The 126,563-nt window shown below is 36.5% G+C and overlaps 3 protein-coding genes across 3 annotated transcripts; 1 reads left to right on the forward strand and 2 right to left on the reverse strand.

The window, feature by feature from the left end:
- Positions 1-13,208: 13,208 nt before the first annotated feature.
- LOC140171459 (broad substrate specificity ATP-binding cassette transporter ABCG2-like) lies at positions 13,209-38,003 on the reverse strand. Its single transcript, XM_072194730.1, is given in 19 exon segments — positions 13,209-13,585; positions 14,102-14,181; positions 16,391-16,480; positions 17,259-17,413; positions 18,875-18,999; positions 21,981-22,070; positions 23,350-23,435; positions 24,983-25,048; positions 27,552-27,754; positions 28,685-28,789; positions 30,559-30,710; positions 31,022-31,074; positions 31,076-31,180; positions 32,155-32,307; positions 33,295-33,390; positions 33,392-33,410; positions 36,240-36,299; positions 37,092-37,258; positions 37,833-38,003. Coding segments are annotated over 19 exon segments (2,007 nt in total). The 5' UTR covers positions 37,887-38,003; the 3' UTR covers positions 13,209-13,437.
- Positions 38,004-49,235: 11,232 nt separating this feature from the next.
- Positions 49,236-62,294, forward strand: LOC140171468 (nucleoside diphosphate kinase homolog 5-like). The gene is made up of 5 exons (XM_072194737.1): positions 49,236-49,499; positions 57,839-58,044; positions 59,265-59,365; positions 59,824-59,942; positions 60,872-62,294. The coding sequence occupies exons 1-5, from the start codon at positions 49,353-49,355 to the stop codon at positions 60,953-60,955; spliced, it is 657 nt and encodes a 218-aa protein (XP_072050838.1). The 5' UTR covers positions 49,236-49,352; the 3' UTR covers positions 60,956-62,294.
- Positions 62,295-69,654: 7,360 nt separating this feature from the next.
- Positions 69,655-125,403, reverse strand: LOC140171460 (uncharacterized). Its single transcript, XM_072194731.1, has 20 exons — positions 125,061-125,403; positions 117,565-117,889; positions 113,023-113,151; positions 110,520-110,686; positions 106,434-107,288; positions 103,860-104,012; positions 102,993-103,161; positions 99,853-100,268; positions 99,031-99,289; positions 97,148-97,306; positions 94,270-94,580; positions 91,040-91,223; positions 89,121-89,452; positions 83,449-84,390; positions 82,091-82,615; positions 78,415-78,577; positions 77,216-77,919; positions 75,350-76,274; positions 72,650-72,877; positions 69,655-72,306 (listed from the first exon to the last, which is right to left on the reverse strand). Exons 2-20 carry the CDS (start codon positions 117,851-117,853, stop codon positions 72,146-72,148), a joined length of 7,071 nt encoding a protein of 2,356 aa, XP_072050832.1. The 5' UTR covers positions 117,854-117,889; positions 125,061-125,403; the 3' UTR covers positions 69,655-72,145.
- Positions 125,404-126,563: the final 1,160 nt, after the last annotated feature.

Raw genomic sequence — 126,563 nt, forward strand, 5'->3', positions numbered from 1 at the left:
TTCATTTTAATAAAAATAAATTCAAATCTTTTCTCAATCTGTTGCAATGTCTGTAATGATGATCTAAGCATTAATACTTATTTTGAGATGGTCTTTCATCAACAATATATAGACCTATTACTGTATACTGGGGTAGACATATAATAGGTAATAGTCATATAAATGAATGTTTTGACAATAATGAAATTGCCAAATTAATGAATAATGAAATTGTGACCTCATATTTCACTTTAAAAAATGTGACAGGAACTAATCATTTCATTTCATAAGCCTAACAGCAGGAGTACATACACACAGATCTCCTGCTACTGGGTTTTTATGTGTTTTCCCTACTCAGCATACTGCAGTTACTGTCCGTTTTCCTATACACAATACACAGTGCTCTCACCATTGACGTGTGACCTTTACAAATGATGTATGTTGGGAGAATGGACATTTGCCTAGTTAACATCACTGTGTGAAAAATAACCAGCGAATATTTTATTTATTCTCCAAAACTTCTAGCAAATATATTTCTCTAACATGACCTAAAATTACAGCTAGGTTAGATGTTCAGAAATGGTTGCACTTTTGTAAAATATGAGTGAGGGCAAGGCATAGCTAGCCAACTCCCCGTGTTAATTGAATGGAGATTTGACCGAAAATATTGGTATCGGACCGCCACTTCTGAAGGATGCCACACAAAAACGGTAAAAGCTACATTTAAATTAATCTAAATAGGTTCTAGAAAATAAAGTTTTGTAACATGTCCTAAATTTTTAGCTAATTTAGATGTTTGGAGAGGGTCGCACTTTTGTGTTTTAGGAAGGATATGTAAACGACAGATAACAAAAAAAATATGAAGAAATTATTTCCAAACCGTGTTAAGTCAACAATCATTATGTTGCTCATTTTGAAGAATGCTGGTTAACAAAAAGCAGGTCTTTGTCTCATTTCGTGAACAAAAGTACACATACCATTGTTTCCTTTCATTTCCTTTATAATCGGTTACCCAACTGAAGCTATAAATACCAGCTTTATTGCGATGTCGCACATTGAAAACAGACACTTGTTCACAACCAGAGAAGATCTGATTTAATCAGTTGAGCTGCTTCAATGAGTGTTATCTTGGTTTAATAGCTTTTAATGGGGTTTAATCCTGCAAAGGTCGAGATGAGTTCTACTGTAGACATGACTGCATCATGGGGGGCTTACTCAGTGGTATATACTGAAGATACATCAGTACCAAGAGTTACTTCAAGTAATTACCATCAGTACCATGAGTTACTTCAGCAGTATTATCTACTGAAGATAGCATCAGTATCCAGAGTTATTTCAACAGTGCTATCTACTGAAGACAGTATCAGTACCAAGAGTTACTTCAACAGTGCTATCTACTGAAGATAACATCAATATCAAGAGTTACTTCAACAGTGTTATCTACTGAAGATAACATCAATATCAAGAGTTAGTTCAACAGTGTTATCTACTTAAAACAGTATCAGTACCAAGAGATACTTCAACAGTGCTATCTACTGAATATATCAGTACCAAGAGCATGAGTTAATTCAAGCAATACCTATTTAAATTAGGATCAGTAACAAAAGTTACTTCAACAGTGCTATCTACTAAAGATAACGTCGATACCAAGAGTTCATTCAACAGTGCTATCTATTGAAGATAGATCTACTGAAGACAGCATCAGTAGTTACTTCAACAATGCTATCTACTGAAGACAGCATCAATATCAAGAGTTACTTCAACAGTGCTTTCTACTGAAGATAGATCTACTGAAGACAATATCACTTACTTCAACAGTGCTATCTACTAAAGATAACGTCGATACCAAGAGTTCATTCAACAGTGCTATCTATTGAAGATAGATCTACTGAAGACAGCATCAGTAGTTACTTCAACAATGCTATCTACTGAAGACAGCATCAATATCAAGAGTTACTTCAACAGTGCTTTCTACTGAAGATAGATCTACTGAAGACAATATCACTTACTTCAACAGTGCTATCTACTAAAGATAACATCAATACCAAGAGTTCATTCAACAGTGCTATCTATTGAAGATAGATCTACTGAAGACAGCATCAGTAGTTACTTCAACAATGCTATCTACTGAAGACAGCATCAATATCAAGAGTTACTTCAACAGTGCTTTCTACTGAAGATAGATCTACTGAAGACAATATCACTTACTTCAACAGTGCTATCTACTAAAGATAACGTCGATACCAAGAGTTCATTCAACAGTGCTATCTATTGAAGATAGATCTACTGAAGACAGCATCAGTAGTTACTTCAACAATGCTATCTACTGAAGACAGCATCAATATCAAGAGTTACTTCAACAGTGCTTTCTACTGAAGATAGATCTACTGAAGACAATATCACTTACTTCAACAGTGCTATCTACTAAAGATAACGTCGATACCAAGAGTTCATTCAACAGTGCTATCTATTGAAGATAGATCTACTGAAGACAGCATCAGTAGTTACTTCAACAATGCTATCTACTGAAGACAGCATCAATATCAAGAGTTACTTCAACAGTGCTTTCTACTGAAGATAGATCTACTGAAGACAATATCACTTACTTCAACAGTGCTATCTACTAAAGATAACGTCGATACCAAGAGTTCATTCAACAGTGCTATCTATTGAAGATAGATCTACTGAAGACAGCATCAGTAGTTACTTCAACAATGCTATCTACTGAAGACAGCATCAATATCAAGAGTTACTTCAACAGTGCTTTCTACTGAAGATAGATCTACTGAAGACAATATCACTTACTTCAACAGTGCTATCTACTAAAGATAACGTCGATACCAAGAGTTCATTCAACAGTGCTATCTATTGAAGATAGATCTACTGAAGACAGCATCAGTAGTTACTTCAACAATGCTATCTACTGAAGACAGCATCAATATCAAGAGTTACTTCAACAGTGCTTTCTACTGAAGATAGATCTACTGAAGACAATATCACTTACTTCAACAGTGCTATCTACTAAAGATAACGTCGATACCAAGAGTTCATTCAACAGTGCTATCTATTGAAGATAGATCTACTGAAGACAGCATCAGTAGTTACTTCAACAATGCTATCTACTGAAGACAGCATCAATATCAAGAGTTACTTCAACAGTGCTTTCTACTGAAGATAGATCTACTGAAGACAATATCACTTACTTCAACAGCGCTATCTACTGAAGATAACGTCGATACCAAGAGTTCATTCAACAGTGCTATCTACTGAAGATAACATCAATACCAAGAGTTCATTCAACAGTGCTATCTACTGAAGATAACATCAATACCAAGAGTTACTTCAACAGTGCTATCGACTGAAGATAGCATCAATACCAAGAGTTACTTCAACAGTGCTATCTACTGAAGATAACATCAATACCAAGAGTTCATTCAACAGTGCTATCTACTGAAGATAGCATCAATACCAAGAGTTACTTCAACAGTGCTATCTACTGAAGATAGCATCAATACCAAGAGTTACTTCAACAGTGCTATCTACTGAAGATAGCATCAATATCAAGAGTTACTTCAACAGTGATATCTACTGAAGATAGCATCAATACCAAGAGTTACTTCAACAGTGCTATCTACTGAAGATAGCATCAATACCAAGAGTTACTTCAACAGTGCTATCTACTGAAGATAGCATCAATACCAAGAGTTCATTCAACAGTGCTATCTACTGAAGATAGCATCAATATCAAGAGTTCATTCAACAGTGCTATCTACTGAAGATAGCATCAGTACCAAGAGTTACTTCAACAGTGCTATCTACTGAAGATAGCACCAATACCAAGAGTTACTTCAACAGTGCTATCTACTGAAGATAGCATCAGTACCAAGAGTTACTTCAACAGTGCTATCTACTGAAGATAGCATCAATATCAAGAGTTACTTCAACAGTGCTATCTACTGAAGATATCATCAATACCAAGAGTTACTTCAACAGTGCTATCTACTGAAGATAGCACCAATAACAAGAGTTACTTCAACAGTGCTATCTACTGAAGATAGCATCAGTACCAAGAGTTACTTCAACAGTGCTATCTACTGAAGATAGCACCAATACCAAGAGTTACTTCAACAGTGCTATCTACTGAAGATAGCATCAGTACCAAGAGTTACTTCAACAGTGCTATCTACTGAAGATAGCATCAATATCAAGAGTTACTTCAACAGTGCTATCTACTGAAGATATCATCAATACCAAGAGTTACTTCAACAGTGCTATCTACTGAAGATAGCACCAATACCAAGAGTTACTTCAACAGTGCTATCTACTGAAGATAGCATCAGTACCAAGAGTTACTTCAACAGTGCTATCTACTGAAGATAGCATCAATATCAAGAGTTACTTCAACAGTGCTATCTACTGAAGATATCATCAATACCAAGAGTTACTTCAACAGTGCTATCTACTGAAGATAGCATCAATATCCAGAGTTACTTCAACAGTGCTATCTACTGAAGATAGCATCAATATCCAGAGTTACTTCAACAGTGCTATCTACTGAAGATAGCGTCAATATCCAGAGTTACTTCAACAGTGCTATCTCCTGAAGATAGATCTACTGAAGACAGCATCAGTACCCAAAGTTACTTCAACAGTGCTATTCTACTGAAGATAGCATCAATATCAAGAGTTACTTCAACAGTGCTATCTACTGAAGATAGTATCAATAGTCACCATTAGTTACTTCAACATTGTTATCTACTGAAGGAATCATCAGCATTATGGTTACTTAAAATTACTTCAATAATGCTAACTACTGAAGATAGCATCAATATCAAGAGTTACTTCAACAGTGCTATCTACTGAAGATAGCATCAATACCAAGAATTACTTCTACAGTGCTATCTACTGAAGATATCATCAATACCAAGAGTTACTTCAACAGTGCTATCTACTGAAGATAGCATCAATATCAAGAGTTACTTCAACAGTGCTATCTACTGAAGATATCATCAATACCAAGAGTTACTTCAACAGTGCTATCTACTGAAAATAGCATCAATACAATGAGTTTACAACAGTGTTTTCTTCTGAAGGTATCATCAGTACTGTAGATACTTATCACTGTAAAAACAGTGTTTAGCGATTAAACACTTTTCTAAATACAATTTTACTTAAACAGTACTATCTACTGAAGATATCATCAATACCATGAGTTACTTCAATAGAGCTATCTACTGAAGATAGCATCAATATCATGAGTTACTTCTACGGTGCTATCTACTGAAGATAGCATCAATACCAAGAGTTCATTCAACAATGCTATCTACTGAAGATAACATCAATACCAAGAGTTCATTCAACAGTGCTATCTACTGAAGATAACATCAATACCAAGAGTTACTTCAACAGTGCTATCGACTGAAGATAGCATCAATACCAAGAGTTACTTCAACAGTGCTATCTACTGAAGATAACATCAATACCAAGAGTTCATTCAACAGTGCTATCTACTGAAGATAGCATCAATACCAAGAGTTACTTCAACAGTGCTATCTACTGAAGATAACATCAATACCAAGAGTTCATTCAACAGTGCTATCTACTGAAGATAGCATCAATACCAAGAGTTCATTCAACAGTGCTATCTACTGAAGATAACATCAATACCAAGAGTTACTTCAACAGTGCTATCGACTGAAGATAGCATCAATACCAAGAGTTACTTCAACAGTGCTATCTACTGAAGATAGCATCAATACCAAGAGTTACTTCAACAGTGCTATCTACTGAAGATATCATCAATACCAAGAGTTACTTCAACAGTGCTATCTACTGAAGATAGCACCAATACCAAGAGTTACTTCAACAGTGCTATCTACTGAAGATAGCATCAGTACCAAGAGTTACTTCAACAGTGCTATCTACTGAAGATAGCACCAATACCAAGAGTTACTTCAACAGTGCTATCTACTGAAGATAGCATCAGTACCAAGAGTTACTTCAACAGTGCTATCTACTGAAGATAGCATCAATATCAAGAGTTACTTCAACAGTGCTATCTACTGAAGATATCATCAATACCAAGAGTTACTTCAACAGTGCTATCTACTGAAGATAGCACCAATACCAAGAGTTACTTCAACAGTGCTATCTACTGAAGATAGCATCAGTACCAAGAGTTACTTCAACAGTGCTATCTACTGAAGATAGCATCAATATCAAGAGTTACTTCAACAGTGCTATCTACTGAAGATATCATCAATACCAAGAGTTACTTCAACAGTGCTATCTACTGAAGATAGCATCAATATCCAGAGTTACTTCAACAGTGCTATCTACTGAAGATAGCATCAATACCAAGAGTTACTTCAACAGTGCTATCTACTGTAGATAGCATCAATACAAAGAGTTACTTCAACAGTGGTATATACTGTATCTACTGAAGATAGCATCAATACAAAGAGTTACTTCAACAGTGGTATCTATTGAAGATAGCATCAATACCAAGAGTTACTTCAACAGTGCTATCTACTGTAGATAGCATCAATACAAAGAGTTACTTCAACAGTGGTATCTATTGAAGATAGCATCAATACCAAGAGTTACTTCAACAGTGCTATCTACTGAAGATATCATCAATACAATCAGTACTGTAGTTACTTATCACTGTAAAAACAGTGTTTAGCGATTAAACACTTTTCTAAACACAATTTTGCCACCACTTTGTAAACATGTTTAAAAGCTAAACATCATGTGTCAAATTTCTCAAAAATCTGTAAGATTTAATTTTAAATCTAATACTCGATTGGCCCCTAATCACATTCCTTTAGGATTTGTTTTAAATGCAGTAGCGGCACCAGGATTTTGTTGGGGTGGGGGATGTGAAGGTGGGCAAAGTGAATTTCAGGGGGTCCTGGGGTTCAGATTGGGGCATTTTCTCCACTCACATCATCCACTACTGTAGTTCCTACAAACACAAATGATTGAAAACACAATGCTTTTTTCAAAAAAAATGCATATAAAGTTGTATTTTGTTGCATTTTTATATTTAAATTTAATGTAATTTCTTTAGCTTCAAGAAAGTACAAGGAGTTGATGACAGTATACAATTGCAAACAGTGTGGTGAATTGTTTCACATTCAACAACAGACCCAACCAGTAAAGATATCTCCTTAAACATGAACAACAACAACAAATTTGATTTTGACCAACAAAAAAAAAGGTGAAGTGTAAAAACAGCCCTTTAGTATAGGTCACAATCAGCATTTTTCTATTGAGTAAAAAGCTGGCTTTTGAGCCGGGTTGGGGATTAAAAATTACCAGTAGAAAATGCCGTCCTCCAGTATTTGACCGCGGTGAGCAGAAATATTCCGGTTTAATCTCTAACGGGAATGATTCTTTATTATACCGTACGTTCAATAGAAAAACGCTGAATGTGACACGATCAAGGGTAATGAGTACACGTGTTGGTAATTTTCAATGACAAGTTTTTTACATCATTTTCTGGCATTTTACGAATGCTACACTTTGATGTAAACCCCGTAAAAAATATCAGACATCTGGTTACCGAGTAATGAGCATTTGTCAATGGCTGAAAACAATATAAAACAAAAATTTTAACACTGGTTTTTGCCAGTATCTCAAAACAATATTAGACTCATTCCCCTTGATCTTGTAAAAAAAAAGGAAGGTTTTATTACAAACTCTAATGGTGACCCGCAGGCCAAATTGCTAGAATTGTACATTAAACACACCTAAACAGACACAATGCTATTTGCAGGCAGCAGCTTAATCAGCGCCAATATTGCAACATTGAAACAAACAACTATACAAACATCCAATCCAACCCAACCACATCCCCAGTTAGGCAATGAGGATAAAGTGCCTTGCCCAAGGACACAACACGTTGGCACAAGCGGGGCTCGAACTCACAACCTATGCATTATGAGTCGGGCACTTCTCCACTCGGCCACACGTGCTCCCGTGTCACATATACGTATAAAATATTCACAGTAAAAATATAACATGTGTAAGAACTTATACAACCAAAATATACCATGATATACACTTAAAAGTAGGTTATAAAAGTACAAAACATAAAAACTGAATATTATAAAGATTAAAAAAAAAAAAAAACTTAAAGGAGTATTTCTTGATCCTAGCATCCTCTTTTTATGACATTTTTCAGTAGATATCCACGAAAAAAGCTTATTCCCAAAATTTCAATTTTTGCATTTGTGAGTTATGCATGATTATGTGTATTACACTACCCCATAGACAATGTGTTGTAGTTTCATTCTTGTATACCAGAACGAAATTTAAATTTCACGATATCTTTGCTAAGCAAATAAATCTGCAAGAATTTTTTTGTTCATAAACATAAACATTATGTAGCCAGAGGTTTCCAGTGATATAAAAATATCAACTTTTTTTGAGACAAGTGGGGATGATGCTGTGGATAACGAAATGCCCTTTTAATGTAAAAATTACATTGGACAAAAACAGGTAAACCACAATTAATGAAAGGATGCAATGATTTCAAAATGAGAAAATATTATTACATTCCTTACACACACCCCAATCAGTGTGTGTTTGCCGCCAACCGAGGACAGTGTGTATTGCTATCTAACCGCGGATGTGTGTATCATGTTTTCATCGCCTATCCATGGACTAAAATGGCAGATGTTTTGTTGTGTATGATATGAAATGGAATTTTATCTATCAATTGCTGACTGTAGTTTTTACATGTATGGTCCGCAGTTTTGAGCAAATATCACTAATGCATTTAGCATGCATTTGAGGTCTTTTGCAGCAGTTTGAGACTGAGGACTGTCCTTGGTTGTAGGCGAGTCCGCAGTTTAGGGTGAAAAATCTTGTGTGTGTCCTCGTTTGCCGACAAACATGTACGCATACCATGCAGGTACATACACATGACCAAAATTGCAAAAAAGTGAAAATTGAAGCGTAAACAAAAACATACAATCCAAACAATTAACTCAGTAAGAATCAACTAAATCACAATGATCATAAAATACAAAACTGTATATAAACAATAGTTACTTCAAACTAAAGTATAAGCATAACCAAAATTGCACAAAATTATACAAACTTGTAAACACATTGCACATGATGTATTATCACATGCACAAAATGAACTTGAAATGCAATATCTCAACTTCTGCATAAAAATAACTACAATCTGTCTTGTCTCAAGTTGAGAGTAATGCCATGTTGGATGTTGCACTGGCAGATTTGAATCGTGCACTAACGTAAATCCATAGGCGTAGAGGCAATTTGTTCATACACTGGCAACATTTAAGCACGTAAATGCACTGATTTACATCTGCCACTGAGACATCCAACATGGTCTTACTCTCAACTTGAGATGAGACATTAGAGTGCATAATTGTTAGAAATATTACAAGCTTTGGAGTACAAGAAACATAGTGAGGGAATGCTTAGATTTTAATTATTAACCAGACAATGTAGCCCAAGCCTCTTTCAATGTGTATTGCTATGTATTTTAACGGTTAGACCGTATTAAAAAAAAAAAAAAAAAACAGGCTTCATTCTCCGACTTTACCAGATTTAGAATAAGAAAATATTGCTTAGTAACATGTTACATATCCAGGTTACATATGTGACATGGTCTGGTCCATGGGGGAGGCTAAGCTTTACTATACCCTACCACATTTGGCCGTCGCCGAAGCTACCCTAGTTTTAGCCCTGCTACACCGACGGCGTGAAACTCAATGATATGATTACATTGAATGATGTATGGATTAACTCAGTGCAATAAATCAATCACTTAATTCAGCAAATTAAATAAACGAACGAGAGAGATTCAAAACAACATTATAGTAATTTAATTAATAATGCCACTATATAATGAAGAAGAGGAACATTTAGTACATTTTAAATTTAATTAATATTCATAATTATTACTTTGCTTCCCATAATCAGCCAGGAATCATAATCTGCATAATGATCAGTTTCCATTCATAAATTATCTTATTTAAGAGATAAAAAATTATTAATCAACTTAAGAACATTAAATAAAAACTTTTAACAACAGTCAGTCATTAATTATAATATGTAAATTTTCTGATGCACACGAGGAAGGTTACCGTTGTTGCAGGGCTACAGCGACTTCGCCGTTTGATAATTAATCAATTAATTAACGTTCTTAAACAATTAACTTTTATCAATATTCAGTCATTAATATTATGCCCATGAGGAAGGGTATCGTTGTTGCAGGGCTACAGCGACATCGCCGTTTGATAATTAATCAATTAATTAACAAACAAACAAACAAACAAACAAACTTTATAAATATTCACCCATTAATGCGATGCCTATGAGGAAGGTTATCGTTGTTGCAGGGCTACAGCGACATCGCCGTGTGAACTTTGAACGACAAATTCTCAACAACCCTACTACCGATTTCCATGATTTTTGTACCAAATTTCTTCTTTTTAAAAGACCTTGCTAAGTATAAATGATAAAATTATCATGATACGCCGTTCATAAACGCCCTACCACTCACAAGCTTGACTTTACATTGACCGCGTTCTTACGTTCAATACAAATCTGAATAAAGATGGAAGATAATTACAAGTTCTGTTTCATTCACAATGTTTTGTTGAACTTGTCTTATGAAATGTCTTATGATGCTTATTTTTTCACCTAATTAGTCAGAACTGTATGAGCGATGAATGACCATTTTCTTCTTAATTAACTTTTCAGTGGCCACGGTCGGTCCTGTTTTTATTTATAACAACTGCAAAGTATGAAATCACATAAACCAGTGTATACGTCGTTCATAAAAGGCCCCAACCATACCCAGGTGCAAAAGTTCTGTTTCTTCTTAATTAATTTTTCAGTGGTCACGGTCCTGTTTTTATTTATAATATCTGGAAATTATGAAATCACATAAACCAATGTATACGTCGTTCATAAAATGCCCCAACCAGTGACACCCAGGTGCAAACTAAGTTCTGTGTACGACGTATTATGCGCTTACTAATGACAACTTAACTTAATATTTGCTCTTGTCAACAAACAAGCAACTCCCCATTTCACATGTGCATCATATGTATATCGCCCAAGCATTATCATCTACAATCCAACGATCACTTGTATCAATATGCAAATATATGATTCAATACGTGCATGTTGATTAATAGGGATTAGTTTTTAACGGCTTTTTAATAGTCGGGCATGGGCGGGCGACGCGTAAATAAACATGTGTTGGTTAATCCTAAAACCAAGCAGGTCATTAATTTTTATTCTTTAAATAATCAAATAATAAAAAATCATTCATGGCGTCGCTGTAGCACGGCAACAGCGGCACCTTCACCCAATGGCAAGGTATAGGTTAGCGGCGTCACTGTAGCACGGTAACAGCGATACCTTCCTCCTCTTCATTACATTTATTTGCTAACATGATCAAGTCATTACAAAGTACGCAAAAAGTCTAGCTTTGCGCCGTCGCTGTAGCACAGCAACAACGATAGCTTCGCGCCGTCGGTGTAGCCCAGTAAAAAGGTATAGCTTCGCGCCGTCGCTGTAGCACGGCAACAGCGATACCTTCGCGCCGTCGGTGTAGCCCAGTAAAAAGGTATAGCTTCGCGCCGTCGCTGTAGCACGGCAACAGCGATACCTTCCTCCCCTACTTTAATTTGGTGACATGACCAAATAAGGTATACCTCAGTGCCGTCGGTGTTACCATACGGAAATAGGTATACTTTCGCGCCGTCGGTTTAGCCCCTCAAAAGTCTAGCTTCAAGCGCCGTCGCTGTAGCACGGCAACAACGACACCTGCCAGGCTGTCGGTGTAGCCCATTAAAAGGTATAGCCGGCCGCCGCTGTAGCACAGGAACAGCGATACCTTCCCGCCGTCGGTGTAGCCCTGTAAAAAAGGTCTAGCTTCACGCCGTCGCTGTAGCACGGCAACACCGATATCTTCGCGCCGTCGGTGTAGCCCTGTAAAAAGTTATAGCTTCGCGCCGTCGCTGTAGCACGGCAACAGCGATACCTACCTCCCCTACATTCATTTGGTGACATGACCAAATAAGGTATACCTCAGTGCCGTCGGTGTTACCATATGGAAATAGGTATACCTTCGCGTCGTCGGTTTAGCCCCTCAAAAAATTCTAACTTTACGCCGTCGCTGTAGCACGGCAACAACAACACCTTCGCGCCGTCGGTGTAGCCCATTAAAAGGTATAGCCGCGCGTCGTGTGCACGGCAACAGCGATACCTTCAGCGCCGCCGGTGTAGCCCTGTAAAAAAGGTCTAGCTTTGCGCCGTCGCTGTAGCACGGCAACAACGATACCTTCCTCCACCACACGCATTTGCTAATACGCCAACTTTAACAATTAGGCCTACATAAGGTGCACCTTTGCACCGTCGGTGTAGCCCTTTACGGAAATAGGTCTACCTTACGCCCGTCGGTGTAGGCCCCTCATAAAAGTCTAGCCCGGCGCCGTCGCTGTAGCACAGCAACAGCGATATTTTCTTGACGTCGCTGTAGCACAGCAACAACGATACCTTCATTCACCATCACATCAATATTCAATATTATGATACGTATTTACTCCATGAAATAAATGCTACTCATTCTTAATCAAACCACTCATTAACAATTAACATTCCTCTTATCAATATAACTTTAATCAATCATTGTTAATTACTTACAACAACCCTCTTATCCCTCACACTCATTATTATGTCATAATTACTAATTAACTACCATCGCCCTCTAATCCAGCATAATAATTAGAATTATATAATCATTCACAACCAATTAAAATCGGCCTCTTATACGTCACACTAATTAATTAAATCATGCTTATTAACATCATCTTTTGATGCGATCAATCATTATTACTTGAGTACATTAAAATCTATTACGCATAATTAATACTTCTAAGTCATTATATAATGCAATATAGTTATTTCATTATGCTTAAATTAAATTCAAATATGACTATCTAGAAGTAACCACAATAATTAAATCGTACTAACAATTATTACCTTGATGAATGCAAACTTCATTAAGTCAAACGCCGACATATACTTTGTTAAAAACCTGACTCATATACCTCTAATCTATCCCATTAATAAGTAATTCTCGCCGACGCTTGACGTCGGTGTAGTTTTACCAAAAAGGTGCAGCTTAGCGGCGCCGTCGATGTGGTAGGGTATTCTAAAGGTACTCCGGGGGGACAAGGCAGCAAATTTGAAATTGAGATATAAAGGCAAAAATAAAAAGTAAAAAATAATAAATACATAAGAAAATAGACATCACAAAACTTCAGGACTTTAGAACCAACTATGCTAGACCTTTGGTTAGTATATGAGAGCCTCATGTTTGTATAAGGTAATAATTATAGTAACTCAATTTTCAAAAATATCTCCTTTCCCCATGGAGCAGATTGTGTCACATATATCTGTTTACTTGAATTTCTTCATGAATCTCAGTTTGAGATATGAAAATATCATAAATGCAATAGCTATAATACCAAGAGCCATTTCATTTTGCCAGAATCCCCAGTATGAGTAGTCTATACCTTGTTGGTCTAGGAAGAGATTGCCTTGTAAGCTGAAAAATAAACAGACAATGGAAAACAAGATCACTAAATGCTGTCATGTTTAATTGCTGATTTTCAGTACAAGAAATTCATGTTAGCGATTACATAATATAGCACAATACAGTAGAAACTTGATGGTTAGCATATGTGCTGAACATGCAAACATGAATTGCCCCATCCACAAAAGTGTGAAAGGTTTTGAGCAAATCCTCAATCTAAATTATAGTTATATATTTGAAAAAGTGGTGTGGGTGGGTGATGGGAAACTTGGAATTAAAATTTAATAGCATAATAATTAGTGGCGTAGCCAAGGGGAGGCAAGGGAGCAGCTTCCCTCATGATTAGTCTTACCCCCCCCCCCCCCCTTGTCCCCTTCTGATATTGGCAGCCCTAAAATTTAAGGTTTTGAGACCTCTTTGTACTATCCCATTTTTGGCCATTTTCGTCAAAGTTCTCCCCCTTGAAAACTGTCTCTCCCCTGAAATAGTCTTGACTACGCTACTGCTAATAATTAGCTGTTATCTTACCATTGTGGCCCACATGACATGACAGCAGTGCTATTGTCATTACAGAAAAGTCTGTCTTTAAATTCCAAAGTTGTTAATGCCTGGAAATAATGGAAATAAATGATCAGTAAATACAAATGAGTAATGTCCAGATGAAATCATCTCACTATAGAGTAGACCACTTGACATCATTGTTTATCAACAAAGGCGAGGGACTGGTCTATCGATATGCTGTACGAACCACTACACTGTTCATTGGCTTTCTTGTACTATATGAAATGTGGTGGGGATTTAAAATGCATGTGCCCTGAGCAAACTACGATGAGTACGCACACTGCAGGGTAGAGGACAATGGAAATTGCCATAATTTGAGCGCATACTGCCAGGCAATTACGTCACATGTCAAGTGGTCTTTACTACAAAATTGTAGAATTATTAGAAAAGAATAGTAAAAAAAAGTCTATAGGATATACTATAGTCTTTTATAATAGTAGTTTGTAAAATTCCAGGAATTGTGACACGGGCCAACTTCAAAAAGGAGCAGGGCCAGGGCCAGGCCAAAATTCGGAGGCCCCAAACTCACCGTGAGGCGGGCATGTGCACTCAAGTTGCCATGTTTTGGTTTACAAATAGCCAAAGTACTATAAGATCTACGAGTGGATATTCATACGTAGTGGTAGATAAAATGATTAAAGAGTTTAACTTCAACACTACACTATTTTTCGCTCACCTGGAACGTTTTCACTAGTTCGACTAGCGTCTTCAGCAGATGGTGATGCTGTGATGAGATCCTGTCTACAATCGAGATATCTCTCACTGATGACGTCATATGATTGACAGGATGACGTCATAGGATGTTACGATGTAGCGCCGCCCCCCCTGGGCATCAGCAAGTTTAGGACCGCAGGAGTATCTACCAGCTTCAAACCTCAGAATACGCTTAGGAGTGCTTTAGTAGCCCCTAAAGACAAGACAGAACCCGTTAAACAGTCTGGTATTGTGTACGAGATCACTTGCGCTGATTGTGATGCTAGTTATATAGGCGAGTCAGCCAGGAAGCTCGAGAAAAGGATCAGTGAACATAAATCCACCGCTGGCAGCTCCAAATCAGCTGTCAGGGAGCACGTCGTAAGATCAAAAGGATACCAGATTGACTGAGAAAATGTAAAAGTTCTTGAAGGGAATAAAAAAAAAAAAAGGAGTATTCCCGTAGAGTTCTGGAAGCAATACACATAAAGACTCATAAACCAAGACTGAATCGTGACAAAGGTCTAGAAATAGACCCCATCTGGGATAACTTGCTGATGCCCAGGGGGGGCGGCGCTACATCGTAACATCCTATGACGTCATCCTGTCAATCATATGACGTCATCAGTGAGAGATATCCCGATTGTAGACAAGATATCATCACAGCATCACCATCTGCTGAAGACGCTAGTCGAACTAGTGAAAACGTTCCAGGTGAGCGAAAAATAGTGTAGTGTTGAAGTTAAACTCTTTAATCATACTATAAGATCGATTTTACTAACAATTGATCGATCGATCAAATCTCATACACCCAGCTGTCCATCTTGACAGATCAATCAATCAATCTTTGGATATCTGACAGTATATGAACACTGAAGGTAAAACACTGAGAGCCACTTTTCAATAATCAGGACAGATTTATCAATTTCACATTATGATTTTGAACAGAGCTATTAAGATGTTATTTTGAATATGTGACCATCCACGGCCGAATGAGCCGTAAATTCCTCCCGGTCAATTTTGTTTTATTTCGTGTTTAAAAATAAACATCATAAACTTAAAAATGGTATATCATTTGACTTCAAACGATATCCAGAAGTGGAGTTATGGTTAGTTAAACTTTGCTCCTTCAACAAAAGTATAGCTTTTTTCGTTTCTATGTGTGTCTCTTTTTCCACATTGCTGGCAATAAATATCAAACAGTCATAATTGGCGGTCATTTCAAATCATCCCCAAGTCAACGAGGTTTAAGAAGGTTCTCTCATTGTTAATTGTTGGTTATGCATACCTATACAAATAACCCACCACTTGAAAAGGATTTAGCAAAAGTAAACAAAGACCAGAGTTATTAAAAGTTCTATAGCCATCTAAGGTAGAAGCTTATTATCCTCTTCAATAATAGGATTATTGATTGGTGTTGTGACTATCAAAATAAGACAGATGTCGCCGCCAGCTTTAGTGACCGATGAATACGACCTTCGTACACATTTTACACCATAACTCAGAATACAATTTAGGGAATTTACGGCTCGTTTGTGCTGCCGGGTCACATATTATAATTACCTTAAGGCTGTAGCGTATGACACTGAGATACTCTAGCCAAGCCAACACACCAGGAATAGATTGAATGTTAATAAGGAAACCGCTAAACATCTGAAAACAAAGAAATGTAAAATTCAGGATTATTTCTACTGAGAATTCCATATTTATTTCAAATCACAATTCAAAACAATTCAGGCCAAAAAAAAAGGTTTGTCTCAAAGCTTGCGCGCGCGTTTGTAAAATAGCCTGATTTGAAAAAAAAAGAAATGTGGAAATTTTTTTTAATTCCAAAAAAAAAATTGTATAGTTTTTTCCTGAAAAATTCGGCGAAAATCAGATTTTTCCCTCAAAATACCTTATAAAAATAAATACCAAGTCGGGCACTAAAAAAAAAAAAAAATTTGTTTTCAAACAACTCGTGAGCTTTGAGACGAACCTTTTTTTTTGGCCTTATAGACTAATATTTGCAGATTGTGTACCAAAAATGTGCCAAATTTTGTGTTATGTAAAGTCATGAAACTAGTAAAACAAAATTGTTTATAAATCACCAGTTGCCAAAATTTTTATCAACACAAGACAAAGTATATGTGCTAAGAAGTGAGTTGAAATAACTCAGAGCCAGGAAAAAACAGATGATTCAATTATTTATACTTGCTAGTTACACATGAGCTCCCACATGATCGCACATGCACAATCGTTCGATTGGGGAACTTGGAATAAAATCAGAGAAATCCGGATTTAATATAGAAACTTTTATTGTAATTAAAGCACTTCAGGCTTAGTCTTTCACATGGTATTTTGGTATACCATTGGGCATTACAAGCATGCAAATTGAGGGTGTCGCTGTGGAGCAAATCACACATTATAGCTTTAATTTATGTGTACTTACCAAATGTACAATTATAACTATTGCTATCAATGCAATGGCATTGAAGAAAGACCTGGTGTTTGCCCCAATAAAGAAGAACAAACCACATGAAGCATAGGTAGTAAGAAGCAGATTCAATGTGAAGATTAAATAGCTCACTCCATCTGGTCGCAAACCTACAAAAGCGGCACAAGTAATACAGTCAGTACTGCAGTCAATTTGTATCTATTTCAAGTTTTATCATAAATTTTACTTTAATGACTTGGGCTAATGAAAACAGCTTAAGTATCGGTGACCTGTTAAAGGAGGATTTCGTGATCCTAGCATCCTCTTTTTATGACATTTTTCAGTAGATATCCACGAAAAAAGCTTATTTCCAAAATTTCAGTTGATTCCGATTTTGCGTTTGCGAGTTATGCATGATTATGTGTATTACACTGCTCCATAGACAATGTGTTGTAAATTTCGTTCTGGTGCACCAGAACGAAATTCAAATTTGGCAGTATTTTTGCTAAACGAATTAATCTGCAAGAAATATTTGGTACATAAACATTATGTAGCCAGAGGTATCCAGTGGTGTAAAAATCTCAACTTTTTTTGGGAAAAGTGGGGGGATGAGGCTGTGGATCACGAAATGCCCCTTGAAAATAAGCTTTGCTATGTATACGAATATGAAGTAAAGTTCGCTATGTTGAATATGAAATCAGGTTACCTAGGGTTAGGGCTAGGTTTAAGGTTAGGACCCCGGTTAGGAATAGGGTTAGGGTAACAATTAAGGTTATAGGTTAGATTAAACATAGCAAACATTTCATACTCAAACAATATTTTTGACGCATGGTGTGTGTTTACCAGAATCAATCATGACACAATGATAAAGTGATGACCATGTGAACACGCTATTGACTGGTAGAGCAGTGTGTGTCACACATGGGGTCTAGGGGTCCACTTTAGGGTAGATCTAGGGGTCTACTTAAGGGCCCCTGCTCACCGTTAATGGGGTTGGCTCCAACTATGAATTATAAATAAGGAAACTGTAATACAATTATTTATTTATCTATTTATTTTTTTAAATGCACAATTTTTTTGGCTGCACATATTGGGCTACTATTGTTGGACTGCATGCATAACCAAATATCAGTAACAAAGCCCGGGGGCACTTAACTTTGGAAGTGACGGGGATGTGCGGACAGCAGTTTAAAACTATGGGTCTTTCAGTAATAGCCTAGACATCGAAAAAGGGGGGCTCTTTCAGTGAGAAGGCCCCCAAAAGGGGGTCTTTCTGTGAGACTGGGGAAAATCTTACCAAAAAGGGGGTCATTCAGTGAGACTGGGAATAATTTTGGGTCAAAATATAAAAGTTGATGCAAAATTTTCAAAAATAGTGAAAAATTGAAGACAAATAATGAAAAAACAGGGTCACTCAGTTAGAGGTTATCAGAATTTTTCCAAAATTTTTGAAAAAAACAGGTGTCTTTTGGTGACAGGAAAACGAAAAAGGAGTCATTGGGTGAGAGGGAGTTTAGTTAAGCAAAAAAAAGAAAAAGAAAAAGAAAACAAGCTGAAGGGCGGGGTGATCCTCTGCTAGCCCCCCCAATGTATTTCTTCTGGTTTGCTGTATTACAAGAGACTGTACATACCTATCATCCAGTACACAATAGAGCAATACAATATTGTTGGAATGGTTCTCTGTGGTATGAGATCAGCTAATATCTTGGCAAGGAAATAGGCTGACGTCCGGTAGTATCCACTCACTGATTCATGTCTATGTGAAGAAAACAAAAAAGTACATCAACGATCAAAGGAAATGAATCGGATGTCACTATTATTGATTTTGAGATATTGCCAAAGAAAGTGTTGAAATTCTTTTGTTTTATATTGTTTTCAGCGATTGATAAGTTGATGTAACTTCGCAACGAAAAGTTGTATCAACATGGGGTTTTCTGTTTCTGAAAGGTCTAACCGTCCTCTTTAGAAACATGTGTAAAACTCATTTTCGACATGTGACTCATTCCCCTTGAGCATGTCACATATTGTATTTTTTTTTTATCTTTGCATATATTTTGTTACAAGGTTTCAATAAATGGAACAGTTAAGAAGAGTAAAGCTAGCTGTATTTATTTTGCAAAAATATTTGCCAAAAATATTATGCAAGAACATTTTAAGGGATCTAAAATGAGCGTTTATTGCGTTTCGATAGTATTTTTTGTGGGACATGAGAGCACCTCAGACCTATCGAATTGCATTCTGAATCTGAAGCATGTCTTTCTGATATCAAATAATTTTCATTTTTGAAAATCACAATATAATACAAATTTTATGACAAATTATAAAATTTGATATTTTTCAATTTTTGATATATAACAGTCCACGAAGTAAATTATATAAATCTAATGATATATTCTTAAAGTGTATGTAGCAGGGAGGAAAAGCCGACGGTCAATTGAAAATTTTGACCTTTCATATTGAAGATCTAATTTTTTTTTGGTTTTTTGGGAAAAAAAATCCATATCTTCACTACGAAAGGTCAAAATTTTCAATTGATCGTCGGCTTTTCATCCCACCTACATACACTTTAAGTATAAATCATCAGATTTATAAAGTTTACTTCAAGTACTGTTAAATATCAAAAATATCTATTTTAATGATTTGCCATAAAATGTGTATTACATTGCTAATTTCAAAAATCAAAATTATTTGATATCAGAACATTCTTCGTATTCAGAATGCAATTTGATATGTCTGATGTGCTCTAATGTCCCAAAATAAATACTGTCCAAACGTTCATACCCCACCCCTTAACAACATTCATAAAATGTTGTTGTAATGTGTTTTTTATATGAAACATTTTAAAAATAATTTCATCACCTTAATTAATTCAACATTCAAATGTTATTAAAACATTTGACCAAAACATGTTTATAACATGTCTATAATGTTTAAAAACATTTGTTGTGTTTGCTGGAATGTTACCTCCTTTCACTTAACTCCATAACCATACATAGCATATCAAAACCTTTCTATGTGAAAAGTAACATGTTTTTTACCCAAAATAATATTCACTACACAATGAAAAGCAATAGTGACCTTGATGAACGCGAGCTGTGTGGAGTCATGCTAAAAATAGATCGTATAGTCTCACGGAAAGTCTACGCTTGAGTGCGTATTTCACGTAATGCGAATTATGCTGTGCCATATAGGCTGTGACTAAGACTGGCAGACCCAGCGAGTTATCGAAGGGACTAGAATTGACTTCTGATTAGGGGTACCCATAGTTTTTTGTATCTTGGCGAGACTAAATTCAGGTCTATCATAACCATTTTAGATGACCATTAGGGAAAATGTTTATACAGTCGATTAACCCGAGAACATTTTTAATAATGTGGCGCTATTTCGTAGAGTGACTGTTGGAACAGGGCAGGTTTGACAGGAAAACCCAGAAAAACTTGATCTCACGCAGGGAAAGGAACAAAATGAGTGAAAAGATGGAATAAATAAAAATTCAGGCGGGTTTATGGAAGCACCTACAGCTTCAAAAAAAATAATTTTAGGGTTAAAGAATATCTCAAGGTAATATAAACGTGGGTATAGAATTCTGAGTTCACTAGTTCGAAATTGACGGCGATTTAAAGAAAAATTTGGTCATTTTTAGCCAGTTTTCTGTTGCGTTTTGAATGGCCAAGTCTGCCGTGAATTCACTGATTCTGAAATGTTACTAAAGGTTTTGATATGATAGGTCAAACTATTCTTTGATATGAATCCTTATGACTAGAATAAAGGAACACACTTTTTGTTTTGTTTTTTTGGAGAGATTCATCAGAAATACTATATTCAGATTTCAAAGTTTTTCATAGTATAATTCCAAGAAAAAACTCACGATGAACAACACTAGAAATACCAGATCGATAAGGGAGTCCATCTGGATCTGGATGTCACAACCAAGTATGAAAGAGAGCCTAATGAATGGCGACGAGGGGGCCTTCCAACTGAGTCCCATCTACGACCAATTGATCCCGAGGGCATCATCATCTTCTGATGACGTTATACCATCCAACAAAGGATCGATAGGCAGACACCATTGAGAAAGGAGAAAGACTGGATTGCCGAAACTGGATGGAAAATGTGAGGGTTTTTTTTTGGAATTATACTATGAAAAACTTTGAATCAAGTACACACAATTTTGAACTTGACCCCTGTGTAAAAGTTCAACAACATTTTTTCACCAAAATAAAGGTGCTGTTGAAATGGTTCTATAGCTTATAAGGCAAAAAAAACCATGTTTGTTTCCGCAGGTCCAAAAAGTCAAATGCGAAATGCTGTTTTTTTATTTATTTTTTTAAAATCCATGTCTTGAAATGGAAAAAAATACACTTTTCGCTGCAAATTGGAATGGGAATTTACAGTGGGTTTCTCCGACACACAATTTATGACCCCCTTTCGACCTGCAGTAGTTTTTCACTATGCTCGTTTGTTGTATAATGTGTAAATGTTTACTCCAGTAGTGTTTTATATTATTTTTTCCAGGTTTTTTTTTCTTTTTTTTTCTTTATAAGTGAAAAAAAATTTCAAATGCGCACAATAAGCCGTCAAAAACGAAATGCGCGTGTGCTACAGGAAACAAATTGGGGTTTTTTTTGGACTAATAATAAGATCAATAATAGTTGTATATCTGTCAAATATGGCAAATTTAACAAGATTTGCAAATTACGGGATCTTATAGTGTCATAGATTTTAAATAGAACTTACACAAAAATCTTTCGTTCTGATATGAATGCATCCACAGCCGCAGTGTTTTGCATCATTGTGTTCATGACTAGGAAGAATAGCGCTCCAGTTCTATAAATGAAACATATGATGCAACAATGAAGTATAGATATAAGAATGCCATTACATAGCTCTTTGTTAAAAATACAAGGGTCGGTCTGAATGTAATGAAAGTTGACCTGTGACCCTATGGATTACTGAGTACCTTGCACACATAAAATAGTTAATTGTTTGAGCATAGAGCAAAGAGCAAGCTCCAAAGCTACAGAGTGTGAAAACTGAGAAAATTTATATACATAGCATACCAAGGCAAAACTTTTTTTAGAGCCCAACACATAGGGCAAAAAAATAAATTGTTTGGTTGCCCTTCCAAGATAATCGGTAGGTTGATCCTTTTTTTTTTCAATGGGCTCTTCCTCCATTTGTCCTCCATTTAGTATTGCTGAATTTAAATCCTAGTAAGGACTGAATTTAAATGGAAATATTTCTTGTTTTAAATAAAATGAGTGAATAACCAATATAAAATGTCCTTGATACTGTTCAAATTTAAGGTTTCTTCTAAAAAAGTGATTGAAAATAAAAGCCTGACCCAAGATTTCATTCGGTCTATGAGAGCAACCAATTTTTTTTGCCTTATGAGCAAGTTAGTTGCCATCTGGTTTCTCATTAAACACATTTTGTTTCTATTTTATAAATATTTTAATAAAGCCAAGAAAAGCAGAAGACCTCAAACTATCTGTCTGTCTGCTTATGTGCACCGTGATTTTCATCGCTTGTTCTGGTGTACTTTTACCTGACATTTCTGTGGGCTCTATAACCGGTAATTTTAGTACTTCTACTTCTTCTGGTTTTGTGCCTACATTTGTTGTTTGGTTTAGCATATCTGCTTATGTACACAATGATTTTTTTTATTATTTCATTTTTTTAATAATTTTTGGTAACATGGGCAGGAAAAATCTCTTATGTGTCTTTGGCCCTTGAACATGTTTCAAACAAAACTGTAAATAGGTTACATAGGAGGTTTTGCTTTAAACATGTTCAGGGGCCAAAGATACATAGGAGGGTTTTCCTGCCCATGCCTCAAATTATTTGTATTTGTTGTCAAATCAGTGCATGCAGATTTGCTTGAACATATAATTGTTTCTGGATTTCTCATATAAGATAAAATGTAGTAAAATTGCTCCCCAAAAAATGAAAGTTGTGCGTCCCACAGGAAACTTTTTAAGCCTAATGAGAACTTAATGAGCCCCTAATTAATAGACTCCATGTTGAGTGAAATAAATTATAATAGTAAATATTTTCAATGGCAGTGTGTTTGTTTGTTTGTTTATAGTTTACGTAGTTGCCTTACCTGTCTTGAACAGCATTTGTGGCACTATCATCAAGTTGCCAAAATATGAGGCCACAAAAGAGAGCGTAAGTGCATGCCAATATGATCTATGCAAAAAAACAACATTAAAAAGACATGTATTGTAATACTGCTGTTGCATCTCGAAGTTGTGTCATTCATGGGATTAGCTTTATTGGTATTATGCACAGGGTGTAGCCCGGGGCATTGCAAGAACCTTGGGGCCCATGGACAAGGAGCAATGCAGGGCCCTTTTAACATCTTTCTTTCTCTTTTTCCCCCTTATTTCATTTTCACTTTTGCTTGGGGCCCCTGAACTCCATCCGCTTACTATGCCCCTGTTTAGGCCTATACTTTCTTATTGAAGTGGGGAAAGAAACATGCATGGCATACAACAAGTTACACATTAAAGGCATAGTATACGATCTTATGATATGAAATTTGTTAAATATTTTTAAAACCTGATTTGTACTGTTTACACATGCTCCAACTTTCAAGGAATCAGCCAAATTTGTTGTGTTTGTAAGAGCAATATTTACATAAATTAATAATATTATGACTTAAATCTGCCATAGAACTCCATGTAAAATGGCCAAAATAGCCAGTGGGGTTTCTTTCCCTGTACCATGTTATTTAAGCTTAAAATGGACAGAAACTCTTCCCAGCTATTATACAGGGGTGTGAGAGGCCACAGACCAAAAACGAGGAAAATCACTAAAAACAGCGTAAAATCAGGGTAAAAACGCCAAATATGGGCTGAAAATAAAAGAAAAACGCGTACATTTTGGCAACAAAAAAAGAGGAAATCAGCTGAAAAGATCCCTGATTATAGCTATTATTACTAATATTATTTCAGCAAATCTCTGGCACTGCAAATCTGTAAGATCTTGAAGTAAGGATGTAATTGTTTTGGCAATGTTATTTACTGCATTACTATATGTGACCTGATCTGATCCACTCAGACCGAAGTCTGAAATTTTGAAAATTGGGTTACTAGCATTTACTAACTTGTTCATTATTTGATGTTGAATCCCCAGGTCTCTGAATACTTGGCTTAAGTTATGAACCTTTTATTTATCCATTTTCTCACTTTTTGCCTATATATCATTTCTGGTCACATAAACTACAGGCCCAAAAATACAATTTTTCACAAGGTCATATTTTAAAATCCTGTCCAAAAAATTTGCCCAACTGACACAACAGCAAAATGTGATGCCATGGAACAGCTTCCTTGACCACATTCACAGCCCAGTAATTGGCACCCAACACAAGAAATCTGTGAGTAAGTGGAATAGTGTGAAAGAAGAAGAAAGTGTGTGAAAAGCAGAACCAGCCTGTTCCACACTATTCCACTTACTCTTTAGAAATTATCACCTGTGTAAGGATCTTGTACGCATTCTTTTGCTGGGTGCCAATTATACGCCTGTGAATGTAGTCCAGGAAGCTGTTCCGTGTCATTGCATTTGCTGTTGTGTCAGTTGGACAACTGCTTGGTTACTGACGTGTTTTGAGTAGAGGTAATCTTGTGTGTAATTTTGGTTCATTTTTATGGACAGGGTTTTATGACCTTGTAAAAATTATAAGTTTCTTTTTGAACCCAGTTTATTATACCTATTTTAAAGACATTTTTCCTTACCTGTCCAAATGATGTCTTGGGATTACGTATGAAATTTTTAAATGCCCTTCTTCCCAGATAACCAAACTAAATAGAAAAAGAGAAGGAAAAAACCCTTAACAAGCAACAAGTTATAAAATTTAAAAAAATAAATGTTGGTATTTATACAGCGCCTTTCACATGTGCACATGTACCAAAGCGCTTTACATTTATTCCGATGTTGTTAGAATATGTCACCTGCCATACAATGCCCAAGGCATGCTCATACCTTTGGGCAGCACTCAATGGACAATATTCATAACAGCTCCCCATTTCACCCCTGGGTAGAGAGAAGCAAGTAAGTTAAAGTGCCTTGCCCAAGAGCATAACACGATGGCACCGCCGGGGCTCGAACTCGCAATCCACCGATTGCAAAACAGAGCCCGTACCGCTGCGCCACCGTGCCCCCAACGGAGCAACCACCTCAAAAGATGGTTACCCTGTATCACCCAGCATCACTGTCAACACAACGTGTTTCTATCTGCGACTATCACCTGCTATTACCTCTTATAAATTCCATGCATCACCCCACATCACTCATCCACCCCTTACACAGTAGAAACACAGGAAAGGAATTCCCAGCAAACACAAAAACGTTTTAAAAACATTTTAAATAAGTTATATTTTGGCTTTTGGTTTAGGTAAAAACGTTTTAATGACATTAAAATGTCGGGTTATATAAAGGTAATGATAACGTTTTAAAACGTTTTGTATGAAAACACACTACAACAATATTTTTAAATGTTTTCACAAAATGTTATTGTAAACTATTTTTACAAACATTTTTGCCAAATATTGTGTCAATACTTAAATAACATTATGTTAAAATATTTGAACCCAGCAAACACAGATATGTTCTTAAAATGTTTTTTTTTCAAAACCTTTTAATAACATTTAAATGTCGGGTTATACAAAGGTCATGAAAACGTTTTTAAAACGTTATTGAAAATATTTTGGGCAAACATTTTTCGCAAAATATTTTTTTTCAACCCCAAAATAACATTCTGTTTAGAATGTTTTGTATAAAGTTTTCAAGAATGTTTTTGGAATGTTATTAAAACGTTTTTATACCCTTTATATAACCCGACATTTAAACGTTTTTTGTAATACATTTTTGTTTGCTGAGCAGTAGATTATCAAAAAATGTTTTTTAAGGTCATGAAAACATTTTATACTCTTAATATACCCTTTATATAACCCGACATTTAAACGTTTTCTGACAACCTTTAAAACCTTTTGCGAATGATGTCGAAAACGTTTTGTGTTTGCTGGGGAATTGCATAATATAGAAATATAAACGGGCATGTAGGCCTCATTAATGTGAGTTGAGGGACGATTTATGGCAATCAAGTGGCACCAATGGGTTATGATTTAATTTTGTTGTAAGCAATAAAAGGTATAATCAGTCCGGTCCGACTGCCTGATCAGGAAGTACTGCCGAATCAGGCAGCATGTTGCCGAGTCAGGCAACACAGGCTTTGGTAACCCTTCCGAATTTGACAGACTAAGGACTAAATTGTTCATGGTGATTTTGTAAAAGATCGGTGGAAATTTTACTTTGACACACATGGGCTACATATAAGTTGACAATTTTTCACCAGGCGAAAAAAATTTCTAACGGTTTTTTAAAAATTTGATTCAAATATGCAAATTAACTTTATTTTAACTAAAATTGATGAAAAAATGCTACTAATTATACATCCATTGATATTTTATATATTTTACCTACTTCTTTACTCTAAACCAAGCAATAACGATATATTAAAAGATGCTCTATTTGAAATACAGCATTGCATTGTGGGATACCATGCTGCCTGACTCGGTAACATACTGCCTGATTCGGCAGTACTTCCTGATCAGGCAGTCGGACCGGACTGATAATGGTAGAGCTTTTAAGATAAAACTATTGCAATAAAAGAGATGTAGATAAGAACCACATAGCTTGAAATATTCACCAAGCTCGTAAACCAGTCAAACAATCAAATTTTGGGTTGTTCACAAAGACCTGCGTCTTGACATATCCTTTTTGGATGGTACAGTATTTAATCTAGCCCTTATGATCAAAAAATAAGAAATTGACAATTGTTTATCCATGCCACCTGGGCAAGCCCCATTATAAAGGTATGCCTTTGTATTGCACCAATATCATCCAGTAAGCTATGGGCTAAAGATATGTGTCACAAAACATGGACCATTTTAACACAAGTATGACATCTCAGTGTTCATCTTGCATCAATGGACTATTCCATTTAAAATACAGACTCCCCCTGTAGAAGATTTGAGAAATATGTTCCACAGGGGGAGTATAAATTTCAAATGGAATGAACATGTTTGGCAGCTCCATTTGAAACTCGCCCCTCCCTCTATGGAAGTATCAGGTTAAATCTTTCTCAGAGAGTGTATGAAATTCAAATGGAGCTGCCTAATGTGCTCATTCCATTTGAAATTCAAACACCCCCTGTGGAACATATTTCCAGAATCTTCCCCAGGGGGAGTGTGGATTTTCAAATGGAATAGCCCAATAGCCCAACAAAGCAATGACCATACCTACCTGTCTGAAAAATGAAGCTTGGTAGGTACCCCTCTGCACATTCACATGGTCATCACACTTTGATAATTCCATAATAGAATTAACCTCTCTTGTCATATCGGAGTAGAACCTGGACTTTTTGAAGCTGTCTGTGAGAGGTGGTATATATTCCTTCATTTCAGTGCGTGATTTGCGGTATTTCTTCCCTTTCTCAACATCTGTACCTATTATGAAGGAAAAAAATAGAAGCTACTTTTCCAAATTTCTGAAAATACCTGTAATAATGCATCCAGCTTGCATTGAAAGGTAGAACTATATACAAAAATTAAAAACATAATTACAATTTGGCCACAAATACGATATAATAGAATCTCGAAGGCCTTTGTGAAGAAGCTTGCTCAGAATACACATTACACAATAGCACACCTAACCTCTTCAGCAGTTTGTTTACTTCTTGGATCGATTGGCTTTACGCATTCTGTGCATCAAAATGCTTAGGTCTGTGTAAATGACTAGGATACGATGGCCCGATGATAAGATTTCTGTCAGACTTCAAATTCAAGATTTCTTTCTACAGCAAACGCGAGTCTTAATCTGAAGCCACCAAAATTAATGTCACATCAATGGAAAGCAGTCATTCTTATGAAATTTAACTCAAGAGATCTAAGCGATAAGATGGCACTGGTTATTTTTCTGGTAATTAGAAGTTCCCGCTTTTTCAAGAAACACAAAATTTACCTGGAAATAGATGATTTTTGACTAAAAGTATGAAGTTTACCCCAAAATACGCGAGTCTAAACAAATTTGGAGGGTGTTTAGTTTTGAAAAAATCAAAAGATCACAGTATTAGCTCCTTTTAACTAACATAACAAATTATATCACCACAAATTATGTTTCAGTGGAAAGATATGTAAAAAAGACCTGATTTCAGGCCATGTTTCCATCAATAGGAGTTCAAGCGTGGAACAGTTTGGAAAATCTTAGTTCTCCAAAGGTTTTGATATGCTATGATTTGGTGAACCTTTTAGACCCAAAATGACAAATCTTATACAAAATAATGTTCAGAGTTTTGCTCGCTTTAAAGATTTCTTTTCCCCACCCATTTTTGCCAAAGAAAAATAATATTGTACATGAACATGTTGAATGAGTCCTACCTTGTGCATCATTATTCTGTGATGAATCTGCTATGGCTGCCTGATTGTGTAGTATAGAATCCAAGAAGAAATCAGCTGGATTATCATGCTCTTCACATATGTAACCTATACATAATTAGAAACATATGGAGGGGTTTGGCTAAAAAACGATTCTCTTATAAACACACCCCAGTTTCCTACTTCGTACACCTGAGCACACAATTTCGTCCAAGCAAGCAGTGCCTTGCCTCTACACAATCTGTGTTTACAGTTACACTACACAGTTGAGTAAATAGCATCATAAGAGCTGTGTGAGCTTCTAGATGGTGACTAGTGGAAAATACAGCATCTGTGATTGGTTTTTGTCAAAACCACTGAATGTTCCCTTCATCCAATCAGACATTTTTTTATATCAAACGAACGCTAACATTTTCTGCTAAAATTTTTTTTTTTCATTATGTCAACAGATGACGCAATTCAATGCTTATATAGCAAGGCGAATATGATAAATCTGTTGAAAATGACATATTCACACACAATTTTTGACCTGAAATGTAGGTTTTAAAAGTCAAAACCCAGAGTGATCCGCATACAATATTTTTTCAATTTCATCTCATTAAATGAAAGAGCACACTTATATTGTCCATACTAGATTCATTATTGACATTTTCAATTACCAATGGCCAATTCTGTTTAAATTGCAAATCTTGTGCGACAGCCCATCACAAAAGGCTGGACCGAGCACTAAGGTCGAGGCCCCTCTCTGGATAATATACTCAATTCACCCATGGTTCCGCCATGTGCAAGGAGAGCCTCAATCTGGCAGCATGCATGAATGGGAATTGAACCACTCATATAACATTGTGTAAATTTATGTAATTCTTCCTTTCATGCCATACCAGTTCGAGGCTCTCCTTGCATCATGGCGGAACCCTGCAATAGGTGAATACAACCTGGAAGCAGTGTCTTAGCTAGCCACCCGTCTGACCGTCATTTTAGACCGGGAATTTGCTCCTGGGACAGGCAACATTAACGCCTTTGACAGATGCTGCATTATAATTGTGGGTATTGACAAAGGCCCAGGGGGGTCACTACCATTGTGGCCTGTACACCATCCGCGATAATAAAAATGTGTAAAAAGGGTAGTTTTTTGTGGGTAGGCACAATATGTGTGTATCGTGTTTAGGGTGTCAAAAACATAAATAATTGGAAAAAGGGTAGCAAATTGCAATTGCTAATATGCGGAAATGAAATTTAGGGTATGAAATTTGATGCAGAAAATAAAATCCTTTTTTAGGGTGTAAAAACAGCGCACATGTTTCCTTTTTTTAGGGTATCATTTTAGCCAAGGGTTAAATCCTTGTTTAGGGTGCTTTTCAAAAGTTGATCTTTCTACACAAATAAGTGTCAATTACACCTGTCCCACCTTAAAAGTGAAGATTGTAGTGAGTGATCAGTGCTTTATCATGTGCTTGCCACTATCTACTTTATATACATTGCGAATTAATATAAAATCATTTTAAAATAAAATGTGCATGTAAGTTGAGTTTACATAGCTAATTAACTAACAACTGTAGTGTATTTCTTGATTTTAATAATAAGCATAGGAGGACAGGATTTTGTTGACAGTAGTTAGAGGAGTTAATGGTTTTTGCTGTTTCAGTGTGCATGTTCTCATCATGGATGGTTTGGTGGACTGTCATGTAACATGGATGTAAGCGTGATCCTAAAAATGCCTTTCACGGTGACCCAAACTATTTACAAGACCTCTTCTGCACTGAGGCTGGCCTTCCCTTTTAAAGGGAATTTTTATTATTCAAATGATGGGCAAACTTCCATTTCTAGCTTTAAGCAAGACCCTGCCTGAAAATAGTGGTAAGGATTCCCATACTCACCATTTGCTGCAAAATATTGCAATGCTTCAGATGATGGTCCATGATACACTGTGCTGCCTTTAGATAACAGATGAAGTTTGTCAAATAAACGATAAACACTATACCGAGGCTGATGAATTGAAAATATGATGGTGCGCCCTCTTTGGGATAATCTATAAATGTATGCAAAAAACCATTGGCATTATTTTAACATCTTAAAATTAAAAAGGAAGGGGTGTCCCAAATATACTCTAGTGTGTTTATTTTATTCAAAATGACTGATTTCAATACAATTTTAGCCTGTTTAGGGGGTAAGGTGTATCGGTGAAGCCTGGGAGTCATAAAATTGTTGTTGCCATAATAAGGGGGTCAAATTTTATTGATGCCGACTTTTATAAATTTGGGACCGCCCTTTCCGAAGAAAAGCCCCTTATTAGATATGCAGTGTCTCTCTCTTTACATAGTTTTTGGATGCCATACTTACTGTGCCAGAATAAACATAACAGACCCTGCAGTACTGGCATCCAATCCTGTCGTGAGGTTCATCCAAAAACAGAAATTTTGGCTTGCTAATTAATTCCATTCCCACATTAGTTCTCTTCCTTTCTCCACCAGACACACCACGTGTGAAATCACCTCCAATCTATACAAGAATACACAGAGTTACACAGAGTTACGTACATGTATTAACTCTCTGTGGGATTAGGTTAGCACAGGCCCATATAACCAGGATTTGTTTGGGGGCTGATTTTGAAAATGTGGACTTGTGGCGAATATTGAAAAAGTGGACCTTTTTCAAATTTTGGACCTGTTTTGACTGAAAAGTCATAAAAAACCTCTACTTGCTGCGCTCGTAGGTCTTTTTGTGCCAGGGAAATTTGTTGGCCTTTGGCGATATGGAGGGACTTGGCCTCCCTCGCCCCTGGTTGCAGGCCTGGGTTAGTGCACACAATATAATTCAGAGAAATATACACATCGATCGCAACACCAAACTCAAGGTGATACAAAGTATAGGTATACATGTACTCCAAAGATTTTCACAGCATCCCAGAATACACCATGTACTATACATGCCACTTATTTGGAATTTGACTGTTTACAGCCAGGCCAAATCCTGACATATATCTCAAATTTTGGGAGGGTGAGCTCAGCTAGGTCCTGAATATTTGACATGATCAAGCGGAATGAGTCGCATGTCGACCCTGGTCAAAAATGAGTTTTGCATATGTTTCTATATATAACAAGAACATTTAGAGCTTTCAGAAACTGAAAACCCCATGTTGATACGACTTTTCATTACGAAGTTATGTCAATTTATCAATCGTTGAAAGCAATATAAAAAAAAGAATTTTAACACTTTCTTTCCCTTGATCGTGTCACATATGCTGAATGAGGGGCTCAAACCCTCGGGGGCACAGACATACAAAGGTGGTATAAGTATATGCAGCAGCCAATTGGGGTCCCACGGCAGGCTCACCAGCAGTTCCGAAGATACCCCAATTGTGGATCATGTTCCAGTTCATAAGCTCCACTTTTGAGTAAAACTCTCAAAATTGTAACTCTTTAGCCAAAATTAGGGGAAAATTAACACAACACAAAAACACCAATCTGAAATACCCTGGTATCAGCACAGTCTTGGAGACCCAGCTCAGATATGACATCTTCGACTCGTTGCTCTCTTTCTTTCGTCCCCACTGATGATGGTAGACGTAGAGATGCTGAAAATGTCAGATTTTCACGAACACTGAGTGTTCCCATGACGATATCATCCTAGAAGATGAAAAATTAACAAATAAAAAGGAGGAATAAGTAAGAAAATCTCATGATTTGGTGTCAAAATTAAATTTGTACTGATCTGATTGGCAAAATACAACCACGTAACATATGACCAGCAGACCCAAAGGTCAAAAATGTCAAACTTTCATCGGCAAAAAAATTTTCGCTGGTACATTTACAAGTTGTGCCCCCTCCCCCGTACATCGAAAACCTGGCTATGCCACTGCTAAGACACAATTTTTACAGTGTAGTTTGCATTGAAACAGAACTCCATGATGTCACAGACATATTGTAGAACATGGTGATGTACTTTACTCTCTTTTATGTAATAGCGTGAAAAATTCACTCTCCAAATCCTAAAGTAAAAATCACTTGAAAAAGAATAAAATTACTCCTAAAAGAGTGAAAACCACTCTTTCAGTCTTAAGAGTGATTTTCACTCTTCTCACTCTTTTGGAGTTTGAGTTTTCACTTTTTTACATTAACAACATGATTAAGAAAAGGGAATAAATAACTTATCATGATTAAGAAAAGTTAATAAATAACTTCAAACAATATAACATCATGTTTTACAGGCCTTACTGACCCAGATATTTCATTTTTGGGTTTTTAGCTGTATAAAAGTTACAATTACAAACAGCTAATATTGGGTTGATTTTGACACGGGGAGGGGGGCGATGAAAGCTCGCATACGCATTTCAGCACAAAATCAATTGAAAAAACATTTTAAGACCGATATTCAACTTCTAGTAATCAAAATTAGTTTTTAGTGGTAGACCTTATTTGTCCAATTGTTTCCAAAATAACCCGCATAACCAAGATATTCTTGCAGGGGGGCTAGGGGCACCAATTCTGTTTCTTGTCCCAGGCGCTACCAACCCTAGTTATGCCATAAGGTGCCTAAACATCTAGGAAACCAGACATGTCACATTCCAAAGTAACTCTCAAATACCCATCACATTTGTATAGAAACCTACATACCTGCACAACATATCCTGATATGAGTCTGAAGTTTGATGGTTGAGGTTTACCGTCTATGAGCACTTTACCAGAGAGACCGTTTGGATCCTTACGATGCGGCCAGCACATCCAAAAGACTATTGGAAAAATAGTTGAAACATATAGTGTGCATATCACAAAATGTTATAATTCAGAGAAAACAAATTGTTAGTATATTATAAGAGCTCTTTTAGTATGCAATATTATTCATATGTTAGTAGAAATCAGTATCAGCACAATAACTTTTATCCCATTCCATTAGGGACCATTCACAAACACTTGTTGGGGGGGCTGATGCAAAAAAATTTCATTGCAAAATTTTTTTGGGGCCCCCCTTTACAGACCTCAAAAATGTCAGGGCCCCCCTTTTTGACATGAAAATTATGGGTCAACCCCATAGAAAAGCATATAAACTCAATTTTCCAAGGAAATCTTGTGGTCATTTTTTACCGGGCCCCCCCCCCCCTTAGGAGGGTCAAAAATTTCAGGGCCCCCTTTCTGCATCAGCCCCCCCCCCTAACAAGTGCTTGTGAAAAGTCCCTTAAATGCAGCTTTTAGTGGATTTTTTGAGGGAGATGGTAGCACCTGTTCAGTGCAGAGGGGACAGGCTCATAATTAACAAATTGCAAAGGGGTTTCATAGCAGGAAAACCCGTATCTTCTAAACTTATGGCCATCAAAATCCAAGTACATGTGAACTTATATGAATAGCCTTCCTTCTTATATCAAAGACTCTGGCACTATTAACCAATTCAAAATGTGTCAAAACTCATCTTTTCAATCAGTCTTACTCTCTAAATGTAAAAAAGTGAAAATTTCACTCGGAACTTGGAGTGATTTCATTCTCACTCTATTCGAGCGGTTAGTCGTTCTTTTAGAGTGAAAAAAAGCTTCTACTCGGTCAATCTAGATTCACTCCTTACAGAGTGATCCAAAATTACCGCTCAATTTCAGAGTGAAATTACAATCACTCTTTGTGGAGTGAATCCACAGTTCGTACAGCCAATCAGAAAGCCGGATTTTCACGCTGAGAGCCACGAAAATATTGTGATTATTCATTTGGCGAATAGTCGTTGCAGCAATGGCGGTGGAGTTGTCAGTATCAGTTTGGAGAAGAAATAGCCAATATTTTCGTTGGTAAGTATACTTTGAACTATTTTATTTATATGTTGAATCATTGCAGATTGTAATCGACAACTAAAAATCTGATGTTACTGTCTCAAAGGTGATAATTGTACCCATGAAGCTTCTTCATTTGTTGAACACATTGATTCACATTGTCGGCCCGGCATTACGGTAGCACACTCATGCACTGCTATGCATACCTGGTACATGTATTACTTCATAAACCTGTAAATGATTGAGTGTACTTGTGTAATAATTGTAATGTTTGTTATACTGCGTCAGCCTTTTTATTGTTAGTATGTACCCGATCACATCTCCGAGTCCGATGCGCTAGTCATGCTATACATACCAGTATAGCCACAGGATCACATGCAGCAAGGCCAGGCCATACCTAGCTAGGCTTAGGCTATAGGGTCAGGCCAAAACATAGGCCTGTTATCTCTGACCAGTCTCTAATTTATCATGTTTATATACTGCAGCACATTATATCTGCATGTGTGATGCCAAAAGTCAGAGGACTATAGGCCTCTATGTCTGACCAGTCTCCAAAAAGCTGTACTATCATAGTACAGCACGTCTATCTGCATGTGTGATGCTAGGCCCGTAGTCCTACGTCACTAAGCTTTTAATCATGCCAAAATTGCCATTTTAATCTTAATTAACATGTAATAACACTATGTCTTATTGTGTTGTAATTCCTTTGCTCACAAAAATACATGAATGAATGAACATTTTGTGCCTATTTCTGTGATTATTTTTTGTCAGTCTCATTCACTTCTTTATTTCAGAGCTATTAACTCAAAAAGAGTGGTTTTTCCACTACTCTTTGGAGCTGTATGAGTGACCACTCCTTTTGGAGTGAAATTCACTCTCACTAAAGAGTGATTTTATTCACTCTTTTTTTTCGAGTGAATTTCCTCACTTTTGAAGAGTGAATTTCACTCTAAAAGGAGTGGTCACTCATACAGCTCCAAGGAGGAGTGGAAAAACCACTCTTTTTGAGCTGTTTTTCACTCTTTCACATTTAGAGAGTACCGTGCTTAGAGCGGAACTGCTCACGAACATTGACCGCAGCATTTGTATTTGCTGATTTTAGTTGTTTAGCTTTATGTGTAAATTGGCCCAGCATTTTTATATTGATGTGTGTGTATTAATATTATTATGATTGTTGGTTTTATCTTGTTGCAGCATAGGCGTAGACCCTAGGGGGGATAAATCCCCCAATATTTTGCCAGGGGGATGGTCCATACAATCATCCCCCCAATGTTGATGCCTGAATATGGGTTTCTGACCAAATCAACCTCATATTTGCCCATTTTAGCCCCAAAAGTGCAAATTTTTGCACGCTTAACCGTGCACATTTATTCCACTTTTGCACCACATTTCATAAGTTTAGCTTCGCGCATTTGTACCCAAAAGGTGCTGGATACACTATACTTCAAGAATTTTTTCCAAACCCCAATGTCAAAAAAAAATCTATGCCACTGTGTTGTAGATTAAGATTATGTATTCTCTGGTTTTTATGCTTGTTGTAGTTTCAAAATGTTTGTAGTTTATTGTAGTTTTGCTGTTGTGCAGTGGCTAGAGACCTGTTGTTTTATAAATGTCCATTATTATTTTCCCCATTCGGCAATTTTCTGCACAACATTATTTTATCAGATTGCTTTCACATTTGCCATTCGACTGCTTCGAAAATGCAAAAAATCTGAATTTTGATAGATTTTAGGGTGTTAATTCTGATTCAGGAAATCAATGAATGGACCTTTAATAAAGAAAATCCCTTTTAAATATATAAGTACTTACGATGTTTTTCCACCACCAGTCGGACCCATAATAGCATTCATGCCAGGTTTGAAGACGCCACTGTATCAATTAAAGTAAACATATAGAATTCAATTAATGTATTCAATTTATATTTATATAATTTTATATTCTGACAAGGCTCAAAGTTTAAAATTCCATCATCCTCTATGGGGCATCTTTTATTTGGAATAGTCCATTGGAGCAAACAGCAAATAACCTATTTTGTTTTACTGCCAGAATTAATCAAAAATATTATGCAGAAGGAATAAGAGTCTCCAACTTATTTTAGTGGTATATCTGTATAGAGTCATCTGAAATCAGTACAAAAAAAAATCCAAGTATCACTCTAAAAGGTATTCATAAAACACCATTTCTTACATGTAGGTCTAACTAAATTAAAGCCATGATCATAAATTTATGATTTGCACCACAGTGACAACCTCATTTTTTCTTGAATTTCTACCTTTTGCATGACTGTAATGCCCAACATTGTGCTAAAACACCATATGAAAGACTAAAGCATGAAGTGCTTAGTAAAATTTAAAGTTATTGTAATAAAAAAGGGCATCCCGCCAATTTATTTGCCAATTCCCCCATAGAGCTCCACAGTTAACAGTCAAATGGTTTTCTTATTTTTACCTCATAATTTTTCGACTTAAAATGATCAGAAAACCTCTTGACAGTTGTTACTAATATTATGTAAGAATTTTTGGCAAAGAATAACAAAATTAAAATGTGCCCAAAATCATACATTATGGCTTTATCATTTATGGGCAATGTTTTAGCTGTAAAATTGCTAATAAAAAATGCTTCATTGTATTTTGCCAGAATTGAGTTAAATTTATCACTAACCTTATGTCTTTCAAAATATTCTTATCCACCTTTCCACATTTTCCTTGTTTCACCTGCACACTGTACTGTATATCATGGAATGACAAGGTACTCCCAGTGATGGAGAGAGAGGAGGATAGTGTCTTCCTGGACCCATTTGCAGCAGTGGGGTTGGTATTCATCACAGGCTGGTAAGATATAACAAGAATGGGATGTTATTACTTTAAATACTTTTTTACTCAGTTTGTGTCAGGGGATAAAGTACATGTATGGTACCTATATGGACCCTCCAGTAACATTCACTCATTTTATGTGTGTATACTATTATAGTAGGCCAATAAAAGTTTTTTTAAAAGCGAAAAAAATAAACTATTCTAGGAATAAACATAAATAGTGTATCTAATAAAATTACTGAATTTATAATCCTGCAGTTACAAAATACAAGTTTAAAAAAAAAAGGAAAAAATAAACTATTCCTAGCACATAAATAGTGTATCTAATAAAATTACTGAATTTATAATCCTGCAGTTACAAAATACAATGTTTTTTAAGGAACAAATACTGGATGTAACATCTGTCGATCAAGGGCTGCATATAACCATGACAACAAATTTCATACAGACTTGACTTGTCAGTACTTTATTCTAAAAAGTCATTTTTTTTGTCATGCACTAGTCTTGCACCAGCACTACAACAGAGCAAAATTTTGAAGTTAGTAGTAAATGCATGGATTTTGGAGAGAAATAATTTCATTGTACTTACCTGTAGTATCCAATTACTGACAGGTGAATCCTTTTCATATCCTGCATTATCCATGATGTTAGAATCAGCTTCTCTTGATGATTACAAAACGGAATGACAGATAGTCACTCACATAATAGTGCTGGCATTTACGTACAGTTCATTGGATGATTTAACAAGATGAAGAATTTACTGGCAACAAGAAAGAATGAGGCAAAGATCACATAACTCATAAATATTATTATTGTTAACTTATCTATTCCAGTTCCAATCACACCTCATTAATTTCCAAGGGCCTATGGATGCACTGAAATAGACAAATAGTATTTTGTTTAAAAATTCAATATAAACCATTTATTTTTATAGCTCCAAGATAAACCAGCGCTTTTTATTTGTGCCCCTCCAGTGAACACTTGCCTAATCCTACCCAGGAAAATATGCATGAGGTCACAGAAAATAAACACAGTTCAGACCATATCTAATTGTGAGTGAAATCATGCATGCTTTCATGACAAGAAACATCCCCATGATCCTGGAAGAAACTTTTTTGTAAGACATTTTTTGACATCCAAAGTATGATGTATTCTGACACTCAAGTGTACACTGCACAATCTAATGTCACAGCAACAAAATGAAGTAAATGATGTAAGAATTCTAGATCCCTCACCTGTTATTCGGACCTGTCACATGCAACCAATAGCATCCTCCTTGCAAATACATGTAGCATGAAATGACAACACAAGAAAGTGGAATTTTTTGTGTACCTTGGTTGGCCAGCCCGTCATAGAGAAATCATTGGTCACTGTGCTAAATCAATAACTTCTATTCATGATTAGTTTATCGAAGTTAAACTAGACTGTTTAACTTTCTTCATCTTGGAATAGTATTGATTTAGGCCCTATAAAATTTTGTAAAGAGGTGACCGGCACCCATAATAATTATAAGTTATGTGACATGTAGAATAAATCATTTTATTTTTTTAATTGATTTCGGCTTTGGTTATGGTACATGAATTTAGACAAGTTGAAGATAACATAATTAATAACTGTTCTATTTGGGGTGAGAAAGAAAGTCAGACGTCCCTGCAGTACTTCTATGTCAGTATCCAACTTCAGCTGCACAAGAACCTTTTTTTATAGGGGCTTGGTCACAGAGCCGTAGCCAGGGGGTGCAGGGGGAGGGGTGCGACATACCTCCCAAATTTTTAAAGGCTTTTTTGGTCAAAAAAGGTCCAAATTTGGGTATTTCACAAAATTGCCCCCCCCCCCTTGGAAAAAAGTCGACTTTTTCAAAATCAGCCCCCCTCAAAATCCTGGCTACGGGCCTGCCTGGTTCATATTTCAAACATTCTCAAACCGATTATTAATCAATTACCAAGATGTTCCTAAGATATTGGGCAACTGTATGTTAAAATCCGTAATTTGGGATTATAAATTTAAATTAAAACATTACCAAGCAAGGCCATAAAAATATTGCTATGTCTCAACTGAAGTGCCAGCAGTTTAAAAAACAAATGCAATTTTTGTTTGTTTGTTTTTTGTTTTTTTGAAGATTTTTTAAAAACTTAATTTTAATAAAGATACTGTCATTTGCCAGTTTTCAAAAGTACAACATTGGATATTTTGAGCACCAAATGCTTGTCCGAAATCCTGTACTGACACATAAAAAAAAAAAAATTATAAAAACACAGTATTAGGTTGTCAATTTCTCACAAGCTTTGAGACACAGGATTTAATTAAGATGGTCTTAGTAAAATTGTGGCTCATTTATACATCAATTGTTTTATGCACATATAGTTATAACTTAAGTGATGTGACTTCACAGATTGATGTGCACACAATAATAAGTGTGTCAAACCAGCTGGAAATGTTGCTAAATCTATAGCATGACCAGGTAACATGACTGGGCAAATCTATTCAATTAAATTCCGCTCTATTGATTAAACAGAATTCTACATGTATACCACTAAATACTTCCTAGGCACATCATCTTACAGAGGTCATAATTAAGTAAGTGAAGGTGTTATAATGGTTGTTTTGTGTATTTAATATAAAAGATGCCGGTAAAAGGTCACATAATAGAAATTCTGACATGTACGACTATAATAATTAAAAAGTTATGCCTTGATTTTCCCCACTGAAATTAAATTTGCCTCCCCTCCCCCAATGCCCCCTGAAAAAAATGACAGTCCCAACACTGCTCCTTGTGGGTTTGAATGGTAAAAACACAGTATTGTGTTCAATATTTATCCCAGAGGGATAGTGTAGTCAGCAAGGGGGCATTTCAGGCAGGGGCAAAGTGCCCCTGTGACGAAAGAGAAAAGTGCTTTCCTGACTTAAAATGAGAAGAGAAAATTGGGAAGGCAAAGGAGAGGGGCAAGGAATCTATTTTCCACCAAAATCACCCCGATCATGGGCCAAAATAGTGAAACACTAAATTTTTGTGTGCATTTTATGTACCGGTAATATTTTTTTGGGGTCAAAACCACTAAAAACGAGCAATTCGGATTTCCAAAAATGGGGAAAATAAAATGTTATTCTAATCATGTTTACACATATAAAATCAGAGATAACACCTCGAATTTTGACCCAGACAATTATGAGCACGTAATATTGTGAACTTTTTTATTTATGACACTTACAAGAAAACTAGCGAAATTTACTGCTGTAACATACGTTACTTTGATTTGTAAGACTCAGCATTGTTTTTGTCAGGGATGGAAGCGCATTACTAATGATCGGTTTTCACTCTTTAAAATGGATGTTTGAACTTGCTGCTTTCAACCCAAAAGACTTATTTCACCCTTACCATTGGTATCATATGACACTTACAAGTAAACTAGCGAAATTTACTGCTGTAACATACGTTACTACTGGTTCGTAAAATTCAGCAGTGTTTTTGTCAGGGAGGGAAGCGCATTGCATTGAATACAGGAGATGTGGAATAAGTAATCTAATATCCATCTTTCATAATTTAGATTATATACCTCATATATATATATTCCTGTTATCTGATTGGTTGAATATGCAGTCATTGAATTAACTATGCCCTCAAAATGAACTATGGACCGGTCCATGGAAATGAACTATGGACCGGTCACATGCGTCCCGATCAAACTGCGCAATCACAACATCCTCGTATCCATTCGGTATATAAAACAAATATTGACTGCTTTAAATTCGGGACATGGTTAAGATTATAGGCCCGCATGGTTTTGAGGTCACATTGGGCCTATAAATATAATCTTAACCATGCCCCTCATAGCAGTCAATATTTGTATACTATTATCTGGTACTTTAGAGAATCTTATGCAAGTATTGGATCAAAAAGTTTCTTGTTTAATGTGTTTGATATATACCACCAAATAATTTCCATAATGGTTCCTCATATTGCATTGTGTCACTGTTAAGAATGGTAATGTATGTTACGTAACGTATGTTACAAATCGTTTACATACTCATAGAACTCAAAAAAATTAAAATGTTGCACATTGCTAGCCGTGTAAGGGGGCGCTAGACGGACTAAAAATTACATGCAGGCGAAGTCTGTTGTGATTTTCTTAAATTTAATCATGGTTGTACAAATACTGGTAACGTATGTTTCAGTAACGGATGTTTCATTTAAACTTCTAAAATTTCCACATGTTCTGTTAATGATAGCAGTGCAACAAAATTATTTCACTTTAATCAGGGTATCACGTGCTAATGTTTACTACCTACCAGGTATAATATTCTACCGTTTGATTTTCAGAAAATGGGTAACGTAGGTTACTTTCCTTAACCATACGGTCATAGATCATGATACTTGCTTTTCTCTAAAATGGATACCCACATTACATTTTCAGTCATGAATTTTATTTCCACATTATTAATTTGACATTATAAAGGCAAAACCTGATACCTAAATTGATAAAAAGGTTATCAAGGGTTAGATAACATGTCAATGTAACGTAGGTTACACGGAATATTGCGACAAATTTCAATTGTAAATAAATCATCTTTTACAATTTAGGGATGGTTTTTTTTTTTTTTTCTTGTAGGAATACACTATAAATTACATTTTAATACTATTTCAAGGCATATTCATTGTGTTCAATTTTAAACACATTGCACAAATATGTGAAGTTCATGATTTGCGACATAGGGGTTTTGACCACTCAGCCAACTTCGAAACATCGATACTTCCAAAAGAATACGATTTGAATGATCAAATTTTCAGATATTATAGCCTGTTATGTGCTAAAGATATTCCAATATCATTTCCTTTTATTACGATCCACATTGGTACAATATATTAAGTTGAATGGTTGCGACAGGATTTTCGCCAAATTGCTTGTTTTTAGTGGTTTTGACCCTTTTGTCTTTGCCCATCATTTTTTATCCCCATCCCCAAACCAAGAAAGGTGGCTACGCCCCTGGGAGTGGGAAGTTAAGGTTTAAGGGATAATCCATTTTTTTGGGGGGTCTTGAGGGGAAATCTGAATTTTTTACTTGAACCATGGGGAGGAATGTTAATTTTTGAATGGTGAAAAGTGGAAAAACAAGGTGGAATCCATAAATTTGTGTCGGGCGCAAGTAAAACACAGAATTATTTTGATTTTTTGGCCAAAAACTACCACTTCCCCAGTGTATGGCAAATATTGAACGGTCTCATAGATACTAGAAACAATGGAATAGTAAGGGGGCAGTGGTCTCCAGCCCCAGGGATCGGGAATAGGGGCCTATATACTTAGGCCTAAGGGACCATTCACAAACACTTGTTAGGGACGGGGGGGGGGGCTGATGCAAAAAGGGGGGCCCTTAAAATTTTCGACCCTCCCAAGGGGGGCTGAAAAAAATGACCACAAATTTTCCCCCGAAAAATTTTCACGATGAAATCTTTTGGCATCAGGCCCCCCCTAACAAAAATTACAGCCCCCATCATCCCAGGATGTGAACCTATTTTTTTCGTAAATTATAATTATCATCTAAAGTTGTATTATCAGTTGATTTTTTCAGTAAATTTTTGCTGTGTTATAACATGAGAAATGGGTCTATAAAATTGTATCAAAATTTACAAAAATGATGTACAAAAAAAATATCGCTCCTGGGCTGTGATTTTGTAATAAAAGGCTGAGACTAATTAGTAGGCAGTGGCGGATTTAAGCGGTCAGAAAGTCAGCAAGTGCTGACAAGGCCCCTGTTTTTTTTGGCCAAAGGCCCCCGCCTGCTTTTTTTTTCTTTTTTTTTTGCTTTAATCGTTTTCTGCAAAGGTTCAAAGGTCCGGTGGGTAGAATAGTACTGAAAAGGTTATATATGCCATGCCTGCATTTATGATTCTTGAAAAGTTTCATTAAATTTTGCCTGTTTTGGCCACAGCAAGAGATCAAAAGTCAAGGGCCCTAGCTGCCCAAATTTAATATTTGGGAATACAATTTCTATAGAATCAGGACTGTGAATTGGTGCATTACACATTCTCAAAATACAAGTAGGTCATCTAGTATGGGTCCAGGGCCCCCAATGTTAGATATAAGCGTATCATCAAAGCTGGCTCTAAAACTACAAAGGACCCGTATGTGGACCGTGATGCACTTATGCCTGAAGGTCTTTCCCCTTAGAAATGAATTTTGCCAATTTTGGCCCGGATACCCAAGATCAAGAATTTCGCGGGGGCCCAAATGTCAATACAAAGGGCCTGTCGTTTCTCAATAACAATTCATGAGTTCCAAAGGTCAAATATTATAGGTCCCCGGGGCCTAAAATGTTTTTAAAATGTAATTTAAAGCATTAACAGTTCATGGTTCAGCACTTGGGCAGTGTATCTTTACATGGGTATATGACCCTTATAATGTCAAATATTATTGGGTACAGAGCCCTAATGGGCCCAGACCCAGGGCCCCCAAAATGTGCCTCCCTCCCAATTGCCCTGTGCACCTTCCTTTTTAGACATAAAACACCATGTTTTGGGCCAAAATAGGGTAAAATTGCATAATTTTGCCCGCGCAAAGCGCGCACTGGCCCTATATTATAGCTAAATTCACCTTCATTTTTTTCGAAAACAAAATATGCCCAACTCTCTCTAAATTGTTATGCTTCTGCCGCAATCTTATACGTAAATTAAATTAAACTAAGACACTTGAGTGCATATATGGTCGAATCCAACCAAAAAGTGTCCACGGGCCAAAAATAAAAGTCCGAAATAAAAATGTCTCCACAATTTTTCCTTTTGCCCATTGATTGATGACATATTGGCCTTATAGGAACCAAAAGTGCCATTACTAATCTTTTAAAATAAATCCAGGACGTGTGATAGTAAATGTGATATCAAAACCCAATGTTACCTACGAATACCACTAGGATGCTTTCACTATCGCAATACTAATCAACCTAAAACAAATGGAATATTCCCATTAACGCTTTTTTCGTGTAATGTAGACCACAGGGTGTCAGGAAAATGCTAGCTCAACCAGAAAATATTTGTTTTTATTTTTATAACGCGATCAATATGATCTTAGTCAATTTATGCTAGTTTATTTTTGAAAATGAAGTTTAGGTCAGTTTCTGTATTTTATTTATCAAATGAGTATGAATCAATTTACATTGTATAAGAACGAGTAGGATATATGTTTTCAAGAATATTAGGAATTATAAGCATACACCTAACGCTTTATACAATGAAAAGGTGAACAAACCCGGGTATTCGTAGGTAACATGAGCGATTTAACAATATCTATATTGTGTTTAGAGGTTTAAAGTTTGTTATTATGGTAATGAATTAATAAAATGGTAGTTTTTAGATCTCTTTCAGATGGTACGTCCAAATGAATAAATGCTATTACCTTAGATCAAAATTTTTTGATGCTTTTAGCAAGATTTTGACCACTTCATTTTGATATACAAGTAGTTAATCAGCAATTTTACATAATAAATAATTGTTGAATGAATCCGTATATGGGTAATAATAGTGTCCTGGGGTACCGCTTAAAGTTTTTGACAATTAATTTCCATTGGTAGCGACACTTCATTACACATGTCATGTATTATGCTGTATTCGTAAGTAACATTTCAGTATTTGTAGGTAAGAATTAGACTTTTGGTGGATATCCCAATCAAAACTTCATTTTATAAAGCCCTTTGAATGTATCATTTTCTTTATGTGCGTTTATTGATACTTTAGACCCTATCATGTATTAATAATGTCGGTTCACAGCGGTTGAAAGAGTATTGAAGTAAGAAACAAAGGCACTAAAGTGACTTTAATTTGCTTAATTGCACACAACTCGCTTAAAACCGTTATTACAGACTTGTGAAGTCCATCTTGGAGTCAGTTACGTCTTGTGGCCTTTCGTTTAAGGGCAACTACAATTAGCTTTATACCAGGGTCCATCATTATGTTGTCTAGATCATGAGACAATGAGAACAGTCGTTTTTTTCCATGGTTTTCGTAGGTAACCTTAGCGAAAACGTCAAAAGTTACCTTCGAATAAATCAATTTTGACACAAATTACTCAGACACCAGAAGGTCGGTAAACATTTAAAATGAAACACACATGACAGTTGACAAATCCAAGTATTTATCCCCTTCTAATCTTCTTTGAATCTGATTTTTCTTTCAAATGAGCAGACCGTCGTCTATTTCAGTACATATTTTTCAACAATTAAGCCGTATTCAGTTTTGCATGGTGGGCAAGTATGTGAATTCGCAACTTTCATTGACATATGATTTGATAGCAAACATACAGGCCTTCGTTATGTACCAATATGGGCATTGGCATGAATGGCGGTGTTTCACAATACTGTCATGATGTCAAATTGTATTCGTAGGTAACATTCGGTTACCGAAATTTCCCTACGAATACTTGCTTTTATTGTTGACATCTCAGAAATATTTAAACGCAGGCTCTTGAAACTTGGTAGAAATAAAGAGTGTATTACCCTGCACCTATTGCTTAACAATTGTTTACTATTCTCTCACTTTGTGGAAATGACACAGCTTTTAACATGTATTCGGTGGTAATGCATATTTTTACCAAACCTACCTTTGTGCCATTTAGAATTTCTGGCAGCTAAACACAATAATAAAGATGCCTGAATGCAATGCATTTCAGTATTGGACATATCAAAGCTTGTATCAATTGTGCATTTATTAGTGATTTCCATTTTTTTATGATATATCTAGTGCTATGAAAAAAATTGTATTCGTAGGTAATGTAAAAAAATACCACTCAAAAAATGATCACAAAAAAATCATAATTATGTACAAATATGTGAAAAATTGAACAGGCAATCTTTGAATACACGCCTTTCAGGAAATCAATTTAGATTCAATCCAATGACTTCTTTTCATAACTGATTTAGACGTTTTTAAAAATACTTTAAGAAATATTGTGAAAAAATGGGTAAAAATAGCATGTTTTGGGGTCTCTGTGTCTAAGTTTTTCACAGAAGGGGTCTTATTATATATGGCGCAAGCGTATGATCAAGCGAATAAACACAATACAAAAATGAATGCCAATTGATTAATACTTTTAAGTTATGGCCCTGAACATGCCGTGTACACTTTTCGTTGGATTCAACCATATGCCTTCCTTACAGTGAGTTTGGGGCCCTCCGAATTTGGCCGGGCCCAGGCCCCCAAAAAAGGTGCATAGGTGCATAGGCGTAGATCCGGGGGTGTGGTGATGGGGATAAATCCCGCCTTTTGCACCATATTTTAACAGTTTAGTTTCAAACAGGCAAAATTTTTCGCGCGCATTTGTGTCATAAACTTAATTTGTCGCCAAAAAGTCCTGGATTTAAGATTTTTTTTTTCCAACCCCATCCCCCCTAATGTCAAAATTCACGCGTACCAACGTATTGGCTTCGTATTCCTTGAGATCAGATTAAGACTATTAATCCGGGATTTTGCTTGCTTCTTGACTATCAAGCAAAAACAGAAAAGGAAATATTCCTTGTTCTTTAGTACCGTTTACACTTACACTTACACTTAGGTTGATGGGCAATAGTTAGGTTAATTAGCCTCACAAATCTGATAAACTCTCGAATTGGGTATATAGTGCAAAATTGCGAAATTTACCGAAATAATATCAACTTTTACTTCAAATAGTATGAAATGGATCGAATGAATGTTTGCGCACTAAGCGTACACGTATCCCCGCACGTATCTCATAATATTGGGCCGAACTAATGATCACTATCAAATTTTGTACTTACTTTCCTCCCGACAAAAATTCAGGTACGTTCCTGATTTCAACTCTTTACCATTGGGCCCCCAGTATATTTTGCTGACAGGGCCCTTTTCCTTAAATCCGCCTCTGTTAGTAGGGCCTAAAAGCAGTAAACTTTGTTACAATTTAATTAGTATCAGATGTACCGCACACCGACATCGCCTGGCTAATAATTATTTGGTGCAGCAGAGACATTAAAATGAATACACAGGATCGATACACGTGAATTGCTATGCACAATTTCGATATCAGACGAAAATCTTCGCATACTGGGTTAGAAAATGATGAATATCTCCCGTAAATGAATTTTTCTCAAGAAACCAGATGTGGTCTCACATACACTTGAAAATATGTGTTGAACAGATATTATAGTCGTTAGCGTGCGCTTTGAAAATTGGCCGTGCGCTTTGAACTCAAAATTTGACCAAAACTCTCAATTTTATATTGCGTTGGTCCTGTAGGCCTATGGACTACAGCGCGCAGCAGGCTATAGCGGCACTCACTCAAGTGGAGAGAGTACTATAACCATTGACCGCAATGTCGTATACAAGCTTGCTCACAGAGCGAGAAATAATAATTATTGTCAATAGCCTTAGTCAGGTCACTTCGCTAATAATATGCATCTCATAAGGTCCGAATAAAATGGGCATGGGTGGCTGTGGATTCAACCTACCATGGCGATTTCTACTATGAAGATATCGGGGCGATGTCACTGTGTACCGCAGCTCAGGCACAAACATAGCCACATAGTCTCAGTGGCCATGTGGCAGTTGAGATTGCACTTACCATGCTTGATTTCTCTTGACCCAAAGGCTGGTAAGGCCAAAAAAAAAAAAAGGTTTGTCTCAAAGCTAAAGAGACATTTAAAACAAAATGCGAAATGCGATTTTTTTTTTTTTTTTTTTTTTTTTTTTTTATTCCCGACTTTTTTTCATGGTATTTTGAGAAAAAGTCTGATTTTCGCCGATTTTTCTGGAAAAAACTATAAAAAATTTTTTTTGGAAATAAAAAAGAAATTTTTTTGGAAATAAAAAAAATTTTCCGCATTTGTTTTTTGTCAAATCGTGGGATTTTACAAACGCGCAAGCTTTGAGACGAACCTTTTTTTTTTTTCTTAAAATTGTTCACTTGTTGGGAGTGTTGTCTTCAAATCTGACTTCTCTTTGAATGAAAGGCTATAATTGGCCTACATGTGTCAGCATGCATAGGCTTTTTAGCATGGCTTGATCATTTTGTTTGAGCTTACAAACAGTAGACCTATAAACATATTCACAAACTCAACACCATGGACCATTCATAACTCTTCAATTAGTGGTTGAACTTGACACTGATTGGTCAAAAGTTTTTCTGCACCTGTACCTTCCTTTCCACGTGATTGGATAAGCTATAATCAGAGGGCTGACAGTAAATTTCGCTGATCCCTCCTGTACTTTTCTATGTCGATTTAACACACGATTCCCGCTGTTGTTTTGGTTCCACTTTAGCACCCCCGGTACACGCATGGAAGTCGCCATTTGAGGTTTTAGCACCCCGGCTTCCATGACTACGCGTTCAGCATCGCGTACAGTACGCGCTCCCAACTGTCAATCATTGAAGGTCAATCACCTCGAGCTTGACAACGATATCTGAATAGGCTATCGCCAAGTCTTACGGGTATGCGTGAAATTTAGGTAATTTTCGTGATTGAAACAGTATTTTTCTTGTATAAATCTTGGCCCGGATAGCGGGATTGTTGGTTGATTTAATGCATTTGATAAATTAAGTTCATGGATGCGCTAAAAAATATAATTAAAAGTATTAAAAAAGCTGTTCAACATTTGAAAAAAAATGCACTGTAGCAGGCTTGAAAAAGTCTAACCGTGGATGCAGCAAGTCGCGATTTTCATGACTTGAACGCGGAGCACGGACGCGATTTAGCCGGTAGAAATCGCGGTAGTGTTCCAGGCCTACGCGATGGCAGGGTAATGGCGGCTTCCATACTTGTATTACTTTTATAATGAGCAGTCTACCGCCTGCTATAATCTTATGAGGGCGCATTGCATTTTTTCATCAGGTTAAATTTATCTAAAGTAAAGAACAATTTACAATTTCTACATGAAAAACTTTGCCCAATGTACTTAAAACATGCTTAAACTTCCTGCAACAAAGTAAAAACAGTAAGCTTTGTTACAAAATTGATCGAATATTTGGTTTATTTTAGACCTTAGGTAAATGTTACGAATTAATTATCTAGAAATGTTACGTAAACAAGAAAAAAAATCCGCATAGCAACCACAGGAACAGAATTCAGCAGGTTTGTACAGAACGTGATAGTTTTTGGTGCGAATTATTACAAAATGCCAGAGGTAACCATGGAGAATGGTGACGGAGATGTCCCGGAAATTGTAGTTGAACGTACTTTGGCACTTATTAAGCCAGATGCGGTACACAGGGCCGAAGAGATCGAAGAAATAGTTTTAGAATCGGGATTTACTATTTTACAGGTAAGCTTAAATTAACCGTGTCTGTTGACAAGGTCAAGGACCCCATTCAATTACACTGCACTGACTGGGCAGAGTGACACACTGCACTTAAGCTGAATTTATACTCGATCGCTTTTGCAGAAAAGCGATTTTCACGCATGCTCAATGTTTACTTACATTTCCAGAGCGTCAAGCCGATCAATCGATTCAAATCGCGGAGGCAAAAACGACGTCGCTTTTGCAAGTTGAAAAAATCTCAACTTCCCAGCGATATTGCTTGACACGTGAATGCGTCAACCAATCATATACAACCAACTGGATCTATTATTTTGCTAATTAATTTACCTTTCTCGATTTTTAACTTTTGGTGATAAATTAATTCAAAGCAAACTGCCAATAATTATTGACAGCAAATGTATTTTGTGGCATTTACTGATTTAGAATATTTTAATTGTCGTCTGCAATCGCTATCACCGTGATAAGTATAAATGCAAAAGCGAAGGGCGATGCATCGCAAAATTCGGCGATTCCAAATCGCTTTTTCAAAAGCGATTAATCGCATCGCTCGGCGATCGAGTATAAATTCAGCTTTAAGCTGAATTTATTCTGTCGGTCCGTGTCACGTCACTTCCGGTTGATGATGTTCGAGTGAAAACAAGTCCCTGATTCGATTTTTGTTGATGATTTCTGTCATTGGTGTTATGTAAATTTTGACCGCAAATAGTCAGTGGAATCACACAACCGTTTCTAAGTCTTCAGAGTGGAAGAAACTTACTTGATTTACCGTTTATATACTGACAAACTTAAAATTAAATTCCATGGTCGAGTGTCGTTTTTTCCGAAATTGAATATCACTCCAACAACATCGGTATGTAGCCTCCTTCACAGTCGGTTTCTGTTGTTCATAACAAACCGTGAGCCACATGCAGCTTGGGCCCGAGACTAGAGATAGCCCGGATGTCCGACCGACAGAATACTCGATCACTTTTGCAGAAAAGCAATTCTCATGCATGCTCAGTGTTTTAATACTTCCAATGCTAGGCAGGTCGCATGTCATGAATTGGTCATCTTTTGTGTAACAATGTAAAATGAGGAAAATATCACCAATTGTGATTCACTTCAACACAACTTTTAATAAATACATTTTAGACCATTATAAGTATATATTTCTGGAAAGCGTATATTACAAGGATGCCAAATCAACAAAATATAACATCATAATACAGGGTGGGTAAGAAATATACAGGGTGGAACATCAACAAAATTAGTATCTTTCTTGTCACAGTGAACCCCATATTTTTCTTTTCTGAAAGCTATATGTAGCTCAAAATAAATATGGATTCAGAAAGACATTTCATGGGCCCATCAAACAAATTAGGAAGAAAGAGTTTGGTATCCCTTGTGTTAAACATACAGGTGGTCAAAAATTGTAAAATAATTTTACAATTTTTATGACATTTATCAATCAAAACTTTTTTCCTCCATTTCTGGCACTAAAACTAATAGCATAATTGAATTCCTCATCAAATTTCCTTAAAAATATGTGTACTTTTGAATAAGCAGGATGATTCGGGCCAAAGATAGGCCATTTAGAAATGTCAGAGCATTACGTGTACACTTTGTACAGTAACATATTGGAAAAACTGTCTTAATTAGCATTTAATTAGGCAATTAATTAGTTACATCTTTTGTTAAAGTTGATCTACTATGAGGTAGATCTACAATCCAGGATGATATATGTGCAATTTGTGGTCCATGCTACAACCATGGCCAAAATGTGTTGGGACACTTATGGAAAACGTACACTATATTATTGCCTTATTTCCGTTTATTGTTAACGTGATAAAGTGGAGGTTTCTTTGGTGACAAGCCTAAACCCTTTCCTAACACCCCAACCCTCCCCTTCCCCACCAATCAATGTTGGGTGCCACTAGGGCGTAGTGAAAAAAAAAGTAGGATTCAACATTGATCGGGGGGAGTGGGGGGTTTATTTACATTACCCTATCAAACCGTCCCAACACTTATGGCCAGCATTGTCTCTAAGGTACAAAAATCCAATTTTAAAATGTGTGTTTTGGCCCATATCTCCTCAACCATAGCTTGGATTTTCATCAAATTTTACATGAAAATGGAGAAACTATTTATCTTCACACTTATATAAAAAACTATTGGATTTTCCTCACGTGATATAACGATACGGTCGCTTTTTATACGCAATATAATGTATTTTACAGTGCGTGCTGTACATTATTAGCCTATGCGAACTACGTATTTTGCTTAAAATGACGTTTTATTTTGAAAGAGTAGTGATTTAGTCGCCAGAAATACATGGTATTTGTTGACAGGAATTGATTGAAGTCTTTTAAAAGAGTGACTATGGAAAAAAATTAATACTTAAATTAAAAGAAGCAAATTTTTAGACAAAATAACAAACTTTAACAATTTTCATCGTTTGCATCAAAAACGTATGTGGTATTTAACAAGTATATCGTGTAAATATAATTATAGTCGGCAGGAGTGGGCTTAAATTACGTTTTATGACTGAAATCTATTAAAGCGCTTTCAAAGAAACTTACGTTTGAAAAATAACATAACACATAAAAAGAGTAATTATTATAATATTACACATAATTCCTAAATCAGAATTTCATCTTCAGAAGATAGCAAACATCATTGACTATTCACCTTCATATCCTATTAGTCTAGTCGACTTCCTGCTGCGTAAATAGAAGTGTTAGGTGCATAATTTTTAAAGTTAAAAACGGTATATATTTTTTTAAAGTCAATTTGGGTATGCTGAATCAAACAACCATGGATACCATAAATAATAGTAATGTTTTGACCTTCTAATTTGCATAAAAACAAAATAACCACCAAAATCATTAAATTAGTATGTAAAACTCTAATGATTTTGGTGGTCATTTTGTTTGATGCAAATTAGCAGGTTAAAGCATATACATTATTTTTGGTATCCGTGATTCATGGATTCAGCATATTAGGTCATGCCGATTTTAAGGATGAATACCGTACTAGTAAATATGATAGTTCATGATTTAGAGATAAGTTACAACAAAAGGTGAATGATCTTCATGATACAACATTACCTTTAAATAACACAACAAACGCAGTATATAATACTAAAAAGCCACAATAAATGCGCATAATAGTGACATTTTGCATGTTATTTGAAAAAAGGAGTTTGTTCGTCTGCAAAGTAATTTGAAAGAAAATTGTCACGAAATAATTATAACAATAAAAAAAATTGGATGGAGTCGAACCCGCGCTGTCTACAGGAGATGAACAGCACGCTAACCAATTGAGCATCGGAGACTACTGGTTTTTGTATGGTTTTGTTTATTGACAAGTGTCAAATTAATCATGATATTTAAATTGACAATATTAAGCTAAATAAGTTGAATTTCTGAAATGATCATATCGGTAATCCATATTGTTGTGAAAATATTGTGTCGATTTGTAAAACATAACGCCATGAATCCACGATATACCACCGTATTCTTAGAATAAAAGCAATTGACTATGATCAGACTTTATAGCAATGGTTTATCGATGGGATGCATTCATTTGCGTATGGTCATGATGGTGTTTCGTTGGTTTACCGTCGCATCCTAAATACAAAGTCCATACAATATATTTAAATTTCATGATTAGTCTTACTTTAGGAACGAGACTGAATGCGGACATGCTTGAGTTCATGTCACGGTATGCAGTATGCACTATAATAAAAGAGAATCACTACTATCTCTTGATTCAGTTTACGAGTGCATACCGTGGGTTTCAAACTTTTTACACTTTAAGAATCGATTTTTTCTTGAAAAGGCCTTGAATACCGTTGTTCTATAGCCAATAAGCTACGTTTCATGTCCTATAAGCAGCGGGTTAGTTTCAACACTTTTATTCCATTTGTAATAGCTTTTATACCTAAAAATACTTCGTAATGTCACTTGAACATGTTAGCTCAGTTGATAAGTCGTCTGTCTTGTACTAAAAAAGTCCAAGTTCAAATCCTAACGATTTAATTTTTTTTTTTTTGCTTTCTTTTTAAAATAAATAATTTCTCACATCACTGAATTTCTGTTGAAATGAAAATGAAAAAGTGTAGGAATTTTTTTTCCATTTTTAAGATCACAAATAAAAGCAGAGCATCAACTGAGCTAACACACTGTACTTGTTCATCCATTATTGTATGTAGTCTAAATTAATGCTAACAAGTTGATTTACTCCGTTACTTCACTTGAGGTAGACATCATTAAATTGGAAAAACAAGTGTGCATGGGTTCGATTCCTTTATTTGTTTTTTGATCACGAGATGTTGTGATAAATTTTATTTTCTTCTATAACTTTAATATAAGATTTTAATTGGTGAAAACAATAATTTGTCATTTTAAAACCTAACTTTTTGACAAGGAGAGTGACGAATAGTGAACTTAAATATGGCCAAAAATATGGCTTTAAGACTTTTAAAGTGACCAGTCCCTAAATTTAAAATGTAGCCATTTATATTTTTTTGTGGTCAAGCAAATTGATAGGATCTCTTACTGCTCCAAATTTGGTGTCAATATCATAATTACTTTTTGAGTTATAAGCAAAAAACTGAAATTAGATGATTTTTTTTCAACTTTTCAAATACAACCATGGCCAAAATGTGTTGGGACACTTATGGAAAACGTACACTATATTATTGCCTTATTTCCGTTATTGTTAACATGATAAAGTGGAGGTTTCTTTGGTGACAAGCCTAAACCCTTTCCTAACACCCCAACCCTCCCCCTTCCCCACCAATCAATGTTGGGTGCCACTAGGCGCGTGTGACCAAAAAGTAGGATTCAACATTGATCGGGGGGAGTGGGGGGTTTATTTACATTACCCTATCAAACCGTCCCAACACTTATGGCCAGCATTGTAGTTGTACTTTTGAAGATACAAAGGTTTGAAGTTTGCCATATTTTCACAATTTTGTGTACAACTCTATGGGGCTCCCCCGCACCAGCTCCCCCGCCCCAGCTCCCCCATTGACAAATCTTACATATTGAAGTATAAATCTCAAAGTAGTTGTCCAATTGACTTGGGTTTTTTGTATTTGATAAAGAACATAATTATCTACAAAATGACACCAAACTTTCCACAATAGGTACTATACTTTTAGAATAAACCAAACTTGAAGTGTGAAGAAAGCATTTTCATGTTACGGCTCCTCCATTTTTGGGTGACCTATTTGTGACATGCGACCGGCATGTTCACAAAATTTTCAAGTAAGATATTTCACATGGAAATTATTTTGTTTAAAAAGGTGATTATTTAACTTAAAAAATGAGGGGTCAACCATGTCTGTAGGTCAAAAACTAGCAAAGTTATGGGCAAATGTCTGTTTTTAAAAAACTGCACTTTTCTGCGACCATAATTGACAATGCCTTACAATGACTTACTGTACAAAAAAAGCATGTTTTTACCACGATGATCCATTTTAAACAAAGGCGATTTTATTTTATGAAATCTAACTTTCACTGCATGCTGACTTCTGTATCAAGGATAAAGTACCAGCACTTTTTAGACTGCGTCGTCAAGTTTCTGGTGTCCAAATTTCAAATTTTTGTATTTCCCTATGGGGATTACACAGTTAAGCCATTGACTCTGAGCTACTGTGGTCCAAACTTTTTGGATTGAATGTCGCCCTCTATAATAAGCAATGTGGACATGTCTACCAATGCTTCCGTTTTCAGAGCGTCAAGCTGATCAATGATACGAATCGCTGAGGCAGCGATCTTTTCTATAGACCACCCGAGCAATAATTTATCAAATTAAACTTTCGCATCAAGGTTAAGGGTCATTCTTCGCACTTCGGTAAGGTGCACTTTTGAAGGTTTTGAAAATAGACATTTCAAAATGATTTTTCTGTTAATTTTTTTACAGATTAACAAAGAGACATGTCTCCAGTGTAGTAAAAAAGTGTTTGGCTCAATCTTTATTAGCAGCTTGATGTAATTTTTGGCTTTTTCTGCAGCTAATGTAATCTCCATCACGGTCGTCATCTCCGTCACAATTGCAACAAAGTTCAACTGATACCAAAAATGTGTCACACATTGAACATTTGCTTTTTACCTATAGAGTAAGGGAGTATAACCAAGATTATGCAACATTACATATCATTACATTTCCATTTGACCAGTTTTAAGGTCAAAGCAGGGCATTATCTGTAGAGTGACGGAGATGAAGTCAAGGAATGGAAATTCTGCTGTATCATCTCCGTCACGAGACGGAAATGATTCTCTCATGGTGAAAATCACCCCAAACGTCATATCCGTCACAAAATTGTGACGGATATGACGTGATGGTATATTACGAAATTAACAAACTTACGACCCTAGTGGTACAACTATAACATACACATGGACGACATGGTCAATAAAGGAGGTGAATAGAAATAAACGTACAACTGTTGTAATTTTGAAAAAAGTAAAATAAATAATGCGAACATTTTAGGTATCAGAAGCGTTCGGAGATGATGATTAATAAAGGTACCCACCCGTGTTAGTGAAGAAATGGTTATAGTTTTGATGAATTTATTGTGCCAACATGAGCAAAAAATGTCTAAATGAATTTACTGCATATTGACTTGTGCTCTCTAGGTCAAATAAATGACCTTACAAAATTAGTATTTTTCTCCAGGCGCTTCTAAATTTTCGTGACGGTAGATGACCTTGAGACATAGGGACAGGACATTTTAGACATATAGGGTGAAATTATTTTTACTCCTGGCTATGAAAGATGTGTTACAATATCTTTTTCTACAATATACAATAAATAACTTGTCATTCCCGGTGTTTTTTACGATGCTGAAGTTATCCACTAAAAGATATCAGCATCAAAAATTTTGATGACCCCAATCGGGACATGGGGTTTCGGGGGTTGTGACACCCTGTATAAGCAATTTTCTCGAAAATAAGAACTTCTTTTAATATTTTGATGTTTTGAGATATAAAAGGAACGTCAATACTAAACAACTGCAAAAAATAAAATTCGAAAGCATGTTTCGTACTTTAGTTATGACTACTGAAAGTGGAGGGACTGCAATCGTGCACCTTACCGAAGAATGACCCTTAAACGTGTTTTTAGCTAGATACAAACGTACCTTTTATTTCATAGAACAAGCTTTATTTTGTTCCAAAATCCACATTTTTATCACTATTTTTGACATAAAAGAGCTAGATATGCAAAACTGGTATTGCCGGCTCCGGAACATTCGCGTAGCATGAGCGCCCGGCATGTCATGCATTTTCAAGCGCGTTTGGCAGTATTTTACTGCCTGACGCAAGTTTGCATTAATTCAAGATGGCGAATTTCTCGAAAAACGTGCTGTATTTTTCTGAGAAAATGCTTTCATTTCGCGAATTCTTTGCAACTTTCCACTCATCTGACCATCTCTTCATGTGACGTGATGCTAATAATTTTATGAAAGTATGGTTTTTGCTTTTCCGGTTATTTTTAAATTGTTTTTTGAGGTAAAAACTTAATAGCAGAATAGCCGTTTTCACTTGTTTTCAAAATGTTGTTTTAACCTTGTTTTTTACCCCATAATTTCCCTCATTTATCAAAGCCCTGCCCTCCTTCCAATACATTAAACCTTGACTTCAAAGTGTTTGGCAACTGTTTAACCTTGATGCAAAAGTAAACCTTGAATTGATACAAAAGTAATATTTTAGTCCCTATATAGCAAGTGTGGTCTAAAGGAAAAGATCACAGATGTCGCTTTTGCAAGTTGAAGAAATCTCAACTTACAAGCGATATCGCTTGACACGTGATACTGACGTAAATGCATCAACCAATCATTTCCAACCAACTGGATCTTTTATTTTGCTAATTCATTTACCTTTCTCAATTAACTTTCGGTGATGAATTAATTCAAAACAAAAGCAATAATTATTGATAGTATTAGTAACTATACCGAAAATATTAATTTCTCAATCCTGAGAGTGCATAGTGTGCTTTTTAAAGCGTGCCTCGTGCCACTTTGAAAATCAGAAAATCGATAAAAGCATGGGGGGGGTTAAACTTTGTGGGTAAAAAGCGTGGAATGATATAAAGCGTGGGATTAAAATAAAATAAAAAGCGTGGGGCTTTCGTCAAAAATGTTGAGCCAACATTGAGATGACACATTAATAATTGTATAGTGTCTAAACTCTCATGATGTTAAAGTCAGGAAAGGGTTTCAAATCTTACCTTAACTAGTTCCTGCAGAAGAAAAGAAAACAGCTGCACTGCACATTTCCGACAAGTTGCCCCCCAAAAAAAAAAAAATCACTGGTTTTATTTACCCTCTTTTCTCAAATGATTGTATTTTGCAGAAACGTCGCATTCATCTCACACCTGAACAGACAAGTGACTTCTACGCTGAACATTATGGCAAGATGTTCTTCCCTTCTTTGGTAGCCTACATGAGTAGCGGCCCTATTATAGCCATGGTACTGGCCAGAGAAAATGCTATTGGTTACTGGAGAGAACTAGCAGGCCCAACTAACAGCTTTAAGGCTAGGGAAACACATCCAGACAGGTATGCGAGATAAATATGTGCAATGAAATTATTTGAACACAATTTTACTCACAATTTGACAGTTTTGTTTCATCGATATGATGTACTCCGCTTCTTCTGGTTGTCTTCCTCAAGTAAAAATAAAACGGTGGTAGGTTCAGACAACATTTAGGATATATCGAAAATGCAAATTGATTTGCAAAGGAAACAAGTGGAAGGATATGGCTTCATTCAAATATTTCTCACATTTTACTTTGGGAGCAGGCTGCCGCCCAGATAAAACTATCGTATATATGTATTTTTTATGTTGTTTACCTATTTTTATACAAAATGTAGACCCTAAATTACTTGTTACTCAGGTTGGAACCAGCTAGTGTACAGAGTGGTTCCATCAGTGGTTCCATCCTTGAACAACAAGTAATTTAGGGTCTTACAGTATTTTTCTAGTTCCAACCTTGAATAACAAGTAATTTATAGAACTTCTTTTTTTTTAATTTTCATACAATAAATTTCTTGAAAAAATGCAATTGCACCCAAAAAAAAACGAATTGCGCCTGCAAACACAGCAATTGCGTTTTCCTCTGGTGCTTATGTTTACCTAACCTGCATGTACTATGGTTTAACTTTGGAAGCAGAGTGGCATTGATTCAAAAACACCTGTCTTTCAAGCATAAAGGAAATGCTTGGAAATGCAAACTGCTGATCATATGTATTAGAAGTAATGATCAGGATACATTCCACAAAGAACCTAATGATGTATATTCATGTATGTACGTAGCGGTAAATGTAAATAGAAAGCAAAATTAAACTTCTATGCTACTCAGATTTAGTACACTCACTGGAAGGCTTTCACTGGCTCAACCCGCATCTTCAGCGGATATTATTTCTCTGAAGATCTGTTGTTGTTAGTGATGTTCAAATACCTCCAAGGGGCACCAGAACCTCTTCTCGTTTGACATCATCTACACATGTGATGTCATCGAAGGTACATGTATCTCAACATTTCTAGCAACAACAAATCTTCAGAGCAATAACATCCACTGAGGACGCCGGTTAAGCCAGTTTAAGTGCTTCGGTGAGTGTGCCAAATTTGAGTAGCATAAAAGTTTAATTTTGCTTTCTATTTTTGTTTACAGCTGTTGTATTTGTTTGTTTTCTAAGAAGAGTTATAAATGAGAATCCTCAGAGTGATATTTGACATTATAATTAATATGGTGTATACATTATTGTTGTGTTTTCAGTTTGCGAGCTTTATATGGGACAGATGATCAGCGTAATGCAGTCCATGGCAGTGACGGTGTAACAAGTGCTGAAAGGGAAATCAGATTCATGTTTCCTGATAGTAAGTTATACCTTAAGTATTGGCCAAAGTTATTTGTCTGTTTTGAAATTATCACAGGAAATGTAAAACAACTGATAGTAATGTGTCGACTGATATTGGTTGTGTCATTTTGATATTAGGTGATGAAGAAAGAAAAAAAACTTGTTCGTACCGACAGACATGACTTGTAGAGTTGGTCAGTTAGATTTTTTTTTCTAATTGGCAAAATGACCATAAAAATGAATGTTTTATACAGCTAAAATCCCCAAAATGCAAAATCTGATCTGAGCATATTCTAACTTTGATGACACCTAAAGAGGGAGAGTGATTTCATGAGACAGGTGCCGGTGCCCTGTTCAATTTAGAGCAAATCAATACTGCATTGATTACATATTTGCTCCAGTCACAAACCTCCTCTGTCAGTGAATGTATAATAGATTGTAACTAACCTTGCTCCCAATGTTTTTGCTCATCTTCAGGTATTGTTGAGCCCATCCCTGCTGGAATGGTTGCTAGAGATTACCTGGCAAGGGCTGTCAACCCAACACTTCTAAAAGGACTCACAGAATTATGCAAACAGAAACCAGAAGATCCATGTGTAAGTTCATCCAGGAATTGATCCAGCATCTTGCTCCAAAAATGAGGTTCTCCTTGCAACCATACGTGTGCAAAAAAAAATGCATTTTTGTTTTTCGTGCATTACTATCAATGTGCCGGAAGGCTTTTGCTAGCGTATATGGCAATTACGCTTGCATATAAAATATGTGTACCCCCACACACAACACACACTTTGGGGGGAGAACCTCATTTTGAGATGACTGTGCAAAGTGTCAAATAATAGTCATAACTCAACCAAACTTGCTGAATAAACGATTATTGTGGCAAAGAATGCAGTAGTGATGTTTGGGAAAAGGTGACAAGAAATTACTGTTGGATTTCTTGATGATATAAAAATGAAGTTATCTGTTTATTATAAATCATGATTTTGGATATAAAATATAGTGGTTGTTCTTTAGACAAATGCATGACTATAATCATGGATGTCCAATGTGATTTTTGAACAAGATGACAACTGCTTATTTCGAACACTGACCCTTACTTAACTAATTCATAACCTCCGCAGATAACACCATAGGCGCTTTCCAATCAAATTGCTTGTTAGATGATACACGTTCACAGAGACGTTATTGATATCCCTGTGTGACGTAGCGTGGGATTATGCGGTACAATGACTTCCGCATGCACACATCCTTGCAACAGAATAGTTCACACACACTCAACTTCCATATTTGCACACATGGTCCCCAGTAAAGCCTCCCCATTTTATACATTGGTATAACTGCTGTTGATATAGTTGCTGGTATTGTTTAAGGAGAACAAATGAGGAAAAAGGGTCTTATTTTTATACCAAAATGGTGCCCTAAATCTACATTTAGTCATGTGACTGTCAAAACTTTGTAATTATCCTACAGTTCATGATATGTAAACATCTCCTGAGTGTTCAATTGTTTTATTTGTTTGTTTCAGATGTGGCTTGCAGATTGGTTACTCTCCAACAACCCCAACAAACCTCAAGTTGCTGACCGATATGCTGTGCAGGAACCCATGTGAAAAACATTCTCTTTGGTATAACTAGAACTTTGCTACTTGGTCAAGACTGGGTCTTTTGAAACAACTGCCTGTCTAAAATAAGGTCAACTCTTTTCAAGGCATGCAGATGATCAGCTTTTATATTTTTATTTTATCAGACCAGCATGCAGGATAAGATATTAGAGAAATTGTGATTCTAATGTCTACACTAACTTTGTGAATGCCAGTTAAAATCAATTTTTTTTAAAGTCACAGTGGAGTGATTTTGAATCAATATAAATGGCTTTCACATAACAATTAGCAGACGCACGCAATTACGATTTCCCAACTATACACCCCATTTTGCATACAGGTAGTTTATTCCTTTGCTCAAGACTCAAGAGGTCTGTATTGGAACGTAGACTGAGCAAGGTAAAAAAGACATTTCTTGTCAAAAAAGCTGTTGATTTATGTAAATGTATTTATTAAGTTATACAGGCTATATCAAAATGATTGTTCGCCATCCGTATTTTGGTGTCTTTAAAAAGTCTGCCTTTTCCAAATGCATTGTTGTATCCACCTGAAATGACTGGACTTCATTCTTTGTACTTTATATTTAACAGTCTGTTCATTTCAAGTTGATCCAATGCTGCGTTTGGATAAAGCAGGTATTTCAAAAACACCAAAAACAGACAGAGAACAGATGAAGAACAATGATTTTCATACAACCTGTATATAGATCAGGAGAACTCAAACTGTCCCATATTTTGTGTGTCATTCATGGAGGAGAGAATAATGTACCTCTTTTTGTTAGCCATATCCAAACTTTAGATTTAATGTGATTTTTGTGATGCATTTATGTAAATTACATGGAGGTGTGATATGCACAAACATTTGTATTGCTTGGAGCGTTGTCTTCATTAGTTATATTATACCAACCAATCACAGACTGGGGGGGGAACTACAGTAAGCCAAAGAATTAAGGTACCAGTTGAGTTCACCCCTGTATATCCTAAACAAAGACAAATTATGTCAAAATTAAAACAAGCAGCCATTACCTGTACTCTTTAGCCACGATTTAAAACCTTATTTGTTGAAATTGGTTGAGAATTAAAGAAACAGTGATCTAAAACTTAATGAAAAAACAAAATCAAAAATTGCACTACTGTGTTCTAATCAACAAAAGCATGGCACTAGTTTTAACGTGCTAATCAATGGAAGCACGGCGCTAGTTGTCTTGTTCGCGAACGCTTTGTGTACAAATCAATAGGGTATGCAATGGAGCAAACGGCAACTTTTAAATTGGCATCTTCCTTGGGTTTTTGGATCGTCATGTTTTTATTTCTAGAACAATGTCAACAAATGAGGTCTTAAATTTGAGCTAAAAAAAATTATGACATATCTGTCTTTGTTTAGTATATACAGGGGGGTAAACATAAGTGATACCTTAATTCTTTGGCTCACTGTAGTTTATTTCAAAAGACATGGCTTTTTGCTGTCAGTTATATATATAGCATGTTATTTTGTCATGGCTATACTACTTTACTTCACTTGCAACCGACTGCTAACATAAGGTGCTTGCTTAATTTTCCCTGTTTTGTGCTATTTTTGTGGAACCATAATGTGCCTATATTTGCCATGTGATGATAAAATGACCACCATTCCCAGACTTAGTGAAGACTTTTCCACTTGCGTAAGTTATATTCCTAGAAACCCTGCTACAAATATCTATTGAAAAAAGTTTACTCTCCAAGCACCAGACTGATTTCAGTTTTCACCTGCTTCCTGCTATTTACAACCATAATGTATGTTTCCCATCAACTTTTAAATTGGTTATGGTTTACCACAAATGATGCAATACCATTTTAAGCCTAAATAAGGAGGTAATATGAAAGAAGCCCCACTGGCTATCTTGGCCATTTAACATATAGTCCCAGGCCTTGCCGTCCAGAATTTAAAGGCGAGTGGTTAATCACTCGCTAGCATGATTCTAGGCGAGTGGTCGAATTTTCACAAATATCACTTATTTGGGTATAATCAAGTGGAGCTTCGGTCTTAAAACGGTATTTATGTTGAAGGGGATATAGAATTGATTAAATGCTGAAATGGAATGGCCGATTCAGCGGTTGATTTTGAGAGATTCTATGGCGAGTGGAAAATTGCTCACTAGAAATCGAGTTTGGGCGAGCGGTGTCGAGCGATCGCTTGCCTCAAACGGCAAGGCCTGTAGTCCGGCAACTCATAAGTACAAAGTAAATATGTGGCATGAGGGGTTGATGTTTTGCATCACATGCACTGCGCGTTAAAAAACTCGATGCATAAAGAGTGTGGAAAGCGCTCCGACCCGAGGGTCAGAAATTGCAACCAAGTGCAAGAATCCTTTTGGATTCTCCTAGTGGAATTTTGCCAGAATCCATGGATTCTCGCCATATAACTGTGTATGATAAATTGAAATATTTACGAGAATCCATTTAGATTCTTGCAATTTTGTTGACGAGAATCTTTGCGAGAATGGATTCTCGCCGAATTTCTGACCCTGGCTCGGCAAGTACAAATCGTGCAGCAGTTGACGCGCCAAAGAGACATTTACACACGCAGTGCACTGAAATAATTCTCATACCTCCCGTTTCCAAGGTCTATTTACTTTGTACTTCTGAGCTGATGGACTACATGTATGGAGTTATGGGGTTTAAACTCAAAATTGTTCTATTCTCCTACAAAAAAAATTTGCTGTTAAGTTGGGTTAGATCGTATATTATGGCTGAAAGCTGTTTTAATTTTATTCCAAATTTACAGGATTCAGTGGGCAGATATCAAGTTACATAGAACTCAAATATTGAAATCATGTAAAAAATGGTTTCTGGATCTTGATTTTGGTGAAAATGTCAAAATCTATGTTGTGTTATTTACAGTTTTTGGTTCATTTTGTAAAAAATACTGGAAAAGAAGGGTACAAAATTGTTGTTAAAGTTGATAGGCATGTAAAATAGTTTTCTACCAGAAATGGTATATTTTTACCAAAGCTTTGTTTATCTTGAGTTGTCACATTATGTACATAACATTATATTAAAGATGTTACATATTTGTAAAAAATAAAAGTGTTATGAAAACTGAATTCTATATCCGGCTGGGAGTTGTTTTAGTTGTCTTTTTGTACAGTGTGTATCCTACAAAATGTGACCTGCTAACTCAAAATGAGCATGAAGTCACAAGTTACTAGTTTCAAGCCGAGGTTTTTAAGACATCCTGGCTGCTGAGTTGATGTTCTTTGTTTGCCGCACACATGTTCAAGCCAGCTGTATGTTCTTCATAAATAGCCCATTGTGCTCCCATTCACAAAGGACATACAGACATACTATTGGCTTGAACAGGTGCATGTGAAACAAAGAACACCAAGGCAGCAGCAAGGACATCTCGAAACTACCAGCTTGAGACTTTGTTATGTTACTTTTTCTGTGATACATCCTATACAATAATTTACTACTGGTATACTTCATTATAAAACATGAGAGCCAAGAAATGAGATCGGTCAAGATAAAAATCATTTTGTAAATTTATAATTTATCAAAATTAGAAGCTTCTACAATAACTTACAAATGTAGTACTGCATCACATGGTTAGCTACACTCCTCAAAGTAATTAAAGGATCAAAAAATTCCATTTAACATTTTTCAAAAACAAAATTTACTTTCAGGATGTTTTATAAGTGCAAGATGAAACTGTCATGACAAGACTTTTTACAGTGTTTAGTAGCCGGAGCATGGACAAGGTCACAAATATAAAAAGATATTTCAATTAGGTACAAGTATGCTCAAGATAATCTGGATGAAATTTTTGATCCTTTAGGGGTACTACACCCTCGATAAATTTGTGTCTATTTTGTATTTTTTCAAAACTAATAACACAGTGGTAACAAAAGTTATGTATATTATAGGGGCAAGGAATCAGATTACTACACTGGAATTTCAGTGATCCAAGACAAGCGGTTCGTTATTTATGATGAGAAATAAGGTACCGCTAAGATGTACCTCATTTCCTATCATATCTACTGAACCGCTTGTCTTGAGTCACTGAAATTTCAGTGTAGTAATTGGATTCCTTGCCCCAAAAATATACATAAATTTTGTTACCATTGTGTTATTATTTTTTGAGAAAAATTAAAAAATAGTCACAAATTTACCACAGGGGTGTAGTACCCCCTTAATTACTTTGGGGAGTGCATATTATATACCTTTGATATCCAATATAAACAGAGAATGTCGACTCCACACAGTCCCATTTTTAAAGCTCCGGTATATCTACCCTATCGAATGTGCATTGAAATGGATATCTCTTGCATTTTGGCCAAAGCAGAAACGGAATATGTGATGTCTAGAAAAGCATGAGAATTACTAGAATGTGTTTAAAGGTGAACCTCATTGAAAATAAAGTTATATATCAATGGAAAGCTTATGATATCAGGATATTAAAAATATTTTTTTCCGATTTTTTGATGGCCAATAAAGCTGAAAAATTAAAAAATTAATGAATTTTTTGTCTTTTTTAAGGCGCCCAAAAAGCACCCAAATCAATCGTCTATGACCTTGAGAATGCTCGTGACGTAAGCTCAGGGTTCGCAGTCACGTGATCCTACTCGGAAACACGTAAACAAGACTTGCTTCCTGTACTTTGCAAGCTGCCCGGCAAGTCTAATTTTCACAATAAAGCTTGAAATGAGAAGAATCTTCAAGTTGCTGATTCCTTCTATATATATTAGAAATAATAGAATTATTGTCAACACGAAAATGTTCCGTAAATTTTTGACAAAATCAGTCAGGCTGGCTGGGTATAACTGGGTAATTGAGTTTGAATTTCGCACTGGGATCAATTCCATGCGCAAATGATTGCTGCTACCGTATACCGCTCATGTCATGGACTGAATAAACATGATCGAATAACAAATTAAATAAGCTTGTTTGTGACATTCCCTATTCTTGATTCATTTTAAAATATCTGATTTTTAAAAATATAGTCTTGTAGTAATCAAAAAATGAATAAAAAAAACCGTCGATTTCATCAAATCAAGCCCATAAAGGTTTTCATATTTAGCGCATTGCGGTAATACATTCTCCCGGTACATTCTTTCCACGCAATCCCCGACACAATCACGATTGAAAGAAACAGATACTTTATTATAAAATAAATACAATTTAGGCTTAGTAGACCGTTATTTGATGGAATTCTGAAATCTGAATAAAATTAAAATATTGTCACTTGTGTTTTTTTAATGATACTACAATCAGTGTACTGAAAAAGTGAAACATTCATGTTTTATGGATTACCGAACACGATGCGTAAATTGCTGCTTTTATGCCCGGCTTTTATGCTGAAGAAATTACAGGCAGCCGCGCCGATCAAGGTAGGCAAACACAGCGACTCGCTTCGTCTCTCCGGTAGCACAAGTTTGCGCCGTGTTTCAGCAGATTTGATCAATCGCTCCCTTATATTTGGAACATTTACAGGAATAAATTTTGCTAATGAAGTAGCAATAAGTTGGAAATATCAGAATGTGAATATCAAATCGGTCATTTTGTCTGCAAGTACAGTACGTACAGTCGCGGATACGGAACTCTCGGCGACTGAGACTAGACTCAGTCATAGTCAGTCGATGGATTCACCCCGCCCCGTATGTATCTACGAGTTCGCCTATCATACATGACCGGTTGTAAAGTTAAGAAATAATTAAAAAATCCCGTACATGTACCTTATTCTATTCCTTCATTTTCTCATTGTGATAAGTTCATCTCAACTTGGTGTGACGATCTGAACTGATATACTAGCAGTTATTTTTTGCAATCTGTTTTCATTCCGGTTCTTCGGCGAATCTTCGCTCTTCGTGCTTTACTGTAATATTCCCTGCATATCGTGGATGGCTTGGCCTATCCCAAATCACCCCGCTAGCACTTTCCCCATTTTTAATCCACACACTTTATTCAGGAACTTCATTCTTGATTTGATCATGATGTTTCCTTCATGTTATTCTTATTTTATTGAAGATATTTTTCATGTAAAGTAAGTTGACAATGACTGAGTTCGTGCATTGGCCCGATGCATGCCACAGTAATGCATGGACATTGTGTTTACAATCAAACCCGGAAGTAACTGTGTGTCCCCGTGCTGACGTCATCATCGAAAAGCTACCAATTTGAACGATTTCGCTTTTGTAATTTAGGGGGTGCCAATATCCAATCTTTGCATGGAGATTATGTCTATCCTGGTGCGTTAGGCAAATAAAAAATATTCTTTTCTGCTTCCTGGCATCATAAGCTTTCCATTGATATATAACTTTATTTTCAATGAGGTTCACCTTTAAAGCTTGTCACAGAATGAGCTATTCCATTTAAAATCCACACTACCTCTAAGGAAGATTTTGGAAATATCTTCCACGGGGGAGTATGAATTTTAAATGGAATGAACACATTAGGCAGCTCCATTTGAATTCCATATACCCTCTGAGAAAGATTCAACCTTTATCTTCCACTGAGGGAGGGTGAGTTAACAATGGAGCTACTAATGTGTTCATTCCATTTGAAATTCATACTCCCGCTGTGGAATATATTTCCAAAATCTTCCACAGGGGTAGTGTGGATTTTAAATGGAATAGCCCAATGCAAACTAGCAGGCATTATAGGTACTGCCCAGTGCCAGTGTACTTAACATGTAACCAGTGGTGGACACCAGATACTTTTGCATGCGTCTTAGGGTCCATTTTAGTGAAATGGATTTTACAAAGTGTCGTAAGTTACGATTGATTTTGAAACTTACAAAACTTCGTAAAGTTTAGTGAAATGGACCCTTGGATAATAGAAGTTTGCAGAATGCATGGCAAAAGAACCTAGAGGTACATTACTACTACTTTGAGCAATATGGAAACATGAAGTCAGCATTCTCCAATCCCATTCATTGATTGACACTAACAAATGACTTGGAACATTTTGATGTTACAAATCTAGTCAAAATCATAAAAATTATAAAAAGAAACTATATATAAGTATTTGTCTACCAAAGTGCTCATGCACTGAGCAAAAAAAATGTTAATATTTCAGATTTGCTTACATAGAACGATACAAGTTTAAAATATTTGATAGAGGTTTCCATTGCATATTGACTGGGGAGCCTCATACACTGTAATCCCCCTCCCTCAATGTGGAAAATATGCTATCCTGGGTATGCTATAATGCATTGACTGGCCGTACACGTTAGTAACCATTGGTTACTGGTTCAAGCCTGGGCTCATTCACCTGTTCCGAATTCTGATATGCCATAGGCTTTGCACTGAGAATATTACATGCAGATTGCATGTTTTCTGGGTGTATAATAATAAGGTAGTAAACATATTTTGACATACAAACATAGCAGAGTCCGCATTCTCCCAGCGCGCCATTTGTTGCATGGTTTTTCAGCGTCCAGCGTGTCTAAGTTGTGAATGTTGAAGATTCACTTCAGCTTATAAATATATGACTGCTCTCTCTAAACTCGAATCAAAGAATACTCCTTTTTCTTTCCCTCAAAACAATTTATATTATTCCAGTCGCGTCTCGCCTGTTAGACTCTCATAAGCTTAGACACACTGGACACTGAAAGACCACGCGACAAATGACGCGATTAAAAACGCTTGACAAACAGAGCTTGATAAATTGAAATTTAAGATCTAATGATCAATTGGATTGATCATGACAACACAGCAACAGTGGCAGCACCAGGAAATTTTTTCGGGAAATCAAACAATTTTGCATAAAATTGATTCAAAAAGTGGAAATTCTTGTAATTTGGGTGTCTTTTTTCCTTGAAACTGGTGCCGCCACTGCCCAGTGATAACAAATATCATTTTTTACATCCTCCTTTGTGATTATTTGCTATTTATATACCATGTAAATGAGGGGCTCAGTTCATTTTTATTTGTAATATCTATGGTTAAATTCACAACAAATTGTGTCAGTGCAAAAACATTGTAAGTGACTTTTCGGTGATTTTAGAAGCATTTGTGTGTTTCAATTAAGATTTCAATTATTTTATTAAAATTTTATTGCTTCTGAGACTTTTAACTAGCTTCAAAGGTGTGCATTTACCTATATTCTTATAATTTTCTTAAAATGTCACTAACAAAGTTCTTGCACTGACATAACAATGTCACACAATCCAGCAATATAATAATTCAATGCCTAAAATGAGATTTTAATTTGCCATTCTTGACCACTTTTCGTACAATATTAAGCTGAAAATCCTGCCAAGATGTGGTTCTGAAAATATGATAAATGAGAATGAATTTATGAAATAAATTGATCACATATCATTTGTCAACAACTCAAAATCAATACTGACAAATGCCAGTTTGCTAGATTGCCTCACACACAGTGGCAGCACCTAGGGGGTACAAATACCCCTGTCTGAAGTCTTGCCCCCATGCCCCCAGTAAAACCCCAAAATTACGATAATTTCCACTTTTTGCTACAATTTTGATATAAAATTGGATCGATTAAAAGCCCCTATTTATTGGTCGAGCTGTGAGTTTTTAAATATTGACGAGACGAAGTCGAGTCCAATATTTTAAAACTCATAGCGAGACCAATAAATATTGGGCGCAAAGCATCCAATTTTATCATTATTATGTGTTGGATCCAATATTTTCACACACTTGGATTCATCAAAATATAATAATGTCCAAAATTGGTCAATTCCTCCCCCCAATTCTCTTTGCTCCCCATGCCCCCATGAAAAAAATACTGGTGCTGCTACTGCTTAGGCCATCTTAATTTAATAGTTTGCCTCAAAGTCCTTCCCAAGTAAAAACCTAATGCAGAATGCAGGTTTTTTTTACAATTTTTTTTTTTTACTTTAATTTTTTTATCTATGGGACAAGCTTTTTGACAAGGCATGAGATTTTTGCGTGCTGGTTTTGAAGAAAAAGAAACAGCGGAATAAAAATGAAATTTATTCAAATCCAGCTGGAATAACAGGCAAAATGCGGGCTAATTTGCTAATGCACGCGGGGGCTTTGAGACAAACTATTACATTAAGATGGCCTTACATACAGATTTTTCTAAACCCATTGTCCCTTTCAAAATCCTTGATGAGCTTCTTGATTACACGCAGTTCCTTTTCCAAATGATAATCCCGGTAACAATCTTTGAATAAAAATATTTAGTTTTGTCTAGTACTGTTTCAAACTGATATTTTGTATAAAAATATATGGAGCATAAAAATAGAACTACATAATCTAGTACTGATTATTAACATAGTACTGTAAAAAACAAGCAAAAGTACAGTATATTAAACACAACAGAGTGGCTTGTTTCAAATCTTTAGTATTGCAAAACACTAGTTTTTATAACATGTAACAATACATGTATAGGCTTAATTAACTTAGTAAAAAATAACCAAATAGGTGTGAATTGAGATTTTCTCTACTGTATCACTTCATTCATATATTTTATATGTGAAGAAACTGTTTAGAAAACTTTTCATGATGGCAACAATTCTGAAAGACAAATGAAAAACACCGTAACTGGAATTTCCCAAATTAGGGTTGGTATTCTTATGTATGGTGAAAACTTTTGTCCAAATTTTCAAGATTGAGGTAAGTTAGGCAAGGACAAGCAAACATTTTAACCTAGCCAGTACCATCACAAAATTAATCTATAGTCTATATAGCTTCCTCAAGTCAGCAAAGTAAAATCAAATTTGGCGATTTTCTCAAAAACTGCTCATTTTTGAAGAAATCTGTTATGTTAGTTGGATTCCTTGTGTTATTTCCTCTCCGAAAATGTATAATTTTATATAGGCCTAAATACTTATTGTCATTACTTTTAGAGATTGAATAAAAACAATATCTAATTTACTGCCTCAAGGAAGGCATATGGACTTTATACTTTGATATGTATCAGCACAAATTCACCTGTTTCTTTGTTTTGTCACACCTTACATGTTCCCATCAACTGTTCTGTTTTTTGTTGTGTGTTTAAACTATTACATTTTAAAATAGTCGACACACCACTGGTATAAATCAAGCAATAATCCCATACTTTAATTTAGGCCTAAAAAAATATTGTTTGATTGGCGTAACCCGACCGACCTTAAAAATAAAATAAAAATTAATTTAATTTAAAAAAAAAGAAGAAAAAAGTTCCAAGACCTTTATCAAACACAATTTACAGCTTTAAAAAAATTTTTAAATCCCTACCTGCCTAACCTATTTTTTTTATGTTATGCCAATCAAATTTGTTTTAGGCCTTAGCATCCAATCCATCCAAATAATTTATAATGAAAAATCAACAGATCCAAATGTTCAGATCTTTCTGGAAGACTCAAAGTCTACATTCATTTTACCTAATAAAAATGTACATTTATTCATTATATTACAACAAGCTACAACACTCCATGGCCAGCATGAAAGCACATTAATTTAGGTAAAAATCTCTATCTTGAAAATAAACATGGCTATAAGGGTTAGGGGAAATATTCCACCCAATTTTCCATTTCAATATAAACCTTAATCATCATTTCATTTCATACTCAATTTTTAAATTGATATAATTTTACAATTTACAAAACTAACTAGTTTTAACACCCATGATTGACAATAGAATTGTTTTATCCCAAAAAACAAACTGGTTATAGATTACATAGTGTATATATATGTTATACAGTATATTGAGTTTATAGTGTACCTTGTTAACACCAAGTTCCACTTTCTATCTCCTATAAACTACCCATTTCATCTCAAGTATTACACATTCCTCGTAAATTACTACACTTTTTAAAAACATTTCTTGTTCACCATCTATCCTTTAAAGGGCATTTCGTGATCCACAGCCTCATCCCCCACTTTTCTCAGAAAAAGTTGAGATTTTTATATCACTGGAAACCTCTGGCTACATAATGTTTATGTACAAAATATTTCTTGCAGATTAATTCGTTTTGCAAAGATATCGTGAAATTTGAATTTCGTTCTGGTGCACCAGAACGAAATTACAACGCATTGTCTATGGAGCAGTGTAATACACATAATCATGCATAACTCGCAAACGCAAAATAGGAATCAACTGACATTTTGGGAATAGGCTTTTTTCGTGGATCTGTACTGACAAATGTCATAAAAAGAGGATGCTAGGATCACGAAATACTCCTTTAAAAGTTACACATACATGTATAATATAATTGAGTACACATAGAGGTGGCTATTGCATCATATGCTTAAAATCCTGTGGTATTATTCTTGTATGGTTTCTCTAGTGAACCAGTTGAACTAATTGTCGACACTTCAGCGCGGGCAGCGCCATTAGAATGAGGGGTCATATCTACACCATACTCAACCCCCGGTGGTTGATCATAGATGTGTTCTGCATTACGCATTTCTGTATGGATCAAAAAAAAACAGTTTTCTTTTAGACATTGATTTAATTTTCTTATTTATTTTCAAACACTTGATACAAATTCAATGCATTTTGAAATCATTAATAGAGTATGACATGAATACAAATTAAACATTTTCATATTAAAAACACAAACAATCATGCAATTTTTTTAATAAGTCTACCATGAATGATCCTAGCATATAGTTCTAGGTCCAAGGACAATACAAAACCGAAAAAAATATATAACTTAAAAAAAAACAAATGGGGGGTGGGACTTTACTCAAAGGTGGGACTATACTCGCGTCAGTACAGTAATAGATATAGTTTTTTATTGTTTGCTTACCACCTGGCATTCTGTTAAGCGTCCCACTGAAGTACTCTCCAGATGCCACACTAGCTGTGTCCACAAATGGGTCATGGTTTCTGAACAGTACCTTCACACGATATGCAAATAAGATGATGAGGGTGGTGGTTGCCGTGATAGCTGTAGCGGCACAGGTAGTGGGACGGTGGTGATTCCCTTCAATAAGAAGCTCTACTGCAGCCCATATGGCAATGATGACAAAATTAACTGTGAAATCAAATTTATAAAAAAAAGGTACTAAATATGAGCGAGTATTTAGCTGTCTGATAAAAATTCAAAGCCTAATAGAAATTTCATTTGAATTAACACAACTGCTAACAGTGTGACAATTGTCCGCGTAACCATGCCAACTCACTCGTGATTGGTTAGTATTTTCATTACATATCGAAACCTTTGGGGAACTAAGATTTTCCGAGCTATTCCACGCTTGAACTCCTATGGAAACACGGGCTAAAATCGGGTCCTTTTTTACATCTCTTGCCACCGAAACATAATTTATATTGATATAAGCTGGCTCTCCTAGTTACATGGAGCAAACACTGCGATCTTTTTATTTTTTCAAAAATAAACATGCTCGAAACTTGTTTAGACTCGCGTGTCTAGTGGTAAACCTTTTATTTTTAGTCAAAAATCGCGAAAATTTCGCGTTTCTTGAAAAATCGGGAGCTTCTAGTCAGCTTCTCTTCACCAGAAAAATAAACAGCGCCATCTATTCACTTGGATCTCTGGAGTAAAATTTCTTCGAAGTGACTGCTTTCCTTTGATGTAACATTCATTTTGATGGCTTCAGATTAAGACTCGCGTGTGTTCAAGAAAGAAAAAACCGTGAATTCAAATTCGGACTGAAATCTAGTCATCAGGTCATTCATATCCTAGTCGCTTGCACAGACCTAAACATTTCGGACGCACTGAATGCATAAAGCCAATCGATCAGGAAGTAAACAAACAACCCGCTGAAGAGGTTAAGTGGGCTATTGTGGTAACACGGACAAACTTCTTCGCAAAGTTCGTGTAGATTCTTTCAGATTTGTGGCCAAAAATTGTAATTAAATTTTTAATTTGTATTATTCTGTAACCACAATATTGCAAAATAAGTAATACAGAATAAAAGGTGTGTATTTGTTTGCAATAAAACACAATATAAAGTGCTTAAAATAGCAATAAACGAGTCGTATGTCAAAATTTAAAAAATTCGACCGATCCTCCAGTGTCGTTGACTGTATCGATCTGTGTTCACTATGCGTGACCTGTGCGTTCAGGCCAATTTTGATAGGGTCCTTTTCACTAAAAAGGTTTCCATATGTTGTATCCAAGGTCTTGCGTTCGTGTTGTATTTTGAAATATGTGATATTGATCGCGATTGGATAGCGTACATCTGTTGGCAGCTCTGTTCATTCAAATGAAATTTTTACTATAGTGCGTATGAAACGTTTTAGTGTCATTTGTGTCACTCCCAAGATGACTCGAGTTCAATTGATGATAGCAATTTGACACTAATTAAGTTGCTAGCAACATATGTGACCTGCTACCACGAAATAGGTGTAAAGTTGCATTTGTTAGTTTTGAGACGTTCTGGCTGCTGTGTTTGTGTTCATTGTTTCACTTGCACCTGTTCAAGCCAATAGTATATATGCATATCCTTTGTGGATGGGGGCACAATGGGCCACTCACAAAGGACATATTATTGGCTTGCACATATGTGTGCAGCAAACAAAGAACATCAAGTCAGCAACCAGGATGTCTCAAAACCACAAACTATGTGACCTGCTACCACGAAATGAGCGTAAAGTCGCAAGTTGCGAGTTTCGAGACGTTCTGGCTGTAGCGTTTGTGTTCATTGTTTCACACGCACCTGCTCAAGCCAATAGTATATGTGTATAAAAAAATGTCCTTTGTGAATGGGTGCACAATTTGCCATTCACAAAGGACATACTTTTGGCTTGCACATATGTGTGCAGCAAACAAAGAACATCAAGTCATTAGCCAGGATGTCTCAAAACCACAAACTTTGGACTTTACGCTCATTTCACTGTAGAAGGTCACAGATATATTGGCTATATTGGCTATTTCAATAGAGCGACCAGATGTAGAGACAAAATACTTCATCAAACACTTTGCTATCATCAGTATAAAGCAATAGCAACAATAAAACCTATTGAAAAAAGACATATCTTTGATAACTAAATTCAACTATTATGCTTGAAAACAAGGTGACTGCAAATTTCTGATTAAATTATCTGGCAAGAGTAATTTTAAAGCAAAGTAAGTCCAAATAACCAAATTAACCATTGTCATTTTGGTTCAATTTTGATGACAGTTTAAATAAATTGACCAGCAAATGTGAGGAATGAGCAATTTAAGGGTCAATTTAGAGCTGAAATGATCAAAGTCAGGGGTCTTTCAGCACTATATTTTGGTGAAATTCAGGGGTCTACCCAGGAAGATAATTGTATGGTCATTTGTGTTAAGTGCCTCCTGGGTTCTCAACTGGGGTTAAACCCAGCCCACCAACCACTGATTGACCCTTGACCCTCTTGATGCAAGTCTCTGTATGTGCTGTGTATGCATGCATGAAGGAAGGAAGGTAAACAAAGATCACGCATAGTGTATAGGCTGTATAGGCTGCAAAGCACAAGGTATTTTGACAAACTGCAATCTCTTCTCGTATGGCACACTTACCGAAGTTACAAACGAGTAGTGTGTTGAGCTCCATTATCGATATCACATGACCATATCGCCTCGCAAGAATGCTGACAAATAAAGTCAACACCAGCAGGAGATAGATAAAGATGCCATAGGTGACCATATCCTGATTAGTATAAGCACAGTCAATGACGGGTTGCATGGTAGGCGCTGGTGTCGATGGTCCATCTACAGATGACGAATCAAAACGGGAATCTCCTTCTGATCTTAGTACAAGTGATGGCGGTTGGAGTATAAGCCATTCCACAGCAACAATCACTTGGAATACAAAGAGGAATGCAAAGAGGACGAATTGACTGGAGTTGTTTACGAAGCTCACTTTCGCTCCGGAGATACGTCTTTCCCTGCGTCCTATCCTCCAATGCCTCATCACCTGTAGGAACACGCCAGATAAGCACACGGCCCACGCTATGCCTGGATAGACTCTCTGCAACCCGCAAATGGCTTTGGAGACTGGGATTACATAGATTGGTGTGACACCATACAGTAAGACGATGCCTACCAGGATGACTAAACACAGGAATGGTGAAATGGTTCTTGTAATTGGTTCATCCCATCGCCATACCAACAACCCAATGACGATGAGAGTGACGATAACTCCGATGGCACAGATGATGATGAGAATTATGAACCAAAGACTGCCAAATTCAGATGAAGTTACCCCGACACCATTTCCAATTAGCTTGCCAGGTTTGTTTCCACTCTTGCAAGGTGCTTGAGTTTCTTGCGGAGGTACGGGTGGTCTGGTGGGTGGGAGCCCACCAGTTGGAGGTTGAGCGCAGATGTCGCACATGGATGATGAACAGTAGGAGGGTACATTGTCAACTTCATTGGCACCATCAAAGAGTCGTACAGAATTGGCTAAAGTGGGTTGGTATTCACCAGATTTCCAAGCTCCAACCTAAGCAAGTAAAAAAAATTGGACCAGGTTTATTTTGTATAGCATGAACCAATACTGCTTCAAAACACCTTGAATTTAATGTACAGACTTAAACAAAAGCGAATGTTTGTGATTCATGTGAAGTATTTCTTATTTTCTCCAAATACAAATTCAGTGTGCATGCCCTTGTCTTCTTTAGCATCCATGATCTATAACGATTTTGTTGGGCCCTAATTTCTGGAAATTTCTAGAGCATATGCAATAAACCAACTGGAATGCCAGTCATGTTAGAGGACAGCTCTAAGATAGCTTAAGATGACAAAGGGACAGGTCTCTAGATCAAATCCACAACCATTCATACCTATCACCTGTTTTATTGCATTTATGCAAATTACCATGTGGTACCTTTATGGAGGACAGAATTTTATTTAAATAAATAAATGAGCGATCTCATATTGCATACTCTCTGTATTCTTAATGGCCCTTTGCAAGGTCATTTCATATGCATGATTTTATGAGCATGTAAGCTTTTATAAATTAATTCTGCATATTGAATTGCAGTAAAACACAAAAAAACAGAAATGCACAACATGTGTTTGAAGGATGAGATCCTTGTTTTGGTTGCAAGATAGCGGATCTATGCGAAGGCTCAATGGTAACTCATGGGCTATTTCATTTAAAATCAACACTACCCCTGTGGAAGATTTACCTAAAGTATGCCACAGAGGGAGTATCAATTATGAATAGAACATACAATTGGGTAACTTTCATTTGAAATACTTACTCCAGTTGTGGAAGATATAGGTAAACCCATAATACAGGGGATTATGTGTTTCAAAATGAGTAACTCTGACCAATTACATTTGAAAATATACTCCCCCTGTGGATGATATTTCCAAAGTCTTTCCAGGGGTAGTGTGGATTTTAAATGGAATAGCCCAATACATTTTGTACAAGTTTACCTTAACATAGTCAATTAAGCTGTTACTTGATTGTTGGAAGTTTGCCACTTTGTAATTCCTCACAAGGGAGCCATCGGAAAATGAGATGGCATACGAGTTGATTCCATTAAACGACACACCAGCAATTGCCTGGTAGAACTCGACTGGATCAGCTTGTAAGAATCCACTGCAGATATCTCCCCCTGGACATTTTCGACTCAACAAATAGTGAATCCCATGAGCGATTGCATATGTAGCGTCAATCACATACGCAGCTTTCTGTCCGGATTCTGAGATTGCTGCATCACTAAATGGTCCAGTCCCCTTATACCATGGATTGATGGGGTTATCATCAAGTTGTCTTAGACGTTGTTGAAAATCAGCTGGTAAGTCAAATTCAGATGGGAAAATTGCTAGAGCACCTCTTAGAATGGCACTTTCAGAAGGCCCTGGTATAAAATCTGGCACGTATATATTTTCCGACAATGCCAAAACCCATGTCAAGTGTGGAATATCGGCACTTCCTGCTCGATTAGCCAATTCTTCAATCAAAGCTTTGATTTCAGAGGGACTGGCAAACACTACAACAACTTTAGCTCCATTGTCTGCTGCGCTGATTAATTCTGACACAATGGCAGCCATGTTTCTTCTGTCATTTTGGATAGTTTGATACGTTGCTACACAGATGTCTTCAAGTGAAGATGACTTGATGAAATTTGCAGTTCCTATAACAACGGAAAAAAAAAATCAGTTACTAACGGAAAGTTATCGATTGGGATGATATTGACATTTTGGAATAACCATCGCACCCTATCTCTTGCTCGGGGTTGTTCCATCTATTGCACTTACCCATTTCTCACGTCTGCCAAAGGGGACACCTTCTGGAAATCCCTATTGGTTTATACATGGTCTTTCAGCTCCAGCCAATTTTCTCCGCATAGAAAATACCAATTTGCTTTTCCTTTCATAATTATTGGGAGTTTATTCCCCTGATAAGAAATCAAACTTTTTCAATCACCAAGAGGTGTTTATTTTATGACATGTTTTGTGATTTCCCTGTCTTGACCTGACCTGACAGATTCACTGAATAAAATTTAATTGGAGAAATTCATGTTTTCCCTGTATTTCAAACCAGAGGAAGCAACCTGCCCCCCACCCCAACTACCACAGGTGCCAATTTTGAATTCTTTTGAGAAAAAGAAAAACTACAAATAACTCACCCTGGAAGAATGGATTACCCTCTTCTTGTACAACTGATATATATCGCCACTTGTATGTCCTTATTAATGCAAGCACACCTTCAGCCTGAGTGACATAGGATGGTCCTGCATGTAGTAGGAACGGGTCACTGCTTGCTATCTCACTGTCTGAACCATAGCTCACCTGAAAATAAGCATAATTATGAATTAATCAGGGCTCATACACTTCAAAGCTACCACAAGTTCCCTATCATGCCTATTATTTCCTGTATGTTGGAAGTATAAATATATACAATACAAGATTAACTTGTACATCATGGAGGCCAACGGCAGTAAATTTGAAATTGAGATAAAGGCACAAATATGGAGTAAAAAACAATAAAATACATGAGAAAATAGACATCACAAAACTCCAAACTTTAAAAGCAAGTATATAAGCTTAAATGTTTGTACATAAGGTAATAATTATATATATAAACAGGGAAAATCTGTTCCAACTGACCAGCAGGGAACCAAAGGATGGATCCAAAAGGATACAACAGTGTCACACTAGCAATGGATAAAATTAAAAACAGGGAAAATATGACACAACATCCAATGGGGGAGTAACACAAAATATATAAACAGAGTTAAAAACCCTACAAAATATATAAACAGAGTTAAAAACCCTACAAAATATATAAACAGAGTTAACTCTGTTTATATATTTTGTGTTACTCCCCCCATTGGATGTTGTGTCATATTTTCCCTGTTTTTAGTAATAATTATAGTAACTCAATTTTCAAAAATGCCTCCTTCGGCCTCAATGGACCAGATCGTGTCACATATTCAAAGTTTGATTTTGTTTGCCTACATCACCCAAACCAAGGGCTTCCAACCTTTTTTAAATCCAACCCCATTTTTGATAGTTGGACCACGCATGACCCCATGTCAGAATTGTGCTTCTTTTAAATTTATTCCCCAAGTCACAGTTATGAGTTATTGACCTGTGAGCACTGGTTGAGAACCCATGCTTGAAAACCAGATGCATATCTGAATATCATTGTTAAAGCAGTATACAGACTTTTTATTGTACGTAAAATATTGTATGTACAATATGTACATTATTTAATCTATTGCCATTCTATTTCCAGTAATGTTTAAGTTCTAACGAATGTTTGATGACGTAAAATCGATAATATATTTCTACTAGATATTACATGTAACATATTATCGATTTTTCGTCATCAAACATTCGTTAGAACTGAAACATTACTGGAAATGGAATGGCAATAGATTAAATAACGTACATATTGTACATACAATATTGTACGTACAATACTCGGAGTCTGTGGAGCGCTTAATGCTGTGTGTCAGTTTAAAATCTTTACAACAAATGGCAATAATCTATTTCAGTACATGTCAATATTTTAATGCTCTGTGTGCTAGCCATAGGCTCCAACATAAAAAGTCCAACTTTTGAAATATTTTCTCAAAATATCAAGAGCTATCTAAGAACCATTGGCCAATACTAGGCTTGTTTGTACTCATTTTAATCAATTTTGATGGTGATTCCAAACATGGTCATGAAAATGAACTTGTCGTCTGCAGTCAAAAGGGTTAAAGTTGCATTCTTTTCATGCGATCAATTAACATGAGTTGCTAAACATTGTATGTGACCCACCATAACTGTTTTCAAAAATGTAAATTTAGGTTATTGCTCTGAAACAACATTTCACACTCAGATGTCAGATTGTGCATTGGGCAATTCCAGTTGAAATACACCCCTATGGAAGACATGACATTAATCTCCCACACAGGGAGTGTAGATTTCAAATGGAGGCACCCGTTCAGGCAGCCCAAGTTTAAATTTCACACTCCCTGTGTGAAAGATTACTTAAGGCCAGAGTAATGGAAGACACATTCGTCCACGCCCGATTTTGAGATTTCTTGATTTTTATCAACACTAAGATGTATTCTTTCACTTGAAACTGATAAAATACAACTTGCTAATATTTACACGTATTTTTGCTTGATTTATTTCACTCTTTTCAATTCTAAAAAGTCACATGGCTCAAGACAGCTTAGTAAATTGGCGGGAAATAATGAGTCAGAAATGCGTGAATGCTAAATATTGTGATTCAGCGGCGCGTGACGCTGGGCGCAACTCTCTGCGCTGTATGTCCAACGCAGTCAAGGCGCATTCGGTATGTTTTTAACGCCGCAAATGCGGTGTAAACAAAACACAAATTTGCAGTCAAAAATGCCACTTAGATTTTTTAATTATGTTGAATTTTGGCGGACTAAAAGCAGACATTATAAATTCATTGTTGCAAAAAGATGCATATTAAGACCATGCACCAGGTACAGCTTTTACAAGCGTGAAAGTCTTGCCGTTTTAAAATATAAGGACATTTTGTGCATAATTTTGACATTTTTTTACTAAAACGTCGATTTCTCATAGTTCACTTTTGACAATATTGCACGATTTTTGTGACAAGATAACTCGAAAAATATGCAAGCAAAAGGTAATTTTTTTGCACTATCGTTTAGAGTACATCAAAGTCTAGGGAAGGTTTTCTCATTTTTTCAAAATATTTGTTTTAAACAAAAATATACACCATTATGTGCAATTTTAAGCTGAATAGAATGACAAAATTGCTTTTTTCACATGTTTTTTTTCAATATTTCAAAAAAGAGACTTAATTTAAAAAAATAAAAAACCTTCCCTAAGTTCATGTCTCTTCTTCATTAAAAGCTAACTGATTTTTTTTTACTCCGAGCTGATTTTTTTTAAAGTTGTCACAACAAAATTGGGGTAAAAAGTGATTTTTGTGATTTTATCAAAAGTCGAGATTTTTGAAAAAATCTGACGTCACCATGGGATTCCTTGACTCATTTCCTTTCCAAAAATGTATAGTTTTATATACTTTGGAGATACAATTCAGAAATAATGATGCTCGAAAAGGTCCATGTTCTCTCCCATTACTCTGCCCTTAAGGCCATGTCTTCCAGAAGGGGTGGATGGATTATATTTCAACTGGAATCGCTCACTATACTTTGATCAGCTCGTAATCGGCGGGAATTGTTAGGCTTTTACCACTACACCGAAAAAGTAGATCCATGTTAAGAGTGATATTGTGCATCTGGAAGATCTACAATGTGCATGTTTTAAGAAAGTAGACAAGTATAGGACTTGAATTAATAATTTGTGATTTTTCTGGCGAGGTGTCACAAGACAATTCTCTAAATAAAATATATTGATATTAATCCCTGATGTTAAAATTCCCGCCGATTACGAGCTGATCAAAGTATAATAATTTTATGTGACAAAATATATAGAGTACCTATTCCTTATTATTTTTTATTTATTGTCACAGAATTAGAGAAGGAGAACCGGGACTCAACCTTTTTTAAAGTTTTATACCAGATGACCCCATTTTTATTCGGGTTGTGAACTGAATGACCCCATATATTTGTAAATGTACATTTTACCTGAAAGCCCCCTAGTTTTAACATGGCTGAGGCACATCCTTGCCACTATCAGATAGGGACTGCCCCTCGAGTCACAAGTAGGCCTATCGCTGATTGATCAACCTGTGACTTGCAATGAAATACAATATTTTATTGCTGAAGAAACGTAAGTTTATAGAAACAAAAATAGTGTATTGTATTTAATAAGTAATACCAGAAGTGTAAGTAACTCATTTGAACTCACCTGCGCATATTTATATTGACCTGTTAACATAGCCGTATCCCTGGTAACATCACCGTTATCTGCCCCAACCACGCCCACAATGGTAGAAAAACTTCCACTTAGTTTAGTATCATCCTTATCGTAATTCATCACACCACTAAGAAGTCCAGAGAGCTCCCTCACACCACGCGCACTACTCGAGCAAGTATCAAATGCCGTCGTCCCAACTCGTACATTTGGAAGCAAACTGTTGTCTGCATTGATGAGATCGATAGCGTACAAAAACGCCTCCAAGTTGATGACACCCGCGTCTCTTATAGCGCCACATTCCACACGATGATCGCCAGACTCGTGTATAGCAAACAGTGCAGGAATTTGTATGTTACCTGGGACCCTGGTGAATTCAATGTTCTTGTTGGATTCATCTATGCATTCACTGCAACGTCCTTGGCATTCTGTTTGGAAGGCATTTATCTCTGTATTACCATTGTACATCTTCACCTGGCCTGGGTCTACATGTAAGATGCCAGATTCCCATTTGCCAACCTGTAAAAAATACAATAATAAACAATTACAACATATTTTCCATGCAAACTGAACTTTACACTTTTTCATACATGCAAATTTGACAGAAAATGTTGGCTTTAGATATACCGATGAGTCCTATTTTCTAGGAAATTTGGAATATAGCGATGGGTTCACTTTTTGATTCTCAGTGTCACCTCCTTACTCAAACCAAACTTGAGAACCTCTGGTTTTGCCTACCAGATGTTGCATGATTTTTACATCAATCATGCCATTCTAGATAGTTACAATTGGTATTGCATGATATAAGCTTTTATGACAGGTATTACACAAATCGAGGGCTTCAATGGGCTCGGTGCCGGACAAATTTTATACTTAAGCCCTCATTTTTTTTCTGTAATTGGTATGATGTAATATCAGCTTTTGATTTGAATCAAAAAGTGCTGAGTTTCTATCCAGGAGACTTCCTTTTGGAAATATGTGAATGCAAAAATGTTACAGTAAACAAATACTACATGGTTGGAGGGGAAATAGGATCATGTAGGCAGTATCAAGGGAAAAATAATTCCCCTGTTTGACCAATAGAAACCATGTAATATTTATATGGTATGATTTTGACTCCAGATTGTGGGGTGGTGCCCCGTACTCCTATGATGCTACACCACATAATTATAATTTTGAATATTGTTGTTGGGCAGGAAAAACCTCTGCGTCATTGGCCGGCCCCTGCACATGTTTAAAGTTAAACCTCCTGTGCAACCTCTTGGCTATTTTACTTTTAAACATGTTCAAGGGCCATAAGCACATAGGAGGTTTTTCCTGCCCAACAACGAATTATGTTTATTATTTCAAACCTGTGAATAAGAAGCAAAATCCCCTTGACTCCGTTGAATATTCAAAATGTTATAGTTTGCCGGTCCATTACCAAGCTCATCAAACTGGAAAACTGTCCCATCTTTATGCATAAAGCCTGCCTGTCTAATATGTTTATTCAACAACTCTGGGTGCTCATACACCTCCTTGCAAACATAGCTTGTGATATTTGGACATAACTCCAGCATGGCAAATTCCAGGCCTACTGCAAACATGTTAACGGCAGTTACGATGTATTCCACTTCCGGGACTTCTTGATAAACCGAGTCAAAATCCAATGTCCATGGGCACTGCATTTGGTACTTTGCAGGGACGTCCAACACTGGCAAATTGCACTGGAATAAATCTGATAAGTACTGCTTCCACCATGGGTTTCTCAGATTGGTGTATGTCGGACGACCGGTGAAATACTCGCGAAAACCCGGAACGGTCCGTGAATGGAACTGAAGAACAATGGCTCCTAATGATGACAATGGTGCTGACTCTATCATTTCTTGGCGCATTCCCCAAGTGTCTCCTCCGATCCACTGAAGATCTAAAACTTGAAGACTTTCTGCTTGCCGCAATAATGCTTTAGTGTCAATAGTGGACGTCAGCAAAATAACGACTTTTGCTTGTGGATTAAGCTGTAGTTCTTTGACCATAACGCTGAAGTCATCAGCCGCAAAACTATCCAAGACTTTGAAAGCAAGTGCAATACATATGCCTTTTTGACTTGTTACATTCTTGATGTTTTTGTACATGTCGTTACCATACTCATTATCAGAGTACACTACAGACACATATTTCCAGTTGAATCTATCCAATATGGCAGCTATAGCTTGTGCTTGGTGTTTATCCGATGCCACAGTTCTCATGAAGTAAGGATACGTCTCCCGGTCATCTAGTTTGGTTGTTGTAGCAGCATAGCTTATTTGAGAGACCTGATGAAAATATAAAACATGAAGAAAAATTCATTACTGGCCCATTCCATGTCAACTCCAGGGATGTGCACCGCAGCACCTCTTCAATTTTTTTCTTTTTCTGTGAGGTGGTAGATATTGATGAGAAAGTAAAATCCTGAAAATTTGAGCTTCATACTCCATTTCGTTTTCCCGTGGCATCAATTTGAAATTTAGGGGGGTCAGCGTAAAAAATGTGTCGCAACGCGAAAAGACGATGTTTGGAGGTCCATAAATGTATAAAGGAACCCTTTAAAACTTTGAAAAGTATGTATCCTGGGGTACCTTTTGGTGGTGTAGAATTCAAATCTGCTATCAGAAAACTTGTAACTCCTTTACTTTAAAAGATATAGGGCCCTCAAAATGCAACTTCGTCCAACCAGGACCAACTTGGGGGGGTCAGAACTCCAAAAGTAAAAATAATTTTATTGTCCATTTTTTTGCCAGTCAGATCCCTTTTTTAGGACATTACTCTTATCAATATTGAGCATATTAGAATACATTTAGTTTGATATTACCCATGGAAGAGTTGTACACTTTTTTGATTTTGGCGGTATAATGATTTAATGTACAACTCTATGGAGAAGGCAAACCTAACTAATGTGTTGAAGATATCAAGACCCTAAGCCAATATCTCTCAGAAATGTTGTCCAAGAACATATCTTCAACATACCTGAAGTTGATGGTGGGGCAAATTGTCTGACATTGGTTTTCAGGGGGGTCAAAATTTAAAAAAAGTGGTTTTGCATGGGTAATATCTCAGCTAAATGTATTCTAATATGCTCAATATTGGATAAGAGTAATGTCCAGGGACAGGCGATTTTCATGGCTGAAATCGCTGACGCTATGACGCGAATTTTCCCTTTCTCCGCGTAATTTCATTTCTCTCTGCGAAATTCATGTTTTTCCGTGCAATTCACTATGAAATGTGAACAAAAATGGTGTTTTGTTTGTCTGTATTGAAATATCAGCCTTGTCATGATGCAGTCATGTCTACAGTAGAATTCATCTCGACCTTTGCAGGACTTAAACCCCATTAAAAGCTATTAAACCAAGATAACACTCATTGAAGCAGCTCAACTGATTAAATCAGATCTTCTCTGGTTGTGCACAAGTGTCTGTTTTCAATGTGCGACATCGCAATAAAGCTGGTATTATAGCTTCAGTTGGGTAACCGATAAAGGAAACGAAAGGAAACAAAGGTATGTGTACCTTTGTTCACTAAATGAGACAAAGACCTGCTTTTTGTTAACCAGCATTCTTCAAAATGAGCAACATAATGATTGTTGACTTAACACAGTTTGGAAATAATTTCTTCATATTTTTGGTGTTATCTGTCGTTTACATATCCTTCCTAAAACACAAAAGTGCGATTCTCTCCAAACATCTAAATTAGCTAAAAATTTAGGACATGTTACAAAACTATATTTTCTAGAACCTATTTAGAATAGTTTAAATGTAGCTTTTACCGCTTTTTTGTGGCATCCTTCAGAAGTGAGCGGTCCGATACCAATATTTTCGGGTCAAATCTCCATTCAATTAACACGGGAGTTGGCTAGCTATGCCTTGCCCTCACTCATATTTTACAAAAGTGCGACCATTTCTGAACATCTAACCTAGCTGTAATTTTAGGTCATGTTAGAGAAATATATTTGCTAGAAGTTTTGGAGAATAAATAAAATATTGGCTGGTTATTTTTCACACAGTGATGTTAACTAGGCAAGTGTCCATTCTTTCCAACATACATCATTTGTTGAGGTCACGCGTCAATGGTGAGAGCACTGTGTATTGTGTATAGGAAAACGGACAGTAACTGCAGTATGTTTGAAGAGTACGCGTCATGTAACGATAGATTAACAAAAACATGAATGTAACCATTTACTAATTTGTCTCGTACTCTCTAAATTCCAGGGACTTATTAGAAGGACAAAACCTTGAAAAGACTTAAAATTCAAATCTAATGGATTTAAATTTTACTCTAATAAAGATTTGAATTTTAAGTCTCTGAAAGGTTTTGTCATTCTAACAAGTCTCTTAGACTTATTTTTAAATCTTAGGAATTTAGAGAGTACCAGTGTTGCTTACTTTCGCGTATGGGGGTACTTCTCTGTGGGATGTACGTATATTAGTAGGGGTGAAAATAATGATTATGTGACCAAATCACGGGAAATATGATTTGAAAGTGTTTTTTTTCTTTTTTTTTTTCTTTTTTACTTTGAAGCATGTAAAACATATGAAATGGTCAAATGGTGTGAAAAACTCCAGATAGAGGGCGCTTTTCAAAATGGCCGCTAAAATGCATAAATTGGTCAAAAATTGCCACAAATTTTGTGATTTAGATATCATAATGTTAAACATACATAATACTCTGCATGACACGGTATATAATTTCATATTTTGATGTTTTTTTCTTCCTGTATTTTATATGTATGTTTTATGTATAAAAGTTCCGCGCAATCTCCGCGCAATTAGCTGATTTTTTCCGCGCATTTCGCAAGCAATTTGCTATTTTTTTCCAAGCAATTTGCTATTTTTTCCCGCGCAAATCGCCTGTCCCTGGTAATGTCCTACCAAAGGGCTCTGACTGGCAAAAAAATGGACAATAAAATTATTTTTACTTTCGGAGTTCTGACCCCCCCCAAAGTTGGTCCTGGTTGGACGAAGTTGCATTTTGAGGGCCCTATATCTTTTAAAGTAAAGGAGTTACAAGTTTTCTAAAAGTACCCCAGGATATATACTTTTCAAAGTTTTAAAGGGTTCCTTTATACATTTATGGACCTCCAAACATCGTTTTCGCTATGACACATTTTTACGCTGACCCCCTAAATTTCAAATTGATGCCACGGGAAAACGAAATGGAGTATGAAGCTCAAATTTTCAGGATTTTACTTTCTCATCAATATCTACCACCACACAGAAAAAGAAAAAATTGAAGAGGTGCTGCGGTGCACATCCCTGGAGTTGACATGGAATGGGCCTACTACTAAAGCATATCAAACCTTTCATACCCTGTGGGGTACTCAGTACAAATGAGCATGCAGGGATGTGCCGCAAACATGGGTAGCATTTTCAGCTTTTTGGTATATCGATGACCCTTTTTTCAAGGCCAATTTTGGTATATGGATGGGTCCTTGTTTTAAAATTTTCTCAATTTTTACGGAAAATAGTCCAATTTTGCTTCAATCTAGCCAAAATTTTTGGGAAAATTTGTAAAAACTAAGACAATTTGGGTTAAATTTGGCCGAAAATTACTTGAAAATTGGGTATATTTATCGGTCCACTTTAAATTATCTCTGCACACCCCTACCAACCCCCCGAGTTTCATATCTACATTATTAATTTTTATTTAGGATTGCCCTGTTTCCTCTTCAATTGTTCATAACATACTACTGCAAAGAGCCAACAATGTAACAGACTTATCCAATTGCATTTTCTTTCCCTTCAAAATGTTTCTATAAAGTTGGAAATCCTGCAATTATGTTCAGTTACTTCTGAGAATATAATAGAAATTCTCACCCGGCTCATCACCACTTAGTATATGCAGGTATAGGTCGCTAGTGTATGTACAGTGTCCCATGGTTCGAACGTCACTTAATCTGGTGGTCCCATGTATTAAAGAGTCAACCCTGTACATGGTAAATGTCAGAGCTATTTGAAAAGAGAAGGGCACCATCCTCAATTCGGATACTTAGTACCACACACTCTACATTCAAGAGGACAAGCTGGGTGTGATATAACATACAAGTTGTCTACCCAGAATTCCAGTAGAGCTAGAGCTAAAAGAGGAGTTAATTATAAGACAAACTCAGTCCCTGAAGGGGAAACTTTGAGACACCTATTTAAACCAGGGATCATTTTCTAACCATCATCAATACTTGAGCAATTAAATGGGAAGCAAGGGAAAATGCAGTGGGAAAATCAGGGCCTTTATACTATTACACCTGTTCATTTATTAGAGGGAATTCATGGGTAAGGCCCTGATATGACTGAGGGTCTCATGCTCCTAGTTGTGCCACAACTCAGATGACTTTATCTAATGTTGGAAGTGCTATATTCAGTTGTTTATGGTGTTGTTGCCAACAGCTATATAGGAGACCAAGTGCAGTTTAGAATAAGTGTAGCCTGATGAATTGAAGGCAGCTAATTAACCTAATTAACCCCGATTTGCCCCAATAAAAATAATCATTTGAAATAATACATGTTATGGTACCTGAGATTTATATATCAACCATATCTTAAAACTCTATAGAGGCACAATTTCTGGGTTAGTACCAAGAACTGTGCATACTGTAGGTTGCAAGTTATTCACTACCCCTGGCTCAAGGCCTACACATGAAGAAAGACGAGTACTTCAGGGTCGTAGCCAGCTTTTTTTGGTCAGGGGGGGGCAAAATAAAATTTCAGGGGCACAGACAAAAAAAATTACAGTTGCATCATACAAAACACAGAGACTTTATGTCTTCGAGCTTCAAAAAAAGCTTTATTAGGATGACAGGCTTTATCTTTACAATGTGCGCGTGCAGCGCGCAAAAATTTTGTATTTTACACTATTTTGCCCATGATCGGCCTGAATTTTGGTAGAAAAGGGGCTCCTTGCCCCTTTTCTTTTCCTTTACCCTCCTGATTTTCTCTTTCATTTTTTTGTCAGAGGGACACTTTTTTCTTTCATTTCTTGTCCCCCCCCTTTCTGGCTACGCTACTGGAGTACGTACTTTGAGTGGTGTAACTATATCTGCCAAGGCCAATGTTGTATCACTAGTCTCCTCCCCAATAATGCCACTGACAGTCAACCTATTATTAAAGTAGCCACCTCGATATTCCACCACGGCAGTAATGAAATTCCCTGCTTCACGTTGGGCTCTAGTAGGGCTCCCGCAAGTATCAAACCCAATGGCACCCACTTTGATGTTTGGCAGGACACGCGGATCATTGTTGATGGAGTCGATGGCAAAGAGGAAGGCTTCTAGCAGCTGCATATTATGGAACACCACTTCATCATTGCATGTAAGCTTGTCTGCACCGATGCCATGCAAACGGAAAAATCCTGTACAGGAGATAAAATAATAAAAAAATTATTGGCATACAAAACAAAAGATTTGAAGGAAATGAACAAAAATCTTCTTCTAACCATAACACCCTAAGGGTTTTTAGGCAACTGAAAAGGAAAGAAGGAAGGAATAAAGAAAGAAAGCAAAAAAAGAAGTTGTTTGCTTGGTCTATTGCCATTTGGTCTAATACCATTTCGTCTAATTCCCGTTTAGCCTATATTCAATTGGTCTATTACCAGAAAGGCTAATTGCCACTTAGTCTAATAATCATATAGTCTAATGTCCATTTAGTCTAATATTGTTTGGTCTAATAACCGGTATGTCTACTAACCATATAGTCTAATAACCATTTGGTCTAATATTTCTTTAATAACCATTTGGTCTAATAACCGTTTGGTCTAATAACCGTTAGGTCTAATACTCGTATGGTCTAATAACCAGTTAGTCTAATACCATTTTGTCTATTTATTAATAAACCAAATGCTTGTAAGACTATGTAATGGTGTGTAGACCAAATGGTATTAGACCAAATGGCTATTAGACCTATTGGTTATAGACCAAATGAATATTAGACTAAATGGTTGTTAGACTAAATGGTTTTAGACTTATTGGTTATTAGACTAAATGGTTATCGGACCAAATGGTTATCGGACCAAATGGTTAAAGGACCAAATGAATATTGGACGTAGTGGATATAGACCTAATGGGTTTGGACGAAATGGATGTAGACGAAATGAATATTAGACCAAATGGTATTAGACCAAATGGCAAATCCCCGTTTGCTTTGGTCAGGATTCGAACCCAATTCGAGCCACATGTCTTTCGCTGACCCGGCCAACGAAAGCGTGCGCATATCAAATTTCCAATTTCATTTTAAACATATCTGTAATTCTTTTATTTGAAAAATGTGACCATTTTTAATTTGATTTGGAATTGGGAGTAGAGCCTGGCATTATATAAACACAGCTCATATCATAATGCCAGTACCATCATGGGGGTCACTAACACTGGAAGGGGCACTCACATTCAAAGGTGGTATGGGTATGTGTGGCGGTCAAGGGTCCCTTTTTCAGGCTCTCCAGCATTTCTTTAAGACCCACATTTGGATCATGCTCCAGTTCTTTGAGCCTCAAACTCTGACAATTGTAGCTCTTTAGCTCAAATTTTGGAATTGTTTTAGCTCCAAAGACTATAATTTGGCCCAATTTTAGTTCACAAGACCCATCAAAAAGGTTGAAATTTCAGTTCATCAAGCCCCTATTTTGCTCAAAATCAGTTCTTAGCTCCCAAAGTTAGGCGCGGAGCCCCCCTGAGTCACTAATTAAGTGACTTGCTATGCACCTGAGTGTCAAAAAGGGTGACAATTTTATAAGTGTCAGGCGTCAGTGTCTTTTCAAGAGGGGGTGCTTTTGAGAAGGCATCACACTTTAAGTTTGCCTGCCATCCCCCAGACTACCCACCATTAATCAAAAGCATCTCAAAATATCTCCTCTTTCCACACATTCAGCTAACTTTGCAGATCAAATCTCACTTATAATCTTGACCACATGTAGGACTATCTTTGTAATAATCTAAGGTCTTACCTCCAAGCCAGACGTCTCCATCTTTGATCTCCGCTGTATTACCTTCATCAACCCTCTTGCAATCATGACACTGACCTACACACTGAGACTCAGGACTGATGATTTCATTACCATTTTCATCGTACACCTTCAATCTATTGTTGTCAATACCCCCAGCATAGGCATAATTTGCAAAATGTCCAATCTGATGAAAATATTAAATAGAACAACAATAGAGTAGTCATTATTCAACTGGGCAAGTTTCAGGGTGTTAGCTAGCCACCTATCCACCTGTCATTTTGAATGGGTAATTTGCTCCTAAGATAGGTACAACTAATGCATGTAACTAAAAATTATGCTTGAATAAGTTCTATGAACTCAAAAACAAGATCAGACTAATAAATAAAGGCTATAGCAATAGCTATTTAAACTGACTAAACCCCCAGAAGGTCTGGTTTAAAGTTTTGGATAAAATTTTAGGTAGTTTTGGCAAAAATGAGGGGCACTTACTGGTCAAAGTTGAGCTAATACCCTGGCAAATATTACACAGAATTTTTTTATTTGACATGCCTGCCTGTTCCACTTAGTGAGAGGATGGTGGTTACAAGGTCAACTCTCCCTGAGTAGTGAACACCTTTTTTGCTAGAGTGGAATAGGTGGGCATATTGAATGAATAAGCCATCTTTTCTTTTTTAAATTTTTTTTTGCCTTGCAACTGTTACAGTAGGCACATCAATCTTTAAAAGTTAGAAGACAAGGTTGCTACGTAGGCACGTATAGTAGGTGATAAAAGTGGGTTTCCAAGTAAAGTGTTGGATGCGTGGCATCAGACCAATAGGCCTATAAAATAAATGCAGTATCAGACAAAAGTCTTTAAACATGACAAAAGTTTGAAGTATATCATCATCATGTGAGTGGCATTATACAAAGGGGTAGTCCAATTACTAGGCTGGCAACAAATTTCACATTGCAGTTTACTTCTTCTTTAATTTTGGCCCACTTAACACCAAATTCATCATAATTTAATATGCTGATACTAATATAACTGAACAAAACCTCAATAGTCACTTTCAACATGGTTTATATAAAGAGTTGTATCTTTGAAACCAGTTAATGCTGTTTTCAGCTTGGTTATTCCTTGATGAAAGGAGAAACTGCTTAAATACCTTATGTAAATATGGAAAATATCATGGAAAAATTTGGAGGAAGTGGACATGATCCACAGTTCTCTCTAATCAGATATAAGGGGTGTATCTGAACTTTTTGGTACTAGCCAGTAATGTAGCCAGGTAACCAATACAGGTTACAAGCACAACAGGAACTTTACCTATCAAACATAATGGAGTCTTATTGAAAAAGCTAGATTGCCAAGAGCCAGATGAGCTTGTAATTTTACCATTTTACCACCCCATCAACAAAATCTAGTTCCAGAAAATGCCTTATACCCCACATTAACTATTTAGAGGTTAATAACTGCGCATCGGTTATTTGGAGGGCATTGTGAAAATCTAAACATTTTGCCTTTGAACCGAGGAATATCCCGAGGGCATAGCCCCGAGGGATATTCCGAGGTCCAAAGCAAAATGTTTAGATTTTTCACAATGCCCGACATATTACCGATGCAAAGTTATTAACCTCATTCATAACCGTCACTGTAATCTCTTCACCTTACAAAATAACACAAAATTTTGCTCAAAAGTTTATAAAAATAGATGATTTTGACATCTTCCCTTTCCAAAAATTGATCAGGCTAAAACATGACAACCAATATTCATAACCTCATTAATATACGCGAAGCCTGTGATCCAATCAAAAGAAATTGATTGCCTGACCGCGCACTAATTGCGAGGTCATTAATAACTCACAATGACTCGGACGCAAGCAACAATGACTTCTGATGCTGCGGCATGCAGTATAAGCTACGCGTTATGGCAACGCACACGCCACGCGATGCCGCCGCGCTTCTGTGATTGGTAGCTTTGTTGTCGGCGCGAATGTTATATTCGCCTGGTTGATTTTTTTTTGTAGGGTAGGTTACAACAATGATTAAAACTGGTTATATTTAACAGCGTTTTATGGCATAAAATAACATAAAATGCCATTTTGATTTCTTTAAAATATTAAATACGACGGTAATGAGTGACAATAATAACTGCGCACCATCTATTTTGAGGTCATTGTGAACTTGTCGGGTTTTGTTTTGGGCCTCTGTATTTTTTCGGAGCTACCGCTCCCTCGGAAAAAATACCTCAGCCCAAAACAAAACCCTCCGATTTCACACAATGACCTCAAAATAGATGGTGCGCAGTTATTGTCTAAACAAAAGTGCGTATCACAGTCTGTTCAAATATGGTAGCGCCGCAATCCAAACACGGCAGCCAGCACGCGCAGAGTTTGTTCGACGACAACAACATGCAAATGCCGGTCAATTGTGTGCGACATTGGAACAATTACGCATTTTGCGGTCAATTGTGAGATATTAATGACCTCGATTTGCGTTCAAGGCGTTTTCACAAATAACTAAATGTAATTGGATCACACACATCGCGTTTATTAATGAGGTTATGAATTCTTGGTATACACCATATATGCAATAAACCAACCAGAATGGTATAACAATTGAAATGGCAGTCATGTTGGGGACAGAGGGACAGGTCTCTAGTTCGATTCCACAACCATTCATACCTAACATACCTGTTATATTGTATATTATCGTGCGTAATTGCCCCATGGCACCTTATGGAGGGCAGACTTCTATTTTTAAATACGACGTCACTCATGACAGAGTCATCCACATTTAAAAATGAGGATGACTCTGTCATGAGTGACGTCGTATTGTATACACTCTATACTAGCCAGTCAGGCAGGTAACTAAATACAGGTTACAAGCCCTTAATTAACTTACACATACTGACATACTGGAGTCTTATTGAAAAGGCTAGTTTGCTATAAATAGCCAGTCAGGCTTGTACGAGCATAATTTTACCATTTTACCACCCAATCAACAATTTGTTACCAGCCACCAAGCAGGTGTGTGTCTTGACTATTTTGTGGCACTAGCCAGTCTCACAAGTAAACTAGAGTCTATTGAACAAGTTATTGAACTTGCTACTTATGAGCCAGTCATGTAACTTGTTCATTTTACCAGCCCAAGAGAAAATCCGCCAGCATAAATATGGCTGTTGCAAGTGATATCGATAAAATACATCCTTGACTCTTAATATACTAGCCTTTATGGATGTATTCCTTACCTTTACAAATTCAAATGCGCCCCCATCCACAGCAGACTGGTAATTATACACATCATACACCGGATTACCATCACCTAATGAATTGAATGCGATTTGATTGTGATCCTGATTGATGCTACTAAATCTTTGCTGTCTAATGTAATCCCACAGGTCTCTGCCTGGTGATCGGGTCATTTCAACGCAGACATGGTTCTGTCCGGGACAGAGGATTTGTTGCATGGTTTGCAATCCATGACCGACTGCATAAACGGCATCAATGACATCCGCAATGTGTTTGTCAGTCAGATCATTCTGACTAACTGTGTTAGTCCCTGGTGAGAAGATAAACAATCAAATATATACGATTAAACATTAGACAAAAAATCGAAATGGTCAAGATGCAAGATGATTGAATGACTTATTGCAAGTTTCCGTAATAGAAATTTTAGTGAGTAAAAATGGCATATCAGGTCAAAACACTGTATTTCTGGAAGCCTTAACGTTAAAGATAATAATGAAAATGTTGTATTAAAATCTACAGAAAATGATAAGGAATTTGTTCTTCAAGTTACATACACCACCCTACACTTCTAAAAATCCAATTACCAAATAAAAAATAGAGCAGTTCTCAGCTTTTGTGGTTCTTGGTATTTGAGGTTCTCAGGTCATGTGGTTTGGTAGTAGAGGAACCTTGTGTGATCCAGGTTGTATGTTTTGATTGATTGGTTTAAGTCTTTCTTAAAAGTCTTTCTTAATGTATCTTGGTCGAAATGTGACATATTTTTGTTTAGAACCTTGTGTGATCCCAGTGTGGGTGTTTTTAATGTGGTATTTTATGTGTTTTAAATGTATGTGTTGCTTGTCTGTTTGTGCATTTGGATAACCAATGCAAGAAATATCATAAAGTATGATTTTGAGATGATACTAATGGTGAAGAGGGTTTGTTTGCTTCTATATCATTGATTTTAAATCTTAACATATTTTAGTGGGCTGTAATTTTTAGAATGCTCTTGTTCGCAGCTTGGCTTCTTTGTTGAAAGTTTGTTTAAATTATGTTTAATTTAAGATTTTAAGGGTGGACTACACCCCTGGCCAATTTTGTGCCCATTTTGCATTTTTCTCAAAAATTATAGCACATTGGTGATAAGTAAGATATGTATATTATAGGGGCAAGGACTACAACTACTGTACTGAAAATTCAGCAACTCATAGCAAGTAGTTATTGATCTATTGATCAAATATTGGTTTTCCCTCATTTTTGACTGTAACTCAACAACTGTTGGCTGTGCTGAAATAAAATTTCCAGTGCAGTAGTTGTAGTCCTTGCCCCTATAATATACATATCTTACTTGTCCCCAATGCGCTATAATTTTTGAGAAAAATGCAAAAATAGGCCCAAAATTGGGCAGGGGTGTAGTACCCCCTTAAGGGCAGAGTAATGGGAGAGAACATGGACCTTTTCGAGCTTCATTATTTCTGAATTGTATGTCCAAAGTATATAAAACTATACATTTTTGGAAAGGAAATGAGTCAAGGAATCCCATGGTGACGTCAGATTTGTTCAAAAATCTCAAGTTTTTGAAAAAATCACAAAATTCACTTTTTACCCCAATTTTTTGTGACAACTTAGAAAAAAATCCGTCGGAGTAAAAAAAATCAGTTAGCTTTTTATGAAGAAGAGACATGAACTTAGGGAAGGTTTTTTATTTTTTGAAATTCGCCTCTTATTTCAAATATTGAAAAAACCTGTGAAAAAGCCATTTTGTCACTCTATTAAGCTAAAAATTGCACATAATGGTGTAGATTTTTGTTTAAAACAAATATTTTGAAAAAATGAAAAAACCTTCCCTAGACTTTGATGTACTCTAAAGGATAGTGCAAAAAGTTTACCCTTTGCTTGCATATTTTTCGAGTTATCTTGTCACAAAAATCGCGCAATATTATCAAAAGTGAACTCTGAGAAATCGACGTTTTAGTAAAAAAATGTCAAAATTATGCACAAAACGCCCTTAAATTTTAAAACGGTAAGACTTTCACACTTGTAAAAGCTGTATCTGGTGCATGGTCTAAATATGCATCTTTTGCACCAATGAATCTATAATCTCTGCTTTCAGTGCGCCAAAAGTTCAAAATAATTAAAAATCTAAGTGGCATTTTGACTGCAAATTTTTGTTTTGTTTACACCACATTTGCTGGCGTTAACAACATACCGAATGCGCCTTGACTGCGTTGGACATACGCAAGAGAGTTGCGCCAAGATCACGCCGACGCGAATCGCGCAGTAATCACAATATTTCGCAGATTCAAGCGCATTTCTGACTCATTATTTCCCGCCAATTTACTAAGCTGTCTTGAGCCATGTGACTTTTTAGAGTTGAAAAGAGTGAAATAAATCAAGCATTTTTTTTTTTTAAATAAATCAAGCAAAAATACGAATAAATATTAGCAAGTAGTATTTTATCAGTTTCAAGTGAAAGAATACATCTTAGTGTTGATAAATATCAAAAAATCTCAAATTCGGTCGTGGACGAATGTGTCTTCCATTACTCTGGCCTTAAGACATGTTCTACTGAGTAGTTTACCCTTCAGATGTAGTACAATGCAACATCTCTAGGATAAAAAACCATATGGAACACTTCACTCGTTTGAGCACATAGCAAGCAATCTGTTGTAGAATTTAAATCTCATTTGAATATCATGAATATGTATTGTAAGATGTATGATGTATCCAACTGTTTTCAGTAATATTGGTAGAACCTATCACAAGGAAATGCAGATGTCCAGAAAACTACAAATTTAGTCTATAAAAGTCTGCATCGGTCTAGAAATTATTGGAATTTGGTTTAAGTTAACAAACAAACAAATACACAAACAAATATGAAAATAAAATGTTTCTTACCACTGCATGGCGTGCCATCTCCATCCAGACTGCATTGAAACTTGTTCTGCCAATACTCCTTGAACCAAGGATTCCTGATGTTGGAATCTGGTCTCAGGTTGACAAAATAATTCTTGAATTCACCAAACATACGAAGTGGAGTTGTTACAACTGTCAAGCCTGAAACATTATCAGACATTAAGCTTAGTTATATCCACACATCAAGATCATCATAATGCGTATTACTTAGGCAATAGAAACAAATTAGTTTGATATTTCGATCGACCATCGATGCTTGGTTGATCCTTATTATTTATAAAATCAATGAATTGACTATTGTTAATTGGGATAATATGTGACACGATCAAGGGAAATGAGTCGGATGTCGCTAATATTGATTTTGAGATATTGGCAAAGAAAGTGTTACAATTCTTTTGTTTTATATTGTTTTCAGCGATTGATAAATTGACGTAACTTCACAAAGAAAAGTCATATCAACATAGGGTTTTCAGTTTCTGAAAGCTCTAAATGTCCTCTTTAGAAACATGTGTAAAATTAATTTTCGACCAGGGCCGACATGTGACTCATTCCCCTTTATCATGTCACATATATGAATCTTTGCCTATATTGATATTTTCCAATATAAATTCAGCATTATATTCTGATGAATTAGTTGTCAGTTCATTAATAACAAGCATCAAAGCAGCATCTGTGATCGATCCAAAGATCAAATGCACGCACACCAACAATTCACCCGGGGTGATTCAAAGAGTTTGGATTAGGTGGTCTATTTGGGCGTATTTACGATCAACACTGGCGTATAGGATTAATCCTTCCCTTGTAAACTTGAAACGTATGCTTCGCCGTGCAGTTGAATGTAAGACAGCAAGGGAAAAGCGCCACCATAACTGAGGGGTTTAGTCTAAATAACAAGTCAGCTGCTAATATCAGCATCAAACTCTATGGGCACTAAACACGAACAATGTGCCAAATTCAGGCTTCTTAAGGGGTGGGGTATGAACGTTTGGACAGTATTTATTGTGGGACATCAGAGCACATCAGACATATCGAATTGCATTCTGAATACTGAAGAATGTCCTTCTGATATCAAATAATTTTGATTTTTTGAAATTTGCAATGTAATACACATTTTATGGCAAATGATTGAAAATTGATATTTTTGATATTTAACAGTACTGAAGTAAACTTTATAAATCTGATGATTTATACTTAAAGTGTATGTATGTGGGATGAAAAGCCGACAATCAATTGAAAATTTTGACCTTTCGTATTGAAGATATGGATTTTTTTTCCCAAAACACCAACAAAAATTAGGTCTTTGGGGGGAAAAATCCATATCTTCAATATGAAAGGTCAAAATTTTTAATTGATCGTCAGCTTTTCCTCCCAGCTACATACACTTTAAGAATATGTCATTAGATTTATAAAATCTACTTCGAGGATTGTTATATATCAAAAATGTGAAAAATATCAAATTTTAATATTTATCGTGAATTTCAAAAATGAAAATTATTTGATATCAGAAAGACATTCTTCGTATTCAGAATGCAATTCGATATGTCTGATGTGCTCTCATGTCCCACAAAAAATACTGTCGAAACGCTCAAAACTCTCATTCCAGATCCCTTAATTAGGGTTAAAAGCACCTGTTTCTGTGTGTTTACTTGGAAATAATTGCATCAATTATTTGAATAGGGTTAGGGAAAAGACAACTACTTGTTTAGGGTTGCAAATCGTGCTACTTATACTTGTTCAGGGGTGCAAATTTCCATCTCTGAAATACTTGTTTAGGGTGGTTTTGTGAGTGGACACCATGGATGCACCTGACCCCCACCCCCACTTGCCACTATAGCCCACTGGGACATCTGAAAGTGGTACCTTACCTTTGACCAAATTTGGAAATTCAGTAAGTAAAGCTTGATGTTCCATGAATGGCCAACGATCACTGGTCACAATGAAGTACTGTCCAACTTTCCTGCGATTTGTCAACTGCCTAAACAAATTCCTGATGTCCTGTGGTTCCAGGAAGAGGACCAGGACTCTTGCATCGGCTCGCTGATCTAATTTGTTGAAGAGTTTGTCCCACTCACTCAGTGAGTTATCGGCTGGAACGGTTTCTTTGTTGGTGGTACAGATATCACGCTGAAAGTATTTCAAAAGAAGGACTTTGAAGACAGACTCACTCATGTTAAGCTTTTCATACATTTTACATGAGAGTACAGCTGCAAAATATACAATATACGCCATTTTCAAAAACTTTTTGTGTTAAAGCCACCATCATCTGCAAAATAGCTACAATGCCTTCACCTCGATATGAATCACAGGGCTGATTTCACTTGGAGAAAAAAAATAATTATTTAAAAAAATGAGAAAATTAAAAAAAATATTAAAATTAAAAAATAAAATTAGTAAGAGAGAGAGAGAGGCCCCTGTGGTAGTGACAACTTCAACAGGTGAATAACCAGTGGCGGCGCCACAGGGGGGGGGGCAAATGCCCCCCAGTCAGAACTCTTGCCCCCCCTGTTGCCCCCCAGAAAAAACCCAAAATTACGAAAATTTCCACTTTTAACGGTAACTTTGTTGATTTTCCCCCCTGAAATTCACTTTGCCCCTAATGCCCCCACAAAAAATTTCCTGGCGCCGCCACTGTGAGTAACATTAACTTTAAGTCCAATTAATACACAAATTTTCTTTAAAACACTTACTGACATTCCAACACTTTCAATTGTATTGGCTCCATAAAGTCCAAAGTTAGAATCTGATTTTAACACATGCATATATCGCCATCCTTGTCGGAACATCATCTCCACCATTGCTGAGGCTTGAGACTGAGAGGGCGGTATAACACGCGCAAAGTTTGGATATGTGTATAGATTACTAAGAGCTCCTGAATCAGCCGAAAAGCCCATGATGGGAAGTTCATATACGTTTGTTATCTGGCTGACAATCTCGCTTTCATCATCCGTTTCCGGCCCAATGACGGCATAGATGTGTTCAGATAAACCATTTTGACCACGCCGTTCACCTGATCCACTCTTGCCAAAGTCAGCGCTGGCTGAGAACTGCAGTGCCAAGTGTCCTGCCTTGGTTGGTATGCCACAGGTATCAAATCCATCAATACCTGAAGATGTAAGACAACAAAGAGAGTAAAAGAAGTAATCAGTGGCGGTGCCCGAAAAAAAAAAAAAATTTCGGGGGTGGGGCATTGAGGGGCAAAGTGAATGGCAAAATCATCGTAAAAAGGGGAATTTGTTGTATTTTATGGTTTTTACTGGGGGGGGCAACACGTACAGGGGGGGTAAGAGGTCTGACTTGGGGGGCATTTTCCCCCATGCCCCCCTCCCCGTGGCGCCGCCACTGGAAGTATCAGTATCCATACACTGATTTAAACTTGGTGGTTTAGATCACTTACCGTAAAAACTTGATAGTTAGCATATGTGCTTACTATCGAGCGCTTTTAAAACATGCAAACATGAAGAGAACCATCCACAAAAGTGTAAAGTGTTTTGAACAAATCATCAATACACATAGTTATATACAAACAAGTAAACCTGCAAATGTGTGTCTCAACCCCATTAGCTCAGTTGGTAAAGCGCCAAAGCGCTCGATAGCACATATGCTAACTATAGAGTTTTTACAGTATTATGCTGCTCAGAAATTATAGTGTACCTCTACCATGCCTGGCAATTTTAGATTTTAAAGGCCCATTCTGTTAGTTACTGTAATCTTTTTTTATTGAGGCTAACACCTTCAGTGACCAGCCGTCAATATAAAACAAAATATTCATAGTATAATACAGTATAATAGTACACAAAAGTGATACAATATAAAATAATTGTTTTTTTAAATACAATGACAGTTAGGAATTCATAAACATCTATACTTTAACATGAAATACATGTATGGACATTTAAAAATGTTCACAGCTAGTATGGAGAGTACCTGCGCAGCCCTCAAATTAAGGATCTGAAGGGGCACGGCAACTTTTTTAGGGCAAGTTGAAAATTGCTTTGGATTTTCACTGAAAAGGCAAGGCAGCATGGCAGTTTGTAATATTCAAGAGGGCATCATGGCAACTGTTGAAAATTTGAGAAGGGCACCAAGGCAATTTCTCAAAAGTGAAGAAAACACACACAAACATAGATAGATGATTTTATAATGAAGGGGCAGGGCTGGGGCACCGATGGCAACTTCATTAGAGGGCACGGCAAGTGACTGCCTTGGGTAAAGGACATATTTTGAGGGCATTACGGCAGTGGGGATGGGCACCCACGGCAAAATGCCATGGCTGCTGTGGGTTAATTCGAGGGCTGCACCTGCGAAAGCAAGACCTTGTTTGTCCCTTGCAACAGTTCGGGTATAATTGGCTCATGTTTGCTGTTTTGATACAAATTCTTTTTACATTTTCCTTATTATTTTTATCCCTTTCTTCCTCTTCCTTTCTCTTCACCCCCCCCCCTCCACATTTTTTCAGAGTTCGACAATTTTGGGGGTTATATCGAGCACCCTCAAACCCTCCCTGTATGGGCCTGATATTTACATAGTGTATCAAGTTCAGTATTTCTATTGTCATAGTAATGAATCGCACACATAAAGTTAATCATGCAGAGCATACATACTTCTTAGTCAGTGGGAGTGGTCTAGTTCGTAATCTAATTGGACAATCGTATGATTTCGGGTGCTGTCTATCAGGCCGTAGATGACCCCACATCATCATGAGTGTTGATAACGTGTAACACGCTTGTATAGAGATGCGTGTATGTATCGCGTTGTATGCGTAGACAAGTGCAGAATACGCGCTAGCAGTACGCGCAACATAATACGTGAAGTTGTAAACAAGTTTCGTTTATTTTATAAAAAAGGTTTTTATGACATGGTAACTTAGTTTTTGCTTTAAAAAATAGTTAACATATTAAAACAATATATAGGCCTAACTGACTAAGAATGAGAACAAACGATAGGAATTGTTGTTTTTACTATCCTCTACCTATGATAGATGACAGGCAGGTCCAATATTTTTTATTGTAGCTGGCATCCCCTACTCAAAATATTGGACCTGCATGTCGTCTATCACACGGTAGAGGAGAGTAAAACAAAAACTCCTGTCGTTTAGTCTCTAATTACAGGGGCAGTTTGTCAGCACACTAACAGCACTACTGCAAAAAAGCACTGACAGCCCTGCCAAATTCAAAGTTAATCAAAGTACATTTATTTATATACTTCATTAATATATCCTTGTTCATTGATTGGTTAAAAGTGGATCACATGACCAAAAATAGTTCTACCATCAGGACTCCTATCCGTAAATAGTACCTCTAATCCGTAAATAGTATTTTAAATGTCCCGGATGAGCCGTAAATAGTACCTCCAAGCCGTAAATAGTACTTTTGACCATGCCTTCCGCGTGCGCGCATTCGATGCGACGGAACCGTTCACGCACGCAAAACTGCCATAGCGTGATTCGCGCTGCTGTAATTGGTTAGCCCGATTTTAGACTATACGATTTTTTTGAAGGGCAAAATATAGGTTGTGCTTAAATTGGTCGTGCTGTTCATTCAGGATAGTCAGGATAGAAGCTGGAGAGTCGATCAAAACATCAAATAATTTACTTTTAACCAATCAATGAACAAAGAACATATTAATGAAGTGTATAAAACAAATATATACTGCCTTTATTCGAAGTTCTGGTTAAAACTACAGTCCCTTGTTGAGATCAATACTATTTTCCTGAGGGGCGCAGCCCCGAAGGAAAATAGTATTGATCTCAACAAGGGACTGATCTCACCTCAGGCCCATAGTTTTAACCAGAACCTCTCATGGCAGTATATATTTGTATAATATTTACCAACAGTAATTCCAGGAAGGATGCTATTATCCTGGTTGAGTTTATCCAGAGCAAACAACATGGCTTCCAATCGTTGGATACCATCGTCGTTGATCTCACCACACTGATCCTCATTGGGACGATGGATTGAAAACATGCCACCTAGAATGATGTCTCCATTGCGATAAACCTGTGTGACAGCAAAAAAAATAAAATGTGGTCATGGTGAATTACATGTTGAATTTTCAGGAATTATATTGTCAAAACAGTGCCATAAACAGGGAACGAGGAAAATGCGCCCCCACCCCCTCCTGGCTATTGATTTTTTTACATTTTAGGCCTTCTTTCAGGCCATATTCATCATTTCCCACTGAATAAAGTCATCTATCCCCTTACCTTTGTACCCATGCATTATTTTATACAATTTTACTCCCAACAAGTGATATGCATTTATAAATATAACCCAGCAACAAAATGTTTTCTGTAAAACGTTTTGTGTTTGCTGGGTGGGCCATTTGATCCAATGATAATACAAGTAATCTTCTGTTCTTCCTTGAAGTCCATCATAGTACTTACCCAGAGAAGATTTCTTACCCTTCCCACAATCCTTTAAATCATGATTTGTCACCTCATTTCATCAAATGACACTCCCATTATATTTTTACAGATTAACTTTCTTTTCCTTTTGAGAATAGACTTGCTAAAATGGGTCGGTAGTCAAGAAAAAAACACAATTTGCAAGATCTGAATGTGCATTGTTAAAAGGTACATTTTGTCACGATCGCCCCCGGGTATCGACCCTATTGCACTAGATAGCAAATCAGTACAGGAAATTAAAATGGGAGAAATGCATTATGGGCAGTGCAAGATACCTTCTCTGGTACTTACCCTTGTAACATTGGCTACCAGTAAACAGCTTTCATCATAGCAATCACTGCCACACACAGAGCTTACAGGTCCTTCTCTGTTATCATTAGACCACAGTTCTACATCAGATGGATTCAAGGTTAGGCCCACAGAACCTTCCTCCCAACTGCCAACCTATTCAAATTGAAAAAAAAGGAAAAGTGATCAAACAGTAACATAAAATATTGTACACAATTGAATACCTGAGTGGAAGAAGGGCCCAACTCCAATTTTGTACAAAAATGAGTTGGACCATAGAATTTAAAATCTATGGTTAGACCCAGCATTTTATTGCCTGCAGAATGTTCTTCCTTGTGTGTAAAAGATGAGCCAAAATCCACTCTCTAAATAGTCTTCCACGTACACTTAATCATGGTCTTCATGGAAGAAAGGTCTAACTGCATGGAGTTGGGCTCTTCTTCCACAAATATTGGGTTAAAGAGGCATTTTGTTCATCTGTGATATCTGCTTTTCACTACAATAAACTTTCTTGCTATAAACACATTACATGCTTCTACTTGTGCAATTAATGGATAATTATCAAATTTCTGTAGCTATATATAGCACATCTGCTTACGGAACTGGCACTTGCAATATATTAGTGGAAGAAGGGCCAAACTCCAGCTCGTATTGAGACCTGTACCGTTGCCATGGAAACATTATATATAATTTTGAATGCATGTAATATTTTATGTTCATGTATTAAAGGTCCCATGAAGATGAAAACATTCTGTCTATAAAACTTTTCCAAATATTAAGTTTTTTCTTAATATCTCAAAAACAGTTTTGATGGAGTTGGGCCCTTCTTCCACTCAGGTATTCAATTGTATCAATTGATTATGAGCATTTAGGTTGATCAATGAAGTGGTGACTAATCATTCAATGGATCAAGCAATGAATCAAACAAGATATTAGTTTTCTGCAATCAATACAATCAATTAATTTACCAATCAATCAAATGATCAATCAAATATCAATCAATTAAATTATTTTTGGCAATCAATCAATCAGTCAATTAAATTTGATTGGAACAATAATTGTTAGGTTTTTTAATATTTTTAAATTTAAACTACCTACTTGGATCAATTCATGATGATGTTGGCTCAAGATTTATATTTTGGTTGATAAGTTTATATAAATTTGTTGCATGAACATTAAATAGCAACAGAGAGGATACATAAATACATGCACATTTGGCCTAAAAAATTGTTTGATTGGTGTAACCTGCCAACCCTAAAAGTAGGCCCAACCCTAGACTTTTTTTCTTATTTTCTTGCAAAAACAAAAATTAAAAAAAAAAGAAAAAAAAAAGTTCCAAGGCCTTTATCACACGCAATTTACAAATTAATCTGTGTGTGTAAAAAAAAAAATAATAATAAAAAATGTTTTTTAATTTGCTGACAGACCTACCCCATTTTTTTTAATGTTATGCCAATCAAACAATTGTTTAGGCTTTATACATATGAAAGGATAGTGCATCACCCACCCTTCATTTCTATATAAATGACACACAGTGTCATCGCCCCGATATCTTCGTGGCAGAAATCGCCATGGTAGGTTGAATCCACAGCCACGCATGGCCATTTTGTTCCGACCAATTGAGACGCATAATGAGCCGAGGGACATCCCGACTAAGGCCATTGACAATAGCCCGGTAATTGACTTCTCTAGTGTGTAAGTGAGCTTGTATACGCCATGTGAGTGAGTGCTCACACTAAGCTGTGTGTGACCTCTGTGTGTGAGTGAACATAAATACGCCATGTGAGTGAGTGCTCACATCAGAAAATCAGAATATTTTTGTCAGTTTTTGACGCAACACGCACGCTTCTTTCTCAACACGCAAGCTAACGACTAGGTATCCAAAGATTTATCGTCTGAATATCAATCGTGCATAGCACATTCACGTGTATCAATCCCGGGTATTCATTTCAGTGTCTCTGGCTGATGTACAATGTAATTATTAACCGGGCGATGTCGGTGTGTGACACAATCCTACCTACAATCAAGTGCAAAATTCCCTAGAACTTGGTCATATTTCATTGACTTGGTCATATTTCAAACCCCCTCCAGGCCCCACCAACCAATGGAGCAAACATGCTAGGCATGAGGCATGTGGTATATAACAATGAATGAAGGGAGCAGGGAGGGTCATTGAACTGTGCAAGTGTCCCAGCAATTTTGCATTTGATTGCAGTCATATTAAGGTGGTACTACACCCCCTGATAAATTTTGTGACTAATTTTGCATTTTTCTCAAGAAATAACTATACACTGGTAACAAAAGTTATGTATATTTAAAGGAATCCAATTCCTTTGTTACCAGTGAGTTATTATTTTTTGAGAAAAATGCAAAAATAGTCACAAATTTATCAAGGGGTGTATTACCACCTTAAAGGCCCGTTCAGTGATTTGATCATCCAGACAATCGTGAAAATCATCAGATTTTAGTACCATTGTCATAGATGTGCTAAGCCTACGAGTGGTTCAGCCAAATGCTGTGTATTGAAAGACAAAATTAGGCATTTATATGAAATCTGCATTTACATTGTGTACTTACTGTTTCCATAGTGTAGAAGCCACTTAATGCTCCCAATTTGTAATTCTGTATGGCAAATTTCACAGCAGATGGATCACCATTTTGTTTGTACGCAGCTCCTTTGATATACCCCAGCAATTCATTAGGCATCATACTTTTGAATTCTTGACACAGCCCAGAGGTTCCACTCCCACACTTCGCTTGCTGAGCAGTGTTGAGGCCAGTCAAGAAGTTGTTTATTGCATTTTGCACAAATTCAGTATGGGGATACAGCTTTGTATTAGCCTGGTGTTGGGCCTCTTGAGCGCTTGAACAAGGTATTTGATACTTTGTACCGCCGTCCAAATTACATTGGTAAGCTTCCTGCCAAAACTCTTTAAACCAAGGATTTTCACACGGATTGACTGAGGTTGGGGTCTGAGTTTTAAAATAATTCAAGAAACTGTGTCCGGGTGCTTTCACAAGATCATCTGGTATAACACCGAGAATCCCACGAGTGGTTGTTACTGAGAGATCATCAAGATACGACGTGTCGGATATCGCATGCTGTCCAAGTATCCACTGAATCTGTTCCAATCTTGGATTGATCGTCTGTCCATTATTGCTTGCAAAGAGAAGCAATTGTTGGGCTTGACTTGTGCTGGCAAATACCACAACCACACTAGGTGTGCCTGGAGACACGATGAGGGAGAGTAAGGTGTTACCGATATCAAAATTGGTATCATCTGCGGTGATGGATACAGTTTTGCTGATGCAGATGTTGGAGCGAGCTGCTGCTGTCTTGAAGCTTTCCATGGAAGAGACATGGTCCCGTGCCGTGGAGTGGATTACTGACACATAGGTCCAGCCCATTCTAATAAGTAGATCTGTAATTGCCTGCAATTAAAGAATGAAATATGTTAGGATACAGTGGCGTACCGTGGCAATTTTGCCGCCCCTTCCTCAACAGCCCGAAAAGGTTGCCCCAATTTTTTTACGGTCTTTTGAAAAAGTGAAGAGCAAAAAAAAAAGGGATTACAACTAAAAGCAAAACATTTTGATGTATAGTACAATGTTTTCACATTTTCCCCTTTTTCTTTACCAATTCTTTTTGCCGCCCTTCTTCTTCCGCCACCCCTCTTTTGCCGCCTTCTTCTTTCCGCCGCTCCTTCGATTTGGCGCCCCTGCTTTGACCCCAGGGCTGGCGCCCAAAGACCCCCAAAATACGCGCATGGGATACCGAAAAAACCTGTTCTGCAGCTGATTTTACATGCATGCAGCATTTTTTTTTTACCCTAACCCACCTGAGTACTACAAAATACTACTTGATAAATGCGCTGTTCGTGCGTGCATTTCACGTGGTGTGATGACGCAATCGCCCTAAGTGATATATAGGCTCGGTTTAGCTGGCCAGCGAAGCCCAAGACCCGTGGCAAAGTGTCGCCGATCCGTGCTTGGCATGCGAGGGTCTCGGGTTGAATCCCACCTAGAGCAAACAACTTCTTTCTTTCTTTTCTCTCTTTATTCCTTCCTTCTTTCCCTTTCCGTCGCCAAAAGCCCCTGGCGGGTTAGGATTAATCTTAAAAAGGGAAAGTCTGGGTCCATCAGGCCCGTGAACAGGGTTTGTTTGGGGTTTTTTGTCGCCTTATTGCTATTTATGACAAGAAAACTTACAAAATTTGCATGTTACCACACTGTTACACTTTAAATTTCCTATGAAAGACATAGCTAGGATTTGTCAGGTCAGGTGCCCATCATTTTAACCAAAACTCCCAGTCCAAAATTTGACTCTGAAAACATAAACCAGACCGCTACCAGGTCTTCAGTCATTCAAATAGCTATTAGTTTGGTCTTGTTTTGAGTTCACAGAACTTATTTAAGGGATCTAGAATGAGCGTTTATTGCGTTTCGACAGTATATTTTGTGGGACATGAGAGCACCTCAGACCTATCGAATTGCATTCTGAATCTGAAGCATGTCTTTCTGATATCAAATAATTTTCATTTTTGAAAATCACAATATAATACAAATTTTATGACAAATTATAAAAATTTGATATTTTTCAAATTTTTGATATATAACAGTCCTCGAAGTAAATTATATAAATCTAATGATATATTCTTAAAGTGTATGTAGCTGGGAGGAAAAGCCGACGGTCAATTGAAAATTTTGACCTTTGATATTGAAGATATGGATTTTTTCCCAAAAAGACCTATTTTCTTTTTTTGGTGTTTTGGGGAAAAAATCCATATCTTCAATACGAAAGGTCCAAATTTTCAATTGATCGTCAGCTTTTCATCCCACCTACATACACTTTAAGTATAAATCATCAGATTTATAAAGTTTACTTTGAGTACTGTTAAATATCAAAAATATCAATTTTAATGATTTGCCATAACATGTGTATTAAATTGCGAATTTCAAAAAATCAAAATTATTTGATATCAGAAGGACATTCTTCGTATTCAAAATGCAATTCGATATGTCTGAGGTGCTCTAATGTCCCAAAATAAATACTGTCCAAATGTCCATACCCCTTCCCTTAAGCATTTGTAGAATTTAGCATATTCCATTAATTCTGCCTGTCCCAGGAGCAAACTGCCCATCCAAAAGGACAGGTACACATGGACATCAAAAGTGTCTGAAATCGGTTTCGAACACTTTCGATGTCAAGGCTTTTTCGAAAATCGTTTGGACATCAAAAGTGTCCGAAATCGGTTTCAACACTTTTGATGTCAAAACGCTTTTTTCCCAAAAATCGTTTGGACATCAAAAGTGTCTGAAATCGGTTTCGAACACTTTTGATGTCAAGACGCTTTTTCCCGAAAATCGTTTGGACATCAAAAGCGTCGAAATCGGTTTCGAACACTTTTGATGTCAAGCGCTTTTTCCCGAAAATCGTTTGGACATCAAATGTGTCGAAATCGGCTTCGAACACTTTTGATGTCAAGACGCTTTTTTCCCCAAATATTGTTTGGACATCAAAAGTGTCCGGAATCGGTGTCCGAACACTTTCGATGTCAAGACGCTTTTTCCCCGACAATTGTTTGGAAATCAAAAGTGCCCGAAATCGGTTTCCGAACACTTTTGATGTCAAGACGCTTATTTCCAAATTTGTTTGGACATCAAAAGTGTCGAAATTGGTTTCGAACACCATTTTTTTTATTTTTTTTAGTGTGGATGGAAATACCCTTTCTGGCAAGATGAGCGCCCTCAAAGGTTAAGCTCACAGAGGGGTTACAGGTCAAAATAGGGGTCAAACTTAAACCTGCTTCAAAGACACCATAACTGTAAAATTGAATTCCTTGTCCCGCAGCGACCGCTACGGATCCGACGGTACTTGTTTATTTTTGCTATAGCCCCGAATGAAATGTATTTAATTATGTTTGTACTCACTCAGGTAGCATTGTGTGTGAATTTTACATCTGAACTAAGTGCTTTATTATGGGCATTTTAGTGTCTAAAATGGCCCAAAATGAGGGTTTTTCAATATTGCCGTCCATTTCTAATCATCATCCCCATAGACTTTACATGTAAAATAAAAAGGCTCATAAAAATTTGATAGCACCAAGTTCGGATGTAAAATTCACACAAAATGCTTTTTGAGTGATTACAAAGATAATTAAATACTTTTCATGCGAGGGCTATGTGGAAATTTTTTTAATGTATTCCTTGTACAATGAAATTTCACAACAAAATGTCCATTGGAAACAAAGGTGGGGGGCTTGTATTGTGGGGTGGATACCATGCTCATGCATTAACCTTCAAGACAGACCCTAACAAGTATTTTTCTGGAGCTTCCGTAATACCCTAAAGACGTATTTTGGTTGTGTTTACTATCCTAAAGTAGCAAAAAACTCACATTATTTTGCAATTTTTGATTTTCATGTTCGAGGTCTTTTCAAACATACCTTTGTGATTTTTGACATTTTTGACACCCTTTATGTTCGAGATACTGTCCTGTCAAACATACCTTTTTTCTGATTTTGGATGTTTTGACACCCTAAAGGATGTATGCACAAACATTGCTTGCCCATGAAATACTCCCCCTTTCTACATGTTTGTTGTATGAGCATGATACCCACTTTGAAATACAAGTGCCCTCCCCCTCCCCGGCAATAAACATACCATAGCTTCAGATCTATCAGATGGAATAGTTCTAGAGAAGTAGAGGAACTCATCATCATTTGTCAGTTGGCTCTGTGTAGCTGCATAGCTTACAGTTGGTACCTGGGCATCAGTTAAGAATGATGCTACACTTGGACCCACTGAGCCAGCTCCATGGATGATCATACCTATAAATGAAATGCAAGAAGACATTGAAGTACAGGATACTTTAAAAGAGATTTTTAGCTATTTGGTATGCAAGGAAAGTGTATGACAGACAAGAGCAATGTACTATTCCATATTCTCCCTATATGGAGGATTGAGCTAAAGTCTTCCACAGAGGGATTATGGGTTTCAAATAGAATATATAATTGGGTATAACTTCCATTTGAAATACTCACTCCAGTTGGGGAAGATATGTTTTAAGCAATATACAGAAGGAGTATGAGTTTCAAAATAAATACAGGGTGTCCCAAAAAAAAGAGGCCCCTCATTTCACCCTCTTTTTCTCCTATTTCAGAAAAGTTGATCAAGTTTATGTTGGTATGTAAAGAAGCCTTTACCCGTTAGCTTTAATAAACCGAAACAATTATTTCAATCGTCTCATAACTTTTGCAGATATGCCCTTTTAAAGAAATGTATCTGTTTTTCACTCTGTCCACGGAGGAGGTTTGGCTACTTCAAAGATTGAAAAGTGCATATACCATGCATGAATAATATAAAACATTCCTTGATGATAACTTTATAAAATAACAACTTTATTTTAGGGAATGGGCTTTACCGGTGGGCTTATGGGTTATGGATTTTGTTAAGTGGCATTAATTTGGGCGAAATTGATGTGGGATGGGAGGTCTTTTGCTATACTTGCAATTACTTATGTTTTTCTCGGTTATTTTATGCCTTTTTGTTTATGTTTCTTACTTTCTTACTTTATTGTTTCTTGCTTTCTTTCTTTTTGACAACATAAAGTCATTTCTCTTTTTGGAATAAAAGGTAGCCCTGAAAAGGGCTGTTTAGTTTGTCTTTGGGGGCTGGCATTTTCTTCGGAAGGGGGGTCCCAAAAATACAGGGGGGTCATAGAATTTTCAGACCAAAAATAGGGGGTTATAATTTTTTAACACCCAAAGTAGGGGGGGTTATAGAATTATTAAGGGCTGGTGACTCAAAATTTCAGCTGCCATGCATTCTTTAACTTCGCAGAATCAAAATGTGCATACAATCTATGCAAAATTTTTACACGCCCCTGCGCCTTTTTACACTTACAATAAAAATTTTAACGCGCTCCACACACTTTCTTCACTTTTTAGTTTTGACGCGCTCCACGCCTTAGTTCCAGCAATGAATAATTTTTCTTGAGTCTGTGTAGTTGGAAGGGGGGGTCATAAAATGTTTCCTCCCGCGCGAGGGGGGGGGCCGTAAAAAAATTGCCCGCGATAGGGGGGTCATAAAAAATTGACTCCAGTCACCAACATATTTGGGACCCCCCTTCCGAAGAAAATGCCAGCCCCCTTGGTTCTTTTGAAGTGAGTTTACTGTGCTGCTCTGCCCTCTACCTGGTTGTTTCCTTGACGAATACAGGTTTTAGCCCTAGTCCTCATTACATCAATTGTGTTGCGTACCAACCTTGTGCGCCGGATACTTGCAAATATAGCAGTAATACGTTTGCAAAGATCTTGGATTTTGTCACAAACTAAGAAATCAAGTGGTGTGAGGTCTGGTGATCTTGCAGGCCACTCCACAGCATGACCCATCCCAACCACTCTGATTGATATCCGTGGACAGAGTGAAAAACAGGTACTTGTCTTTAAAAGGGCATATCTTCAAAAGTTGTGACCCGATTGAAATAATTGTTTTGGTTTATTAAAGCTAATTAAAGGTTTCTTTACATACCAAAATATAATTAATCAACTTTTCAGAAATAGGGGAAAAACAGGGCGCAAGGAGGGGCCTCTTTTTTTGGGACACCCTGTACCAATTCCATTAGTAAAACACACTCCCTCAGAGGAAGACTTAAATCTTCCACAGAGAATATGGCAGATTTTCAATGGATCAGCCAAATATAAACTAAACAGCTGCAAACTCTGATATTTAAAAAATTAAGGCTATGTGCCCATCTCTTTTTACTCTTTCTTCTTAGAATTTGAAACAAGACTCCCCAGTATTATGTGTCATGCAGGGACCGATTTATTCAACTGAGTGGAGGGAGACTATAGAAATAAAAGGCCAGTGGTTTATAAACTTGAAAATTCCCTAAATTTTGGTACGGAAAAAATACACACTTTAGGAAATTACGGAACAAAAAGCCCTCTTACCCATTGCAAAACATATACAGTCATGGTAATATAAACATCTCTTGAAAATTATCATACAGGAAAAATAGGCTCTTTCATAAAAATATACAGTCTCTGTAAAAGGCCTTATCTATGTTTTTTATTTAGAGAGAGGGTGATAATGCCATCATGCCATCTTTGCCCCTCACTTTTATGTTGAATGAAAAGTATGGCAAGTCGATTTTTTTTTTTACCTGGTTTGAAGGAGCCATCAGGGCAGGTTTGACTTCCTCCAGATGCACTCTGCAGTCTATCGTTGAGGTACCGCACTGATTGCTCTACTGCAACTTGACCTGAAGAACAACTGTCAAATGCTTCAAGGGCTGCAAAAATACATAAAAAAATGTAAGCCACTGTTAGGTTTTGTTTGTACCAAAGGGGTAGATTTGGTGATCTCCGACTCTGCCACGCTTGACTTGCTTACATGTTGCTCGTGAATGGGAAATAGTTTATATCCGGATCATTTGGTTATGTGCCAACCAAACTTTGTATGCACAGGGGACCAAAAATTGAAAGATGGTCCAATTTTAATAATTTTAGTTGTTCTGCTTGAAAGAGCTACTTTGAATGTTTCATTTTATGTAGCAATGGAAAATGTCAAGGTCAATAGTGTTCAAAGTGCATTGACTTCTTTCCATATGATATCTAGGTAATGAAACATCAAAGATATGACAATTTGATTTTGAATTTGAATTTCTCAGCAGACAAAGAATTTTGCAAGAAAAATACAAATATTTAAACCCAGTTCCATATACCTGTCTGATTGCCAAGTTTAATGTATTCTGGTTGTACTTAATTTTATGTAAATAAGTTTTGGTTTTTTATTCCCTGTGCTTGGAACTGGTGGAGGGGAAAAAGACATACACAATGAACCACTAGTCCAAATAATCAGTCCCAGAACAAAATATTCATTTACTGACATGATCGTGTTCTGGGTCTGAACCGTTTCCATTGGAAAACTTGATGGCAAATTGGTCAATAGAAGCACATGGTCCTACTTCACAACTTTTAAATCCCCTATTCATGCTGTGTGAATCACCCTATTGTGGACCATCCTTCTGATACTTGAGTGTTTGGACAACCAGAACAGTATTTGACAGGTCTTTTGTCTACCTCTCTGTTTGTAAACAGACAAGGCCCTCGCCAAATAGGAGAGTAACAGCGTAAGTACGGTACTGATGAACCACAAGTTCAGAACGATCATGAACAATTACATAATAATCAACTTGTTTTAAAGCAACAGAGGCAAAAAGAGACAAAGACGGTGGACAAAGAAATTGTTCACTCTCACTCACATGCACAACACACACAAAGTCAAACAATTTAGCCACATCATAATTGACACTTACTTTAAAAAAATACAGCAATCAAATTTAACAAAGTGTCGAAGAAAATTGTTTAAAATACTTGCCAAGATTGCCATTTTTCTCTGCAATTTTGCACTTAATTAGGGAGGACGACACTTTTTAGGTTTTTTCAAGGAACATCTACAAATTTGGTATCACTGTAAAGAGCATTAAAAAACTTAGACAATGATACCAAAAACAACTCTATAGCTCAAAGTACGGGGGAGTTATACCTATTTGAAGTTGTGAAGGGTAGCGGAATTTGTCTGTCATTTTTTGTGTACGGTACCTTGGATTTATTTGTCTAGCACTTGTATATTTTTACAAATAACATTTACAAATCTGGTATCACTGAAAAAGGGTATTAATAAAGAAAGACAATGGTACCACAATCAGCTCTATAACTTAAAATATAGGGAGGTTATGCCTATTTAAAGCCATGTGAAGTTTACTGTTTTTTTGTGTGTCAATATTTTGTGTACAATACAGGAGTATTTTAGAGACGATGATATTGCCTCCACCAAGAAATAAATATTGTTAGTAAATAAACAAGTAAATTTAGGAATGAATAAAGGAATAAAAAAAAAATGAAAATTAATAAAAAAATAAACAAATGAATATGTAATCATAGCCTAATCTGATGTGACCCATGCAACACATGTTCTGCCAATGATGTTACTTGTGAACCTCATCTGACACTGCACTATTCAATTTCAGTATTGAAAAAAAAATACAAAGGAAGTGAAAAAAAAAAAGAAAAAATATTACACAGATTCTTAAAGTATCATAGAGTTGATTAAAATTAGTAACAAAAATAATATCACTTGAATTAAGTGTGTGTTTTGCATTTTACCACATATGACATGACCCGATGTCCGCTACATCTCCCACCCCGGCGTCAGCCCGACCAAGAACACTGCATGCACCGCCACCTCACCATTTCTCCCCGTACTGTCGTATTTTTACGGCAATTGCCAGAACGGGTCATCACAGTAATTTGCTTTGCGCATTTATGCGCGATGGATTTCTGCACAAGAATGACCACAAACATCTTCAGAATACTCTAAAATTTCATATTATATAGGTTTAATATAGGTTTAATGACCTCCTTCCGCTCCATTTTGGCAACTTTTACGCCAAAAATCATGAAAATCTTACCTACAAAATAGACCTCAAAAACCTAGAAAATTAGGGCTTTCCCCAAAACAAACCCGTCGTGTTTGGTATGAGTGCAAAGCGTCACAAAATTTCCTATAAAATGATGACATCATCCAGGTAAGTCTCGTGAAGTCTCGTGGATAAATCCAAATCGAGATTTCGTGAATTTCAAGCAGACGAAAAAATGGCGTCCCGTCGATCGAGTCGCTACGGTGTAACTCCTGAACTTCAACGATTTCACGACGTTAAAAAACATGCTTAATGTTCTTTTTTTGTTGAAAACTTTAAATAATTGGAAAATTTCATCTTTAAACTCTTCAAAAATAATTTCCTATTGTATTTTGAGTTTTGAAAGGGTGAGAAATGGTGAGTTGTTTTCACTAAGTTTCACACACAAACAGATACAAATGCGTAAATCATCGTATGCGCTGGATTCGCTAACTTAATGTTGAATTTAAGCTTAACAAAATTGCGGCAGTTCTCACCAAACAACGACGTACACATGTTTACTACATTTGTATATCATGTGACGATAAAGCAATACAGGCTATATAGGCCAGTTCTATATACACTGTGCCTATGTATATTAAGGGTGGTGCAATAATTATGTGTACCCCGGGGTGAATTATAGGGGGGCAAAGATTTTTGGCAGGCCAAAAGGGGGGGGGGGGAAAGCATTTTTTGGCAGGTCGAAAGGGGGGGTCAAGCAATTTTGGCAGGTCGAAGGGGGGCAAGCAATTTTTGGCACAGATATTTTGGGCACCGTTTCTATATTACGCCCTAAACAGGCGTAGGAAACCGTTAGGAACACGTTTAAATATGCAAAAGTTCCTGCCCGCTGCCCTTGCATTATATGTTAAGACAATTTAAGGTTTTAAATTCGGGTTCCCCAAAATCTTGCATGTGTAAGGGGGGGGCAAAGATTTTTTGGCACGTCAAAGGGGGGGCAAAGGTTTTTGGCACGTCGAAAGGGGGGCAAAGGTTTTTAGCACGGCCAAAGGGGGGGAACAGCGATTTTTGGCAGACCATTTTGAGAATTCACCCCGGGGTACACATAATTATTGCACCACCCCTAAGGATTGGCTTACGCAGCATTAGGCCCTTCGTACTTGATTATTAGTTTCCTGTTAAAGATTTTGAAAAAGGGACGAGGTGACTTTTAATTATTAATTATCTTTTATTTTCTTTATTTAGTTTGAACTATTACGAGCAACTATTGACTCGTTTTGACTAGAGCGGGCATTTAATTATTTCACAACAATATTTGATTTTATAAATAAGTGAAGGTGGAGTTGTACTCCTTGTTTATTCATCATTTTGTTGATATTATTAAAGTCAGAAAATGGCAAGTAGAAGTAGTTGAAAGTTATTTTAAAGGAGAAAATGAGAAATAAAAATAAAATAATTAATTATTTTGAGATTTTCAATTTTGGACGCGGGCGGTAAACAAGAAACTAATAATCAAGTGCGAAGGGCCTTATTAACATTTTAACAAATTTCTTTGAAATTTAGTCAATGTATATGAAATTGGTACTCACATATCTGATCCTCTAATCACAGTTATCAACAAATTAACACTGCGCAGGTGACCAAACCTCAAAAAAACTAACGTTGGTTTAGATGTGTTGCAGCAGTTCGCCGTGACGAAACCACATTGAGCTAAGAAAGCTTACTTTAATACCATGTCCATGTATACACTATAATACAGATACACTTTACTCCACAATACAGTACAGTTGGCTTATCACTGTCGTGGATGATTTTATTATTCAAACAAAATAGAATTTAGTTCCAAGAAAATATTCATTAACACACTGGTACAATATGACAGCTAATTACTTTAATATTTAAATTAAATACCTGAATCAAAATTGAAATCAAACTCCTTTCATGTTTCTCACACTTCAATGAAATGCGCCTGCGCAAAATCTTAAAAGACAGCTGTCACACTGTACATAAAGCTCGTCGTCCACAAAACTTTTTTAAACTTTCGCGGCAAAACTGCATGGCTAGTGTTTCAAGCAGGCCTACTAATTCAATTATTCTTATTGACAAAGTAGTGAAGTACAGTTAATTTGATTTTTGTGTGTGCTTATATACTTCATATTGGGCTTTTTTAAAAGTAAGATATTGTTGTATGTGCTTGCAACTTGATGTTGTTAAATTTATTTTTCAAAATCAAACTGGCTGGGTATTTATGCATGATGTCCAAAATAAAGGCTTCATACATACCAATTCTAACTCCAGAAATAGATCCAAACCATAGAGTATAACGAGCCATCTCTAACAGTTGTATTGTCTGAGGATCTGGGATGGTAGATTTGCAGACAGTTCCGTCGGCATCAGACCCATGGAATGGAAACAAGAAACCCACGGTGATATAATCATCATGGTTGGCGCCAGATGTATCATTAATGTAGCCCCTTTTAGGACCGTTACAAAATTGGCCACTTGACAGAGGCGATAAGAAGATGACACAAATACAGATGAGTGATGCTTGTATGGATAACGAGAACTTCATTTTGCCTGGTAGACAGATGAACTTTCAAGCTAAACCCTGAAATAAAACCAAGGAGATTAAATCAAGTTAGAACAGTAGACACCAGGGGAAATCATTTGAGTAGGATTGATGAGTTAAACTGCTTACTTTATTGTTATCCAAATCCAATATTAGGCCTACTCGCGAATCTGAGCTTTCGTCATTTGGCTGATGGCTGCGATCAAGCATCAGCCAAGATCATGAAGATAGCGAAAGCTCACTTTGTGAGTAATAATTATACTGATATTATTTTTTATTGCATTTGGCTAACAATAAAGTAAGTTAGTAACCAATATCCGTATAATTTAATGTCTCTTTAAACCATTGCTGTGACGTCAGTCTATTCAATAAATGGTAGATTAGGCCAAGTAAAATAAAAAACATGTTTCACGTCCGGTTTTTTGAAAAAAAAAAGGAGGAAGAGGGACTTTTTATTTTTTATTTTTTTATTGCAAAATCGGTGTAAATACCCATAATTAGAGCTGTTTTAGCGTATACAATAATGCCTGGAAAAAGGAGGAGGCCTCTTTTTATTTGTTGTTCTGAGAGATAGGCCCTCTAACTATCACAAAACCTTATAAAAGTGTTTCTTGTATATAGCAAGGCTATAGAAAGCATCTCTACTTCCTAGACATATTTTTTGAAAAGTTATAACTGAATTTCAAAAAATAAAAATAAAATTGAAGAAACCTCAAAAAAGGAAGCGGGAGGGGACGTGAAACATGTTTTTTTATTTTTTTATTTGGCCTTATATTCTACGAATCAACACTTTTCTGCACGAATCTACAGTTAAGTGTGGATTCTCCTTAACGTACTATTTACGTCTACTAAAGATAACTGTAATGGTGAATTTAAATTAAATAAAGTGAAATTTCCTTCCAATCCGGACTTTTTGGGGCAAATTATGATCACAAAAAGGGGATTCAAGTTTTTGATGGGTTTGAGTGAAGTGCGTCCCAAGTGGCCTTGGATACAGATCTTGCGGAGGGGTACGAATATGGACATTGGTTTGGCATACATTTAATTTGTTTGTTTGTTGTCTCACTTTCGACCACAGACATTGATTCCACAGCCATTATGCGGATTGTATTACATACTATAGTTGTCTTCCCCCCCCCCCAATACCAACCAATGCATTGGGCTATTCCAGTTGAAAACCACTATACCCTGTGGAAGATTTTTGAAATGTCTTTCACAGGGGGTAGTATTTTCAAATGTAATTGAAACCCATACTCTCCTGTATTATGGCTTTACTATATCTTCCACAACTGGAGTGAGTATTTCAAATGGAAGTTACCCAATTGTCTGTTGTATTCAAAACTCATACTCCCTCTGTTGAAGACTTAAGCTAAATCTTCCACCGGATCAGTGTGGGTTTTAAATGGAATAGCCCATTGTTCTATAAGATAGTTGCAAAAAGCCAATTTCTGTATCATGATCATTGTGACATTTTTGTCAACACCTCATGTAAAGACCACCAGCCTGACAGTCTATACTGAGATATGTGAACATTTTCTGGTGTGACACATTACCAAAGCATGATCTGTTGTTTTAAATACTGAACAATATAAGTTCATTCAACAATCAACCATTGTCTTTGCGTTGGAGAATTCACCTAGAACAAATTCGTGGGTTTTTAGGCTAGACCAGTATAAAAATTATAGCAAACAACATGATTAATCAAAGCACTCACACTATGGACCACTATGGTCTCATCCCTACTCATAGTTCAATAACCTCAATTAAACAATCATAGTGTAAAATTTGATCTCAAGTTGCAGAGTATGAGTTTTTGTACTCAATATGTCAAAGGTCATTCAATGATTGTGCAAATGTATTGGGCTTAAAGAACTGATAGATGAGCATGTTGTGGATCCTAGTGTCAATACGTTACAATTTACTTTCAAAGTTTTGGATTTTGCAGGCTGAGAATTACAAGGTTAAAAAAGATTCAAATTTTAAGATTCGTCAAATTGTAAGTTATAGAATGATATATATAACATGTCAAGGTTCTGATTTGTTTACAAGTTTGAAAATCAAGAATTTAACCAAATCTTTGTTTTCTATTGTTTTAATAATCTGTAAATTCCATTGTCTCGAAACGCTAATCCGATAGAACCTTGTAATTCTTAGCCAACGATTTGTTAACGTAAAGGTCGGTCAGCATGGTCAGTAGCGATGGTTAAATTGATGGGATCAGTATGATTGATGATGCTTCTTTCGTCTTTCGCAAGAACAAAAGCCACACAATTCATTGGTCAATGGTCAAATAAGTTCTGGTTTTAACTAATTCAATCAAATAGAGCTGCATTTAGATTCAAACAATAATAGTCAAAAGTATTGCGAAACTTTTGGCTCCAATCTGAGTGCGGTTTGAAAATCTTCTTAAAGATTTTAAAAATATTATTAAGAAAATATGTGACTCATCACGGCAAAACCAGGCAAAAGTATTTATTGTTTTTTTCGACTTAACAATCATTATTTTCTTTTTTTATTGTCTTATGTTTTAAAAAGATTTTAGTCAGACTCGGATTATAAACCACAGTCACACGACAATTATTGATGCGAAGTCATTGTTATTCTCTAACAGAAATAAGTCAACAAACTTAGCAATCTATATGGCAACCAAGTAAAAATAGAAAGTAACCTACGCAACCTCCAGTACAGGCAGTCACGCTTTGGACGATTAAAATACTTCAATTCAAGATTTATATCTTTATAATAAGCGTGAATTTTTGTAAAACTGCGGTATTAATATTATAAAAAAAGGTCACTTTCTTTTCTCTCAGCGGTTCACCCGGGGGGGCACTCCAACTTTGGAGGTGACGCGTATGTAGGGCTGTTAAGACCCCCTTTTTCAGCATCGCTGTCATCACCCAAAGACCCCATATTTTTTTACGAACACATGCTCTGTCCATGCTCTGTCACCCAAAGACCCCCTATTTTTCCATTTGATCTGTCACCAAAAGACCCTTGCAAGTCCAATTTGAACAGCAACTTTCATTTATCATGGATTTTGTTACTTATTTTGAAAAAACAAGGAAATTTGAAGCCATTTAGAACTAAATACTCAATTTTCGAGATTTCTGTGGCGCTTTTTCGGCTCTCACCCAAAGATTCCATTAAAAAAAAAGGTCATGTTCTCACCCAATGACCCCATATTTTTCACATTTGCTCTCACCGAATGCCAAAAATCATGCTCTCACCCAATGACCCCATATTTTTTACATTTTGCTCTCACCGAATGCCCCTTAGTGCGAAAGTGCCAGCCCTACACCTATATCCATTTCATATTGAAGTGCCCCCCGGGCGGTTCACACTTCACACTTCGCACTTTTAAAGCGCTAGCGGGATAACATAGTTTTCGTCTCAGCGAAAAGAAACTATGTTCAGTGGCGGCGCTACAGTGGGGGGGCATTACCCCGGCCCCCCCAATATTTTTCTTCCCCACCCCACCCCTTCATCCCCCCCCACTTTCAATGCAAAAAAACTCCAAATTACACAAATTTCCATTTTTGTGGCAATATTGGGCAAAATTTGTTGATTCCCCCCTCTGAAATTCACTTTGCCCCCAATGCCCCCCCCCCCGAAGAAAAATTCTTAGTGCCGCCACTGACTATGTTATTATAATATTGCATAAACCGCATGACAAATATGTCATTTAGATTCTAAAAGATCTTAATCAATATCAAAATCATTACTGGAGTAACATACATAACGCACCAACACACAGGACGGTGCAAAACCAATAACTTTTTTGGCGTGTCGTAAAATCGCTTTCAAATTTAATTCAATTGCATTTTGAGAAAACACAAAAACAGGAAATATCAAAAAGTTATTCAATAATAATTGTTCTTTTCACCTGCTCACCTGCATGCCCCTTTCTCTTTATTACTATATTCGTCGATACATTTAGCCTACGCATTAAACTAGTATTCAACTCGTCATAAAAACATTAAGTTAGGTATTAAATCAGTGGTTTCCTGAAATAAAATCGCAAATTTTAGTGCACTTCGCCGGCATTTGACCTTCTGGCAGCCGGTCAGCGGAACGACTTGAAATTGTGCCCCCCCCCTGCACACACTTTTTGCCCGGTACGCCGCTGAAGTTTCGGTCAGAAAGTAACAGCATTCGTACGGTGCATGCGCGCCATATTTTTCTGATAAAATTTGGGTAACAGGAAAGAAGGTTTGGGAAACCCTGCATTTTAAATTATATTGCTATAGCAAAAGAACATAAATGTGCCAATAATGCATTGCAACTAGGCTATAATTACATATCCGTGTTGCAACAATTGACTCATCAGTGTTAAGAATTTTCATTTTGTGCTATATATAGCAAATAAATATTACCAGGGCTCAGGCAAAACATGCACACTGAACACACCACTCCACGCCATACATAAATTCTGCCAGTCACATTTCCCCAATATGAAATTTTTTTAAAGTAAAATTTTAATTTTAATTTTACTTCATTAAAGTTTGGCGGAGGCGGGGTTCGAACTCACGGCGGCTGACTGCTTTGGATACACTATGAACCCAGCGCCTTAGACCACTCGTCCACTTGTCTTCTTGTAATTCATTTGAAACTTATTTGAACATATAATCGCAACTTCAACATAGGCCTACCACGTGACAAGCAAAGGCAGAAAACGTACCATATTTTGGAATTTTATTTGCCTAAAACATTTATGTGTATTATTAGCGCTCAATTATTGTTAACTGTGTGTTTTATACAAAAGAAATCCAATAATAACCATGATAACTGGGCGTCTGTATGGACAATAGGCCTACATTATATCGATTTTGACACGTGCTTGTGTCTCAGTACATTTCCATGGTCAGTAAAATACTATAGAGGAAAACCTACCATTTTCTTGTATACACGTTCGATGTTTTTATCAATTACATAAAAAGTCCATTTTAGACCCCAAATGTTTTTTCAGGAAATAAAAGATTAGATTACCATAAAAACGAATCAGTAATCTTTTGCCGGGTCTAATGTAATATTCACATAGGATTTTCAACGTTTTTTCTATTATTATTCTTGCCCAATTAAAGAAATATTTTGGTGTATGTAAATTTGAAATAAAATTCTCTGCTTCTTAAACGACATCAAATGTGCCACAATTGGGTATCACGAATCGTTATATATGATGTGCAGTTAATATTCATATTTTCTTTTAGACAGAGGATGCTTCAGTTTTGACAGGAAAAATATTTTCTTGAAAACCCTCTCACTCGGTTATTTTAAAAATGTAACCACGCTTCCCTAGAATGTGCAATAAATTAGCATTAAAATTTTTCGTATTCTAACAGCAAGCGTTTCTAGAATGTTTTATGGCGAATTGTGGTGTACACTGAACCGTTGTATACTCCATATAGCTCACACAAGAATAGCCATAGGCCTATAGCAGCATCCATAGGCGTAGATCCCGGGGGGGGATGGGGGGATTTACTCCCCCCCCCCCCAATATTTTGCCAGGGGGGATGCTCCATACAATCATCCCCCCCAATGTTGACGCCTGAATATAGGTTTCTGACCAAATTTATCTCACATTTGCCCATTTTAGCCCCAAAAGTGCAAATTTTCGCGCGCTTCGCGCGCATTTATTCAACTTTTGCACCATATTTCATCAGTTTAGCTTCAAAATAGCACAATTTTTCGCTCGCTTCGCGCGCATTTGCAACATCAACTTATTCTGTCGCCAAAAGGTGCTGGATTCACTATTCTTCATGAATATTTTTCAACACCATACCCCCCAATGTCAAAAAGAAATCTACGCCACTGGCAGCATCGCCTGTGAAAATATCATCAGATGACAATCTTTGATAGGTAAAGGATTATGGGATGAGGTTGTAAACCCGGATCCATGTAGCGGTAGGCCTATTGTGCTGAGGGAAACATGGTATAGCGTCTAATGATTAGGCTATCTACCGTAGATAGCAAACAAAGTACATAAACCATAGGTTATTAAACCTAAGATTGGTGTTTGTTTACTCCAGGGCTTCCCATACTTTTTTCCCGGGCACAGATTTGTAATTTTAATGCTAAAATGGGTCAACATGGGGTCGAGTCTAATGAATAAGTTAAACAGTTATTTTGGATCATGCAGCTGATCTGGTAAGAACTCTTTTGGTAAATTGAGTAAATTTCTTGAGTATATTTCTAGGCGCGTTTTAATTTGTATACTACTGACAAACTCCCTGAAAAGGAGTAGATCTATATAGACTTGTACCACCGTTTATAGTAAGTAGTGACAGGTAGTGTATAAGCGCAATGCACTTGTCCCGCGTGAGCGAAAGGTCCAGGGTTCAAGTTCCGCTCATATACACGTGCAGAATATTTTTCAGATCCGGTTTTCAGCATTCTATATTATTTCAAAACAGAGCAAGATTAGATAAAAAAAATCAAATTTAAAAAGGAAACGTAATTTACATATTTATCATGTCGTTCAATTTACGAGAAGTTCTGGGTATTTATAGTCATGTTGGAAATAGGCCAAGTAAGGGCCAGTCGACGGTTCGCTTAGCTATTCATTGTGCATTCGGGGCCCCAAGTTACTAAGTCGGGGTCCCGAGTTACTAAGTCGGGGCTCTGAGTTACTATATAAGTCGGACCCCGCCGGATAGTTTTTTTATTTTCTTTCATGTCACTTCGGGGGCTCCGTACATTCATGACTATAAACTTGAACAAATAAGCAACAATTTCCATAAAGCCAACTTATTTGTACATTTGCAAAACACCTTAATGTCTGTAATTATTAATATACTTTTTGCAAAGGGGCTAGACTGTAAAGTAGCCATTTTTTTTTGTCTGAATTAGACACGAATTTTAAGGATATTGTGGGTTATATAATAATGAGAAATAATATTTTAACGAAGATGCGCGTTTTTGATGTAGGCCTATATTTCATTTAAATCTTCCACCCAATAATTAGGCCTATTTAGTTATAGTATTAGGCCAGATGAAGTTATTAAAAATTACAGTTAAAACTGTTTGTAATCATTCAGTGTTATGTACCTTTAATGTTAAAGACTGAATTGGAATATTCCTTAATAACATCCTGAATTGCATATAGGGTTACAATATTACATAATAAAACTGGAATAAATGACAGAATGATCCGCGATTGACGACTAAATACCACTAATATAATGATCATGACTGAATTGGGAAGACATCTTACCTTACTATATTTGAAGCCAATGACGAAGCTTGTTGCTTCCTGATACTCGCTTGAATATAATCCACAACTTCGTATATTTATATTTGATTTGAATTTAATGCCAAGTGAATTGTGATCAATATGAAATGTAATTCAAGAAAACTTTCTCACGAACTCTGCGGACGTATATACCAGAAAATGCCAAAATGACGTTTGTCAAATGTATATCAAATAAATGCAACTGGACATCCAGCGCAGCTCCAACACGTTCAAGTTTATGGTCAAGACCAAGACATCCGTGTGGTCTTTCGATCTCAAGTTCAACAACTACTCCTTAGTTCATGTGTTGTTTTGGTTAAACAAGTCTCACACAACGGGGTTGGTCATACTTGAGCGATTTTACCAACGCAATCGCAGATTAAAACAACTTTTTTTCTAAAATATTTTTTGCACGCTTGAGTAGGCCTACCAACAAAATCTAAAGAGGGAAATTACAGGGAACCAATTAACCTCATCTGCATAAGCCATTTTTGAAAGATTTTAGTGTCACATGATGAAAGCCAAATATTAAATCTTGGGTCAAAAATTTACATACGGCATGAATTAACTGATTTCATGCACGAATACACTTAAATGAAACAAATAATAGACACTTGACATGACTTTGTTTTATTTTACGGGGTCATAAGCACTGATTTTAGTGTTCCCTGGATCTGAATACAATGGGTGCTTTGGGTTGGTGAGAGCACGACATTGGTATAAACAAACAATGCTTTGACGACAGGTGGGATTGTATACTCTTGATATGAGTCATCGGATTTGTAATAATTATGAAATTATTATGATCAAGTTCATTGTCAAAATCAAACAGACTAATTACAATAGAACGCGTAAAAACAGGTACAGTGTGTCCCCTAAACATGCTATAGAACATTGGAAACTTGAATTATTGGGTATTTTAACAAGTGACTGCTCCGTTCTTGAATTTAATAATTTGAAAATCACACCATTTTAACCCATATCATCATAAATTATAATTATTGAACAATTATGGCAATCTGCTTTCTACTGACGAAATATAACACTGTAGAGTTTTCTATTTAATTAAGATATAGTCATACATCAGTACATCTTGTCATGTCAGTCATCAGTGCTGTCTACCGAAGATAGCATGGTCTGATATCTAACGAAGATAAGAGGCTTCAAGGTCCTTTTTCAGATGAAGGCGAAACAGAGACATTTGAGACTAATTAGGCAGTTTTTTGACGATTTCTTCTGAAATACACCGAGTTGGAACTTCTAATTTCGATATGTTTATGAGAAAAATAGGGCCTTTCACTAGAAATCAATATAACACATGACATGATCTTGTAGCAAATTGTGTGCAACAGGCAATTGCTTGGAAAATTGCCTCGTGTATATATGTCGGTCTTTTGGTTCACCACCGCCAGATTCAAGACCGACATATATACACGAGGCAATTTTCCAAGCAATTGCCTGTTGCACACACCTTGCAACAAGATT

The sequence above is a fragment of the Amphiura filiformis genome, chromosome 15 (genome assembly GCF_039555335.1).
Source record: "Amphiura filiformis chromosome 15, Afil_fr2py, whole genome shotgun sequence".
Taxonomy (NCBI): domain Eukaryota; kingdom Metazoa; phylum Echinodermata; class Ophiuroidea; order Amphilepidida; family Amphiuridae; genus Amphiura; species Amphiura filiformis.

What these genes read in the sequence shown, in the direction of transcription:
- LOC140171468 (XM_072194737.1), top strand. Translation starts at nt 49,353, where the DNA reads ATGCCAGAGGTAACCATGGAGAATGGTGACGGAGATGTCCCGGAAATT. An exon ending in AGGGAAACACATCCAGACAG is followed by an intron (nt 58,045 to 59,264) that starts GTATGCGAGATA and finishes TTGTGTTTTCAG; the next exon opens with TTTGCGAGCTTTATATGGGA. An exon ending in AGAAACCAGAAGATCCATGT is followed by an intron (nt 59,943 to 60,871) that starts GTAAGTTCATCC and finishes TGTTTGTTTCAG; the next exon opens with ATGTGGCTTGCAGATTGGTT.
- LOC140171460 (XM_072194731.1), bottom strand. Translation starts at nt 117,853, where the DNA reads ATGAAGTTCTCGTTATCCATACAAGCATCACTCATCTGTATTTGTGTC. An exon ending in TGATGGCTCCTTCAAACCAG is followed by an intron (nt 110,687 to 113,022) that starts GTAAAAAAAAAA and finishes TTTCATTTATAG; the next exon opens with GTATGATCATCCATGGAGCT. An exon ending in CTGATAGATCTGAAGCTATG is followed by an intron (nt 107,289 to 110,519) that starts GTATGTTTATTG and finishes CTTTAATTGCAG; the next exon opens with GCAATTACAGATCTACTTAT.